At 46.6% G+C, this 139,988-nt stretch overlaps 1 protein-coding gene across 1 annotated transcript; it reads left to right on the top strand.

Annotated features, from left to right (window-relative positions):
- Positions 1–61,484: 61,484 nt before the first annotated feature.
- LOC147672507 (uncharacterized) lies at positions 61,485–102,372 on the top strand. The gene is made up of 2 exons (XM_086947979.1): positions 61,485–61,602; positions 99,719–102,372. Exon 2 carries the CDS (start codon positions 100,950–100,952, stop codon positions 102,141–102,143), a length of 1,194 nt encoding a protein of 397 aa, XP_086804105.1. The 5' UTR covers positions 61,485–61,602; positions 99,719–100,949; the 3' UTR covers positions 102,144–102,372.
- The last annotated feature ends 37,616 nt before the right edge of the window (positions 102,373–139,988 follow it).

Genomic DNA, 139,988 nt, shown 5'->3' with positions numbered 1-139,988 from the left:
GAGCACACCCATACACCTCCGCACTTAAGCACCAGTCCCAGGGGAGACCATCTGTGAAGTCCTTGTTGACTTGCACCACTCCTGGGTCAGCACAAGCAGCCACAACAGAGTAGAGGGAAAAGGAGGTTTACTAAAGACCAGGTCGTCCTCCTAGGTACAATTACAAAAATGAAGCCAGTGTTTGGGTTCAGGGACCTGTCTTGTGTGTGGGCTATCTACCAGCAGTGTGTAGGTGTAGCCATTCAGAAAGAAAAGAATTTTTCTTTCTTGTTATCCCCTCACTCACCGGAGTTTCCTCACGGTGACATGCTTCATCATCGGGGTCATCCCAGTTCTCTACGAAAAGGGGCATGCTGCGACTCTCGAGCTACGAAGGAGCACTATGAAGTGAAGGACTATGTGTGGTGAGAGTAAGTGGAGTGGATGTATGTGTGAGTGTTAAAAATACCGTGCTAGTGGGCCTCAATGTTTTATTCTGCTCCTAGACCGGTATGTTAAAAGTGGGGTTTGTACTGTGGACCAACCTGTGATGTGGGTTGGTTCAGTATCTGGTCAACATGTTTCACGCTACCCCTAGCGTTTCGTCAGGACCATACAGGGACCAGCCCTGTATAATACCACTCCTAAAAAACCTAGATTTAGGATTCAAATATTAAATTAGTGCGAAAAACATATTTACAGTGATTGACGCTGTTCCTACTTGGTACACGCGTTGTTTTTTGTTCATTGGTGAACCTGTAAAAGATATGAACAGAACAATGTTAAAAATTGCTTTGCCCCTATCTCAGCCGAGATCGGGGTCTTTTAGTCCCTCAGGACGTGCAATTGTCCATGCACGTTCGTTCATGCACGTGGTTTCTATGGTGTGAGTTTTTCCATACAAGGACGTGCATACTTTTGAGTCTGCTGTCTGTCGGCGATTGACACTGGAAGTGAAACTACCGTGAGAAATCGTGTCAAACATACAGAAAGTGACTTTACAGATAACAGTGAATACACAAATCAGACACACAAAAAGAGAAAAAGTATTGTCAATAATTACATTTGTTGGTGCAAAATGGCACATCATGGTCTCATGGGGGGGCGGTATCGCCTCGTTGGAAACAATGCTACAAAGTTATTAAAGGTGTAAAAACAGAGTTAGTATTCTAAAGTTTCTACTCTTCAGAGTACGAGTCTCATGTGCCCAAAAGAGTTCTTAGGTCTGGATGGATATAACTTACTTCCTGATCAGCAATGCCGCATGGTTTTACGTAGCTGCTTCCCCTTGGACCGCATCTTAAGGAGTGGTCCGTGGGTCTGGGTTTTATAGGTCTTGACTTCCGGTTAGAAGAGACTAGAATGTTGTAGCGGCCATCTTTGGAGGATGTAAATTGACCTAGTTTGGGTCTTTTTACTATTCCCATTATGCAATAGGCCTAGTCACTAGATTTCATTGTTTACATGGGGATTTTTGCAGTTACGTGTGGGGATTCTCAGGGAGTTCTAGTTCCAGATTTAAATGGTTTAGAAATGTCATCTATTCAAGACACCCCATGGTATGTCATCGTTCAATCCTCTGGTATACGTCTGGAGTTTAAAAACCCAGCGCTGTTCACGTTCGTGAAGGACTTTGTCAAGATTTTCTCTGTTTTTTACACATTCCAAGACAACCCATTTCAGATCGTTCGGGGTGTGATTTCTCTCGATGAAGTGGTTGGTCATTCGGGTTGTTGACTTTTTACAGCGGATGTTGCTTCTGTGCTCTACAATCCTGGTGCTTACTTTCCTTGTTGTCATGCCAACATAGTGCAGGTTGCATGTGCATGTGATCAAATACACCACTCCACTTGTGTTGCAGTTGGAGAATTCTTTGAGTTGCCATGTGGTGTTGTTGTTAAAAGTGATTTTTTTGGTTACTGAGGTTAGATGACATACGCTACAGTTGTTGCACGGGTAGTGTCCGTTCGGAAGTGGTTGCAGTCTGTTCGTGTTTTCTGTTGGTTTTGGTCTCGTGTGTACCAAATAGTCCTTCAGATTCCTTCCTCTTCTGTGACTAAACATCGGTTTAGGGATGTTTAGTTCGCCACTGTTCAGAATTGTCCAATGTTTATTCACGATCATGCTCACTTGGTCAGATACTTTGTCGAAAGTCGTGATGCAGATTGGTCTCTCACTGTTAGTTGGTTGTGCTGTTTTCGGTTCCAAGAGAGCATCTCTGTTGTTGTTGCTAGCTCTTTTGCATGCCTTTTGTACCATTTTCTTCGGGTAGTTTCTTTGTTGTAGTTTTATGCTTAGTTCATCTGCTTGGGATAGATAGTCTGATTTATAAGAGCAATTTCTTCTTAGTCGGAGAAATTGTCCGAAGGGGAGGTTTTGTTTGAGGTGTCTCGGATGAAAACTGTTAAAGGTAAGGAGACAGTTTCTGGAGGTAGGTTTGTGATGTGTTGTAGTTATCAACATTCCGTCTCTTGCCCAAATATTCAGATCCAGAAATACCAGATGGCTCCTGCTCATGGTGTTAGTGAATTTTAAGAATGGATCCTGTTCATTTAGCCATTCGCAGAATCTCAATGCCTCTTCCTCATTGCCGTTCCATATCAACAGAATATCGTCGATATAACGTTTCCATAATATTATGTGGTTCATGTGGGGGTTGGTGGCGGTTAGGATTTTCTTTTTCTCTAGTTGATGGACATACAGTCCCGCTATGCTCGGCGCAAAGGTGCTGCCCATACTGGTCCCATGTTGTTGACGATATAGGGTCTCTTCAAATCGGAAGAAATTTTCTGTGAGCGCTAGCCTGCAGCATTCCAGTACCACATGTCTGGGTGCGTGATATGTCCACTCCTCCTCAAACAGAACTTCTTCCAAGATTTCCAATGTCTCCTTGTGTGGTAAGCTCGTGTAAAGACTCTCCACATCTAGACTTATCAAAATGCTAGATGTGGGGTCAAAAGATGTTTCTTTCAAAAGGCATAGTACGTCTTTAGTATCTTTCAGATACGTGTCTGTTTTCTGAACAATGGGGCGGAGAAATGCGTCCGCATATCTTGATACCGGTTCCAATATTGACCCTATACCAGAGACTATTGGCCTTCCTGGGGGGTCTTCCATGCGTTTATGGATCTTCGGGATTGTATAGAAGTATGGGATGACTGGTTTACTGTTGACTAAGAATTCGGATTCTTTCTTATCCATCCAGTCATTCACCAGACTTTCCTCAATGAGGTGTGCTATGCTGATTCTTATTTTCTCTGTAGGGTCTTCCTTAATGATGATGTAATTCCTTGTATCGGCCAGGAGTCGAAGACATTCCTGTCTGTATTTTTCGGTGTCTTGTAAGACTATTGCTCCTCCCTTGTCCGCCGGTTTTATTGTTATTGAGTGGTTATTTGATAGTTCCCGGATTGCTTCGAACTCCAGATTACTTGTGTTTTTGAAGACTTTTATGGTGTTTGGATCCAGTTCTCTTACATCCTTCATCACAGCTTTTTCGAAGGCCAGTAGTTCTACTGGTAGGTTTTGAGGTGGTGGAACAAAAGTAGATTTCCTTTTCAGTCCCGTGTCCGACCTCGAGGTTTGTGTTTGTTCGTTGTCTTTGAAAAAGACCTGTAATTTTAATTTTCTCAGAAACTCTTTCAGCTCTGCACACAATCTGAACTTGTCCGTAGTAGGTGTTGGTATGAAACCTAGTCCTTTGTTTAATACTTGTTTCTGGATTTCCGTCAGAGCCAGAGTTGATAGGTTTACTACTAGATCTGGGGGTTGCTCGTTGACGGTTCTGGCGGCCCCTTGCTCCGTGTGTGGCGTTTCGAAACTTCCACGGGCTCTGCCCATTGCACCTGCTGGCCGGTTTTGTTCTTCGCTCTCTGAGTCGTTTGGCCTCTTCCTAAAAAAGGGCGAGATTGGTTACTTTGGTTACTATTCCAGTTCTGGAATGGTTGTTGGGGGTACATCGGCGGGAACTGTTGTGGTCCATAGAAGAATGGTGGTGGAGGGCCGAACGGCGGCTGGTAGGTGGGCCACATTTGTGGTTGATTGCCTCGGTATCTCCCTGCATTTCCTCTACCTCTCCTTTGTTTTCTATTTGGAGGGTAATTATAAACTTTTGGCGAGTTTGCCGAATCTGAGCCACTATCGGAACCATCACTATCTGTGTTGTATCCGGGGTTTCTATTGCTTGGTTTGTAGTCGTCTCGTATGTATGGATAGACTACTTCATGAGAAAAAAAATTCTTGTCTTTATCCAATTTTGTGTATTTTGAATCTTTGAGACTGATCTCAAATTCAGTCATTGTTTTATTCAACTCGTCTAGTCTTTTTTTGAGTTCAGCTGGAGCTATGTATGTCTTCAGGTGGACCTCCAATGTCTGTATTTCTTCCTTTAGTGTTTCGGATAGACGAGCCGCTGTTTTTATAATCAGGACTAGCCAGTCCCTGGTGCAGTGCCATGATATTAATGACCAGTCTTTTTTGAATTGTTTGTCGTTTTGGAAAATGAAAGGTTCATTACGGACTATTAGGCCTCTTGGTGCAGTACTGACTTTTAAATATTCTGCCATCATTACGCCATGTATCAGGGTCTTAATTTGTAGTCTTTTGAGTTCTGTTAGTTCATCCCAATCTTGGTTGGAATCCCCACTTGGTTTGTTAGGCGCCCCGGTGTGTGGTAAGATGGAGGCCATAACTCTCTCGATCTCCTCTTCCGAAAACGAGAGGCCGGTGATCTCTGCCATTTTAGTAAAAAGGTAGCCTTTACTCTAGAGTGTGTCCAAGAAAAGTGTGCTTCACTGTTCTGTGGGACCAGGTATCGAAAAACCTGTCCCGGAGTAGGTTATATTCCCGCAGCCTGAGGCTGCTTAAACCACAACAGAGTAGAGGGAAAAGGAGGTTTACTAAAGACCAGGTCGTCCTCCTAGGTACAATTACAAAAATGAAGCCAGTGTTTGGGTTCAGGGACCTGTCTTGTGTGTGGGCTATCTACCAGCAGTGTGTAGGTGTAGCCATTCAGAAAGAAAAGAATTTTTCTTTCTTGTTATCCCCTCACTCACCGGAGTTTCCTCACGGTGACATGCTTCATCATCGGGGTCATCCCAGTTCTCTACGAAAAGGGGCGTGCTGCGACTCTCGAGCTACGAAGGAGCACTATGAAGTGAAGGACTATGTGTGGTGAGAGTAAGTGGAGTGGATGTATGTGTGAGTGTTAAAAATACCGTGCTAGTGGGCCTCAATGTTTTATTCTGCTCCTAGACCGGTATGTTAAAAGTGGGGTTTGTACTGTGGACCAACCTGTGATGTGGGTTGGTTCAGTATCTGGTCAACATGTTTCACGCTACCCCTAGCATTTCGTCAGGACCATACAGAGACCAGCCCTGTATAATACCACTCCTAAAAAACCTAGATTTAGGATTCAAATATTAAATTAGTGCGAAAAAAATATTTACAGTGATTGACGCTGTTCCTACTTGGTACACGCGTTGTTTTTTGTTCATTGGTGAACCTGTAAAAGATATGAACAGAACAATGTTAAAAATTGCTTTGCCCCTATCTCAGCCGAGATCGGGGTCTTTTAGTCCCTCAGGACGTGCAATTGTCCATGCACGTTCGTTCATGCACGTGGTTTCTATGGTGTGAGTTTTTCCATACAAGGACGTGCATACTTTTGAGTCTGCTGTCTGTCGGCGATTAACACTGGAAGTGAAACTACCGTGAGAAATTGTGTCAAACATACAGAAAGTGACTTTACAGATAACAGTGAATACACAAATCAGACACACAAAAAGAGAAAAAGTATTGTCAATAATTACATTTGTTGGTGCAAAATGGCACATCATGGTCTCATGGGGGGGCGGTATCGCCTCGTTGGAAACAATGCTACAAAGTTATTAAAGGTGTAAAAACAGAGTTAGTATTCTAAAGTTTCTACTCTTCAGAGTACGAGTCTCATGTGCCCAAAAGAGTTCTTAGGTCTGGATGGATATAACTTACTTCCTGATCAGCAATGCTGCATGGTTTTACCTAGCTGCTTCCCCTTGGACCGCATCTTAAGGAGTGGTCCGTGGGTCTGGGTTTTATAGGTCTTGACTTCCGGTTAGAAGAGACTAGAATGTTGTAGCGGCCATCTTTGGAGGATGTAAATTGACCTAGTTTGGGTCTTTTTACTATTCCCATTATGCAATAGACCTAGTCACTAGATTTCATTGTTTACATGGGGATTTTTGCAGTTACGTGTGGGGATTCTCAGGGAGTTCTAGTTCCAGATTTAAATGGTTTAGAAATGTCATCTATTCAAGACACCCCATGGTATGTCATCGTTCAATCCTCTGGTATCCGTCTGGAGTTTAAAAACCCAGCGCTGTTCACGTTCGTGAAGGACTTTGTCAAGATTTTCTCTGTTTTTTACACATTCCAAGACAACCCATTTCAGATCGTTCGGGGTGTGATTTCTCTCGATGAAGTGGTTGGTCATTCGGGTTGTTGACTTTTTACAGCGGATGTTGCTTCTGTGCTCTACAATCCTGGTGCTTACTTTCCTTGTTGTCATGCCAACATAGTGCAGGTTGCATGTGCATGTGATCAAATACACCACTCCACTTGTGTTGCAGTTGGAGAATTCTTTGAGTTGCCATGTGGTGTTGTTGTTAAAAGTGATTTTTTTGGTTACTGAGGTTAGATGACATACGCTACAGTTGTTGCACGGGTAGTGTCCGTTCGGAAGTGGTTGCAGTCTGTTCGTGTTTTCTGTTGGTTTTGGTCTCGTGTGTACCAAATAGTCCTTCAGATTCCTTCCTCTTCTGTGACTAAACATCGGTTTAGGGATGTTTAGTTCGCCACTGTTCAGAATTGTCCAATGTTTATTCACGATCTTGCTCACTTGGTCAGATACTTTGTCGAAAGTCGTGATGCAGATTGGTCTCTCACTGTTAGTTGGTTGTGCTGTTTTCGGTTCCAAGAGAGCATCTCTGTTGTTGTTGCTAGCTCTTTTGCATGCCTTTTGTACCATTTTCTTCGGGTAGTTTCTTTGTTGTAGTTTTATGCTTAGTTCATCTGCTTGGGATAGATAGTCTGATTTATAAGAGCAATTTCTTCTTAGTCGGAGAAATTGTCCGAAGGGGAGGTTTTGTTTGAGGTGTCTCGGATGAAAACTGTTAAAGGTAAGGAGACAGTTTCTGGAGGTAGGTTTGTGATGTGTTGTAGTTATCAACATTCCGTCTCTTGCCCAAATATTCAGATCCAGAAATACCAGATGGCTCCTGCTCATGGTGTTAGTGAATTTTAAGAATGGATCTTGTTCATTTAGCCATTCGCAGAATCTCAATGCCTCTTCCTCATTGCCGTTCCATATCAACAGAATATCGTCGATATAACGTTTCCATAATATTCTGTGGTTCATGTGGGGGTTGGTGGCGGTTAGGATTTTCTTTTTCTCTAGTTGATGGACATACAGTCCCGCTATGCTCGGCGCAAAGGTGCTGCCCATACTGGTCCCATGTTGTTGACGATATAGGGTCTCTTCAAATCGGAAGAAATTTTCTGTGAGCGCTAGCCTGCAGCATTCCAGTACCACATGTCTGGGTGCGTGATATGTCCACTCCTCCTCAAACAGAACTTCTTCCAAGATTTCCAATGTCTCCTTGTGTGGTAAGCTCGTGTAAAGACTCTCCACATCTAGACTTATCAAAATGCTAGATGTGGGGTCAAAAGATGTTTCTTTCAAAAGGCATAGTACGTCTTTAGTATCTTTCAGATACGTGTCTGTTTTCTGAACAATGGGGCGGAGAAATGCGTCCGCATATCTTGATACCGGTTCCAATATTGACCCTATACCAGAGACTATTGGCCTTCCTGGGGGGTCTTCCATGCGTTTATGGATCTTCGGGATTGTATAGAAGTATGGGATGACTGGTTTACTGTTGACTAAGAATTCGGATTCTTTCTTATCCATCCAGTCATTCACCAGACTTTCCTCAATGAGGTGTGCTATGCTGATTCTTATTTTCTCTGTAGGGTCTTCCTTAATGATGATGTAATTCCTTGTATCGGCCAGGAGTCGAAGACATTCCTGTCTGTATTTTTCGGTGTCTTGTAAGACTATTGCTCCTCCCTTGTCCGCCGGTTTTATTGTTATTGAGTGGTTATTTGATAGTTCCCGGATTGCTTCGAACTCCAGATTACTTGTTTTTTTGAAGACTTTTATGGTGTTTGGATCCAGTTCTCTTACATCCTTCATCACAGCTTTTTCGAAGGCCAGTAGTTCTACTGGTAGGTTTTGAGGTGGTGGAACAAAAGTAGATTTCCTTTTCAGTCCCGTGTCCGACCTCGAGGTTTGTGTTTGTTCGTTGTCTTTGAAAAAGACCTGTAATTTTAATTTTCTCAGAAACTCTTTCAGCTCTGCACACAATCTGAACTTGTCCGTAGTAGGTGTTGGTATGAAACCTAGTCCTTTGTTTAATACTTGTTTCTGGATTTCCGTCAGAGCCAGAGTTGATAGGTTTACTACTAGATCTAGGGGTTGCTCGTTGACGGTTCTGGCGGCCCCTTGCTCCGTGTGTGGCGTTTCGAAACTTCCACGGGCTCTGCCCATTGCACCTGCTGGCCGGTTTTGTTCTTCGCTCTCTGAGTCGTTTGGCCGAACGATCTGAAATGGGTTGTCTTGGAATGTGTAAAAAACAGAGAAAATCTTGACAAAGTCCTTCACGAACGTGAACAGCGCTGGGTTTTTAAACTCTAGACGGATACCAGAGGATTGAACGATGACATACCATGGGGTGTCTTGAATAGATGACATTTCTAAACCATTTAAATCTGGAACTAGAACTCCCTGAGAATCCCCACACGTAACTGCAAAAATCCCCATGTAAACAATGAAATCTAGTGACTAGGCCTATTGCATAATGGGAATAGTAAAAAGACCCAAACTAGGTCAATTTACATCCTCCAAAGATGGCCGCTACAACATTCTAGTCTCTTCTAACCGGAAGGCAAGACCTATAAAACCCAGACCCACGGACCACTCCTTAAGATGCGGTCCAAGGGGAAGCAGCTAGGTAAAACCATGCAGCATTGCTGATCAGGAAGTAAGTTATATCCATCCAGACCTAAGAACTCTTTTGGGCACATGAGACTCGTACTCTGAAGAGTAGAAACTTTAGAATACTAACTCTGTTTTTACACCTTTAATAACTTTGTAGCATTGTTTCCAACGAGGCGATACCGCCCCCCCATGAGACCATGATGTGCCATTTTGCACCAACAAATGTAATTATTGACAATACTTTTTCTCTTTTTGTGTGTCTGATTTGTGTATTCACTGTTATCTGTAAAGTCACTTTCTGTATGTTTGACAAAATTTCTCATGGTAGTTTCACTTCCAGTGTTAATCGCCGACAGACAGCAGACTCAAAAGTATGCACGTCCTTGTATGGAAAAACTCACACCATAGAAACCACGTGCATGAACGAACGTGCATGGACAATTGCACGTCCTGAGGGACTAAAAGACCCCGATCTCGGCTGAGATAGGGGCAAAGCAATTTTTAACATTGTTCTGTTCATATCTTTTACAGGTTCACCAATGAACAAAAAACAACGCGTGTACCAAGTAGGAACAGCGTCAATCACTGTAAATATTTTTTTCGCACTAATTTAATATTTGAATCCTAAATCTAGGTTTTTTAGGAGTGGTATTATACAGGGCTGGTCCCTGTATGGTCCTGACGAAACGCTAGGGGTAGCGTGAAACATGTTGACCAGATACTGAACCAACCCACATCACAGGTTGGTCCACAGTACAAACCCCACTTTTAACATACCGGTCTAGGAGCAGAATAAAACATTGAGGCCCACTAGCACGGTATTTTTAACACTCACACATACATCCACTCCACTTACTCTCACCACACATAGTCCTTCACTTCATAGTGCTCCTTCGTAGCTCGAGAGTCGCAGCACGCCCCTTTTCGTAGAGAACTGGGATGACCCCGATGATGAAGCATGTCACCGTGAGGAAACTCCGGTGAGTGAGGGGATAACAAGAAAGAAAAATTCTTTTCTTTCTGAATGGCTACACCTACACACTGCTGGTAGATAGCCCACACACAAGACAGGTCCCTGAACCCAAACACTGGCTTCATTTTTGTAATCAGCACAAGCAGCATCATGGACAGCGTCGAACACCGCTGCCACAAACATTCATCAACATCCAAATCCTCGTCACACAAACTACCCAAAAATGGCTTTCTAGATAAGCAGCCAGCCCTGTAGTGTCTGCCTCGGTGCACTAATTTGATGCCAAACTTGTAATTTTAAAAACAGCCTTTGTTACATTACAGGGGCTTGACTGACACCATTATTGGGCATTCTGCAGATTAAAACATCACCCTCTTAGCTTGCAATATTGTCCATGTTTCGTCAAACACTGGCAGCATGGAAGAATGGCAACAACTGTTGTCGCACTCGAGTTTGATTTTTAAAGTCACGCCCCAATGGGCGTATGCGGGCTAAGCATTGTGGTTCGTGCAGTTCATCCTTATCACAACCATAGTGAATGCTGCTTATACTTCCCAAAATTCAATTGTTAAAAAAGCTAATTAAGCAGCTTTTGTAGGTGATGTTAAGCTCTGCATTATTTTTCGCCTCACCCCAAACGGACACTCCGTTCCACACGCACCTTTCAAGTTTCTAGGCGCGGACCGCATGTTTGCAGTGGGACGCCATCCTGGCCGGAGCAGGCCATATATATTCCATATGAAGGTGCTCAAAAGTGAAGGAGCCACACACGACGTCGGTTTATCCTTTTATTGGGCAGACTGCAGATTAAAACTCCATCCTCTTAGCTTGCAATACTGTCCATGTTTCGCCAAACGCATTATGGGTAAGTACCCTTGACCTCTGTGTGTGCTGCTGTGTGCTATTAAAAGGTTAAATTGGAAGATTGGCCTCTTATCGCCCATTAGCACTCCTCAAAACTGACTACAAAGTTGTTTTTTTTTGTTTTTTTTTAATTTTTGAAAACCTTTATTTAAAAACAATGCACACAGCTATTCAGCCTTACATCCCGGAGGCGAGGCAGCAGAATGGAGCAAAAGAACCAAAGTGCAAAAATCAGTACACCAGAACGAATGAAGGTTGATTTTCAAATTTTATAACTAGTGCAGAAAAGGGGGAGAAAAGGGAAAGAAAGCGCCAAAACTGGCGCAAAGAGAGAGGCAATGGAATGTAGAGTACAGTGAGGCGTAGTGAGGGGGCCGGGAGGGCACAGTGAACACAGATATGTCCAGTAGATTAGAATACTAGGAATGCGGAGGGAGGGGAACACAGGATGAAAAATCTACAGTTGGAGTCACAGGCTACGGTGATAAGTGTTCCTCCTGCGGAGCGGAGTCCGGAGGTACGCAAATGTCCCCTCTGTATTCGTTCCAAGCCCCCCACATTTTCTGCCACTTTTTAGGTTTACCCCTGGCAACATATACAGTCTTTTCCCGGAACATACACCAATCCATATTGGCCTTCCACTGTACAACCTTCGGAGCCGTTGGAGCTCCCCACATCTGTGCGATGTCCCGTTTCGCAACCATATTACCAAGGGTTACCCATAAGGGTCTGGGCCACGGTATGATCTGTCGGACCCCAAATGTTCAAAAGGCATCTCCTGGCTTCCGCATGCACATCCACCCCAGTCACCTCGCTCATAATCGAGGGCACACGTCGCCAGTAGGAATCTATTGTAGGACATTCCCATAGAATGTGCATGAAAGTGGCAAGGGCGCCACAGCCGCGCCTACAAAGGCCATCGACAGAGTAGCCCATATGCACAAGTCCGGGACCAGTGACATAAACTCTGTGCAGGATTTTGAGCTGCACCAGCCGAAGACGGGAGGAGATAGCTACCTCCTTAGGGGAGGACACCGCACTCTGCCAATCTTCGTCATCAATCTCTATCCCATCTCGCACCCATTGGTCCCTCACACCCAGGAGGAGGTCTGTACGGACGTTGATGAGTTTCTTGTATGTCAATGAAATGGCACTGTCTGGCATATGGCCATCCAGCACCCTATCTTCCAAAGGAGAACTATCGGGAATCACCTCCCCCTCCGGCTTGGCGGACAGCAATGCATGTCTCAGCTGAGCATATCGGAAGAATTCCGTTTCACCCAGCTGAAACTCTGTTTGTAACTGGGCGAAAGTTTTAACCTCGCCACGCAGCAACACGTCCTCCACCCTGGAGATGCCAATTAGGTCCCACTTGTCAAAGCCCTTGGTATGCCATAATTTGCCCAGGATTTCCAAATCGTACAATGGGGTCGCCTTCGTTAGTCTATCCTTCCATCCCTGCGCCTTAGTAATCGCCCTCCAAATGTGGACCGCGGTTTTCGTTGGACCAGACATCCGCCTGTCGAGAGACCTCGAGTAGAGTGCCCTGTGATACTTCCCTCCGCTCAGCGGCCATCGATCCATGGCATAGCCCGGGTTGTCCGCTGGACCGTATAAACCATGATTAATAGCTGCTAACTGGGAGGCCCAGTAATACCTCCGCATATCAGGCAATGCTATCCCCCCATCGTACCACGGTAGCGTAAGCTTCGTGATAGCGATGCGAGGGCGGCCATCCCAGAGTAGGGCGCGTTGTAGGTTCTCGATCTCACCGAAGTATCGAGCTGGGACCGGGTCTTGGGTATTTTGTAGGGCGTAAAGGAACCTGGGCAAGGACATCATTTTAAACAACGCCGCACGCCCAAGCAGGGAGAGCGGGAGTTTACGCCACCCCTCCACATCACGCCGAAGGCGGAGAAGGGGGGGAAGCAAATTGTGCTCATAGCGCGCCTTAGAGTTAGTGGAGATGTAGATCCCCAAATATTTGAAGCCCTGGCTTGCCACCTGTATGCCACAACCCCTCGGAAGGCGAGGCGTTCCCCCTTTCAGGACGTACAAATATGACTTGGACCAGTTAATAACTAGGCCGGAGTACTGACCGAAAAATCGCAATACGTCACAGGCCACAATAAGGGATTTGCAGGGGGAAGTGAGGTACAACAGAATATCATCTGCATACAGTGACACTCGGTCCTCGAAGTCAGGGGCCCATCTGATACCATGCAGGTCGGGGTGGCTACGTAACCAGGCCGCCAGCGGTTCAAGCGCGAGTGCAAACAGGAGGGGCGACAAAGGACAGCCCTGCCTGGTGCCCCTCTGAAGAACAAAGGGTGCGGAAACTCGACCGTTGACAGTCACGGTAGCCAACGGTCCGGCGTATAGAAGTTTGACCCACCTGAAGTAGTGTGGCTCACTGGGTGAAGTAGTGTGGCTCACTGGTTAGAGGCGGCAGACCCGAGAGCAGAGGACGGCCCGGGACCAGGGTTCGATTCCCGGCGCGGCAGGTTTCTGGACCAGGGTCAGCGGACTCGATAATTCTCTCGCCTCGGTGCCCACTCTGATCAGCGATCACACTCGGCAACTCTGGGCATTAGCTTGCCTCATCTTCACTAACGGCCCCACCAGACCGCCGGGGATGCCTGGTCTCACCCTGGAGATACCCATTAAGGGACCATCTCTCAGGGAAGCCAGGAAGGGTTTCGCAGCGGTCGAAGCGCCTTGGGACCCTCCGGGTAAGTAGTGCGCTATATAAATGCCTATACATACATTTACACCCCACAAATTCCGGGCCAAAACCGAGCTTCGCCAACACTGCCCACAGGTAACTCCACTCGAGGGAGTCGAAAGCCATTGTGGCATCCAACGACGCCAGTACAGCCGGCTCCTCAAGCGTATGGGCCCTGGCCAGGGCACCGTGAAGTCGACGCAGGTTAAGAGCAGTGTTGCGGTGTGGAATAAAGCCCGACTGGTCCGGGTGCACTAAGTCACCGATGACGCCAATCAGACAGTTGGCGAGCATTTTGGCTAGAATCTTAGGCTCCGCGTTCAAAAGAGAGATGGGGCGATACGATTGGCACAAGTCTCTTGGCTTCCCTTCCTTATGGATAACCACGATGGTGGCCAACCTCTGGTCAGGGGGAAGTATGCCAGCCTCCCGCGCTTCCAGGAACATATTCCGCAAATGCGGGGAAACCACATCCGGTTTGATCTTATATAGCTCTACCGGAATACCGTTAGGGCCAGGCGCCTTGCCAGATCTCAAGGAACGAATTGCGAGTGCAACCTCGTCCACCGATATATCCCTGTCCAGGTCGTCTCGATCCGCTTCCGACAGGCACGGGAGATCGATTTCCAACAGGAAAGCGCCCGAGTCGGCCTCAGACCGGTCCGAGACAGAGGAATAAACACCCTGAAAGTAATCCGAAAAGGACTCAGCGATGGCGCTCGGGTCGGTGACCAACACTCCGTCCTCTCCCAGTATCTCCGGGACGACGCGGCTGGCCCTCTCTTTCTTATCGAGCCAGGCCAGCAACTTGCCCGCCTTGTCACCAACGTCGTAAATCCGACCCTGCTGTTCCCTGCCCAGGACGAGAGCAGCGTCAGTGGCAAGGTCTCGATACTCAGATTGTTTAAGGGAGAGATTATGTAACAGGTCAGGCTCAGGGCCCGCCTCCAATCGGGAGTCTAGCTCCATGATCTCGGCCTTGATACGCACCATGTCGGCGTCTCTATTCCTACGGGCTTCCGCTATAAGAGAAAATGCCTCACCCCGCAAGACCGTCTTAAAAGCCTCCCACAAAGTGGCAGCCGACATAACCGACCCCACATTCTCGGTGAAGTAGAGTTCGATAGCCTTGGCCAGGAGACCACGGGTCTTGGGGTTGCGGAAGTACCACGGATTGACCACCACCGGTCGCTCCGTTACAACAATGTTAAAGTCGAATGAGACCCACAGCGGGGAATGGTCCGAGATACCCCTTGCCAAGAAGCGGGCCTCAGAGACCGCCGGTGCATGAGCTGCCAAGGCAAGGACGTAATCGATCCTGGAGAGACTACCGTGAGCACCAGAATGAAATGAGTATTGGCTCTGGGTGGGATGTAGGAGTCTCCAGCAGTCGACCAACCCCATAATGTCAAGGAAAGTGGGCAACCACAGTTGCGAACTACGGAGGTCTCTAGGCGGATGTCGGTCCAAGGATCCGGAGCAAACAGAATTAAAGTCACCCCCCACAATGAGCAACCCCGCTGGCAAATTCAAAATGGCGCTACCAAGGTCCTGGAAGGTGTTATTTTGCAAACCCGGAGGAACATAAACCGAAACCAGTGTCAAGACAAGCCCTTCCCAACGCCCTGCAACGGCTGCGTACCGCCCCCTCTCGTCAACCATAGTGGAGTCAATCTCAAAGGGGAGGGACGTACGCACCATAACACCCGCCCCCTGGGACCCCGAAGAGAACCCCGAATGAGCCACCATTTTGAAACCCTTCCTGTTGAGTGCTCTACACGTATTCCCCACCAAGTGTGTCTCCTGCAAGAGAACAATATCAGGCATATGTCTTTTAAGCAGTTGCAGTACCACCCCTCTTTTAATACGATCACCCAAGCCATTGACATTCCAACAGAGAACTTGCAGTTTCCTACCCCCCATCGTCGTGTCTCAAGTCCTCACCAGCCCCCAGAGGCCTCACCGACAAGTGAAACAAAACAGAGCATATTACCCATTGCCTTAAGGGAAGAAAAAAGAAACAAAGAAAACACACAGAACCATCTCCAACACCACCCCCCACCCCTGCAGCAGACTAAAAAGGCCCCCAACCAGCAGTGTGCCTGTCGCCCCATAAACTAAGCTACAAAAAAGACCCTAGAGGAGTAAGGAACCCCCGCAGTCCCCCCCTGCCACCCTCCATGTGAGAATAGGATATTCCAGTTAAAGTGCAACAGCTTGGCATTATCAGTCACAGTCAACGGGCACACCAACCGATAAAGGCAGTGCGAGAAGCACTATTCCTGAAGATCAGGGCCACCAGAGGCGCCTTCAGAATGTTCCTCCTGTTCCTCTCGACGGTGCGGCAAAGTGTCCAGCCAGTCACTCGCAGACTCAGGCATATCAAAAAACAGGGCTCGGCCATCGCGTTCAACGCGAAGTTTAGCGGGGAACAGCATAGAGTACTTGAGCCCCAAGTCCCTTAGGTGCCGTTTCACCCCCGCAAAGCTTTGGCGCTGTCTCTGAACAGCCCTGGTGAAGTCCGGGTAGAAGTTCACATTAGCGTTCTGGAACTTGAGAGGCCCATGTCGCCTCGAGGCCTGGAGAATCACATCCCGATCTCGGAAATTGAATAAACGGGCGATGATGGGTCTCGGTGCGACGCCCGTCTTCGGAGGGCCGCCAGGTATTCTGTGGGCCCGCTCCACCGAGAAAAAGTGACTGAGACCTGCTGGAGCGAGATGGGTCTTTACCAAGTCCTCAACAAAGAGTTTGACGGCCGCTTCCTCCGCACCCTCCGGCACCCCAATGATGCGCACATTCTGCCGCCTGGCACGTGTCAGGGCCTTGGTTACTTAAGCCCCCCCTAGAGTTTCTCAGGAGCACAACCCTGAAAATCTACTAACTGCTGAAACGCTAGTACTTCCCCTTTTTCTAGATGTGACAAATAACTCTGTCTAGAAAGGAAAACAAAGTAACTTTCCACCATGTAATCTTTATATTCAGTAAGCGATTTTCAGCATGTAAATTGGCGTTTATCTGCATAGACATAAAGTATCAAAATGTATCAGAGATTCAGTCAAGACTCATAATGGTTACAATAGCACAGGAGTTATTCGATACATGGTGCATTTAAGATTTACACAAGTACAGGTGTTTTTCAATTCGTAATGCAAAGAAGTTTGTTTCAAAGTAATTCACGCAAATTAAGCCACCTCACATAAACCTCAGGTTGATGCACAAAAGAATGAATAGGTCTCAAGAACTAACTACTGTTCAATTCACAGCATTGTTCATTGCAAACATTCAAATACCAAAAGAGCCAAGATGAGACCAAAAGAACTCAGGACAGAATCTATGCCCTAAGCCCTCCACCGAGGCAATAGAAGTGTTTAAAAGTCTCACAACTAGAAGCAAGAGTCCAGAAATCAAAGCCGATCAACCAAGTCCAGAAAACAAACAAAGGAAACGCCCCTCGCGTTTGTCCTTAAAAGCCTCTTGAAAGTTCCTCCAGCCGGCAAATAGTAATTGGTTAAATCCTACATGCGTTTTCTGCAAGCGGATTTTCGTGGTAGTTTACTACCATTTTACAGGAAACAGGATTGCTTGGAACTCCAGCGAAGACCTCAGCGTTGGAAGGGAAGACCGGAACAGAAGCAGGAGACCTCCGATCTCAGGAATCAGCAAGGAATAATCCGCGCGGTGGTTTGGGCGTGGCCGCCTTTATAGTCCCAAGCTGAAGTATGGAGGCTGCAGAGGAAACAAAGACCTCGGCAGCAAAACTCGAAATAGGAACTTCTGAGGCATAAGGCAACAAGCATTGGCAAGACGCTTTTGATAAACGTTCGAAACAACAAGCATTGGCACACAGGTGACTCAAGCAACAAGCATTGGTGAGGCGCTGTGATTAACATTAGCAATAACAAGCATTGGCACTCAGCAAGGGCAAGGAACTGTAATAACAAGCGGGCACATTGATCACAACAATAGTTGGTGCAGCAATCGTAGGTACATAGCAACAAGCATTGGCAGCAACAAGCAGAGGCACATAGCATAGTAAGGGCAAGAATCCTGACAGTGCCCCCCAACAAAAATGAAGACACCTCCCCCCAGGACCTCAAAATTGAGAGATTGGGTGCCGGGCATGAAAAGACCGCACCAAACGAGGAGCATGAACATTGGCCTCAGATACCCAAGAGTCCTCCTCAGGTCCATAGCCTTTCCAGGAGAGCAGGTACCAAAGCTTCCCCCTAACATGCTTACAGTCCTTAACACAGCGTACCTCGTACTCATCCTGACCTTTCACAAGAAGAGCAGGAGGGCGAGGTCGCCGTTTGACAGTAGCCCTCTTCAGCAGAGAAACATGGAATACAGGGTGAATCTTCATACTGTTAGGAAGGAGTAGTTTGTAAGTCACTGGATTCACACACTGAATAATCTTATATGGTCCAATGAATTTAGGATGGAACTTGTATCTTTTCCTGAACTGAAAGTTCCTGGTAGAAAGCCAAACCACATTGCCTACATGAAGATCTGGACCCTTTTGACGCTTCCTGTCCGCAAACTTTTTGTACGTGGCTTTGGCTTTCAATACATTTGTTTGCAAGGCTTTAGTGATGCGTTCCATTTCTCTGAAATGCGAATCCAAGGAAGGTATGTGAGTCTTGTGATGAGCCAGAAGCAAGGGTGAAAAATGAGGATGTCGGCCATAAACAGCAAAAAAGGGCGACAGACCCGTGGAGGCGTTCTGCAGGTTATTGTAAGCGAACTCAGCTTCCCATAAAAGAGTTAACCAGGAACCCTGCTTCTTGAACAGAAAACACCTCAGATATTGTTTCAGGACCTGGTTGACTCGTTCGGTCTGCCCGTCTGACTCTGGATGGAAACTAGTGGAAGTGTTACAAGTAATGTGAAGAGTCTTACACCAAGCCTTCCAGAACTGCGAGATAAACTGTGGACCTCGATCTGAAGTAATGGATCTAGGAAGGCCGTGTAGACGAACCACATTTTCCAGGATTAATTGGACCAAATGAGACGAAGTAGGAAGCCTAGAGCAAGGGATAAAGTGGGCCATCTTTGATAAACGATCCACTACCACCAGAATAGTGTTCATACCTTTCTCTTCCGGCAAATCAGTGATAAAGTCCATAGCTATGTCCTCCCAGACCTGTGTTGGGGTGGGAAGCGGAAGAAGAAGACCTTTCTTTCGACCATGTTCAGTTTTAGCTTGGACACAAACATCGCAGTTTTGAACGAAAGTTTGAACATCCCTATTCCAGGTTGGCCACCAGAAATTTCGCTGTAGCAACTCTTTGGTTTTTGTGATACCAGGATGACCAGCCAATTGACTAACATGACACCACTGTAGAACTTGAGTTTGTAGTTTCTTCGTAGGAACAAATAAGAGGTTGGAGAAAAAGGGTAGATTCTGATGGATTGTCCTATTGGGCCCATCCCGAACCCAGGAAAGAAGTTTGGGTATAGGCATTGCTTGTCTGATTTGTTGAAAGAAAACATCGGACATCGTGGCACCTATGATTTGTTTTTCGGAGAGCATACTAGTAGGCTTGGGATTTGAAAGGAAATCATCTGGTTTATGATCATACCGTGACAGGGAATCTGCTTTGTTGTTCTTGGTTCCAGGTCTAAAAGTTATGATGAAGTCAAATTCTGCAAAAAACAATGTCCAACGGAGTTGTCTGGGGGTTAAGGCTTTTGCGCATCTTAGGAATTGCAGATTCCGATGGTCTGTGTATACGGTTACTGTGTGTCTTGCTCCTAGTAAATAGTGACGCCATTCTTTGAAGGCATAACGAATGGCCAGGAGTTCTTTCTCAGCAATGGTGTAATTTGCTTCTGCAGGCAGAAACTTTCTGGACAAAAAGGCAATGGGATGCAGCTCATTGGTTTCTTGATCTCTTTGTGAAAGAATCGCTCCTACTGCAAAGTCAGAAGCGTCCGCTTCCACGATAAAAGGTAAGTCTGAATCAGGATGTCGTAAAATGGGTGCTTGCGTAAAGGTTCTTTTAAGGGTTTGAAAGGAGGAGTCAGTGTTAGAGGACCAAGTGAATTTAACATTTTTCCTTAACAGCTGGGTCAAGGGTGTGGCCAAGGTTGAGAAATCTTTGATGAAACGGCGATAGAAATTGGCAAACCCAAGAAAACGTTGGATATCTTTCACTGAAGTTGGGGTAGGCCAATCAAGGATTGCTTGAATTTTTCTCGGGGCCATAGTAATTCCAGATGGAGAAAGAATAAAGCCAAGAAATTCGACTTTGGTGGTATGGAACTCACATTTAGACAGCTTGCAGAACAAACCATGAGATCTCAAGGTGTTTAAGATGGTCTTCACATGTCTAATGTGTTCCTCCGTTGAGGATGAAAAAATTAAAAGGTCGTCAATATAGGCTATGACGAACCTATCTAAGAAGTCCCGAAGGACATCATTAATAAAAAATTGGAATGCTGCCGGAGCGTTGCATAAGCCAAAAGGCATTACACAATACTCAAACAAGCCAAAACGAGTTCGGAAGGCGGTTTTCCATTCATCACCTGGTCTGATGCGGACCAAGTGATAGGCGCCTCGCAAGTCGAGCTTCGTAAAAATCGTGGCAGAGCGCACTTGATCAAGAAGCACCGGGATCAATGGTAGAGGATATCTATTCTTGATGGTGATGTTATTAAGTGCTCTGTAATCGATACAAGTGCGCAATTCTCCATTGCTTTTAGGCACAAAAAAGAGCGGAGAAGCTGCGGGAGACTTGGAGGGTCGGATGAAAGCGTTTTTCAAAAATTTATCAAGATATTCCCGAAGGTGGTTATTTTCTAGGTCGGTCAAGGCGTAGATTCTACTACAGGGTATCTTGGACCCAGGCACTAGATCTATGGCACAATCATAGTCTCTATGTGGTGGTAAGGTTTCTGCCTTTTGCTCACAAAAAACATCTGAATATTCCTCGTAGACGGGAGGAAGATCTATGTCTTGCTCAGCGGCTGTGGAGACATAAAGGGCAGATGCAGTGTGCAGAAAGGAACTAGGAGAGTTCTTAGAGTCTTGTACCGGACCCCCACAGCATCCCTGTTTACACCAAGAGGAAGTGAAGTCAATTGTACGTTCAGTCCAATTGATAGTTGGATTATGCATAGTTAGCCAGGGGATGCCCAAGATAACTCCGAATTGGGGTGCGTCAATCACATCGAAAGATATTGTTTCTTGGTGTTGTTCGGAGCCTACATCACAAACCATCACTATGGGAGAGGTGCAGTGAGTGATCATTCCTGAAGTTAATTGGGTTCCGTCGACTGCATAGACTATTTCAGGTTTCTCTTTCACAATAATGGGTATACTTGTTTTTGCAATGAACTTGGAATCTATGAAATTCCCGGTGGCACCAGCGTCAATCATTGCGGCCACCAAGATTTGGTTGAGTTTAGGTAGTCTGAAAGAAACATTCAAGGTGAGATGAGGCACTGTTAACTGCAAGGTGTTTGCAATGGTTTGTTCAGGAGAGGACTGCCAACTCGAAAAAGTCTCCTGATCCAATTTCGAGTTCTCTAGTTTTCCGACTTCGTTTCCTTTTTATCTCGAGACCAAGAGTTCTTAGGCTTGAGTGAACATTCCCTAACAAAATGTCCCTTTTTACCACAATAAAGGCATAGACCATTCTTGCGCCGGGTTTCTTTTTCTTCTGAAGTAAAGGGTTTCCTCAAACTTCCTATCTCCATAGGCTCTGTGGATTCCTGGGCACTGGGAAGTGATCTATCCTTAGTTCTGGAAAAGATTCTAACATCGGTTCGTTTCTTATCTCCTTTGCGGTCAGCAACTCGATGGTCCAAACGTAGACTGAGTGCTATAAGATCTGCACATGTACGAGGTTGAGGGTCTATTGGTGCAATAAGGTCTTTAAGCTCATCCCTTAGCCCTTGGTAGTAGAGAGCTGCCCTCTTAGCTTCTGGCCAGTCAGTTTCTGCAATGAGACGGTTGAATTGGGTAAGGTAGTGTACAAGTTCCTTGTTTCCCTGTCTTAATTCAAGTAGTTCTCTATCGGCTGATCCTGTTATTGTTCTTCTATCGAAAATTCTCTCAAACTCTCGTTTAAACTGCACCCAGTTATATAATATTGGATCATCGGATTGCACCAGGGGAACCGCCCACATAGCTGCGTCACTACTCAAAAAGGAAATCAGAAAGGCAGTTCGTGACTGAGGGTTTGGGAAAGAAGCTGGGTTAACCATGAAATGCAACTGAACCTGCGTAAGAAAGGTTTGGAACTTGTTTGGTTCCCCACCAAATCTCTCAGGCTGGGCCAACGGAACAGTAGTAGGAACAGTAACTGAAACAGAGGGTGATGGACCTGCTGCATTTGTTTGATGCTGAGCTGTAGATGGAACTGAATCCAAACGTGATTGCAAGTGAATAACCTTATTGGCTAAAGCTGCTGTTTCAGTTCTACTGACTGTTAATTCGGTTTGTAAATTCCCAATCATTGCACAAAGATCATCCATGGTGGCATTCATTTGGTTTGCTCGGGAGAAACAAATTCGTGGGCGGATTATTCTGTCAGGGCCTTGGTTACTTAAGCCCCCCCTAGAGTTTCTCAGGAGCACAACCCTGAAAATCTACTAACTGCTGAAACGCTAGTACTTCCCCTTTTTCTAGATGTGACAAATAACTCTGTCTAGAAAGGAAAACAAAGTAACTTTCCACCATGTAATCTTTATATTCAGTAAGCGATTTTCAGCATGTAAATTGGCGTTTATCTGCATAGACATAAAGTATCAAAATGTATCAGAGATTCAGTCAAGACTCATAATGGTTACAATAGCACAGGAGTTATTCGATACATGGTGCATTTAAGATTTACACAAGTACAGGTGTTTTTCAATTCGTAATGCAAAGCAGTTTGTTTCAAAGTAATTCACGCAAATTAAGCCACCTCACATAAACCTCAGGTTGATGCACAAAAGAATGAATAGGTCTCAAGAACTAACTACTGTTCAATTCACAGCATTGTTCATTGCAAACATTCAAATACCAAAAGAGCCAAGATGAGACCAAAAGAACTCAGGACAGAATCTATGCCCTAAGCCCTCCACCGAGGCAATAGAAGTGTTTTAAAGTCTCACAACTAGAAGCAAGAGTCCAGAAATCAAAGCCGATCAACCAAGTCCAGAAAACAAACAAAGGAAACGCCCCTCGCGTTTGTCCTTAAAAGCCTCTTGAAAGTTCCTCCAGCCGGCAAATAGTAATTGGTTAAATCCTACCTGCGTTTTCTGCAAGCGGATTTTCGTGGTAGTTTACTACCATTTTACAGGAAACAGGATTGCTTGGAACTCCAGCGAAGACCTCAGCGTTGGAAGGGAAGACCGGAACAGAAGCAGGAGACCTCCGATCTCAGGAATCAGCAAGGAATAATACGCGCGGTGGTTTGGGCGTGGCCGCCTTTATAGTCCCAAGCTGAAGTATGGAGGCTGCAGAGGAAACAAAGACCTCGGCAGCAAAACTCGAAATAGGAACTTCTGAGGCGTAAGGCAACAAGCATTGGCAAGACGCTTTGGATAAACGTTCGAAACAACAAGCATTGGCACACAGGTGACTCAAGCAACAAGCATTGGTGAGGCGCTGTGATTAACATTAGCAATAACAAGCATTGGCACTCAGCAAGGGCAAGGAACTGTAATAACAAGCGGGCACATTGATCACAACAATAGTTGGTGCAGCAATCGTAGGTACATAGCAACAAGCATTGGCAGCAACAAGCAGAGGCACATAGCATAGTATGGGCAAGAATCCTGACAGCACGTCCCTCGAAATCCTCCAGCCGCCTCGAGAATAGGTCATTAACCGACCGCAAGGTACGGACCTCCGCTTGCAGGTCTGAGACATCGGTCGTGAGGCTGGAGGTCTTGATATCGAGAGATTTCACTCGATCATTCGTTTTGCCCAGGTCGGCCCTGATCAAGTTGAGATCGATAGCCAGGGTGTCCACCTTGTGTGTCAGGACCTCGTGCTGCTTATGCATCTCAGTCCTGATGCTTGTGATAGCCCCCATGATGTCGCGAAGAGTGGGCTCCGACCCCTCGGGTGAGCTCGTGCGTAAGGAGTCCTTAGACTGAGCGACCACAGAGGGCGAGGTCCTTTGCTGGGCGTATCGATCGATCTTATTTGTCTGGGGTTGGACCGTCTTCCTGCTAGCCCGGTTCGCCGTCCTGTCGGGTTCACCCCTGCCAGCCATGTTGGGTCCCGAGAGAACAAAGGGCACTATTGCGATGACGCTGTAGGCACTCGAGCGGGCACGGAGCTAGCTTCCCCGAAAGCCAAGTCAGCAATAGACAACTCCGCGGCTACGTGCACTCCGCCAGCAGGAATAGAAGACGCTTACTCCGCATATCAATCATGCACCGTGTGGTCTCGATCGTCGGCCACCTCCGGGACAATGGCGCATCCCTGGCACAAAGTTCAACTCGACATAACTTTGCCAAGAAACGTCGGATTCAAAAACGGAAAGCGGATCCCGCGTCTGTGACCATTCGCCAATTGGAATCCACCACCGTGGATCAGGATTTCTTCCAGGATATGTGCGGAGTGTCGGAGGGTCTGCGGAGCTCCGAGCTTACGCGGCCATCTTGCTTGCCCGCGAAGCTCCTCCCTGACTACAAAGTTTTTGCATCACTTTTGGCAAGGGGTCTATCTCCCACAGTGAAAACATTGGTACACCCTGACCAAAACAGGTTTGTTCCAGCCCGGTGCACTTCTCTTAATATTCGTAGATTTTTTAGAATACAGCAATATGCATTGCATAGTTGGCCTAGGTCGGGTTGCTTAGTTCTTGACCTGGAGAAAGCCTGTGACTCTCTGGAATGGCCTTATCTGGCAGCAGTCTTAGGCACATTTGAACTGGGAGATCACTTTTTAAATATGGTTCACCTATTGTATCAGCGCCCCACTGACCGAGTCCGCACCGGTAGGTTGATCTCAGACTCAATCAGGGTGAGACATGGGACACGCCAGGGCTGTCCCTTGTTTCCGTTGCTATTCTCCCTAACAATGGAACCACTGGTGATGATGCTCCGAGGAGATGGGGAGGCATGAGGCATTCCGTTAGGGGATGGGCTACATACTATTTCCCTGTGCGCGGATGACCTATTATTATATCTTCGGAATATTACTGCGATCCCGACGTCCATTGCAGATATACTGAGAGCTTTTGAGGAAATGTCTGGACTCCGGGTTAACTGGACCAAGTCAGAGATGTATCCCTTCAGCGCTGCCACAGCAGAGAAAGCTGTGATCTTAAATGGCTCACCTCTCACATGGTACCCCACCACGTTTAGATACCTTGGGATCTTTGTATATCGGATGCCTGACGACCTGTTTGAGGTTAACCTGATGAGAGCAATCTCGGCACTACGGGATCAGATGCGCTTCTTGAAGACACTTCCCCTAAACGTTATGAGTCGTATTGGCTATTGAAAATGGTTGTGTTGCCTAAGCTGCTGTATTATTTTTCAAATCTCCCGCTCTATGTTCCGCCCAAGCTATCGAGAGTTAGAATAGCTCACAGAGTGGCTCTGTGTAAATTGCACGCTCACACTGGTCGGGGAGGACTGGCTGTCCCTCATATGGAACTGTATTATTTGACTGCCCAACTCCAATGGACAACAAAATGGCTTGCTGGTCAGAATCTGGAGGACACGGCGGCCATGGCACGGCCCTGGACCCACTCTCAGATCTGCCATCTGTTTCACCCCGTTGCGAAACTTCCAAGGCCAAAACAACTACATCTCGGATTGGCAATACAATCTTATAGGAGAAGCTTATATATTACCCATGCGACCCTCCCATATGCCCCTATATTGCCTCTGCTCGGTACGCCACGTGGCAGGCTGGGTACATCAGAAACAGCTCTGATGATCTGGCACGCTGCAGGTTTGACCACGCTGGGTGATCTTTACAGCGACGGTGGACTATTGCCATTTGCGACACTAGCTGAAGACGCTGAGTTGCCGGCAGGTCAATTCCTTTTACACGCCTCCCTTCTGAAAGCACTATCAGCTGTCTGGGGGGACTTACCGGTGGCACCAGAGACACATTTGCTACTTCAATACCTGCATGTAATGGGGGAAGGCTCCCATGTGGTGCACTGGTTAGTGGAAGCACTCCTCATGCACACACTCAAGCCCTTGTTGCGACTTCGTGTTAGTTGGGAAACAGATAGAGGTCGGCCATGGACTGATAAGGAATGGGATGCTGTGTTAGCAAGCTCCAGGCACATACCAAGAAACTCAAGATTCAAACTTATACAGACGTTTATCTTCCAGAGGGCGTATCTCTCGCCTGATAAGATAAATAGATATTTCCACATTGACACCTCTGCATGCCCACACTGCTAACAACCAGACGCGGATTTACTACACATGCTTTGGGCCTGCCCATCCCGGCAGCAATATTGGCGGGGTAGTTACTACGCTAGCCTTATGCACAGGCATGCCCTTACCGCTGTCTTGGGAGATTTGCCTTTTAGGACTCTATGCCAGATATAAACACAATAAAATCACCTCAAGATTCCGGGATCTGGGTTTAATCACGGCAAAACGACTAATAACCAAAAAATGGAAACATGCAGAGCCACCAGAGATGGTTGGCTGGAAAAGTTCACTTGTAACATGGGCACAGGCGGAGAGCACGGCGCTACACAGGGAGGAAACGGCAGGGCTTCGTAAATACCCTATAGCGCAGGACTGGGACTCTATGCTAGCTGCCCTTCGAAGTGGTGCCACGGTGAACGATGAAGGTGTGCAACCTGTTGATCTGCAATAGACATGATAGTACCCAGTGTCATGATTACAGGACGATGTTGTGCCCAGACATGCAGACCCTTGACCTGTCCACAGGTAGGTTGCCCCCCAGCCGCCACACGGACCTCCAGTGATGCTGTAGCCTGCTGTAGCCTGCTCCCGCTGCCTGTTGCTGAGTGAGCCCTTGCCAACTGCATCTCGCTTTTCCCCTGTACTGCTGTGTTGTGTCCTTGAGCCCCGTTCCCTCGTTTTGCTTCTGTGCCCTGTGCCCCCCTCCCTTTGTTTATGCTTTCTGTGCCCTTGAGCCCCCACTTCCCTTGTTTTTTGCTTCTGTGTCCTGTGCCCCGTTCCCTTAGTTTTTGCATTCTGTGCCCTTGAGCCCCCTTCCCCGTTTTTTGCTTCTGTGCTTTTTCTCCCCCCCACCTCCCTCTGTGCTATTTTCCTGCAGCTGTGCCCCTGCGGCCCCGCCCCCGCTGTGCCCATTCGTCACCCCGCTCCCGCCTTTCAGCTGCTCCTCCCTCCCACAGCCCCTCATATGGAGGCCGTGCAGCGGGCGCGCCGCCGGCGCACCGAAGGCGCGCCTAAAGCAAGCCCGTCTGCCGCTGTCCGCACCTGGACCGCGTCCAACGCCAGAACCCCTGGCCCCGGACGGAGCAGAGGACCTCGACTGAGATACGACACCGCCGCCCTCAATGCACTCAACATCGGACGACCACCCGCCTGCTACCAAGCCACCCCGAAGCGAACACACGGAACCTTCACCTGTCAAGCCTACAAATTCACCTGCCTCCAAACCTGCAGACCACCGCCCGGACCTAACATCAACAACAACCACCTCAAGTGCATCCTCCTCAACACCCGCTCCGTCCACAAGAACGCCATCGAACTCTGGGACCTCCTCGACACAACAGCACCAGACGTCGCCTTCCTCACGGAAACCTGGATGAACGCTTCCTCGGCCCCCGACATCGCCATAGCCATCCCGGACGGCTACAAAATCACCCGGAAGGACCGCATCAAGCAAACCGGAGGAGGAATCGCCATTATCTACAAAAACACCATCAACATCACGACCAACGCCGAAGACACACTCCCTGCCGCCGAACACCTACACTTCCAGATTCACACCAACCTCAAGACCACCCTCAGAGAAAAGCTCATCTACAGACCCCCGGGCCCACGCACACAATTCAGCGAAACCATCGCCGACTTCGTCACCCCGCACACCCTAGCCTCACCAGAATACATCCTCTTAGGGGACCTGAACTTCCACCTGGAGAAAAAAGACAACAACAACAGCACCACCCTGCTCGACAACCTTGCCAACCTCGGACTCAAACAACTGGTGAACACCCCCACCCACCTCGCTAGCCACATGCTTGACCCCATCTTCTCCGCCAGCAACCACGTCTCCTTCAGCCACTCCACCGGACTACACTGGACCGACCACAGATGCATCCACTTCACCTTCAAAAAGACTACATCCCACCACCGCACGCAACAAATCCCCAGCAGATGCTGGAGCAAAATCACCACAGACCAGCTACTCGCATCACTGAAACAGAACCCGCCAACTGACACCGCCGACATCAACTTCGCTGCCCACTACCTCTGACAGTGGATTGCCAAATGCGCCAACGACCTTGCCCCACTGACGAACCACCCAGGCAAAACCGGAAACAGGAAAACCCCGTGGTTCACAGATGCCCTCAAAGACTCAAAGAAATCCTGCCGCACCCTCGAAAAAACCTGGCGCCAAGAACGGACAACAGAAAACATGACAGCCCTCAAGAACGCCACTCGCGAACACCACCAGCTGATCCGCACCACCAAAAAGACATTGTTCAAAGAGCGGCTGGACAACAACACCCACAACAGCAAGGAACTCTTCAACATCGTCAAAGAGCTTTCCAACCCCAGCGCCAGCAACAACGACATCACACCGTCGCAAGACCTCTGCAACTCCCTCGCAACGTTCTTCCACCGGAAGATTGTAGATATACACACAACAGCTTCGGACCTCACACTCCACCTCCAGTCACCGAACCAACAACCCCCACCAACACCCTCAGCGCCTGGATCCCCACCAGCACCGAAGACACCACCAACATCATGAACTCCATCCACTCCGGCTCCCCCTCTGACCCATGCCCCCACCATATCTTCAACAAAGCCGACACCACCATCGCACCCCATCTCTGGAACGTCATAAACAAATCCTTCACGTCAGCCACCTTCCCTGAGAGCTGGAAGCATGCAGAAATCAACGCCCTCCTAAAGAAACCAACAGCAGACCCCATAGACCTCAAGAACATCCGCCCCATCTCTCTTCTTCCCTTCCCGGCTAAAGTCATCGAGAAGACCGTCAACAAACAGCTGACTGCGTTCCTCGAGGCAAACAACTCGCTCGACCCATCCCAGTCCGAATTTCGAGCCAACCACAGCACCGAGACCGCCCTCAACGCAACCACAGACGACATCAGGACCGTGACTGGATTACCTCATTCCTCTCCGACAGAACCCAGAGAGTCCGCCTCCTTCCCTTCCGCTCAGAAGCCAACGAGATCATCTGCGGCGCACCCCAAGGCTCCTCGCTCAGCCCAACCCTCTTCAATATCTACATGAGCTCTCTCGCTGTCATCGCACGCAAACACAACATTAACATCATCTCTTACGCCGATGACACCCAACTGATACTCTCCTTCACCAAAGACCCAGCCACAGCCAAAACCAACCTCCAGGACGGAATGAAAGACGTCGCAGAATGGATGAAGCTCAGTCGCCTGAAACTGAACTCAGACAAGACGGAGGTCCTTATCCTCGGACAATCCCCATCGGCCTGGGACGACACCTAGTGGCCCATAGCACTGGGCTCCGCACCAACACCCACGGCCCACGCACGCAACCTGGGATTCATCCTGGACTCCTCCCTCACGATGACCAAGCAAGTCAACGCCATCTCATCTTGCTTCAACACCCTGCGCATGCTCCGAAAAATCTTCCGGTGGATCCCCACCAAAACCAGAAAGACCGTCACCCAAGCCCTCGTTACCAGCCGACTGGACTACGGAAACGCCCTATACGAAGGAACCACAGCCAAACTTCAGAAACGACTACAGCGCATACAGAACGCCTCCGCACGACTCATCCTCGACATCCCCCGCCACAGCCACATATCCGCCCACCTGAGAAACCTGCACTGGCTCCCCATCAACAAGAGGATCACGTTCAGGCTCCTCACCCACACACACAAAGCGCTCCACGACAAAGGCCCCGAATACCTCAACAGCCGCCTCTCGTTCTATACCCCCACCCGCCAGCTCTTCTCCGCCAACCTCGACCTTCGCCACGGTCCCACGAATCTGCAGAACCACCACCAGAGGAAGATCGTTTTCCTACCTGGCAGCCAAAACATGGAACTCCCTCCCGGCACACCTACGACTGACCCAGGACCACCTCACCTTCAGGAGACACCTCAAGACCTGGCTATTTGAGCAGTTAGTGACCCCCCTGCCCCCTTCAGCGCCTTGAGACCCTCACGGGTGAGTAGCGCGCTCTATAAATGTATTGATTGATTGATTGACAATCACGTATTCATAAGATCCCTGGTACATCAGTAGTAACCATCAAGGTCCTGCACACCTTTGGGAGGGGAGGTGTTAGACGTTGTCTTTATGGCTGTACATAGGCACATGCCTTTGATTATCCCCTGCATAGGCGAGCCAAAAGATAATAAGGTGCAGATAATGAATCATTATGCTAAGATATGCAACGGCAACCCAACTTACATAGTTTAGATGGCAGTTAGTAGTACTGTACGTTTCAGTTTTGATTATATGCTTATTGGAGGTACAGGTCTTATTGGTATCCACGAGTGACTACCTACTGCGAAATGCCAATCTATATTATTTCCCTTATATTGTTGTTCAAGTCTGAACAACAGGATATTTTTCTGTGTTAGGATAGAATGTTCATCAGATATTGTAGTACTGGCCCCGATAAGATATGTAAGGATCATGCTATGTATGGCCTTGTTTCTGATTCATAGACCATGAAGTAGCAGCACCGGCGAGTAATAGCACACTGAGATTTTTCCATATGTGTCCAACATAATGCATGTATCTTGCAGCAGGACTGCAGTGTTGGTTTTATGTTCTCATTGTTGACACTTGCACTATTGAATATCACAGGGGTTAAATAATTTTGCGGTGGGCAACAGAAAGTACTGTAAAAAAATATGATGCCAATTATTATAAAATCAGAAAATACTAATAAAGATATTTAAACAAAAATAAGCATATAATAAGGCCACCTTCATCAGGACCCGCAGATTATCACACAAAAAAGTTCTCAAACACCCTGGGATGACCTGGCAAAAAACATGTGTGGAAACGTCCATCGGTTACTAGCCCAAGGCGACACAAACTCTTTATATATAGACATTGATTGGACCGAACACATGCAAAGTGTGATACAGTACACACGTGCCACCTTATACCCAGAAAAGATAGTGTCATCAAACATCAAGGTCATCCTAATGTGTTCATCCTATAAGGCTCACTAAGGCACAAAATAAAACACACATTGTTAATCTGCGCCACCATAATCCCTAGAGTTATAAAAAAAAGCAAAGGGGTTAAAACCAAGAGCTTACTCCATTTGTCCTCAGATACTTACTGTAATGTATCATGTATCAAAGAGCACACTGCTCATCACTTAAAGGTTAGTGTGCCCCAATACTCAGTAAACGTTCAAAGGTCTGCCTGGTTCCTAGCAGGGAGAAGGAGGTGATCTATCACGGTCAGATAATTTTAAACCTACTTATAACTCATCTCACCCATCAATAGACAGCTTTCTTACCAACAATATTATATTTCTTTTCCCATAGTTCCTTTGATATGGGTTTGGCATCTACGGAACATCCTGCCGTACCATCGGGTTTCGGCCTAGAAATCGAAAATTTTTCCAAGGATTTTATTAGACTAAGGCATCCTTTTATAGAGTGGTTAAAAGGATTCTCATTTAAGGACTTAGGGCAGGACAAAATACCTTGAATAAATGGAGGTACTCCCAACAGGAAGATCTTCTAAGAATAGCGTCTCTGTGTACACACACAGCCGGAGGTCCAGAATCTTGGCTGCTTTTGTAACTTAGTTTTGATACTGTCAAAGAAAATAAAAATAAAAGAGGAGGAAAGTAATATCTAACCAAGAGTGGGACCCAGTCACATACCAAAATACACTAAGATCTAGGACTCAGGCATCCTATATGTCTACTACTCCTATAGCAAGACTGAATCAATAATAATGTTTGTCATCCCACTGTCTCAAACTGCATAGTGGTTAACACATCCAGCAGGTATGTCGTAGACCGGTTACCCATATTAAACCACCAAATAGGTGGTAGTGTTTGATAACATCCTCAAGACTCCAGTATATGTCCCACAGGTTTTAAAAGGCAAGCTAGTAATATCTGCCCTCCATGCCGGTAGTGATTTGTGACAGTTTACTATCCTCCACTAGACTCTACATACGGGCTGGACTCCCATAGATTTTGCCCCTGTTGTACCGCTTCCCATTTTTTATTCATACAACACATTTGTCTGTTTTACCTCTGACTGCCCCCACCTTACACGGAGCATTCATGAAACCCCCCAAAAAATGTGCTACCGAAACTGACTGGATAACCCACTCCCCAAACTCACCTTCAACAACGACATGTGTCTCATCCAAAATAGCGTGGCAGATCTGGGTTCTGAAGGGGGCAGATTTAGGGTCGGGGGGGTGGGGCAGATCTGGGTTCTGGGGGGGGGGGCAGATCTGGGGTCCGAGGGGCAGATCTGGGGTCTGAAGGGGGGCAGATCTGGGGTCCGAGGGGGGCAGATCTGGGGGCTGAAGGGGGGCAGATCTGGGGTCCGAGGGGGGCAGATCTGGGGTCTGAGGGGGTGGGGGGCAGATTTGGGGTCCGAGGGGGGCAGATCTGGAGTCTGAAGGGGGCAGATCTGGGGTCTGAGGGGGGGGGCGATCTGGGGTCGGGGGGGCAGATCTGGGGTCCGAGGGGCAGATCTGGGTCTGAAGGGGGGTAAATCTGGGGTCTGAGGGGGGCAGATCTGGTGTCTGAGGGGGTGGGGGGCAGATCTGGGGTCCGAGGGGTGCAGATCTGGAGTCTGAAGGGGGCAGATCTGGGGTCTGAGGGGGGCAGATCTGGGGTCTGAGGGAGGAGGCAGATCTGGGGTCGGAAGGAGCAGATCTGGGGTCTGAAGCGCAGGGGGAGATCTGGGTTCTGGGGGGCAGATCTGGGGTCTAAGGGGGGCAGATCTGGGGACTGAGGGGGCAGATCTGGGGCCTGAGGGGCAAATCTGGGGTCTAGGGGCAGGTGGAGATCTAGGGGGGCAGTTCTGGGGGGTCTGTTGGGGTATGAAGATGGAGATATCTGCCCACCAGACAGGGCTCCTTCCTCCTCTGCAGCAGGCTGAACAAACAAGGAGAGGCCGGAAGTGATGTCAGCGCCGCTGCTGGTGCTGTCTCTGCCACCGCTGACCCGGAAAAGGAAACTCTTCTCTCATCTAATTTGCAGTTCAGGCGGGTTCATCTGCAGGAGAGGAGCGCCCTCTGGTGGCCTCTGACGGAACCGCCGCCTCCAGGCACCGGCAGGGAAATAAGCCTTGGCGCCTGTAAAGACAAAGACATGGGTGTTTTTAAGACACTCACAGTCCAAGGACAGGCCTCACCCTTCCCTGGTGTGTTCTTGAGAAGCCACAGGTTCAGCCCCTCATGCCAGCTCTGCCCCCTCCCTCAGTGAAATACCAGCAATGTGTTCATTTTTTTAAACGTCTGCAAAGGAACATACATGACATTCATGAGGTCAGCGGAGGCAGAGACAGCACCAGCAGCGCTGCTGACATCACTTCCGGCCTCTCCTGGTGTGTGCAGCCTGCTGCAGAGGAGGAAGGAGCCTGTCTGTCTGGGCAGTTACCTTCATCTTCAGACCTCAGAACTGCCCCCCAGATCTCCCCCTGCCCCCCCCAGACTCCAGATTTGCCCCTCAGACCTCAGATCTGCCCCCTCAGACTCCAGATCTGCCCCCCCCCCCCTCAGAACCCAGATCTGCCCCTCGGACCCCAGATCTGCCCCCCTTCAGACCCCAGATCTGCCCCCCCCTTCAGACTCCAGATCTGCCCTCCCTTCAGACCCCAGATCTGCCCCCCTCAGACCCCAGATCTGCCCTCCCTTCAGACCCCAGATCTGCCCCCCTCAGACCCCAGATCTGCCCCCCTCAGACCCCAGATCTGCCCCCCTCAGACCCCAGATCTGCCCCCTTCAGACCCCAGATCTGCCCCCCCAGACCCCAGATCTACCCCCAGACCCGAGATCTGCCCCACTCAGACCCCAGATCTGCCCCCCCAGACCCCAGATCTGCCCCCCCTTCAGACTCCAGATCTGCCCTCCCTTCAGACCCCAGATCTGCCCCCCTCATACCGCAGATCTGCCCCCCTCAGACCCCAGATCTGCCCCCTCAGACCCCAGATCTGCCCCCCTCAGACCCCAGATCTGCCCCCTTCAGACCCCAGATCTGCCCCCCTTCAGACCCCAGATCTACCCCCAGACCCGAGATCTGCCCCCCTCAGACCCCAGATCTGCCCCCCCCCAGACCCTAGATCTGCCCCCTTCAGATCCCAGATCTGCCCCCTTCAGACCCCAGATCTGCCACGCTATTTTGGATGAGACACAAGTCGTTGTTGAAGGTGAGTTTTTGAAGTGGGTTATCCAGTCAGTTTCGGTATCGCATTTTTTGTGGGGTTTTATGAATTCTCCGTGTAACTTGGAGGCAGTCAGAGGTAAAACAGGCAAATGTGTTGTATGAATAAATAATGGGAAGCGGTACGACAGGGGCAAAATCTATGGGTGTCCATCCCGTATGTACAGTCTAGCAGAGGATTGTAAACTGTTACAAATCACTACCGGCAAGGAGGGCAGATATTACTAGCTTGCCTTTTAAAACCCGTGGGACATGTTCCGTATAAGAAACATACGAGAGTCTTGAGGATGTTATCAAACACTGCCACCTATTTGGTGGTTTAATATGGGTAACCAGTCTACGACATACCTGCTGGATGTGACAGTGGGATGACAAACATTATTATTGATTCAGTCTTGCTATAGGAGTAGTAGACATATAGGAATATCTGAAGGGCTGGTTTACATTTAAATGCCTGAGTCCTAGATCTTAGTGTATTTTGGTATGGCTATTGTTTTAAAATGCGACTGGGTCCCAAGCTTGGTTAGATATTACTTTCCTCCTCTTTTATTTTTTTTCTTTGACAGTATCAAAACTAAGTTACAAAAGGAGCCAAGATTCTGGACCTCCGGCTGTGTGTGTACACAGAGACGCTATTCTTAGAAGATCTTCCTGTTGGGAGTACCTCCATTTATTCAAGGTATTTTATCCTGCCCTAAGTCCTTAAATGAGAATCCTTTTAACCACTCTATAAAAGGATGCTTTAGTCTAATAAAATCCTCGGACAAGTTGTCGTTTTCTAGGCGGAAACTCGATGGTACGACAGGGTGTTCCGTAGGTGCCAAACTCATATCAAAGGACCTATGGGAAAAGAAATATAATATTGTTGGTAAGAAAGCTGTCTCTTGAAGGGTGAGATGGGTTATAAGTAGGTTTAAAATTATCTGACCGTGATAGATCACCTCCTTCTCCCTGCTAGGAGCCAGGCAGACCTTTGAACGTTTACAGAGTATTGGAGCACACTAACCTTTGGGTGATGAGCAGTGTGCTCTTCTCCCTGCTAGGAACCAGGCAGACCTTTGAACGTTTACAGAGTATTGGGGCACACTAACCTTTAAGTGATGAGCAGTGTGCTCTTCTCCCTGCTCGGAACCAGGCAGACCTTTGAACGTTTACAGAGTATTGGGGCACACTAACCTTTAAGTGATGAGCAGTGTGCTCTTCTCCCTGCTAGGAACCAGGCAGACCTTTGAACGTTTACAGAGTATTGGGCCACACTAACCTTTAAGTGCTGAGCAGTGTGCTCTTCTCCCTGCTAGGAACCAGGCAGACCTTTGAACGTTTACAGAGTATTGGGGCACACTAACCTTTAAGTGATGAGCAGTGCGCTCTTCTCCCTGCTCGGAACCAGGCAGACCTTTGAACGTTTACAGAGTATTGGGGCACACTAACCTTTAAGTGATGAGCAGTGTGCTCTTCTCCCTGCTCGGAACCAGGCAGACCTTTGAACGTTTACAGAGTATTGGGGCACACTAACCTTTAAGTGATGAGCAGTGTGCTCTTCTCCCTGCTAGGAACCAGGCAGACCTTTGAACGTTTACAGAGTATTGGGCCACACTAACCTTTAAGTGCTGAGCAGTGTGCTCTTCTCCCTGCTAGGAACCAGGCAGACCTTTGAACGTTTACAGAGTATTGGGGCACACTAACCTTTAAGTGATGAGCAGTGCGCTCTTCTCCCTGCTAGGAACCAGGCAGACCTTTTGAACGTTTACAGAGTATTGGGGCACACAAACCTTTGGGTGATGAGCAGTGTGCTCTTCTCCCTGCTAGGAACCAAGCAGACCTTTTGAACGTTTACAGAGTATTGGGGCACACTAACCTTTAAGTGATGAGCAGTGTGATCTTTGATACGTAATACATTACAGTAAGTATCTGAGGACAAATGGAGTAAGCTCTTGGTTTTCCCCCCTTTGCTTTTTTATAACTCTAGGGATTATGGTGGTACAGATTAACAATGTGTGTTTTATTTTGTGCCTTAGTGAGCCCTATAGGATGAACACATTAGGATGACCTTGATGTTTGATGACACTATCTTTTCTGGGTATAAGTTGGCGCGTGTGTACTGTATCACACTTTGCATGTGTTCGGTCCAATCAATGTCTATATATAAAGAGTTTGTGTCGCCCCGGGCTAGTAACCGATGGACGTTTCCATACATGTTTTTTCCAGGTCTTCCCACGGTGTTTGAGAACTTTTGGTGTGATAATCTGCGGGTCCTGATGAAGGTGGCCTTATTATATGCTTATTTTTGTTTAAATATCTTTATTGGTATTTTCTGAATTTCTCATAACTGGCATCATAGTTTTATACAGTACTTTCTGTTGCCCACCGCAAAATTATATAACCCCTGTGACATTCAATAGTGCAAGTGTCAACAATGAGAACATAAAACCAACACTGCAGTCCTGCTGCCAGATACATGCATTATGTTGGACACATATGGAAAAATCTCAGTGTGCTATTACTCGCCGGTGCTGCTACTTCATGGTCTATGAATCAGAAACAAGGCCATACATAGCATAATCTGTACATATCTTATCGGGGCCAGTACTACAATATCTGATGTACATTCTATCCTAACACAGAATAATAACCTGTTGTTCAGACTTGAACAACAATATAAGGGAAATAATATAGATTGGCATTTCGCAGTAGGTAGTCACTCGTGGATACCAATAAGACCTGTACATCCAATAAGCATATAATCAAAACTGAAACATACAATACTACTAACTGCCATCTAAACTATGTAAGTCGGGTCGCCGTTTTATATCTGAGCATAATGATTAATTATCAGCACCTTATTATCTTATGGCTCGCCTATGCAGGGGCTAAACAAAGGCATGTGCCTAAGTACAGCCATAATGAGAACGGCTAGCACCTACCCTCCCAAAAGTGTGCCGGACCTTGATGGTTACTACTGATGTACCAGGGATTTTATGAATACGTGATTGTCTTCGTGTCTGGGCACAACATCGTCCTGTAATCATGACACTGGGTACTATCATGTCTATTGCAGATCAACAGGTTGCACACCTTCATCGTTCACCGCGGCACCGCTTCGAAGGGCAGCTAGCATAGAGTCCCAGTCCTGCGCTATAGGGTATTTACGAAGCCCTGCCGTTTCCTCCCTATGTAGCGCCGTGCTCTCCACCTGTGCCCATGTTACAAGTGGCGATTAAACCCAGATCCCGGAAACTAGAGGTGATTTTATTGTGTTTCGATCTGGCATAGAGTCCTAAAAGGCAAATCTCCCAAGACAGCGGTAAGGGCGTGCCTGTGCATAAGGCTAGCGTAGTAACTACCGCTGTCAATATTGCTGCCGGGATGGGCAGGCCCAAAGCATGTGTAGTAAATCCACCTCTGGTTGTTAGCAGCGTGGACATGCAGAGGTGGCAATGTGGAAATATCTATTTATCTTATCAGGCAAGAGATACGCCCTCTGGAAGATAAACGTCTGTATAAGTCTGAATCTGGAGTTTCTTGGTATGTGTCTGGAGCTTGCTAACACAGCATTCCATTCCTTATCAGTCCATGGCCGACATCTATCTGTTTCCCAACTAATACAAAGTCGCAACATGGGCTTGAGTGTGTGCATGAGGAGCGCTTCCACTAACCAGTGCACCACATGAGAGCCTTCCCCCATTACATGCAGGTACTGAAGTATCAAGTGTGCCTGTGGTTCCACCGTTAAGTCCCCCCAGACAGCTGATAGTGCTTTCAGAATGGAGGCGTGTAAAAGGAATTGACCTGCCGACAACTCAGCGTCTTCAGCTAGTGTCGCAAAGGGCAATAGCCCACTGTCGCTGTAATGATCACCCAGCGTGGTCAAACCCGCATTGTGCCAGATCATCAGAGCTGTTTCTGATGTACCCAGCCTGCCACGTCGCGTACCGAGCAGCGGAAATATAGGGTCATATGGGAGGGTCGCATGGGTAATATATAAGCTTCTCCTATAACATTGTATTGCCAATCCGAGATGTAGTTGTTTTGGCCTTGGAAGTTTCGCAACGGGGTGAAACAGATGGCAGATCTGAGAGTGGGTCCAGGGCCGTGCCTTGGCCGCCGTGTCCTCCAGATTCTGACCAGCAAGCCATTTTGTTGCCCATTGGAGTTGGGCAACCAAATAATACAGTTCTATATTAGGACAGCCAGTCCTCCCCGACCAGTGTGAGCGTGCAATTTCCACAGAGCCATTCGCGGCCTCCCGTTATTCCATATGAAATCCCGGAGGAGCTATTCTAACTCTCGATAGCTTGGGCGGAACATAGAGCGGGAGATTTGAAAAATAATACAGCAGCTTAGGCAACACAATAATTTTCAACAGCGCATTACGACTCATAACGTTTAGGGGAAGTGTCTTCCAGAAGCGCACCAGAGCCCAGAGTGCCGAGATTGCTCTCATCAGGTTACCCTCAAACAGGTTGTCAGGCATCCAATATACAAAGATCCCAAGGTATCTAAACGTGGTGGGGTACCATGTGAGAGGTGAGCCATTTAAGATCACAGCTTCGTCTGCTGTGGCAGCGCTGAAGGGATACATCTCCGACTTGGTCCAGTTAACCCGGAGTCCAGACATTTCCTCAAAAGCTCTCAGTATATCTGCAATGGACATCGGGATCGCAGTGATATTCCGAAGATATAATAATAGGTCATCCGTGCACAGGGAAATAGTATGTAGCCCATCCCCTAACGGCATGCCTCATGCCTCCCCATCTCCTCGGATAATAATCACCAGTGCCTCCATTGCTAGGGAGAATAGCAACGGGAACATGGGACAGCCCTGGCGTGTCCTACATCTCACCCTGATTGGGTCCGAGACCAACCTACAGGTGCGGACTCGGTCAGTGGGGAGCTGATACAATAGGCGAACCATATTAAAAAAGTGATCTCCCAGTTCAAATTTGCCTAAGACTGCCGCCAGATAAGGCCATTCAAGAGAGTCAAAGGCTTTCTCCAGGTCAAGAACTAAGCAACCCGACCTAGGCCAACTATGCGTTGCATATTGCTGTATCCTAAAAAATCTACGAATATTAAGAGAAGTGCACCGGACTGGAACAAACCCGTTTTGGTCAGAGTGTACCAATGTTTTCACTACGGGAGATAGACGCCTTGCTAATAGTGATGCAAAAACTTTGTAGTCAGTGTTGAGGAGTGCTAATGGGCGATAAGAGCCCAATCTTCCAATGTAACCTTTTAATGGCAGACAGCAGCACACACAGAGGTCAAGGGTACTTACCCGAAACGCGTTTGGCGAAACATGGACAATATTGCAAGCTAAGAGGAAGGTGTTTTAATCTGCAGTCTGCCCAATAAAAGGATAAACCGACGTTGTGTGTGGCTCCTCACTTTTGAGCACCTTCTTGTGGAATATATATGGCCTACTCTGGCCAGGAAGGCGTCCCACTGCAAACATGCAGGTCCGCGCCTAGAAACTTGAAAGGTGCGTGGGGAACGGCGTGTCTGTTTAAGGGGGGGGCGAAAAATAATGCAGAGCTTAACATCATCTACAAAAGCTGCTTAATTAACTTTTCTAACAATCTAATTTTGGGAAGTATGAGCGGCATTCACTATGGTTGTGATAAGGATGAACTGCACGAACCACAATGCTTAGCGCACATACGCACATTGGGGCGTGACTTTAAAAATCAAACTCGAGTGCGACAACAGTTGTTGCCATTCTTCCATGCTGCCAGTGTTTGGCGGAACATGGACAATACTGCAAGCTAAGAGGATGATGTTTTAATCTGCAGAATGCCCAATAATGGTGTCAGTCAGGCCCCTGTAATGTAACGAACTCTGTTTTTAAAATTACAACTTTGGCATCAAATTAGTGCACAGAGGCAGAAACTACAGGGTTGGCTGCTTATCTAGAAAGCCATTTTTGGGTAGTTTGGGTGACGAGGATTTGGATAGTCATGAATGTTTGTGGCAGCGGTGTTAGACGCTGTCCATGATGCTTCTTGTGCTGACCCAGGAGTGGTGCAAGCTCACAAGGACTTCACAGATGGTCTCCCCTGGGACTGGTGCGTAAGTGCTGAGATGTTTGGGTGTGCTCAAGTGGCGGCAGAGCTAGGTGTGACTCTGGGTATAGTTGTGAGACCCGATTCTTTGGTGCTGCTTGGTAAGCCGAGACCGTGCTTGTTGAATATTCAACCAATATGAGTGCTGATATCCGAATTACTGGTCTGCCTGAAGTTATGATGCTGCCGACAGTAGCGTGTCTGCTAAAAGCGCTGGCGTGACTGGTGGATCTATAAAGCCAAATAAGAGAAAGTTATCTTCCGACACCGCAGTCTTCGTGACTGAGACCAGTAACACTGAAGACTCTGAGACTCACAGCTGTAATTTCTCCTTTCAGAGCGTTATTGCTGCAGATGGAGTGAAGCCAAGAAGTAAGCACATTACTAAGGTACGAACAAAGATTAATGTTTTTCAATTGTATTAACTGTTCCTCTTTTGCAGCATTTGAAAATGCATTTTTTAGTTGTGATGCTTTTTGTTGAGTTTTTTCTTGTAGGCTGTTATCTTCGGTTTAAAGGGAAAGATGTTGTAGTGTGTGACCTTAATGCTGCAGTTTGTATTTCATTACCATCATTTGCTTACCCTGGAGAATCTCCAGGGTGTAGGAGGTTTGCTGTTTAAGAGTTCTTTCTTCAGCTTCTGGGCATTTGTCGCTCTGTGGCGATCTGTGGTCCTCTTTCTCTGCTCTTCTTGTAGTAGCTCCTATCATAGCTTCATCCTCCCGCCAACAATTGTCGTAAATATTTAATTTACTATCTTAATTTCTATGCGGTAAAGTCAATAAGAATAACTCATAATAAATAAGAGGCAAAATCCGTGATATTTGAGGTTTCTCAAAAAGGGTTTTATTCCTATAAAAGGAATTGGGTGATTAGCATATTGGCTCGAGCCAAGGTGGCATACCGTTCCGTCACCACACAGGTTCGGGAAGGGACAGACTGACAGAGTCAATGGTAATATGCGGGAATGCAAGTATGCGACAATACATTATTGACAGACATTCATATATATAGTCAATGCATTACAGTAAAGGCATATACAGGAGGCGTAACAGCTGAGAAGAGAGATAAGAGTGCATGTACGTAATACAAAAAGGCGTTATAATAGGCGTGCATGAAGGCGTGAACAAGAACGTCATTAAACATGATGTCACAAGTAGGCGGATCCATGAGTGAATCCGGCAGTGTCAGCAAAAATACATGGCAGAGATGCGCGCGCAGCAGTGTGACGTGTAACGTACGTGTAACTTGAGGGGTGAAGGGGGACTTGACATTTAGCCCTCAAGTGGAGACGTATGTTTGGATGTCAGATCAACCTAATCCCAAATCGTATCTAGTATCTCATGTTTTAAGGAACTGTATTATCTGGAGGGAAAAGGTCTCTCGGACAAGAGGCTATTCTATACTGGCTGTGAGTGCGTGTATGAGCGTCTATGTGTCTGCATGAGATGCGAGGGGTGCGAGGGAGGGCATGGGCCTACCATGGAAACAGAGCCATGAATTACTTGCATAGAGACAGTGAGGCCAAACCCTTTGCTCTGCAGCTGGAAGGATGTTGACATGAATCTGCTAGACAGGAATGTATTTTCGAGGAGTGGAGCAGATAATTCGAAGGTTGAATACAGTCTTGGCAGGCAACAGGCTGAGCCAAGCACCGTTAGCCGCACAGGGAGTGAGGCAGAGGTCACGGGTGAAGATGCGAAGCCCAGGTTTGAGATTCAGAGTCAGGAGGCAGGAAAAAGGCTCGATGGCAGATTTTCAGGGCCTACTTCGCCAGAGCTGGAAAACGTGTGAAGTACATTACATAAAGACGTTGGCATGGCATATTTAGGAACGGACTATTTGACCCATTCATGGTGGATCTGAAAGAGGACACGTTAACGTTGGACGCAAATGTATTTGCGTCTTCATAGCTTGAAGGGGAGGGAACATACATGTACTTGTAGCGTGTACATGGAGTCGGTGGGGTCTAAGATATGGGACACAATCGATCATAAAATTTATATTACCTCATTCCCTCCTTGTCCCCTACGGACCCTTCATGATATATCGATCTGCATGAATCGATCAATCTGTTCATGTAACATCATTTGCTCTTCTTTCTTCTTTTGACGGTTTGAATTCGGATGCGGAATACATGATGTGGCGCACAAGCCGCAAATCGCCGGCCCACATTGTAAACATAGGCAGCAACTGAAAATTATGAGAAGGCCAATGCCTAGGAAGGATAGGATCTTCCATCCCCAAGCGGTCAACGTTGTCCAGAACCAACCGGACCAAGTCCAGATGCCTGGATTCTGATGTATCAGACTTGCAATTTTATGGAGACGTGTTATAGCTTTATATACCGTTGGCGCGTTTTCTGGAATGAAAACACAGCAACTTGACCCGATGACCTTACAAGCTCCACCCCTATCAGCTAGGATGACGTCAATAACAAGACGATTTTGAAGAACAACAACCCGCATGGCGGACTGCTCCTCTGTTAAGTTGCCTAAAGCGGAGGTAGTTTCGTTCACTACTGCTTCAAGGGTTCTAGTTAATTTGCGTATCAGTTTACTATTGAAAACAGCACCTAAGTAGGGAAGAAACCTTTATTGACGTCTGTGTATTGCTCCCATGCCGTTTCAGTGTAGTCGACAATCGGGAGGTCTCTTCGGAGTCTATTGTTTACTAGATTGGTATTTCGGTGATAATCAGGAGGAGCTAGGAAAACAGGTGGCAGAAGGAATGCAATGTAACAGGTACCATCCCAATCTGGAGGCAAACGTATGTATGCGATATGGCCACAAACAAAGTAAGAATGACGTGTAGCTCTAAACGTGGATTTGCCTTGATCACTGAATTCGATCACAGTAGTACATTTACTATGACCTAAGTGTATGGAACCATTCTTTCTGATACATAATTCACCTTTGACTGGTAACACTGACATAGCAGGCAATACTGGTGCAGCTTCGGATTCAACAGTAAGAATCATGAGGTTAATTGTGTAATTACCTAATCCATATACTTCATTTTCTAGATCAGTTCCTGTTCTAGTGGGAAGTCCCTTCTTGTCAGGGTAACAGACTTTAAGTAGAACTGAGTTCAGGTTTCCCCAAACCCAATTCCCATTGTAAACCGCAATGTCAGAATCTAAGGAATTAATCAATCTAAACCATGCCCCACAGGAGCCATTGTGAGTGAACGGGTACGGAAAAAGGGGCAGAACTCCCTTGTATTTCTGGTAGGGAGGGAGTCGGCCACATATCCAACAGTTTGTAGCATTGTTAGTCTGATGGGAGTGATGTAACATACTAATGAATGTGTTGTTGCGCAGCGCAAGTCTGTAAGAAAGTTCATGTGGAGGTAACTCGCTAAAAGAATGTTCGGCAGTGACATTGTAAGCAGATTGTACATGCTTGAAAGTAGGGTAGTAGATGTGTAATAATATACTTGCAGCAATAACAAGAAGGCTTAGGAAAAACATAATTAATAATGTCACTATACAGTGACTACGGAGTGATTTACAATATGCACGTTTCTTGAGTTGTCTCTGTCTATCTCTCTCTCTATCTCGATCTAGGGGATACATGTCAGAAACTAATTTAACCGATTCACCTAGGGGAGGACTTAAACAATTAAACTGTCTGACTTGCTAGATCGTAACTTTAGTCTATATTCTTCAGAGGCGGTTTTCTCAACCAAAGGGAGTTTTGAGTCAGTTTGTGTAGGAGGGCAGGGCTTAGAGTCCAAGTCCGAAGGGAGTCCGTGGAATTTCTTGACGTGGCTGGAATGCAGCCACCCTTTCCTGCCCTCAACCTTTACAGCTGTCCTCGTCGTTAGAAGAACCAATTTCGGGGTTTGCCAGCGGGGCTCCAACGGACTTCTCCGATCGAAGTTGCGCACGAAGACAAAATCCCCCGGGACCACCTCGTGGGGCTTCACATCGGTGTTGTCGGGAAAAGCTGCTGCTACCTGTGAACGACAAGATTGTAGTGCAGACATCAAGGAGGCAAGGTAATCTGTCAGCATAATACAGTCAACATCTGTAATTTTACGAGGAATAGGCGTCCCCCACATATTTGGTGGCCTACCAAAGACCACCTCATACGGGGATAGCCCGGTTCGAGAATGTGCAACCATCCTCATATAGAAGAGGGCAACCGGCAAAGCAACTATCCAGTCAACGCCCTTCTCTCTACAGATTTTGGAAAGTCAGATTTTTAGGGTCTGATTATGTCGCTCCACGAGACCTGCTGCCTCGGGATGCCGGACACAGTGGAACTTCCACTGATAGCCTAACAGGAGTGTAATGTGTTTCACAAGCTCGGATGAGAATGGCTGACCGTTATCCGAGTACACGATACGGGGCAAACCATACCGTGGGAAGAACTCGCGAACCAGTTGCTTGGCTGTGGTGGGAGCAGTATAATCTGGGACTGGGTATGCTTCTGTCCATCGGGAAAGTGCACATACGACTACGAGGACATACTTGAATCCTCGGCAGCGGTCCATCTGGATATAATCCATCTGGAGGACTTCAAAAGGGTGTTCGGGAGGCTGAAATCCACCTTGCTCTACAGGGATACTTTTACCTGGATTAAACTGACAACAAATCATGCAAGTACGCACTTTTTGTTTGGCTGCTGCTCGTAAGTTCTTATTGTACCATATGTGCTGAATACTGTCTAGCATAGCTTTTTCTCCTAGGTGTGCTGGACTATGTATCGTGTTAATGATGACCTGAACCATAGAGTCGGGGAGAAACCATGTAGATTTTCCCTTCGTCATCCATCCCTGATCTGTTTGGATCCCTCCTAGTTCAGTCCACTTCTTTATTTCATCTGGTGTGGCATGTGTCTGTATGTCAATTACATCATGGGCGGGATCCCTGACTGTCATGCAGTGTGATGGTGTCGGAACTATTGTCTTTGTCAAGTCAGTTGCATGCATTCGATTCTGAGCAGTTTGCTTAGCTGTTCGGTCTGCCAGGTCGTTACCCTGGGAGATCGTGTCGGTAACCTTCGTATGTGCCTTACACTTCATAATAGATATCGCAGTAGGTAGATGTATTGCATCTAACAAGGCTTGAATGAGGGGACCGTGTTGGATGTTGGCACCGTGAGAAGTCAAGTAACCTCTCTCTCGCCAGAGGACTCCAAAGTCGTGAACGACTCCGAATGCATAACGTGAATCAGTGTATATGTTAACTCTCTTATTTTTGGCTTGAATACAGGCTTGTGTCAGAGCGATGAGCTCTGCTGCTTGAGCTGACAGGGTGTCGATACAATTTGTTTCTATAACTTCGGTGTCTGTTGTGACTGCGTAAGCTGCCACTAATTCTCCTGTACCTGTTCTCATACATGAACCGTCCACATAAAGTGTCAGGTCTGGATCTGATAATGGAACATCTGTCAAGTCTTGTCTGGGTTTTGTTGTAATAGTAATGACTTCAATACAATCATGTGCCAATGGATCTACTCCATTTAATGGCAACAGTGTGGCAGGATTTAATGTGCTGCAGCGTCTGATTTCTATGTGTGGTTGAAACAATGTCAATTCATAACCTGTCAGTCTTGCTATGGTCAAGTGTTGGGTCTGTGTACGGTTTAAAAGAACTTCCACGGCATGTGGAACTTGTACTGTTAATTGATGTCCTAATACTATGGAATCGCTCTGTCTGATTGCTAAAGCTGTCGCTGCGACTGATTTCAAACATGCAGGTAAAGCTTGGGCTACTGGATCTAATGTGCTAGAAAAGTAAGCACACGGTTTGTGTGAACCTGCTTGTTCCTGAGTGAGGACTGATAAGGCAGTACCTTCACGTTCTGTAACAAAAAGTGTAAAGGGCTTACTGTAACATGGTGTTGCTAAAACTGGTGCTTGGCATAAGGCTTTCTTTAAGTCTTCAAAAGCTTGTGTATGTTCCTGAGTCCAAGGGAGGACAGTCGATGTCGCTGCCTCCTGAGTTGTCAACTGGATGAGTGGTTTTGCTAGAAATGCATATTGGGGAATCCATTGTCTGCAGTACGAGGTGAGGCCTATGAAAGCCCGCACTTCCTTTTGTGTTTTCGGTGGTGACATGTTTACAATTAACTGGATGCGATCTGGAGTGAGCTGTCTCCCCACTTTGGACAGCAAGTGACCCAGGTACACAACTTGCTGAACACAGAATTGTAGCTTTGAAGGGGAAACCTTGTGCCCCTTGTCAGCCAGGAAATTTAAAACCGTCAGTGATGCTTTTTCACATTCGGGTTCGCTTCGTGCGGTGATCAGCAGATCATCGACATACTGGAGTAGGGCGGTATTAACAGGCATGTGGATACTGTCAAGTTGTCTTTTCAGTGCTTGGCTATAGATGCTGGGGCTTTCTGTGAATCCTTGAGGTGCGCGTGAAAATTTGAAACTTCGTCCATTTAAACTGAATCCGAACAAGTATTGGCTTTCTGGATCAATTGGGACGCTAAAGAAGGCGTTCTTGAGGTCAATTACAGTAAAGAACGTCGCTTCTGAATCAATAGCCGTCAGTAATGAAGAGATATCTGGAACCACAGGATACTGTGGTACAATGCATTTATTCAATTCGCGCAGATCAATAACTAATCGATAAACAGGTGGTGCATTTGGATCCGTACGTTTAAGAACTGGGATGATAGGAGAATTACATACATTGGAGTCGGTTTCCACGACCACTCCTTGTGCAATGAGCTCGTCAATGATTCTCAGCAAAGCCACTACAGCATCTGGAGGTAACTTGTATTGTCGAATTCGTGGTAATACCACTCCTGCTTTGAGTGTGACTCGATATGGTGTAATGTGCATACAACCTACATCAGTGGGGCCTTTCGCCCACAAGTGTGCAGGTACACTCTGTAACCGGGGATCCATGTCTCTTAATACATAATGGCCTTTAAAATCTCGCAAGAATAAGCGTACTCCTTCTGGAGAACAGCATATTATAGCTCCTAGAGCTTTCAGTGTCTTTATTCCTAATAAGTTTTCTGGACATGCTTTTGTGAGCAATAAATCTGTAGTCCGTGTCAAAGGACCTACTGCAAGGGGAAGTGGCTGTGATACTTCATTAATAATAGGCTTTCCTGAAAATCCAAGGGAAACATTCTGTGAGCCTGAGAGGGGTGCCCCTGGAACCTCATTGTGACTGATTGTGGTCCTGCTTGCCCCTGTGTCAATTAAGAACTTTCTGTCTTTTCCTAACACTTGACTGTGTACATAAGGACCCTCTTGATATACGGGAACTTCAATAAGGGGCAAGCCAAACTCCCTCTCTAGGCTGTTTCATGTGTACCGCTGATAATCAGGGTAGTCATTCTGTGCGTACTGGTACATCTGTTGTGTTGTGTTCTGTGTTGCAGTAATAGGCTGTTGCTGTGGCACTGCTACAGTTTGTGATGAAGCTGGCATAGGCGGAATATGTTGTATATTCTGTGGTACTTGTTGCTGGGCCTGATCTTGTCTAGGTACGCGCGGTCTCTCCTTGGTCTTACCCGTGGAGATATTGTGTTTCAGAACTGCACAATCGTTTACATAATGACCTGGCTGTTTACAATAATTACATGTCCCTTTAACAGGAGCCGTCGAATTACTAGGCTGGGTCGCACCCTTTTTGTGACCATCAGCAGGAACTGACTGGGCAACTAACATTTTCATTTTCGTGTCTTTCATACGTCTTTGTTCATGTTCTTGTTCTTCTCTAATTCTATTCTGGTGGTACTGTAACATTTGTAACATTTGTGAAGGGGTGTTAGCTTGCCAAGTGCTTTCGACTTTCAGTACTCTGTTCTTAACCTGGGGCAGTGAATTCTCAACTAATTTTGTTACAAAAAGGTGTGGATATGACTCGCTACTTGGTTTCAGGCCGCTATTAATACCAAAACATTTCTCAAATCGAGTATAAAAGTCACTAGTGTCTTCATCGGGTTTCTGTTTACAGGCTGAAATTGCACCCCAATCTTCCTTTTTAGTACTTAATAAACGTGGCAACACTTGTACTAACAATCCTGGTAATGCTTTAACCTTATCCCCGAGCCCTTGGCCTGGAATTCTAGTATTTTCTTCGTTTTCTAATGCAGTCCAATCAATCTTTGCATTTCCCACTTCCCATTCTTTCTCTTTAAGTTTCTCATAAATACCAGGAGGCAGTAGTACTTTCAATATCTTCATTATATCGGGATAAGTATAGTCACCCATGAGTAACATGTCTTTTAATTCACGGTGGAAACCTGCGGGATCTTTATCATGGCTAGGTACTAGTTTTTTCATTTCCAATAATTCTATTTTGGTTATGGGTGTGAACACAAACACACGTCTAAGTGTATTGTCGGCATTCTGAACTGGGTGCACTTCTCGCAACGGATTCTGTCTATCCAGGTAATACATTTTTCTTTCCATGGAGTGTGCTGAATCAGATTGTGGACATAGGAAGGCACTATATCTGTGCCTCTGTTCTAGAATTACTTTAATTAGATCGGTACCTAGACCTCTCCATTTATTCATGAGTAGTTCTGCCAATATATCAGGCATGGGGCCTGGGTCGGAATGTTGGCTCCTATACAATAGAAGTAGGTGTTGTATCATGTATGTACCAGCTAAACGCTGCTCACTTGGTGTCATATTTAAAAATGTGTGTGCTAACGCATCATCACTATATTTCTCGGGACTGTCAGCCCATTGTACTGCTGACCTCGCTAATTCTTGTTCATCCATAGAATCTAGTACATGGTACCCCATTCGTTCTCGAAGTCTGTTATCAGTAGCTTGAAATAAGTGTTCAGGAGTTCTCGGATTGCACATGGCTTCTTGGAAAATTCTTTTACTTTCTGGACGCACTGGGCGCATTGAATTGTTAAAGGGTCTTCCTTTTCCTACATATGCTATCGTTTCTCTAACTGGTAATTGTGTTTGTCCTGTAGCTTCTTCTGATGGTTCCTCTTCTGAGGACTCAAACTTGTCTGATTCATTTTCTGGTTCTATCGGTCTTGTTCCATGTATTTTTATTACTTCGCCTCTAATTCTCTGATACATGTTTTTTATGCTATTCTGTTTATCATGGTTCCCGTCTGCTATATTCTGACCCCATCTATGAAGTGCTTTCATTTCCTCCGGGTCCATCCCCGGCCTATCTTGTTGTCTTATTAAGCAGTTTATAAAAAACCGTAATATCTTGGCTTGAATGTCAACTTTCTGGTGAGCCATGGCTTCCTTAATACTTTCAGGTCCCTGCCCTGTTTGGACAAAATGATATATTCTGTCTAGATGTTCAACCATTCCGGGTAGGGTCAACAAAAAGTTGGTGACCCGTCTTAGTCGTACTGATGCTAGTATCAATCTTTCATCATTTCTACCGGGTACTGGATCATATCTACAATCCCCGAGACGGTCTTTCATATATCGAAATCGGCTGATCGAGGTGTACGCTGTTGTGCTAGATCCCTATAAGTCAATCTATGTACCTGAGGAGGTGTCTGGAAACCTATCGCTCCTCCAGACGCGCCCCCTGAGGCACTGCCTCCGAAGGGGTTGTTCGGGTGTAAAGTGGGAGGAATGGGTGCGGGAAAAGCTGGAAGAACAGGAGGAAGACCAGGAGGGACATTCGGGACGGGAAGAAGAAGTGGAGGAGTAGCTTGTCGCGGGGGTAGGAGCTGATTGTCTCGGGGTCGGGCGCCGCCAGCAGGGGGTGTACGCGGCGGTGCGGCATTAGCATATGCGGGTGCCACATCATCTAGATAGGAAGAAAGGAAAATGTCCTTCGCTGTTTTGGGATGCATTTTGGTTGGGAGTATGGGAGGTGGTAGATCTTTTGGTACTTCCGGAGTGGCCTTAGGTAAACCTTCGGCCAAGAGGGGATACATACCATTCCTAAGGGTGTTCAGTTGTCTGTCTACTTGTTCTATTTTTACTCGGATACCTTCCTCAACTAATACGTTCTCTTGGGCCTTGTCTGGATCCTCTTTCCTTTTCTCTTCTTTTCTAAGTGCTTTTTCTGTACGCCTATGTGATTCTTTACGCCATAATTCGATGGCATCTTTCTGTGACTGTCTGGCTTTCTTTTTTCGTAATGCTTCTTCTACTCTTATGATGCATTCTGAATCCCATGTCCCTGCAGCGGGCCATCTCTGATTCTCTGCTAGATCTTTAGTGTAGTCCACCCATAAATCGAGAAATAAAACGGCATCTAAGCCGTGCTTGTGATACATAAAGTACCCTGGAGTGTCCCTAGGTGGGATGGGAACAGCTTCCTCGAGTACCCCTTTTCTAGTCTTTATCTGTCTTAATTTGGAGAACAACGGCATCTTGAAAGTCTGGCTACTTAGTGCTTACTCAGATATGAATACAATGAACACAATAATCACAATAATGACGATCGAACAATCACTCATACCACGACATTTTGAGACACATTAAAACATTTTGACATGAATGATAACAATTAGAATGTAACTAGCTAACTGCATAATACTAGATACACTGCTCAACAGTGCAGACTGGATATACTGCTAAACAGTACAGATACACTGTCTAAAACAGTGCAGACCAGGTCTGTGTACCCACACCTGTCTTGACCGGCACAAACTAATGCGCACGTCTAGATGCGTCCCCAGCAACGGTACTCACCGGGAAGCACGGAAACAGAAGGCCTCGGAAACCCTGGACTGGATTCGGGCTGGATTCGGACTCGACTCGTGACGCAGATACTTCGGAACCTGGTGGGCCTCCGTATACCTCGGATCTTGCTCTCTCAGCTAGGCTCTGGTCGGGATCCTCCGCACTTCTCACCGCCTCGTCTGGGTGTCGATCGCGGCCTCAGTCACCTCCGTTGGCCTGAGGGAGATACAGGAAATCCTGCGGGTACGCATAGTTTCCGTCCGGCTGTGGCAGGGGACTAAGCCTGCAAAGCACCTCCGGCGCGTGAGAGGGGGGAGGGGTCCCTGTTCGGGCGCCAAAATGTCGTAAATATTTAATTTACTATCTTAATTTCTATGCGGTAAAGTCAATAAGAATAACTCATAATAAATAAGAGGCAAAATCCGTGATATTTGAGGTTTCTCAAAAAGGGTTTTATTCCTATAAAAGGAATTGGGTGATTAGCATATTGGCTCGAGCCAAGGTGGCATACCGTTCCGTCACCACACAGGTTCGGGAAGGGACAGACTGACAGAGTCAATGGTAATATGCGGGAATGCAAGTATGCGACAATACATTATTGACAGACATTCATATATATAGTCAATGCATTACAGTAAAGGCATATACAGGAGGCGTAACAGCTGAGAAGAGAGATAAGAGTGCATGTACGTAATACAAAAAGGCGTTATAATAGGCGTGCATGAAGGCGTGAACAAGAACGTCATTAAACATGATGTCACAAGTAGGCGGATCCATGAGTGAATCCGGCAGTGTCAGCAAAAATACATGGCAGAGATGCGCGCGCAGCAGTGTGACGTGTAACGTACGTGTAACTTGAGGGGTGAAGGGGGACTTGACATTTAGCCCTCAAGTGGAGACGTATGTCTGGATGTCAGGTCAACCTAATCCCAAATCGTATCTAATATCTCATGTTTTAAGGAACTGTATTATCTGGAGGGAAAAGGTCTCTCGGACAAGAGGCTATTCTATACTGGCTGTGAGTGCGTGTATGAGCGTCTATGTGTCTGCATGAGATGCGAGGGGTGCGAGGGAGGGCATGGGCCTACCATGGAAACAGAGCCATGAATTACTTGCATAGAGACAGTGAGGCCAAACCCTTTGCTCTGCAGCTGGAAGGATGTTGACATGAATCTGCTAGACAGGAATGTATTTTCGAGGAGTGGAGCAGATAATTCGAAGGTTGAATACAGTCTTGGCAGGCAACAGGCTGAGCCAAGCACCGTTAGCCGCACAGGGAGTGAGGCAGAGGTCACGGGTGAAGATGCGAAGCCCAGGTTTGAGATTCAGAGTCAGGAGGCAGGAAAAAGGCTCGATGGCAGATTTTCAGGGCCTACTTCGCCAGAGCTGGAAAACGTGTGAAGTACATTACATAAAGACGTTGGCATGGCATATTTAGGAACGGACTATTTGACCCATTCATGGTGGATCTGAAAGAGGACACGTTAACGTTGGACGCAAATGTATTTGCGTCTTCATAGCTTGAAGGGGAGGGAACATACATGTACTTGTAGCGTGTACATGGAGTCGGTGGGGTCTAAGATAGGGGACACAATCGATCATAAAATTTATATTACCTCACAATAATAAGATGTCAGGCATCACCCAGCACACAACACAGCCTATGATGGGCTACGTCCATCTGCTCGGCGCAGTTAGAGCGAGGATAAAGTTATCCGGACCTATCAGGCTGTGAATGTAACCTAAGAGCTTGAGATGAAATGAAGAGCTTACCTCCTTCCTGAGTGGCTCCAGACTGCTGTTTGCAGACCCGATAGCTGGCAGTACCCGGGAGTATCCATGCATAAATCAGATTATATTATAAGTAAACTGCAACACAGCGGCAGGCAGCACCCTTCCATAGAGTAGGATTTCTCATAGTGTTTTATTTCCTGGCACATCAAAGGGAGATAGTCTTTTAACTGGCAGAAGAACAACACTGACCATACATTTCATGGCACCGTCTTTAAAATGACGTTCACATTAGGAATGGCATTTTGTTCTGCTGGAATATTAGCACAAGTTATCTTGTACTCTGCTATGATGTTGCACAGATCTTTGGCTGCAGTGCCTTCCATGTTTCATTCAAACATGCTTTCTACAGAGCGCATACATGATTTGCTGCTGTAGAGAAATAATGCTCCTGTGTACTGTGGCACACTCAGAAATATTGAAAAACTTAATGATTTCTCTTTCAGCACTTCATAGTAAAACCTTTCATTTTTTGACCCAATCATTTGGCAGAAACATAACTTAGCACCATTTGTTGTGATGGGGAACATTCATGTGGGGTTAGGACTGGCTCAACCAGAGTGCTTGCTGACTTGGAGGAGCATGGAGTTGGCCACCTTGCCTGGTCCAGTGTGGAACCAAGCCAGCGATGCTTTGCTGCAGGCTCGTTTGCCCTGATAGCTGGTCAACAGTTTTAGAAGGAGGAGGCGAAGAGCTGGCTAAGTGTGCAATGAGGCTGGCAGTTCAGTACATCCCTGAGAAGTGAGCTTTGAGTCATGTAGTGTTCCTCTTATACCACGTGCAATTCACCCTCTCCAAAGCCTCAAGAATTCCTGGGTGTGAAGGGCGGCTGATTCTGATTGGGTGCTTGATAGTTTTCCAGAAACTCATGTTCTTGATTGTTCATGTTTGTCAGTAGTTAATTAAATACGCCCTGGGGTTTGATCTCTTTAGTGACACAAGCTGTAATAAACGTTTCTTTGTTGTTGCAAAAAAATATGAACGGCTGACGAGGCTCTGTCTGTCAAAGAATGGAAGGGCTGGGGAACTGTCATTCATCTCACTGCTAAGCAGAGCAGTGTCATGCTTCATCCTCCGTCAGGCCTCTGATTTTGACCAACATCGCTTAGAACACTGGGACTTTAGAGACCATCCTTTTAACCCCTTCCATGCGGCCGCGATTCCCCTGGTGTGCTGTAAACAACACGAACAGGGGCGGGCCGTGACGAACCCCAGCCATCATCAGCACACGAGCACCGTAGTGCATTGAGGTAAATCGAGGTAAATGCTTGTTGAACCATAAATTCTGGATGCTGTCTAACATGGCTTTTTCTCCTAAGTGTGCTGGACTATGTGCTGTGTTAATGATAACTTGAACCATAGAGTCGGGGAGGAACCATGTGGCTCTTCCCTTCGTCATCCATCCCTGATCTGTTTGGATCCCTCCTTGTTCAGTCCATCTCTTAATTTCGTCTGATGTGGCATGTGTCTGTATGTCAAGTACTTCTAGTGTGGGTTCCTTCACTGTCATACAACGTGTCTGTGTTGGTACTATAGTCTTTATCGGGTTTGCCTGAGTCTGAGCTGTGAGTTTAGCTGTTCGATCTGCCAGGTCATTACCCTGGGAAATAGTATCAGTGACTTTCGTATGTGCCTTGCACTTCATGATAGCAATGGATGCAGGTAAGTGTATTGCCTCTAACAGAGCTTGAATAAGGGGACCATGCTGTATCTTGGCTCCATGAGAAGTTAAAAAACCTCTTTCTTGCCAGAGGATACCGAAGTCGTGAACGACTCCGAATGCATACTGTGAATCTGTATATATGTTTACTTTCAGGTTCTTGGCTCGAATGCAGGCTTGGGTCAGAGGGATGAGCTCTGCTGCTTGGGCAGACAGTGTGTCAATACGATGTGTTTCTAAGACCTCAGTTTCAGTGGTCACAGCATAGGCGGCCACTAACTCTCCTGTGCTTGTTCTCATACATGAACCATCCACGTAAAGTGTCAGGTCTGGGTCGGGCAATGCAATGTCTGTCAAGTCTTGTCTGGGCTTTGTTACAGTATTGATGACTTCTACGCAGTCATGTGGTGTCGGGTCAATTGTACTCGAGGGTAACAATGTGGCAGGATTTAATGTATTGCAACGTCTGATCTCTATGTGTGGCTGAAACAATGTCAATTCGTATCCAGTCAGTCTTGCTATGGTCAAGTGTTGTGTCTGGGTTCGGTTCAAAAGAACTTCCACAGAGTGTGGAACTTGTACTGTCAGGGGATGTCCTAACACTATTGAATCGCTTTGTCTGATTGCTAGAGCTGTTGCTGCAACTGATTTGAGGCACGCAGGCAGAGCCTGGGCCACTGGATCCAATGTACTAGAAAAATAAGCACAAGGCTTGTGTTTTCCTGCTTGATCTTGTGTGAGCACAGATAATGCTGTGCCGTCGCGTTCAGTAACAAAAAGTGTAAAAGGCTTGCTATAACATGGTGTCACTAAAACAGGTGCTTGACATAAGGCTTTCTTTAACTCGTCAAAAGCTTGTGTGTGTTCCTGAGTCCAAGGGAGGACAGTCGAAGTCGCTGCCTCCTGTGTTGTCAACTGTATGAGTGGCTTGGCTAGATATGCATACTGAGGAATCCATTGTCTGCAGTACGAGGTGAGGCCAATAAAGGCCCGTACCTCCTTTTGTGTCTTGGGTTGTGGCAGATGTGCAATTAACTGAATGCGTTCTGGTGTCAGTTGTCTCCCCCATTTGGACAGCAAGTGCCCAAGGTATACCACTTGCTGGGCACAAAATTGTAGCTTCGAAGGGGACACTTTATGCCCCTTCTCGGCCAAGAAACATAGGACAGTCAGTGACGCGTGCTCGCAGTCACGTTCGGTCCGTGCAGTGATTAACAAGTCATCTACATATTGGAGCAGAGCAGTGTCAGCAGGCCTGTGAATACTGTCTAGTTGTTTTTTCAGGGCTTGACTGTAAATACTGGGACTTTCCGTGAACCCTTGAGGTGCACGTGCAAATTTGAAACTTCGGCCATTTAAAGAGAATCCGAATAGAAATTGGCTTTCCGGATGAATGGGGACACTAAAGAAGGCGTTCTTGAGGTCAATTACAGTAAAGAACGCAGCTTCGGAATCAATGGCAGTCAACAAGGAGGATATGTCCGGCACTACTGGGTACTGGGGAACGATGCATTTATTAAGTTCTCGAAGATCGATCACCAATCTGTAGACTGGTGGTGCATTTGGGTCAGTTCGTTTAAGAATCGAAATGATTGGAGAATTACATACATTGGAGTCAGTTTCTATAACTACTCCTTGGGCAATCAATTCGTCAATAATTTTCAGTAAGGCCACTACAGCCTCGGGGGGCAATTTGTATTGTCGGATTCGGGGCAGTACAACTCCTTGTTTGAGAGTAACACGATAAGGTGTAATGTGCATACAACCTACATCAGTTGGACCTCGTGCCCATAAATGTGCTGGTACATTTTGCAATCTAGGATCAAAATCTCGTAACACATAGTGACCCTTGAAGTCACGTAAGAATAATCTCACTCCTTCCGGACAACAACATATCACAGCTCCTAAGGCTTTCAACGTTTTAATACCAAGCAGATTTTCAGGACATGCTTTCGTGAGTAACAGATCAGTAGTGCGGGACAATGGACCAACTTCAAGAGTAACTGGCTTTGATACTTCATTAACAATAGGCTTTCCTTAAAAACCCAGGGAAACATTCTGTGAGCCTGAGAGGGGTGCCCCTGGAACCTCGTCATGACTGATGGTCGTTCTACTTGCCCCTGTGTCAATCAAAAATGTTCTGTCTTTCCCTAATACCTGACTATGTACATAGGGACCCTCTTGATCTACAGGAACCTCAATAAGAGGCAAGCCAACCTCCCTCTCTAGGCTGTTTCATGTGTACTGCTGGTAATCGGGGTAATCTGACTGTGCATACTGGTACATTTGTTGCGTGACATGTTGAGTGGCAGCAATAGGCTGTGGTTGAGGTTGGGGTACAGCTACTGTCTGTTGTGTTTGCTGTGGTGGTTGCGTATTCTGTGCGACATGCTGTGGAACATGTTCCTGTCTAGGAGGACGCGGTCTTTCTTTCGTCCTACCGGTAGCAATATTGTGTTTCAAAACCAAACATTCATTTATATAGTGACCTGGCTGTTTGCAGTAATTGCAATTCCCTTTAACGGGAGCTGCAGACTGACCTGGAGGTGCTGTACCCTTTCTTTGACCGTCTGCTGGAACAGTCTGAGCTACTAGTACTTTCATTTTCGTATCTTTCATACGTCTCTGTTCATGATCATGTTCCTCTCTAATTTGGTTCTGGTGGTACTGTAACATTTGTAACATTTGGGAAGGTGTATTTGCTTGCCATGTACTCTCGACTTTCAGGACTCTATTCTTAACTTGGGTTAAGGAATTCTCAACTAATTTAGTCACAAAAAGATGTGGATATGATTCACTACTTGTTTTCAGGCCGCTATTAATAACAAAACATTTCTCAAATCTGGAATAAAAATCACTAGTATCCTCGTTTTGTTTCTGTTTGCAGGCTGAGATTGCATCCCAGTCTTCCTTTTTAGTTGTCAGTAATCTCGGCAAAACCTGTACTAATAATCCTGGTAATGCTTTAGTTTTGTCCCCAAGACCTAAACCTGGGGTACGTGTTCTTTCTTCGTCCTCTAATTCAGTCCAGTTAATCTTTTTATCTCCCACCTCCCATTCTTTTTGTTTGAGTTTCTCGTAAATACCGGCTGGTAACAGTACTTTTAACATTTTCATAATATCGGGATATGTGTAGTCTCCCATGAGTAACATGTCTTTTAATTCACGGTGAAACCCTGCTGGATCTTTATCATGACAAGGCACTATTTTCTTCATTTCCAATAATTCCATTTTACTTAAGGGTGTGTATACGAATACGCGTTGAAGCGCACCCCCTGGAGTTTGTACGGGATGTACTTCTCGTAAGGGATTCTGTCTGTCTATGTAAAAGGGTTTCCCTACTGGAGGTGGAACGGGAACAAAATGTGGAGTCAAAAATGTTCTGTATTTATGACGTTGTTCAAGAATCACATTAATTAAATCGGTACCTAGGCCTCTCCATCTTTTCAGGAGTAATTCATCCAATATATTATATAGGGGACCTGGATCAGAATGCTGACTCTCATATAGCATAATGAGATGCTGGATCATGTACATACCAGCTAAACGCTGTTCAGTTGGAGTAATACTCAAAATTTTTTGCGCTACTGAATCATCTTTATATACGCTGTTATTATCAGCCCACTGTACTGCGGACCGTGCTAGTTCCTGTTCACGCATTGTACTGAGTTCGTTGTAACCTATTCTTTCTTTCAGGATTTTATCAGTGGCTTGGAATAAATGTTCAAGAGAACATTGTTCTGGTATGGGAGAAAGAAAACGTCTTTTATTTTCTGGGCGTATAGGTCTGTCAAAAGGTCTCGCTCTACCTACATACGCTATCACCTCTTGGCGGTCATCTGACTCTTCTAACCCATTCTCTTCCTCCTCCGTTTCACTCTCTTTCTCGGCTCCCCTAGCTTCTTTCTCTTTTTCGTGTATTAGTACTATTTCTTTGCGGATCTTTCTGTACATGGTGTCTATGCAATTTTGTTTATCATGTTTACCATCAGATATGTTATTACTCCACTTCATCAACTTATCCTTCTCTTCTTGGCTTGTATCTGGTCGATCTCGTTCCCTTATACAACAATTAATCAGAAATCGTAAAATCATACTTTGCGTCTCAACCTTCTGATATGCCATGGCCTCACGAATACATTCAGGTCTCTCCCCTGTTCTAATAAAATGGTATATATTGTCTAGATGGTCAGTCATTTTGGGAAAAAGCATCAAATAATCCATAACGCGTCATAGACGTAGCGAAGATAATATCATGTCCCCCTTGCCAGGTACTGGGTCATATCTACAATCTGTCATGTATTGTCTAAGGGTTTCGAATGTAGCTGGTCTAGGTGTACGCTGTAATGCTAGATCTCTAAGCGTTATTAGTTTTGTTTGTGGCGGGGTGTGAAGATGTCCTCCTACTGCGCCTCTTGAAGCGGAAGCGAGGGCGTGAACTGACTGGGCAGTAGCTGCTGGTGTCATAGCGGGTATAAGTGGTATATGTAACGGTGGACTCTGGGTCACATCTGTCGCGAAAGGATTAAGAGGACCAATAGTAGGTGGGACAGTAACAGTAGCAGTTGCAGTAGGGGAAGTAACAGGCGCGGAAAGCGTGACTTGGTGACGTGGAGGGGTCGTGGCTTGAACAGTGGGTTGAACAGATGGAGCAGGCTGCCGTGCATTATTAACGGGTGGTACGGGTACATTAGTATACGCTGGAGCAACATCATCTAAATAGGAAGAAAGGAAAATATCTGCTGCGGTTTGTTTATGACGGAGTTTAGTCGGGACCAATGGTGGTGGCAAGTTACGTGTTACTTCCGGGGTCGCCTTGGGCAGGCCCTCGGCTAGAACTGGATACAGTCCCGTAATAAGGGCGTTTCTTTGTCTGTCTTGTTGTTCTATTCTGACTCGTTCTCCTTCTTCTAGTAACTCTTTTTCTCTAGCTTTTTCGGATTCTTCTCTACTTCTCTCTGCTTTCCTGATTTCCTTTTCATTTCGTCTATGCGCTTCTTTGCGCCATAATTCTATGGCATTTTTCTGGGATTGTCTGGCTTTCTTCTTCCATAATGCTTCTTCTACTCTCATGATGCATTCAGCATCCCATGTCCCTGAGACAGGCCATCTATACTTCTCTTCCAGGCCCTTGGTGTAGTCCACCCACAAATCTAGGTACAATATGGCATCTAAGCCATGCTTATTATACATAAAATGTCCAGGAGTGTCCCTAGGCGGGACGGGAACTGCTTCTTCAAGTATCCCTTTCCTAGTTCCTATCTGACGTAATTTCGAGAATAGTGGCATATTGAGACTGATTTGAACGTGAACACAATAAACACAGTAATGAATTGCAAACAATTAGGGGCTGAAGAGCAATCTGCTATGAGAATTGTTGTTCTTCAGAATCGCCTTGTCCTTGACGTCATACTGGCCGATAGGGGCGGGGCTTGTAGAGTCATCGGATCCAGTTGTTGCGTTTTTATTCCTAATAACGCGCCATCCGTGTATAAGGCCATAACTAGGCTTCACGAAATAGCTCACCTGATTCACCAGAATCCAGGCACCTGGACTTGGTCCGGTTGGCTCTGGAGTATGTTGTCCGCCTGGGGATGGCAATTGCTATCATTCCTAGGAATAATACTGCTTATTCTATTCAGTTGTTGTCTCTGTCTGCAATGTGCGCCAGCGATTTGCGGCTTGTGCGCCACATCATGTATTCCCCATCCAAGTCCACGATCCCGAGCTCGAATGAGAAAGGACGAGCAAATGATGTTATATGAACAGATAGATGGTCTAATGAATATAGATATATCCTGAAGGGAACGTAGGGGACAAGGAGGGAATGAGGTAAATCGAATTTTATATGACCAGGTATGTCCCCTATCGTGTACCCCAACGTCCCATGTCTATGCATGACCTCCGTGCATTTTCCCTCCATGACCGAAAATGAAGACGCAAATGCATTTGCGTCCAACGTTAACATGTCATCTACCAAGTTCTCCAGGAAAGCAACTTTAATCTGGTTTCTAAACCCATGTTGCCAACGTCTTTACATGATGCACTTTTAACGCGAAGCCATGTTTTCCTGGCTCTGCCGAGCTAGGCCCTGAATTGAGGCTCCGAAGTCTCTTCTGTTTCTGAAAGCTGCCGTTCTGGTATGCATCCCTGACCTCTACCTTACATCCTGCACAGACGAGCGGTGCCCGGCTCGGCCTGCTTGCCTGCCAAAACGTTATTTTGCCTACAGTTATCTGTTCAGCCTCCTCGAAAACACATTCCAGTCTAGTGAAATAGGAAAACATATTCCCGGCTGCAGAGCAAAGGGCCCTGCCTTCCTGTCTCCATGCAAGTAATTTACTGCTCCCGTTACCATGGTAGGCCCATGGCCCCCGCACTCTACATGAAGATTCATATGCACGCACTAGCATTCATTCAGTGATGAACGGCCTCTGCCCGAGAGACCTTTTACTTCAGACACTTCAGACACTACATCCTCCAAACATGAGATACCAGATATGCCATAGGTGCAGGTCGTTCTGACACCCCAGACATCAGTCTCCTCTACTCGTGCAAAAGTCAAAGCCCCCAGTTCTCCCCAGTTACACGTCATGCTCAGTTGCGCACGCATTCAGGTCATAGGTTTCTGCCGACTCTGCAAACTTTTCACTAAGCATCCACCCACTTGTGACGTTTCATGTTACTGTTTCTCTGACATGTCAAGTGCACGCCCATGTGTACGCCTTCTTACACGCCTCCTGTTACGCACATGTGTTCTTATCTCTCTCTTTTCACCTGTTACGCCTACTGTATTGGTTTCAATTGTACCATTTTTACTATATATAATGTGTAATGTTAATAAAACGTTGAATATCCCTTCCTGAGCCTTCGTGGTGATGGAACTCGATGTCCATACCTCGAGGTATTATTTTCAGTAAAGCCCGTATGACTCAGATTCCACGGACTCTGCCTCTCATTCATTGAGCTGTCCTTTTACTTTTAATTATATGGAAAAATGATACGGTAAATTTATTTACCACAGCATGACGGCTGAGGTTCGTCATCAGCATGGAAGGGGTTAATGAGAAAAACAAAACTACAAGTCCCATAAGCAATAGTGGTGAAAGGTGTCAGGCATGACCTGGGACAACATCCGATTCAGCACATCCAGTTCCATTTTTTAAGTATTTGAGACAATATTGAATTTATAACCTTTGTTTTTTATGGTCATGAGTCACCAGAATACTAAAAACGTGTCTTTTATTTTGAAGGTCAATTAAGTAATGGTCACTTTGAAGCTCTGTTAATTCTTCAGTATTTGTCATTGATCTCCACATGTGGCTGGTTTGGGTCTGCTCCCTGCATTGTTCCAGATAACTCACACAGGTAAGGAGCTTATAGAAGCAACATGATAACCCCATACTCGTCTGTAAGAAGTGCGCTTTGAGGCAGGTATCCGATCATTTTTGTGAAACAAGCAAGCGCCAATATCTGCTATGTACATTTGTTAAAATAAAACACAATCAAATCACAGTATACTGTTCTGGAGGTTCAGTCCCAGAGACATTATCTGTAACTGAACCCAGTCACCCTAGGAAGCATGTGCTTTTAAGACAAGTTGCGTTCACTCACCTGAAGGTGACATGCTTCATCATTGGGCTACACTCCTCACCAGGCCTGCGCTACAATGCCTGGCGGGCACCACAATAGGGCCCTTTAATGGAGATCTTTTATTAAGTACGCCGGATGCGCATAGTAGGACAGAGGATGTTGTGTCATTAGATGTGAGATTGGTGAAGTCTGAATATAAGATCAACTATCGAACAGTTGCTACAATATAGTTAATGTGATCTTCCTGGTCCATGTTGAGATTAAAAACAGTGGCAGAGAAATTGAGGAACTAATGGCCCCTATCACTGTGTGAAAGTGTCGATCACCTATGGACCTGCTGGTAAGCTGGGGTCTATACTTCAGGTCAACTTTTTTCATGCCTTGTGTAGTCATGGAGCAATCTGTTGGCATTTCATCAGGACCAAATATGGAAAAATGGGTAAATGTGACCTAATCTTCTCCACAGCGTGAGGAGCTCTGTAACTCAAAGCCCTGCACCGTGCATAGGTGATAAGGTGCCTAGTACCATCTTACTGCCAAAGGTGAGCGCTGTCTAACAGAGTGCACTAGATACGGTAACCATCCTAAAATTCAGGACATACTGACTGTTGGACCCGGTCCTTTAGGCAGGTTCACCCCGAGACTTTTTGCTTTTTCCTAGCCTGGTTCTGGAACCTGGTGGTGGTGATTTTAGGCCTCTGCGCACTTTTTCACTGTGGTACCGTGTAAAGTGCTTGAGCTCTCTTTGTATGTGTGGTGAGTGACCTGCCCTCCCATAGGAATGAATGGGGAATATGTATGGCCATGGTAGTTCCTGATGTGTGGGGAGTGCAGGGGCGAGTTTGGTATGAGAGAACTCGTGAGACTGAATGCTGCGAACTGGTATATGCGGCATGAATGTGTCTAGTCTAGAAGTGCCACTTTTAGAAGTTGGTATATTTGTGTAATTTGTGTCTGGCGTGTGATTGGCTGGTGAGCCTGGTCCAGGAGTGCCTGGGCCTGCTTGTGGATTGACTGTCTGGTTTGAGAGTGACAGGGGCTGGAGAGCCCAGGAGGTTGTCTGAGTCAGACTACAAAGCTGGCTCCACCTCCCGCTGGGCGACTGTCACCTCTGTCCCTGATACTGACAAGACTTCCCTATAACCAGTTCTAGCTGGTTCTCACACTGAGACTTCAAAGACTTTTCACTGTATAAGAAGGGGCTGTGTCCCCTTCCAAAATGTTCTTGTTTCTGACTTGAATCTACCAGGGGCGGGCGTTGCCCAGCCCCTGGATGCCTGGAGGACTTCCCGGGGACCCCTCTGCCTGTCCTGGAAGGATGGGGGACTTTGCTTTACCCTGGAGGGACTTTGCTGTATCCCCTGGAAGACTTTACTGGACTTTGGATGTCCTTATAGCGCTGGGGGCGCTATAGATTGATTCTTAGCGCTGATAGCGCTTTATTCTTAATCCGGGGCTTGAGGGCGCGTGTTCTTGCCCCTTTAGCGCTTTGGAGCGCTTTATCTTGCCCAAGCGCTTAATAGCGCTTTTATTTTCATGTTTATTTATCTCGAGGGAGCCCACCCCTCGGATAATGATTGCCCGCCTGCCTGCCTAAAGCAGGGCCGCTGCACTGCCCGCAGCGACCCGGAAGTGGTTGGCCGGCTGGCCAATTGGAGCGCGGCCAGCCGGAAGTCCCGCCCCTGAGGCCGCATCACGAGGGAAGAAGGCGCCCGAGAGATGGCGGCCGGTGCCGCCGGTGCGGGGCTCCCATTGCAGTGGGAGAGCCCCGCAGGCACCAGCCAGCCGTGAGGAGAGAGTGGAGGGGGCGCGGGGCACATTGTCGGTGCCCGCCCCCACTGCCAGTGAAGCTGCCGAGAGAGAAGATGGCAGCCGTTGCGGGGCTCCCGTGACAAAGAGGGAGCCCCGAGAGAAGGAGTGTGGCCGGCTGCTGGGGCTCCCGTGTGCAGAGGGAGCCCCGAGTGAGGAAGCTGAGCGGCCGAGAGAGGAGATTCACTGCTATGCCGCCGGAAGAAGCCCCAGTGAAGACGCCGCCTCACAGCAGGTATGTATTGGCATTTATATAGCGCACTACTTACCCGTAGGGTCCCAAGGCGCTTCGACCGCTGCGAAACCCTTCCTGGCTTCCCAGAGAGATGGTCCCTTAATGGGTATCTCCAGGGTGAGACCAGGCATCCCCGGCGGTCTGGTGGGGCCGTTAGTGAAGATGAGGCAAGCTAATGCCCAGAGTTGCCGAGTGTGATCGCTGATCAGAGTGGGCACCGAGGCGAGAGAATTATCGAGTCCGCTGACCCTGGTCCAGAAACCTGCCGCGCCGGGAATCGAACCCTGGTCCCGGGCCGTCCTCTGCTCTCGGGTCTGCCGCCTCTAACCAGTGAGCCACACTACTTCACCTGTATCCGGTGAGTGCGGGCGTCTCGGGCGGGGGGGTCTTCATTGGAAATGTAGAGCGGCCCCGTCTGGCAGCGGGCCGCTTCCCGTTGTAGGGGCGCATTTTTCGCAATGTAGAGTCCAGAGAGGCTCATGGGCATAGTTGGAGCAGCAGGGCGGCCCCGGTTGGCAGCGGGTCGCCCCAACGTGAAGTAGAGCCCAGGGAGACTCTGAGGGGGCATGTCTTGAGAGCCCCCAAGGGGCTCAGGGCCCAGATTGTGTTAAGAGCCACGGAGGCTCTAGGGGGCAGTTGGAATTACCATTGTCTGCAGAGCCAGAGGGCTCCAACGGCCATATCTAGTTTAGCGCCTCTGTGGCTCCAACGTTTAGGCCATGTATGGTGTCCAGAGCCTGTGTGGCTCCAGCGTGGCGCAGTTGCGCCTAAGGGCCAGTGAGGGCCCTGGCGCAGTTTTGAAGTTCCCCAGCTGCCCAGCAATTAGTGGGCAGCTGCACCGTTTAGGTTTTGGGATGATTCCAGGTGCCCAGCAAGTAGTGGGCACCTGCTACGTTTAGGCTTGTGCTTGGACTGGCGCTGCATGGCAGCGCCCCCTGACATTGAGACTCAGGGCGTCTGAGCCCCAACAAGGCCAGTTGGCCTAGGGACTGCCACAGGTGGTGGCTTATGTAAGTTATGCGCAATGTGATTTCTATGTTTTTAATAGTAATTGCCTACTGTGTGTTTTTGCGCTATTGTGTTGTTCTGGCACCTCTGAATGTTTTTAGGCATCATATGTCTTTCTTTCCATGCGCTGCACCTCTGAATGTTTTAGGCATCATGTGTCTTCTTGCGCTGCACCCCTGAATGTATTTTATTGCATCATGTGCTTTATTCTTAACACCTCTGAATGTTTTAGGCATCATGTGTTTCTCTTTATTACTCCTCTGAATGTGTTTTATGCTTCATGGGTAATGTGTTCTTGTGTAGACCCCTAAATGTATTTTATTCTTAGGTGGTTGTCCTTTTTAGTACAGGTGGTCCTAGTAAAGTCCTGGTTCCTGTTACCAGTGGATACTGGTTGTGATCTTTTTGATTACCCTTTTATGTTTAGTATTTGTTATGTTAAAAGTACTATATCTGATTCTGACAGTGGCCCATGTGGCCCTGTCTTATAAATAATCCCTTATGAATGTTGGCCGTGCCAGTTGGCACAATGTACATGTGTGATTTTTATCTGATGTGTTTTTACTATACAAAAGTTATTTTAATATAACCTTGTGTGGAGTCTCTTTTGTGGTGTGCCTAGTATGTTGTTGCTGCTGTGCGCTGGCGCAAATGCTTTACACATTGCCTCCGAGTTTAGCCTTACTGCTTGTGCCAAGCTACCAAGGGGGTGAGCAGGGGTTATCTTGGCGTGTGACTTCCTTGCCCTGACTAGAATGGTGGTTTCTGCCTAGCTTTGGCGTCAGCCTTAGCCAACCAGAAATAGCCAGTTCTAACATTGTTGGTCAGCGGTGCGGATTTGTACTTGTGTTTGCGCAGTGCCACAGCGACAACTGGCTACATTACAAAACTCTGCAATTTTTTTCAGATAGTCACATGGTTGGGATTATTGTTTTTGATTTTGTTTTTCCTCAGAGTGTCATTTTCAAATGTGTTTCTGCGCTTTATGTTTAGTGGCAGATGAGAGAAAGTGACAGGGCGGGACGCCAGTAGAGGGGGAGGTTCCCATAGCTTAGGAATCCCTTGCTGGGTCCAGTGCCCAATCCCTGTTCCTGTCCCCATGTGTGTGTGTGGGTAGATAGGAGAGAGAAGGGGTGTGGAGGAGAAATGGCTAGCTCAGGAGGGTGGTTGTTCCCTGAGTGTAGTGTGTGTGTCTGGATTCCCCAGTGTGGTAGGATCCAGCGGTGGCAGCTTAATAGTGTCCAGTTTATTTGTTCCCCGCCCCGTCCCCAGAGTTTGGTACCTGTGTCACGTGTGGTCAGGTTGAGGAATCAGGGGTGGTAGAAACTGCCTTACCTGTCCGAGGGGGGGGTTGTGTGTGAATGAGTGGTGTGTTGAACTAAAGGAGTTGGTGTGAGTTTTTTTTTAAGGAGCTTGCACGTGAGGTGTACCTCTGGTGGTGTGCAGGAGGTCCTGCAGAGGAACTGGACAGGAAGGTGGATGTCTGGCGGTGTGCTAGATGTCTTGCAGAGGCATTAGGGAGTGGTTCTAAAAGGAGTGGCTTGTGTATCTGATGATCTTGTGAAGGGGAAGAGGTTCGTGTGTAACCCAGCTAGGTCCGAGTTGTATGGTAGGGGTGTAGGGGCTCACGCCCTGTCTCAGTGGAGGCGGAGTGAGTGTGGGACGGTGTGTCCCACGTTGGCCCGAAACCCTATCTCAGGGCCTGGAGGGTTCCCTAAGGGAGCGCCAGGTCAGGGACCTAAGCTGTACATAGGTCCTTTGAGGAGGATCTTCCTGTGTCTAGAGGACGGGGAGTGTCTGTAACCAGAACTCCGGCGGTCCTAGTGTTGGGCAGTACCGCTCCTAAGTGGAGGGTGCAGAAGTCCTGGCTCGCTGAGCATTTGACCGTCTAGAGTGCTTGACCATTTGTGGGGCCTCTGGAGGTCGTTCCCCGAGGAGGGGGGAAAGCCAGGTTGGGGTTGTGGCCTGACCTGGAAGGAGTACTGAAGGAAAGTGTGTCACTGATACGCCGCTGGCGTGTGCTCTGTCTAGCCTGGGACATACTGAGACTTACCCTGTGATAGGGAGTACTGGAGGAGAGTGTGTCGCTGATACGCCGCTGGCGTGTGCTCTGTCTAGCCTGAGACATACTGGGCCTGTAGTCATGGAACTGGAAGGGGGTGCAGAGGGACGGTGTCCTTACTTCTGACCCCGGTGCAACCTGAGGGTTTAGATCTTAGGTTGGGAGATTAGAAAACTTCTAGATCAAGAGGAATCTCCGCCAAAGTGGATCAGCTGAAGAGACTGAGGGGGCTGCCCTTGCTGTGTATTCTGGGGCTCACCTGCAGTTTGTTGTTTCCACTAAGGTAGAGGAAAGGGGACTTTGCTGTGTGCTGTGTCCCCCCACCTGCTTGAAGAGGAACTGTGCTGTGTGCTTTGTACCTCAGAAGTGAAATAGTTTCCAGGTGGTAGACCAGTGATGGAGTGAGGTCCTGATCTGGTAGGAGAATTGTGTTCTGGTGAGTGCTTCTCTGTGAGGGTGAGGAAACCCAGAAGTAGAGGTAGGGTGGGGCATTCTTGCCCGTGACCTCTGGTCAGCCTAGGGGTGTGGACCCTAGGTTGTTGGATCAGTGGTAGTTGTAGCTACACTGAGAGAGAGTGGAGAATGGCTATTGTGTGCCAGGGGTTACTACCCCCCGCTCTGTGGATTGGTTAGGACCTTTGATATTTAAATGGCCTATGGCCTGGTCTTGGCTGTGGATGACTAGTGAGTACCAGTGGGGTATCCTAGTTGTGTCAGAGAGTTCTTGTTTGGAGGAAACCATGTAGGTTCAGAGTGGCGAAAAACCGGAGGGTGTCCCTGCTGTGCGGGTCCGTGTCCGTGTTTTGTCGCCCAAATCAAGGAAGCCCATCAGTGGAGTGATTGGTCTACCATGCGTTTTGGCTGGAAGGGGGTTGTGTTGGACCCGGCCCTTTAGGCAGGTTCACCCGAGACTTTTTGCTTTTTCCTAGCCTGGTTCTGGAACCTGGTGGTGGTGATTTTAGGCCTCTGCGCACTTTTTCACTGTGTTACAGTGTAAAGTGCTTGAGCTCTCTGTGTATGTGTGGTGAGTGACCTGCCCTCCCATAGGAATGAGTGGGGAATATGTATTACCATGGTTGTTCCTGATGTGTGGGGAGTGCAGGGGCAAGTTTGGTATGAGAGAACTCGTGAGACTGAATGCTGCGAAATTGTATATGCGGCATGAATGTGTCTAGTCTAGAAGTGCCACTTTTAGAAGTTGGTATATTTGTGTAATTTGTGTCTGGCGTGTGATTGGCTGGTGAGCCTGGTCCAGGAGTGCCTGGGCCTGCTTGTGGATTGACTGTCTGGTTTGAGTGTGACAGGGGCTGGAGAGTCCAGGAGGTTGTCTGAGTCAGCCCATGGATGAAAGGCAGCATCTGCTGCCAGGGAAGTGGGAGGAGATGGCACCTGATAGTGAAGGGCTGTGCCTGCCTGACTACAAAGCTGGCTCCATCTCCCGCTGGGCGACTGTCACCTCTGTCCCTGATACTGACAGGACTTCCCTATAACCAGTTCTAGCTGGTTCTCACACTGAGACTTCAAAGACTTCAAAGACTTTTCACTGTATAAGAAGGGGCTGTGTCCCCTTCCAAAATGTTCTTGTTTCTGACTTGGATCTACCAGGGGCGGGCGCTGCCCATCCCCTGGATGACTGGAGGACTTCTGGGGGACCCATCTGCCTGTCCGGAAGGATGGGGGACTTTGCTTTACCCTGGAGGGACTTTGCTGTATCCCCTGGAAGACTTTACTGGACTTTGGATGTCCTTATAGCGCTGGGGGCGCTGTAGATTGGTTCTTAGCGCTGATAGCGCTTTATTCTTAATCCGGGGCTTGAGGGCACGTGTTCTTGCCCCTTTAGCGCTTTGGAGCGCTTTATCTTGCCCAAGCGCTTAATAGCGCTTTTATTTTCATGTTTATTTATCTCGAGGGAGCCCACCCCTCGGATAATGATTGCCCACCTGCCTGCCTAAAGCGGGGCCGCTGCGCTGCCCGCAGCGACCCGGAAGTGGTTGGCCGGCTGGCCAATTGGAGCGCGGCTGGCCGGAAGTCCCGCCCCTGAGGCCGCAGCACGAGGGAAGAAGGCGCCCGAGAGATGGCGGCCGGTGCCGCCGGTGCCTTGCTCCTATTGCTGTGGGAGAGCCCCGCAGGCACCAGCCAGCCGTGAGGAGAGAGCGGAGGGGGCGCGGGGCACATTGTCGATGCCCGCCCCCACCGCCAGTGAAGCTGCAGAGAGAGAAGATGGCGGCCGTTGCGGGGCTCCCGTGACCAAGAGGGAGCCCCGAGAGAAGGAGTGTGGCCGGCTGCTGGGGCTCCCGTGTGCAGAGGGAGCCCCGAGTGAGGAAGCTGAGCGGCCGAGAGAGGAGACGCGCTGCTCCCCCGACGGAAGAAGCCCCAGTGAAGGCGCCGCCTCACAGCAGGTATCCGGTGAGTGCGGGCGTCTCGGGCGGGGGGTCTCCAATAGAAATGTAGAGCGGCCCCGTCTGGCAGCGGGCCGCTTCCCGTTGTAGGGGCGCATTTTTCGCAATGTAGAGCCCAGAGAGGCTCATGGGCATAGTTGGAGCAGCAGGGCGGCCCCGGTTGGCAGCGGGTCGCCCCAACGTGAAGTAGAGCCCAGGGAGACTCTGAGGGGGCATGTCTTGAGAGCCCCCAAGGGGCTCAGGGCCCAGATTGTGTTAAGAGCCTTGGAGGCTCTAGGGGGCAGTTGGAATTACGAGCCCAGCGAGGCTCGAGGGGCCATTGTCTGCAGAGCCAGAGGGCTCCAACGGCCATATCTAGTTTAGAGCCTCTGTGGCTCCAACGTTTAGGCCATGTATGGTGTCCAGAGCCTGTGTGGCTCCAGCATGGCGCAGTTGCGCCTAAGGGCCAGTGAGGGCCCTGGCGCAGTTTTGAAGTTCCCCAGCTGCCCAGCAATTAGTGGCCAGCTGCACCGTTTAGGTTTTGGGATGATTCCAGGTGCCCAGCAAGTAGTGGGCACCTGCTACGTTTAGGCTTGTGCTTGAACTGGCGCTGCATGGCAGCGCCCCCTGACATTGAGACTCAGGGCGTCTTAGCCCCAACAAGGCCAGTTGGCCTAGGGACTGCCACAGGTGGTGGCTTATGTAAGTTATGCGCAATGTGATTTCTATGTTTTTAATAGTAATTGCCTACTGTGTGTTTTTGCGCTATTGTGTTCTGGCACCTCTGAATGTTTTTAGGCATCATGTGTCTTTCTTTCCATGCGCTGCACCTCTGAATGTTTTAGGCATCATGTGTCTTCTTGCGCTGCACCCCTGAATGTATTTTATTGCATCATGTGCTTTATTCTTAACACCTCTGAATGTTTTAGGCATCATGTGTTTCTCTTTATTACTCCTCTGAATGTGTTTCATGCATCATGGGTAATGTGTTCTTGTGTAGACCCCTAAATGTATTTTATTCTTAGGTGGTTGTCCTTTTTAGTACAGGTGGTCCTAGTAAGGTCCTTGTTCCTGTTACCAGTGGATACTGGTTGTGATCTTTTTGATTACCCTTTTATGTTTAGTATTTCTTTTTTTTAAAGTACTATATCTGATTCTGACAGTGGCCCATGTGGCCCTGTCTTGTAAATAATCCCTTATGAATGTTGCCTGTGCCAGTTGGCACAATGTACATGTGTGATTTTTATCTGATGTGTTTTTACAATACAAAAGTTATTTTAATATAACCTTGTGTGGAGTCTCTTTTGTGGTGTGCCTAGTATATTGTTGCTGTTATGCGCTGGTGCAAATGCTTTACACATTGCCTCCGAATTTAGCCTTACTGCTTGTGCCAAGCTACCAAGGGGGTGAGCAGGGGTTATCTTGGCGTGTGACTTCCTTGCCCTGACTAGAATGATGGTTTCTGCCTGGCTTTGGCGTCAGCCTTAGCCAACCAGAAATAGCCAGTTCTAACACTGGCTTATCCAATAGCGAGGACGCCGCATCAGAGGGCAACTGGTTTGAAAAGCACATGCTTCCTAGGGTGCCTGCGTTCAGTTAGAGATCATGTCTGTGGGACTGAACCTCCAGAACAGTATACTGTGAGTTGATTTATATGAAGAATGTGTATACTGGACTGTCATTTTCCTCATCATCTCTAGTGATATGTAAAATAAAACACAACACACCGGAAGGACAACAAATCTATCACACATTAAATGCAAAAATACCAAAAGGCCAAGCAAACTAACAAGTGACAATTTTCTTTGCAATGGACGAGAGCATCCACCCTAAAGCAAGTTGGAGTATATAATGTTAATGCTACACAATGTATTTTTATTCACTTTTCTCCTAATACAAGTCAATGAAACATGAACACGTGATAGAAACAGTTACTGAAACAACACTAATGAGTAGGAGGCAGGATCTTCCTTCGAGGGGAATGTAAGGAGTCCGTGAGGTGAAGATAAAAGATGCAGAAGTCACTGTTTCTGGAAATAACACTTCTGTTTGTCAATATTCAATTTACTTCAAGATGCAGGAAAGTGTGCAGATGGACATCACTAAATAAAATGGTTCTGGGCCCTAATAGAATCATGTAACTTTGCAGGCATATTAAGGCGAACAGTCACATCAAATTAATATAAGAATATTGTAATTTGGCAATGTAATATATCAATGCACATTGTGGCATTCATGTGTAACCAATTATCGGTATTAAAGAAACCAGTATATCCGGTTATGCTTTCTCAATTCCTTCTTCCTAGAGGCCACCACTGCTGCTAGTCATCCGTATTCAGCAGTGCCTCCTGTGACCTGGAATCCTGCATTTAATCAATACCAAACGTTGTCAGTGCTTCTAGCCAACTCCGGTCACTGGTTCCACTCGCACCCCCACCACCCTTGGGCCTGTTATTCTTTTAGCCGGCTCCAGTCAGTAGTGGCCCCTTGGGCCTGTATGTAAGCCTACTAGCCAGCTCCTGTTAGTAGTGGCCCCTGGGACCTGTTATCATTCTAGCCAACTTGAGTCATTAGTAGCACCTTGGGACTAGTGATCATACTAACCAGCTTCAGTCAGTATTGGCCCCCTGAGACCTTTTATCCTGCTAAGTAACTCCAGTCAGTAGTGACCCCTGTACCTTAAATCCTGCTAATCTACAAAACCAGAGGTCAACTCTACTGCCAACCAGTTCCAGTCAATATTGACATGCATTGTTACCCTGCCTGTAATGAATACCAGAGGCTAGCGTTGTTGCTAGCCAGCTCCAGTCACCAGTGGCCCGTCACATATTATGCTCAATAGGATCAATGCCCAAGGCCTGTGTAGCTGCTAACCTGCCCTAGTCAATAGGGAGATTTTAACTATCACCTAGAACTGTTAGACAACCTAGACTCCTCCAAACTACTAGACACCCTGGAGGCGTACGGGTTTAGTCAAATAGTCACAAGATCGACTCACAAGGCAGGCCATACTTTAGATGGCATTTTCACCAACAATCCCGACCTTAAGTTCCGAGACATAAGGCCTTTGACTTGGACGGATCACAAGGCTATCTATTTTACTCTCAGAACCACAAATCCGGGCCGAGATTCTGTGACGAACCCTGGTAAAATCAAGGTTCGAGGTTGGAAAAAGGTGCAGGGCAGTGTTATGGGCCCTGACCTACCCATATCTGATATTGACGCCGCGGCTTCTGCATTCAACGAATGGATTGATAGGGCAGCTAAACAGGTAGCCCCTGTGAAAGAGATAGCCTTAAGGAAGCCAAGGATATCTTCTCCTTGGTATAGTCCTCAGCTTAAGGCTCTAAAGGTTGAATGTAGAAGAGCGGAAAGCCGGAGGAGACAAGATTATAGTGAGAGTAGCAAAATAATGTACAATCTTGCATTGCAGAAATATAAAAATGAGATCATCTCTGCAAAAGAGTATTATTTTTCCACCAAAATTAGAAATGCTGCCGATTGTATAAAGAACTTTTTTAAGTAGTTATCTCTTTGGCAAAACCTCAGCAGAACAATGCTTTTAAGGCTGATCAGGAGATATGTTACAATCTGGCCCTTTTCTTTCAAAATACAGTACAGATGATATATGATGATCTTCTAAAAGCTCAGGGACTCCAGTATACCAACATACGCAATGCAGAGGATGCCTGGCCGGCGACGCAATGTAAACTCTCCTGGTTCCCTGAACTGGTAAACAAGGAGGTGCAAGAGCTGCTCCTCTCTATAAAATCAGGTTCTCCAAGTGACCCTTGCCCCCCTGCCATCATGCATCTAGCCCCTAAGAAGATTTGCAAAAAGTTGACGCCCCTTATCAACCAAGCACTGACAACGGGATTATATCCGGCTCGGTGGAAACAAGCGGCCATTAGGCCCTTACTAAAAAAAAACAACCTAAACCCAGAGGTTTTAAAGAACTACCGCCTGAGTGCAGGATTACCGATGGTGGCGAAGGTCATTGAGAAATCAATGAACAAAGTGCCTGGTGATTATTTAAATGCTAACAAGCTATTAGACCCAACTCAACATGGTTTTCGCGCCTGCCATTCCACTGAATCGGCTCTGATTGTTGCAACTGAGAAAATTCGACGGGTGGTCGACGAAGGGGGTAGAGCAGCCCTCATACTCCTAGGCCTATCGGCTGCATTTGACACCGTGAATCACACGGTGTTAGTGCAACAGCTGAAGGATCTGGGGGTTGCGGACACTGCCCTTTCCCTGCTCACCTCCTTCTTGGAGGGTATAGAGCAAAGGCTGGTTTGGGATGGACTGGAGTCCAAGAGTTTCCATCTTCCTTGCGGTGTCCCACAGGGATCATCCCTATCCCCCACACTTTTCAACATATATGTCACCCCGTTAGCAAGGCCCATCAAAAGACATGGTTTCGTGTTGGTATCCTACGCTGATGACTCACAGCTGGTTATCTCTATTGGTAAACAGCCTGAGGTCACCGCTGCTAAATTCCACGCTTGCATATCTGAGATCATGGTCTGGATGAACCACAATTTTCTGAAGATCAACACAGACAAAACGGAGGTGATAGAATTTGGAGGGGGACCCCCCGTATGGAACAACTCATGGTGGCCAGTTGAGGCTGGGAAATGCCCGGTCCCGGTCTCTAAGGTTAGGAACTTGGGGGTCATTTTTGATGATAAGCTAAACCTCTCAGCTTGTCATGTGCTTATCTAGGTTCCTGATCGATACTGTGACCTTATGCCCCTATTCGGCTATAAAGCCCTTTTATTCCCTATATTGGCATAACCGTTCAAGTGCGATTTTCTGAAAAGTCATCTCTGGCCTCACACGAGCAGAGCCACAGAGCCACATTCCAGCATGACTCTCTGCTACTTCCTTTGCGACCAATTAGTGCAATGACAGAGCAGCAGTCACTATCTGATATTCCTAGATAACACTCCGAGTTCTTCAACAAGATAAAAACTTAGCAAACCTGGAAATCCCCGCTTGCTATGTTTTGATTAGTAATAGAACTCTAATGAGCAACTGATAGCTGCCACTTCCTAGTGACATCTTTAATTGACGTCTTATGTCCAGCAAACTTGCGTCAAACCCGGCACCTGTCAGGTATAAATATTACCAACGTTGCCTTAAGCAATGAGCGTTGCCTGTTGCTGATGCCAGCTGCCTGCATGACCAGTGTTGGTAAAAACTAGCACTCTGTCGCTGCAGCCTGCTATCCTGTGGTGGTGAAGCTACTGATTACCATTATCGCCGCTACAGCGCGAACTGTGGTTCAGTACGCTTGAGGAGCCGTGCAGCCGTCCTCTGCGAAGACATCCAGCCCAGCTGCCCGCGGACGCTGTCACCCCTCCTTCCTCCAGACGCGCTGAGAGAAGCCGCTGCATTTCTCGTGCAGAGAAATCCAGTCCCGGCGCTTCCAGTTTACCCTCGCAGGTGACTGGGATATCGAGAGAGACCCCTGAAGGAGATACCAATCCTCCATCATTCTATTCAGAGGTATGGTGTTGACTAAACCCTTAGAAGAGAATTCTTGAAACAAACCTTGGCAAAACCAACTTAACTTAAGCTACTTACTTACTCCCCCTTCTCACGTGTTAGGCTTAGGTCAGGCACACCGGGGTAGGCTTAGTTAGAAGCACCAGTTGAGTATGTTAGCCTAATGTATATATGACTGTATATATGTTTTATTACTTTTAAACCATTGTATGGCTAAGAAACCATATCAATGCTTTTACAGTTCTATTTCGCAATTCTTATCTTACTGTACGTACTTTTTATAATAACAGTTATTGCAATTGTGGCAATACATTTCTCTTGTACGAGAAGAAAGACTGTTCAATAAATGTTAACCCTTTATTGACAAACGCCCGTCTCTCTATTCTCTACATATTGTGAAAGTAAACTGCACCAGACTGACTGAGTGAAATCTATGTCTATTGTTTCACACGACCCTAGAGATCGACTCTTGATCTGAGGAGCAAAGTTGTCATGTTGCACGGTTGTTGGAAAACTGAATCCCTTCTTGTCTGTGCCAGGGAAGCTGATCACTTCCTATGCAGAGAAGAAAGTTTCCAGTGACCTCTGAGCTAGTTGGTAACACAACCCAATTAAGTTTAGCATAGTCAGTGGAGGCCTGGAATATCCGCAGTTCCACGTCGATACTACTGTTTATGTTATTCCAATGCGCAGGGCCTAGTGGGAAACTAGGAACTACACTACATGGCGCCCAACGTTTGGTAAGGCGATAAACTAACGTAAGACTTGTAGAGTAACTCAGCCGTGCATATTTCACACCCCTTTCACCCGTAAATACTCCAATAGACGTCTGGAGTGGGTGAAAGGTTAAAATCCGCCCGACCTTAGTAGGAAGAGATTCCTATGTAAAGCTCCGGTTTATTCAACGTTGAAGGATACAGTGTTCCAAAATATTGTGCATCTAATCTTTGTCTCCTTGGAGACCTACTCTGCAAAAACTGCATTTATAAAATGTCAGACAATGAAGGAGCAGCTAGGCTGGCTTCCATACTAATAGAGGAAGACACGAGTCTCCTACAAACAGACCCGGATGCTATTATCATCCCGGTCCAGTTAAGAAGATCTATAACTTTAAAACTTATAGAAAACGGACTGACACCTCAAGGTGGTACAGTAATTTTCGTGATAGAGGCTCACGAGTATCGGCAGACAGAGGTATTCTATTCATGGATAAACTTTCCAGCGGTAAACGCTATAACACAAGAGTTTCACTATTACAAAATAGAGGAACCTCCGGGAGAGTACGCTCCTTTCGAGGAGATTGAAATCCCACTTAAATTTCAAGAGCACCTGCTCTGGTTTAATGGCGCCCTAAAACATAATGATCACATAACTAGGCTCGGTCCACTAGGTAGACCAGGAGTCACGTGGCCGGTTCTAGCCAGCTACACACCACATCCTGACATTGCAAAAATGTCTAAGGAAGAGCTGTTAGCACAGCTAAACACATTAATAAAAATACATAGGCAATTAGTCCAATATGTAATACGGACTGCAACAGTCCAGCCAGCTGTTAATTCACCACAGCTGATCCCTCATCAGGGGAACACAAATAAAATTACACCACAGAACATACAGTCATGTCTTGGTAAAACACCCGTAAAACGGGAACAAATTCCTTTCTGGTTAGCCCAGAAAATCACTCAAATAGAGGCAGTATTTCCTGATACTACCCCTATTGAGAAACACAGAATCTTGACCATTTGCCTTCCTATGGGAATCGCACCACACGTGGAGGACTGCGACACTTGGGGTACAGTCTTTGCTTCCATTTACACAAAAACACACGGTGTTCCGTCTATGGCGGTAATACCAGACGTGCTAAAACAGATTCAAAATGAATTCGGTCCAGAGCCAGCTTTAAATCTAGGTATGAAATTACTGAAAGATTTCAAGCAGGTCACGGCTATATTATTAGCCAATGTAAAGGGAGAAGCAGCATCTGTGGCGATTCGCCAGAAGTTGAGGGAAACAGATATAAAAGATCCTGTTGAGCTTGCAAAAATCATAGAAAAATGCTATGAAGAACTAGGTAGAGACAGCTTGGGTGGAAAACCAGTTAAGCCCCAACTGCTCGAAAATCCTGAAAAATTATTTATTAAAAATAATTTAAACACTCCTAAAAAGAGCTGGGATGGAAATAAACAATCCACTCCCAAGGAAAAAGTTTTCCAGTCCAGAGGAAGGTCTCCTCGACGGAGGGAAAGAACTCCGACTCGAGAACGCCAGTCTCCCCAACGGGAGCCCTCTGAGAAAAGATATAACCTTAGAAATAGGGATAATATAAAAAGACCTGATAGATATCAAAGTATTGATACACGTCCCTCTCGATCTCTTCCACAGAATTCGGAAAGAAGAGGACGGTCAGACCCAGGAGAGCACACCAAGTCCAAAGACAAGGAACCTGCTCAAAATAAGAAATCTCAATTTCAGAAAAAGAAGGTAGCCAGTATTAGAGTAATCAACCATGCCGAGAATACTGAGGACACAGTTGAAAAACGGGGAGTGGGCATTGACAATGTTGGACAGTGCAGCAGAGATCAGTATAGCGCGCAAGAACTTGATGAGTCATCTGGAGACAGTGGACACGAATGAATACATTCAGGTTGAAACTGCCGACGCCAGACTTAGCGAGCCCCATAAAATATACGAAATAACATTGCGTATAGAGGGTGATAAGACTAGGAAAATTAAGGGTCTATTTTGGGATAAGCTCTCAAAAGGCTATGATATTCTGTTAGCTGAAAAAGATTGGCCCCCGGAGTTTGTCAGGGAGTGCCCTCGTGGCGAAGAGGTGATTATGCCTGCCTTCTCGAATCACATACCGATTCATAAAAAATACACATATGCAAGGAAATGGGCAGTAGCCCAGGCACCTGCATTGTATAAAAATCATGTAGGATGGGATGAGGATTCTCCGCCTCACAAAATCCAGCTAAAAAGTGAACCAACTGCCCAACGGCAGTATCCCATAAAGCAAGAAGCTAAAAAACAGGTCAGGGAGATCTTAGATCAACTTGAGTACCAGGGGGTGATTGAAACATGCACCTCTCAAATGAACAATCCTTTGTTTCCTGTCTCCAAGCCAGACAATTCATATCGTCTAGTGTTGGACTACAGACACCTTAATACATGTTGCAAAACCTTTGCAGTACAAAACTCGCATAGTGCAGCCCTAATGAATAATATAGTTAGGAAAAAATATAAAACGACATTAGACATTTCTAATGGTTTCTTTTGTCAAAACATTGCACCAGAAAGCAGATACTTGACCGCTTTCTCCGCATTTGGGTCGCAGAAAAAATTCTGTCGACTCCCACAGGGGTTCAAGAACAGCCCAGGACTATTCTCAGCTAGAGTAACAGAGTTACTACAAATCTATGATGATGAAGCATTATCTTACGTAGATGACATTTATCTCACAGACGACGACTTGGATACTCACTTGAAAAGAGTGAACACCATTATACTTGGGTTCGCAGCAGAGGGTTACAAATTCAACTTTAAAAAGTCCCGAATTGCCCATCTGACAGTACTATTTTTAGGGTACGAATTATCAAGTGAAGGGAAAAGCCTAGCGGACAACTTCTTAGAGAAGTGCGCTGTACTCCAAGCTCCAAAAACGCTGAAGAATTTACAATCAATACTAGGTTTTCTGAATTTCGGAAGAACTTACATTCTAAATTACGCAGAGAGGGTTAAACCTCTCTACAAACTAATAAAACCTGATTTAAAACAAATCAATTGGACTCAAAAACACACAGAAATTTTGAGATCACTGCAAACAGACATGTTAGCAAAAACAAAATTAGATACACGTGACAACACACGTGATCTTGTAATCCGAGTCATCCCAGGAAGATGCGGATTCACGTACCTAACCTCTAATGAGGGAGAAAAGGTACCAATAGCTTACAAATCACATTTGTACACAAAGGCTGAAATAAAATTCAGTTCAACTGAGAAAATTCTAACTGCGGTTCAGACTGCTGTAGCGAAAGAAAGGCCCCTAGCACAAGGTAAACGAATAATTATCGTAACTCCTATACCGGCTTTAGAAGCGGTAACTAAAGCAAGCATTCCTAATGCTAAAGCTTTGCATCCGAGATGGATTCAGTGGGTTAATTCTCTTGCTGCAACAGACGTAGTTTACGAATTTGATCCTAACTTAAAAACACAGGAATTTTTACAATATGAATATGAATGTCCTCTGCCAATTGAAATCCTGCCTCTCGAAGAGTACGGAAGTATTATATATACTGACGGATCAGCACAACCCGCAGTTGGGGGTAAGCAAGCTTACAGTGCTGCGTGCGCGATTGTTAAAGGTCGCTGGCACAAAGGAAAATTTAGACCATTGGTCACTAAAACACAATCTCTAGGAGATTGCTCGGCTCAACGAGCTGAATTAGTAGCATTTAAGATGGCGCTAGAAAATACTGATCGCGAATTCCCCACACTAATAGTGTGCGATTCTTTTTATTGCGTACAATCTTATAATGAATACTTGCAGAATTGGGTGGAAAATGGTTTCAAAGATGCAAAAGGTGGCACAATAAAGCATAAAATGCTTTGGGAACAGGTAGTTCTTTTACAAAAAGAACTACAAAAGACTCACGTGATACATACACTGAGTCATCAACGTGATGGCGTTCACGTTGCAGGGAATTCATTGGCTGATGAAGCCGCGAAGGCAGCTGTGCAAACGGCTTCCGTAGCCGCGATAACTCGGTCACAAACAAAAATAGACAGCGATGTTCTACAAGCTGTCAGTGCGTCAGTAAAAAATGATAAGAAAACACTCCCAAAAGGCTTTCCGATAAAGTACTTGTACTTAACGGATACAAATAATGTTCCTTTTGCTCGAATCCCTGGAGTGGGGGATAGAGTAATTCCAAACAGGGAACACAGACTAGGACTGATCAAAGCGGCACACGAAGGGCTTGCTTCTGCACACACTGGCATTTCCGCAACAGTATCACTATTAAAACAGAGATATTGGTGGCCTCGCTTGAGAATACAAACTAAAAAGTATGTATTAGAATGCGACATATGCCAAAGGATAAAAGTATCAACAGTGAAACGACCAGCGCAGACACCCCTTCTGATCTCGGATAAACCATTTGCATGCGTTTACCTGGACCACTGTGGTCCCCTACAAAGGGACGGTAACTATAGATATATCATGGTAGCAGTGGATTCCTGTACGAGGTTCATATGGATGTGGCCCCAGCGCTCGGCTGACGCTAGAACGGTTATAAAAGATTTGCGAGTCTTTATCGGCACATACGCAATTACCACGTTCCATTCTGACCAGGGTCCTGCTTTCAGCTCTCGAGCCTATAGGGAGGCCATGGCCAGCATGGGAATTGGGTTGCGGTATTCTTGTCCGTCGCATCCCGAAGGGAATAGTGTGGTAGAAAGAAAAAACCGGGATATAAAGCAATCTATAACAGCGAAGGTATTAGGTTCAGGCGCTGGGTGGGTCAAACATTTAATAAGTGTCCAGACTAGTCTTAACAACATGCCAAGAAATTCTCTAAAAGGTTTCAGCCCATACGAACTATTGTTCGGAATAAGAATGAACGTTCAGGACCTCGATAGTCAGATGTCAGTGGTACAAAAAGAAACAAAGCAGTTTGAAGTAAAAGACCGTTTGGCTGTTTTACAGGAACTGAATGAAACAAGAAAATCATTAAGCAACATAAAGTTAAAGCAACAGCCAAATACCACTGACGAGGCACCACCCGCAACAGCCCCAGCAAGGCCTGTCTGGATTCCAAAGATTGGGGATCTAGTCAGAGAAAAGATCGCGGTGAAGAAGGAATTTGGGCCTTCTTACAGAAAAGCAGTACCTGTCTTAGCAGTCTCCGGAACAAGATCAGTTGTGCTACCGCCCCTTGCTGGTAAAAAGGAGAACAGAGTCGTGTCCATCGATCTGGTAAAACCACAAGCATGTGGCCTATAATCAACAGTAGGCCCAGTGGACTCCCAAGAAACAACAGAATACCCAAACTTGCAACAATCCAAGAGGTTCAAACTGAAAGACTCATCACATTCGATCAGCCTGCAGTGCACAATGAAGGACTATGCAATAATGCCATGGAACTCGTGCCTCTTGAAACACAGATTGAAACAGTTCGTCAAGAAACAACACCAGTCTACACTAATGTGGCATCAGAAAGTGCTACCGAAAGACAGATTGAAAGAATTGACAGAACTGCCTCTGGTTATTTCATCAACTTCGACAACTTCTCTGAAGATTTAAACGACCCCGAAGTGATGCCAGAAACAAAAAAGTCTTTTAAAGAAAAAGCAACAGAACTCTTTCATCAACTGAAGGAAATCTACCTAATTTCCCCTTGGCTAGAGTTCTGGTTCGGTCTAGGTGTATTTTTCCTCCTGCTTTGGCTCATCATGGTACTGTGTTTGGGAAAATTCATTGAAGGAAAATATATTACAATGGACACAGCAAGTCAGAACATCAACCTAGTCCTGAAACCACACAGATCATCCCACGTGAAGAAAAGAGAACTGTCAACAGTAAATGTCACAGCAATTCCAATACCTGGTGGGGTAGTATGGGAGAAAACAGACTATGAGATCTATGGTCCGGTCGAAATCCTGAAGTATCCTCATCAACTAAAGGTTTCCTTAAGTGACTTTGTGACACCAAGTACATTCTCTGATGATTGGGACTTTAACAGTATTAATGACATGATGTCTGATTTAGTAATGTCAGCTAGATTCACAGATCATGATTATTTACAAGGTTCATCTAGTTATGAGCAGTTATTCTGTTACACCCACTATGGGGATCATTACTTGCATAAATCTGCACAGCCTAGAAATGTTTTTATGTATAATCAATGGGAACATTGTTCTACACCACCTAAAAGCAGTTCTAAAGCATTTTTTGAGAAATTCAAATACTTCTCAGGGTTTAACACAAGTGATGCAGAAACGTTTTATTATAAACTGTTAGATAAAACAGGAATGAAAACAATGCTGACAAATTCTAAATTGATATATTCAGAAGCATTTTATGACAAAATGATGACATTTGGTTTTGATTATTGGAAAAATAATATTGAAACGAAAACAATTTGGGGTACAAAAGATTGGCAGGTGCAAGGCATAGAAGCACTATTTAGAACCTGCATGATACCAGAACAAATGTTATTTTTAAATGACACTGTACACCAAACATCCTGTCTTGGCCTAGCTAAGAACAAAGAAATGAAAACACCGTCTATACCAAAGCCAATAGCTGAGAATGCAACTGCAGATAATGAGCTAGACGTGTCACACATTTTACATTTCAACAGAACACATCCTGATTGGAAAAAGTGGTTAATCTGGCCTACAGACACAAATAACTGTCAAGATAGGTTCCTGAATAAAACACAGGGTTTAAAAATGACCAGATTAGACTCAAGATATTCCCAGAGACAACATCCAGGAATAATAACAACATACAGTGTAGGTAAACTCTGCCTTGAATGGCTAACATCATCCACACTGGCTGAAATTAAGCAACACTTGTCTTTATTAAAAGATGGTGCTGATTTGCGCGATTTCATTCTTGGACCACGCAAACAGCGTCAAAAGCGTTTCATAGCGACCAGCATCTATGCGGCTTACAACGAGGCTTGGAAAGTAAAGCAAATTGAAACTGCTGAAAAGATACGAGAAATTGATCGTATTAATTTGGAGAAATCACTTTCTGTGGTAGACAATGGGTTAATGACTCTGTCTTCCAGAATATATTCTTTGGACAATATTGTATCATCTGCCTTTGATGTGATAGACAGAGATTTGCTAATGTTACAACATGGCCAGTCTCAATTACGCTCTATTATAGAACTAGGCTGGACGCTGCAAAATCTTCGTTCAGGCTATGTGCCTTGGCGTCTAATCAACACAACGTCATTGTTTTCCATTTTTAACCTTACTGATAATCAGATCAGTTTGGCACAGAAAGGAGCAGACTATACAATCTTGAGCATCGAGAAACTCGAGCGATTACCATTGACAATGTCAGAGAGTCCTGTCATTGAATGGATAATACACGGGATTATCACAATTCCGATAACAACTTTCCGATTTCATAAATGCCTTGAGTACATACCTGCTGGCCAATATGAACAATTGGGTAAGGGATATATAAAATCCGAATGGAAATTACCATACACTCATTCTTGCTATAGTGACAGCGACAAAAATGTATTTCTTAGTGGTGACAACTGTAAACACTCACTAAGCGGTATACTTTTGTGTCAGGGTATTAATTTACACGGAGCATGTGATGGAAATTCAAACAACCTTTCATGCCACCAGCTAGTCACACCTGCAACTCAGATAGAGCCCTTCTTTATGCAACTCGCAAACGGGAGTTACATTCTAAGAACGGATCACAGGTGCTGTGGCCTCGCGCCCGGACTAAGTTATCTAGTAGAAGTAACGTCCATGGTCAAATGCTGTATGCAAGCATTGTTCCCGAGCGGGCCTCCAGACATAGTGACTCCCATCTGGCCTCGTCTGAATCTCTATTCTATACGAATTGATACATTAAGCAAAATGAAATCTGTGCTTTTACAGACAACAGTGCCTATAACGTCATCTAAAGAGACGTATGATCTTCTAGTCGCAAGGACGGCTACTGAGGTCCATGACCTTTTATCAACAAATTGCCCCGTGCATTTCGTACAAATGCTCGACCAACTCCTTAACATGTCTAGTGCTACAAGCATCCCAGGCATATTTAAGACAGTCTTTACGGGACTGCTAACACCCTTCCAGGCAATTTTGGGAATCTTTCCTAATTTTGTGCACTCCATTTTTGGTGGTATTCCACTATTTTTTGGACTCATCGCAGGGATTCTATTTTTGACCCTCCTGCTTCGTTATGGCAAGCCTCGGCTCAGACATAGCTCCCATGGGAATGGAAGAGACAATCCTAGCAATGCGCTACCGGGACAGGATAACTAACGTCCTCGGATTGGCCAGGCTGAGAGATCTAAACATGACCTGGTTCCTTTCATTCAGACCGATATGGCAAAATTGCATTTTACCTGTGCTACGGTGTATGCTTTGCGGCGAGGAATGCGTGTTGGACATCTGTCTTTCACTTCCATCAGCAGTACCAATGGACGTCGATACTTTGCTAAGTCCAATAACGGCTCACGCATTGTGTTGTCCCCAGCGGCTACCAATCCTGATGACGGCATTTGTGGAGACTCCTGTACTACAGCCAAGTGGTAACAGTGGAGCGAGTGACAAAAGCAACATCATCCAGGTACGACGTGCTGTGAGCATTGCTGGTCCTGACTTCGATGACAGCAATCATTCTCACACCTGCCAAGTTTCAGCGCTATCTAATTTGGTTGAACTATCACCTGATTTTGTAGACCAATTCTTTGCGAGCCTGTCTGATACGATGTTCTCACCCACAGAGAAACAATAACTTTTTGAAAAGCTTTCCGACACACAGCGTTCCTATGAACTCTGGATTCGGCCTTCAGTTTTGATCAACAAAGAACTGCCAGGAGCTTTGGTAAACTGATTTTTCTTTGAATTGGACAATTTTTCAAATATTGACCCTTTTCCTTTTTGGCACAAACAATTCTTTGCTTAACGTAAAAACTATTCTTAGAGAACAGAAGCTTCACACTTCTATTTCTAAACACATCTAGAGACATAACAACATTACACCAGCCTCTAGCACACATGTTATTACAATGCATTTTTATGTGATGATTTATCTCGCATTTCTTCTGTCAGAGATACTTCATGTATAAATCTTTATGCATAATCGTTCATTGATTTCATATGCAATAATTTTTTGAATGATTACTATGCTTTTAAAAAACGTACAGTACCTAAATTCCATGTATTACAAGTACGCCTATTTCGAATGCATTTATGTATTTTGGGGTGGGCTATGTTACACAATGTTACACATGCATCTAATTGCTTAGTTTTAGTAATTTTGATGGACATGAATTCGTGGAGTGGGTGTCATGTGCTTATCTAGGTTCCTGATCGATACTGTGACCTTATGCCCCTATTCGGCTATAAAGCCCTTTTATTCCCTATATTGGCATAACCGTTCAAGTGCGATTTTCTGAAAAGTCATCTCTGGCCTCACACGAGCAGAGCCACAGAGCCACATTCCAGCATGACTCTCTGCTACTTCCTTTGCGACCAATTAGTGCAATGACAGAGCAGCAGTCACTATCTGATATTCCTAGATAACACTCCGAGTTCTTCAACAAGATAAAAACTTAGCAAACCTGGAAATCCCCGCTTGCTATGTTTTGATTAGTAATAGAACTCTAATGAGCAACTGATAGCTGCCACTTCCTAGTGACATCTTTAATTGACGTCTTATGTCCAGCAAACTTGCGTCAAACCCGGCACCTGTCAGGTATAAATATTACCAACGTTGCCTTAAGCAATGAGCGTTGCCTGTTGCTGATGCCAGCTGCCTGCATGACCAGTGTTGGTAAAAACTAGCACTCTGTCGCTGCAGCCTGCTATCCTGTGGTGGTGAAGCTACTGATTACCATTATCGCCGCTACAGCGCGAACTGTGGTTCAGTACGCTTGAGGAGCCGTGCAGCCGTCCTCTGCGAAGACATCCAGCCCAGCTGCCCGCGGACGCTGTCACCCCTCCTTCCTCCAGACGCGCTGAGAGAAGCCGCTGCATTTCTCGTGCAGAGAAATCCAGTCCCGGCGCTTCCAGTTTACCCTCGCAGGTGACTGGGATATCGAGAGAGACCCCTGAAGGAGATACCAATCCTCCATCATTCTATTCAGAGGTATGGTGTTGACTAAACCCTTAGAAGAGAATTCTTGAAACAAACCTTGGCAAAACCAACTTAACTTAAGCTACTTACTTACTCCCCCTTCTCACGTGTTAGGCTTAGGTCAGGCACACCGGGGTAGGCTTAGTTAGAAGCACCAGTTGAGTATGTTAGCCTAATGTATATATGACTGTATATATGTTTTATTACTTTTAAACCATTGTATGGCTAAGAAACCATATCAATGCTTTTACAGTTCTATTTCGCAATTCTTATCTTACTGTACGTACTTTTTATAATAACAGTTATTGCAATTGTGGCAATACATTTCTCTTGTACGAGAAGAAAGACTGTTCAATAAATGTTAACCCTTTATTGACAAACGCCCGTCTCTCTATTCTCTACATATTGTGAAAGTAAACTGCACCAGACTGACTGAGTGAAATCTATGTCTATTGTTTCACACGACCCTAGAGATCGACTCTTGATCTGAGGAGCAAAGTTGTCATGTTGCACGGTTGTTGGAAAACTGAATCCCTTCTTGTCTGTGCCAGGGAAGCTGATCACTTCCTATGCAGAGAAGAAAGTTTCCAGTGACCTCTGAGCTAGTTGGTAACACAACCCAATTAAGTTTAGCATAGTCAGTGGAGGCCTGGAATATCTGCAGTTCCACGTCGATACTACTGTTTATGTTATTCCAATGCGCAGGGCCTAGTGGGAAACTAGGAACTACACTACAAGCTCAGGTTAATAGCCTGACATCGTCCGGTTTCTTTCTCTTAAAAACTTTAAGAAAGATTTTCCCATTCATCTCGCAGGATCTACAGAAAACGGTGATGGTGAGCCTTCTGCTCTCCAAATTAGACTACTGCAACGCCTTGTTCATGGGCATAGATAGATTGCAGATGGGAAAGCTTCAGACACTTCAGAATGCGGCAGCCAGGTTGCTTCTGAAAATTCCGAGGGGCTGCCCCACCTCTTCAGGTATTAAATCACTGCATTGGTTACCAGTACAGCAGCGGGTTGATTTCAAGGCCTTGTGCCTGGTTCATAAGGCTCTTTATGGAGGGGGTGCCGATGAAGTTTCCAAGCTATTTACGCCTTATGCTCCCCCTCGCCTTCTGAGATCCACCAATTTAGGACTTCTTAAAACCTTCAGAGTCAAACGAGCCAGATGGGGAGGTAGGACACTATCCAACAGAGCGCCACACCTGTGGAATAGACTACCTCTGGACATGAGATTTCAACCAAACACAAGGCTGTTTAGGAAGAGTCTGAAGACGCTGCTCTTTGTAACTTAGGCTGGCTCAGGTTGTAGCTTTCAGGATTATGGATTCTCACACATTAGCGCCAAGACGCCACAGCAATCGAGCGCTTTATAAACATTAAAAATAGAAATAGAATAGTGACCTCCCAGACCTGTTATTCTGCATATAATCAGCAAGGCTTCTGCACTAATAACACTCACCTCCACATCTTTATGGCATATTGAAATGTAATTTATTTACATCATACAGTAGGTACCGCACTTATTTCACACGATCCCAAAAACAAAGAAAATCAAAATTTGCCTATCCGTTCAGCATTCCACCTTGTCAAAAATGACCAAATCACACCAAGCACTATATCTTGCCATATCACATGGCACACTCAGCCACATGACAAGATACCACGGCAGGGATTTGGGGCCATTAATCCTCTGTTTGAGGCTTGTGTGCTGTAGCTGCACATGCTTTACATACTCCTGCCATCTTGTGTTGGGTCTGGATGTTTGCAAGTTGTTTTTCTTTGAAGAAGTCTTTCCAGTCACGAGGTAAGGTGACTCCACCTCTCGGTGATAGTGTGCATGGGCATCAACTCCATTGTTAGATTGTTTTTTACCCCAAACGGGTTCAGGTGTGTATTGCTGGGCTCCGAAACCGCTCTTTGGGTTCCCCGCAGTCCACTCTACCCTCAACGGTATTGTTTCAGTCCGCGTTTCAAATAGATCGACAAACTCTCCATTTTCGATGGAAAACCTCGTGGGCAACCGTCGGGCCAGCCATCTGCAAATGGAATGGACTCCATTCTATTTCTGTCCTGGGTGCCACGCCAAGTACCCTCGCACCGACGTACATCAAGTTTTTAACCTGTGCCTCTCTCCAGAGCACAAGGAGGAAGCCTGCGTCGCTTCTAAGTCGTTTTGGTCCAAGAGGACTCTACCCGATCATCAGGCTCGATGACGAGAGAGGCAGCGTCAAAGCATTCAACACACTCTGGATATCTTTGGGAAAGAATCTGAATAAGACGAGATAGAAGCGTCTGCCATAGAAGAAGAGGCCCATCTCTATGCCAGAGCGCAATCATTGGGGCAATCTGGGGCAGCCATGTGATTGCAATTCTACATCATGCCAGGACCATAGGCGACTGACGAAATGTATAGGTTATCTTGTGCCATTCTGGCATCTAAAGAGGCCTAATAAACAGTATTTGGGTGTCAGCTCAATACTTAGTTATGTGGCATGAACCATTTCTTCGACAGCTAGTTGCCAGAAGGAGTATATTTCATCGCCGGACCATGGTTAATGTAAGAAATCAGACCCCACAGTGTTGCAGCGCAAGCATATATCTGGGCAAGACCCGACCATTCGATGAAGATGTTGTGGCGTTAAGTAGGTTCTATGCAGAAAATTATAATGTATCAGTCGAAAATGGGCATTACTAGAAACCATGCGTATTAGTTCATAGGCCCGCTGCCAGTCTTGATCTTCCATTGGAATGTAAGGCCCGTGTGTAGTGCCTACTGTACTTGATCACATTGTTCTGTAAAGATGCATAATTAGGTGTCTACACGCTCCATACGTTAGCAGTATCTCAAGGGTTTGAGTATGCGGCGGAGCTGTCGGATAGCATGGCCAGGTGTGCTTAGTTGTGTCTGCCAAGCACCACATGTTGTAAAAATTACCCCTGGCTTAGACCAAACTCTTTGCGGGCATGTTTAAAGGGGATAAGTCTCATCTGGGTACAATTCACCCTATTGCTCGCAGCCCCCTCCCTCCATGCCTGGAAGGACATACTGAGTGCTATCTGCCTGATTGATTTTAATATCCAGATTGGGAGCTCCCTATGGAATGGTGCGCACTTAAGTTCTCTCACTACAAACCATTGCCATACTCTGGCCATCTGTCGCACAATATATGGAGTATCTCTCGGTGTTCCCGATTCCATCCATTAACAGCTCTGGAAGACAACCAGCGTCCACCATTCCCGCCAAGAGCCGCATTTCCCAACTAGGGCCTGTGTAGAGCCATCGAGCTGCGTGTTGCAATTGAACGGCATAATATTAGGGGTCCAAATATGGGACCTCCAATCCCCCGCTGCATAAGTCCTGGTCAGTGTGGCCAAAGCCACTCTGCTATGTGTAATGGCCGTGTTGAAAGATTTAACAAGACCATGAAGGGCATGATCGGTGGATTTCCTGAAAAACTCAAAAGAAGGTGGGATGTCTTACTTCCATGCCCGCTTTTTGCCTATTGGGAAGGGCCACAGAAGGGAGTGGGGTCCTCCTTATTTTAGCTTCTGTTTGGGTTTCCTGTTGGGACCGCTGTGCCTTGTGAAGGAGGGATTGGAGAAACCTCTTGTTGAACCTTAGCAGATATAGTGGACTAAGTGCTTGGCTTTTGCTCCAGGATGTATAATTACATAGAAATAGCAAGCAAAAACATTGCGGCCAGCCTAGAGCTCCAGAAGCTCTGGTAATGCCAAAAGGCTGCTATGGTTGAGTTCCAGCCAGGGCAGATGGTGTGGGTTTTGGGTCCTGTGGCTCCTAGGACTCTGCTAGGTAAGTGGATTGGAACCTACCTTATCCTAGAAAGAAAAGGGCCGGTCACCTACCTGGTAGGCCCTGGCTCTGACAGGAACCATAAGAGGTCGTCCATCTCAACCGCCTTACACCCTACTATGGCATGGCAGATGTGACCATGCTCATGGTTCCAGATGAGGATCGGGAAGCAAAGAGTGAACCTGCCCCTGACCTGTCCGACAATCCAAAAGATGGGTCAGTGGAAGGTGCGGTCTTGTCAGACACCCTACCTGCCCATCAGGAGGCTGATTGCAGACAAGTCCTAAATCACTTTCCCGAGCTCTTCTTTTTGACCTCTCGCCGGATTAGCTGGTGTATCCATGATGTAGATGCTGATGAAAGCCTACCGGTCGAGAATAAAACATACAGGCAGACTGAACATGTGAAAGAGAGCATCAAAGCTGAAGTGAGCATGATGCTGGAATTGGGAGTTCTAAAGCCTTCTGAGAGCCCCTGGACCTGCCCAGTTGTCTTAATCCCCAAGCCTCATAGCCAGGATGGTAAGAAAGAAATGAGGTTTAGGGCCACTGGGGCGTGAATTCTGTGACCAAAAGCGATGCATACCAAATTCCATGGGCAGATGAACTTATTGACAGGTTGGGAGCAGCCAAGTATCTGAGTATGTTTGATCTCACTTCAGAGTACTGGCAGATAGGTCTGACGACTCCAGGAGCAAAAGAAATATCTGCATTTTCAACCCCAGATGGGTCTTATCAGTTCACTGTAATGCCCTTTGGTTTGAAAAATGCACCTGCCACTCTTCAAAGGTTGGTGAACTAAGCCCTTGCTGGATTGGAATCCTTGAGTGTAGCCTTTCAACACAATAGTGCTGTCTTTAGCTCCACCTGGCAGGATCACCTGATCCACCTTAGGAAAGTACTGTGGGCTCTGAGAAGTGCAGGCCTCGTTATCAAGGCATGCAAGTGCCAGATAGGGCCGGGAAAGGTTGCATACTTGGGTCACCTTGTTAGTGGAGGCCAGGTTCAACCCTAACAACCCAAGATCTAGACCATTCTGGACTGGGTGGCTCCAACTACCCAGACTCAAGTGAGGGCCTTCCTTGGCTTCCCTGGTACTATAGGAGGTTTATGAGGGATTATGGCACCATTGTGGCACCCCTCACAGAACTAACTTCCAAAAGAATGCCTACAAATAGTGAACTTGACTGTGAGCTGTCTAAAGGCTTTTGACACGCTGAAGGAAGCGATGTGCTCTGCAGCTATTCTGAAAGCTGCAGATTATGTCAAGCAATTCATTGTGCAGACCGATGCCTCAGAACATGGTATAGGAGCAGTGCTATCCCAAAAACATGCCCAAGGTCAAGATCAGCCACTGGCTTTCATCAATAGAAGGCTAATCCCCAGGGAACGGCGTTGAAGTGCCATTTAGATGGACGCCTTTGCTGTGGTTTGGTCCCTTGAGAAGTTTAGGTCAAACCTGTTTGGCTCTCACTCCCTAGTTCAAACCGACCACAGGCCTCTCCGATGGTTAATGCAAATGAAAGGTGAAAATCCCAAATGACTAAAGTAGTCCATCTCCCTACAGGGAATAGACTTTGAAGTGAAACAGAGACCTTGGATTGCCAATGCAGATGGACTTTCCAGGTTGTCCCATTTAGACGATGTTAAATGCTATGTTATGTTAAAAATACTTATAAAGCGTGCGTACACCACAAGGTTTCAGGGCGCTGCGGACAAGGGAGTCCTGCCGCTAAGTGATTCATTCATAAGTCTGGCGAAAGAGCCAGGTCTTTAAGAGTTTCCAAAATTGAGAATATGATATCATCGAGCTAATGTCCTGAGGGAGAGAATTCCAAAAGTTAGGGGCCAGGAACGCAAATCTTAGTTCCCCCAATTTCTAGCGTTTAAAGGATGGAGTAGCTAGGGGATTCAAATGGGAAGACCTAAGATCCTGAATGTGGATATATCTCTAGACCCGAGTAAATACAGACACTGGGCAGTTGCCATGGAGAGCTTTAAAGAGGAGGCATCCCAACTTGAATGCACTGAGTTCGACTACCAGAAGCCAATGTAACTTTTTCATAAGAGGGGTGACATACTGCATTCTTGGCTGGCAATAGATTAATATAGCAGCCTGGTTTGCCACTAGTTGCAGTCTTTTAGATTGATATGCCGGAATGCCAAACTAAAGAGTTAGTGTAGTCAATGTGAGAGATGACTAAGGCTAAAGCAACTTGGGTAAGAGCTTCAGTAGTGAGAAATCTGCTGTTCCCCAGTAATGGGGAATCTTTCATAGATTCACATGCTTGAATCATTCCCCGTCATCGAAGTGGGGTTCTCACGGTACATAGAATAGCAATAGCATAGCAAAAGCATAGTTAAAAGAGCAATAGGAAGTATTGTAACATGGACGTTTACAGGAAAACACTTGTCACTTTAATAACTTGTCCAAGTCATTAGATATGGTCCAAACTCCAGCCAATCAGGCGACAGCACCCTCTGGAACCTTCTCCTCTGAGGCTCGGGCTCTCAGATTTTCTACTGCACGTCGTGTGAAGGGAGTCTCCCTGAGCTCTGCTCAGTACCTCTACCTTTTCTCTTCAGAAACTCTTCAGAATATCTTCACTGCTTTGTCTACTACAAAGAGGTCACTCATCAGATACTATGAGTCTTGTGGGAAACTCCGGCTTCATTCCGAAGACCCCCACAAAAATTTGTATCTACTGCCTCCACCCTGAAAGTCAGGTGAGAGATTGTAAAATCTACAGGACTTTCCCTCAAAAGACTTTAAGAGACAGAGAGGGACGTCTACCTCTGTGGTTACAGAAACTCACGACCAAGGATAATCCCTTAGCAGATGTTGAGAGTGATTCCGCTCTCAGGACTGTCATCTCTAAGAAGAGGGTTAGTGAGGCGGAGATGGTATCTACTAAGGTGCTCAAGAAAGACCACACCTCTACTCATGAAGGTCAGACTTCTTCCTCAAAAAGGGCTCCTGCTCCTTCTAAGGGACTACCTGTGCCCTCTATGCCTCCGAGATCTGTCTCTAAGTCTCAGGCATCTAAGTCTCTTCCTGAGACAAATTTGCCTAAAAAAATGGGTCCCTTGTCGACGAAGACTTCCGTCGCCACTGCTACAACGACTACTTCCACCTTCTCTTCTCCTCAACCTACAATGATTATGTCATCAGAGTCCTCTCCATTGACGTTTGTCATGGTGTCGGTGAAGCATCGCTCGCCTGCCACCTCCCTCACTTCGTCGTCGATGAAAAAGAGGACTGTCTCCGGTCGGTCATCGACAGATGCCTCTTCACCGGCGAGACGGTCGATGTCTCTCAAGGCTCTACCTGCTTCGTCGACGGATGCCTCGATGTCGAAAGTTGCCTCGTCATTGACGGGTGCTTCGTCGACGATTGCTTCATCGGCGGTTGGCTTGTCGGCGGTTGCCTCGTCGATGGTTGCCTCGTCGACAGCACAGAAGCCTTTCCTTACGGAACTTCAACCACGCTCTTCGTCGTTGACCGCTGAGTCGGTGGCGGCATCCTTGGTTCCACCTTCAGCTTTGATGTGTCTAGTCCTCTTGAAATCTTCAACAAAACTTTTGCCGCCTTCAGGAATGACGGATGTTTCCCTACTTCAACGTAGGAACTCTTCTTTGGGTCTATTGCCAACTCAACCATCACCAAATCTTCCTGTGTAGCTTTTGACTATGACGCTAATGAGGAGGATTTGGAAGAGGATGACCGGTTCCGTACTGCTCGTACTCCTTCCGAGCTTCTCATCAAATGCCAAGATATTGATGATGACCAAGGATATGATTATTACCCTGAGCCTAATACTCAACCACCACTTGAGTATCCAGCTGTGCAGATGCCCATGTCTCTTATCTCTAATTTGCAACATATGCTTGATTACTACTACTGTTGATTTCCTCCCTCGGAGTCGGCCTCATCTGTCCCACAGATGCCTCTTCCTCTGCCTTCATCGATCATCGGGCCGACCCCTCCGGTGGCATCAATGTCTCATCACCCGGAGGACGCACACACAACTGACGACGACAGAGAAGGGGAGTGGGTGATAGATCCCTCCTTACTGAGGAGGACAATTATCAAATTCATACTCCGTCACCTTCCACTCCAATTCCTGTTGAATCTCCGCCAGCTGACACAGGTGGGTTTCATGTTCTCATGGACAGGCCGGCCAAGAGATTACAACTTCTTATAGTCACGAAGGACGACGACTGTTTCTTGTATGATTTCAAAGACCAGCCACGGAAACAGGTCTGGGCTATCCCAATCATTGACTTCATCTGGCAGGACGGTTTGAAGGTCCACCCCTCTCTCTTCTGAATGAGTCCCTATTTTAGGGTTGTGTCCCTAAGGCCTTTAAAGAGGCAATTGTGGTTCCCCTTCTGAAGAAATCAGGGGCAGACGCCCAGATCCTGTTGAATAACTGCCCAATCTCCTTGCTCCCGTACCTGGAGGCTCATGTGGTGAAGTGCCTGTCCAATTTTATTGAACAATCCAACTATCTCGACTCACACTAAGCTGGGTTTCGGCCTGCCCACTCAACGGAGACCATAATACTGGCAGTATTGGACTCCCTGCGAGAGAAGCTCTGGTGCTGTTGGATGTCTCTGTCGCTGTTGACATGGTCGACCATGGGATCTTGGTGGACCGTGTCATGGAGGCCGGCATTCAAGCCTCATCCTTTGGCAGGATTAGCTCCTTTCTAGAGGATCGCTCCCAATCAGCCTAGAGCGAGAGTCCACCATGAGCTGACCTCGTCTGGATTCCTCGATGTTACCTCCAGCCTCTGCAAGGAGACCCCCTCAACCGTGACCTGCTCTGTCAGGTCTTGGTCTAGTGCGTCTCGGTCCTTGTTTGTTAGCATTGGCAGGGTCAGGTCTTTCAGGAAAATTCTCCCAATATTTCCGTCCCCTTGTTGTCAGTGTCCTCAAGGATCCAGTTCCGTCCTTTGTCTTGTCTCTCTAGCCATGTAAGCAACTCATTGGCTTTATCACCGACATCATAGAGACAATGCTGGGTAGCCAGCGCATAAGTGCACGCTATTTTCCATTAGTGCTCTTAATGTGTGCTGCTTCAGTTGATGGTGTAATGGGAGAGAAACTGATTCCCCACTTGCCAAGCGTGCCTCCAGGAAAGCACATTCCCTGCCTTGAATTCATTCCATAGCACGCAAGCTGATTCAACAGGCCGCCCGTTCTCCTTAAAATAGAGATCTGCTCCATCTCTCATACAAGCTTTGAACGTCTTGTCTTATAAATATCACGGATAAACCCTTGGGGGTAGCATGAAGTCCACAACCGGACCATCGAGTTGCACCTCCACCAGCGAATCGTCTGAGATTCCCCCTGCTATGTGTGTAGTGGCACTAAAATCATCTTTATGGACAGTCTGGGTGAAAAGATAGTGCAGGCATGCCAGACTATCATGTGCTGCAGACAGGTGCGTCCGGTACTGATACTCCTAAATGCCCCTAGAGGGGAAGAGGGTATCATGAGTATAGTATAGGTGCAGTTCTGTCACTCCAGTCACCCCAATGCTTGTACAGGATGATAATCTATTCTAGACCTATGATCCCCTGCTTGAAAAGTCCATGCTGGTGGCAAATATTGAGGAAATCGCCCATTTAGCACTCTTAGACCTACGGTTTCTAATTCTAATTATGGTTATTTCTAATTCTTTTACAAGAGTCTTGCCAATGTTTTCATTCTTTTGTTCCCTCATGCCCATTGTTGATGAAAGACTTGGAATTGACCATAAGTAATTTTGCCGTTGTATTTCAACATTTCTATCGTAAGACCATAGCATATTCATGTTATAAACACCGGTAATAATAATCTCAGGTTGGGTGCCATTGTCCAGTTGCTGCAATATCATAATTATCAAATTTATCAAATTGGTCGCCATTGTTCTTCGTAATTATATACGTTGATTACTACAAGAGATTTAATTATAATTTTTTTCTTGTATCGTATTTTGACAATTAGATAATCCTTTTGACTTGGGACGTCCATTTCACTTTCCATTTTTAGCTCAGTTGATATAAAAATAGCCAAACCCCCAAAAGGTCTGCCATAGTTACTTGTTCTCTTAGCTCATGAGTAATAACCCTATACCCTTCCAATCTAAAAAGAACTAAAGCCCAAGTCTCTTGTAAATAAATGATTTGAAAACAGCACAGAGTAGCTAGTTGGTTATTCTGAATCTTTGCTGGAACCCCATTTATATTCCACAAACATAATCTGACCCTTTCATTCATAATTGTTGGCCCCTTTAAAAAAACTTCAGATTGTAGATGTCAATCCTGCCTGACATTATGGAGGGCTACTGATAGCCAACCAAATTTGACAGTGTCAAATAATAGGTCTCCTATTTTTACGTCTAATGATTTTAAAAGATGCCCGTTGGTCATACCTATGGGGTTTTTAATATTGAATATTTCTTATTATTCTTGGTTCTCATTTGGTTATGATTTTGTAATTTTGATGAAACAAAAGGGCTAGGATAGGAAGGTTGCAGGGGAGTTGTTATTTTTATTCCCCAGTCCTGAAAGAGATTATGTTCTTGCATACTAAGGTTGGCGGCAGTAGATGATGTCTAAGTTACTAATGTCGATTCGCGATTATTATTCTTGATTGTGAGGAATTCAATTGATTCTATGTCGGTACAATTAATTTTCTTTAATGAGGGTACTGCATTACACAATTTATTTTAATATGTTCCCACGAGTCAAGATATCATTATTACTCCTAGATTTATATTCCGGCGTAATAATTACCTGCACCACTCCTTCTTTTTGATCTGGGTTATTTTATTTAATTTGTTGCAGGCTATTTTCACCTTGAGCATGCTCAGTTAACCTTCCATTATGATTACTAACAGTTTGAGACCATGATTGTCGATGTTTATGTAACTGCTTCGTTTCGGTTCCCAGATCTTGTGGTAATTTAATATCCTTCCAGGTTTTTAACAAATCATTATTCGTTTCATCCCTTCTGATACTCTCCCTCTTTGCTCTATTTGTTTCCAATTGCGGTGGCTTATTTTCCACCTGTTTATTAATTTCCTCCACTTGCAACATTTCTAAGGACTGAATTTTCCCATTCTCTATCATTTTTATACTATCAGCTTGATTGTTTAGGCATTTATTTTTCATAACTAAAAGGGTTTTGTTGGAGACATTTGTTTACCCTCACCTTCACTATATGATATTTGGTCATGGTTGTTTCCAGTGTTCAATCTTACTATATCTGATGCATTTGTATTTTTTGTACTTTTAAAAACTTTATTTATTGCTACCGTTGTTTTTTCGTTTCCCTTTTTGATAGATGAACTTCCGGAGCTGCGTCTGTCATTGTTGATTGTGTCGAGCATAGGTTTATCACTTCTTGATCTTTTGTTATATCATGTATTTTTTCTTTAACAACAACAATATTGTCTTTACATTTTATTGTACCTTTAGAGGGGCAGTCGGTCTTGATGGTTTGAAATCCCACATTAGGAAAATTCCCTTTTACATCGTCAATTATTGTTTTTAAAATATCCGGAATGGTAGCTAGTTTGTTAATTAGTGGGGCACAACTACACTCTGCATACGTAGATATTGGCTGGGATTGTGCCCTTACTATTAGATTATTTTGCGTTGTTATCTTCTGCTCAATTCTGGTAACAGAGGATGCCATAGCGCTCGAGATCTATTTGGACCTCCTTTTTGTTGTACTGATATGTTAAAGCTTCCAGAGTTAATTGCAAGGTTTTGAAGAATAAATCCCAAATTGCTCCTGCGTTCCCACTTCCTGGTGCCTGAGTACCTGGGCTATGGTGTTGCCCATTTATGAATGATAGGTCCTTATACTCCTCTTTTTGTGGTCCTTGAAAATCATCTCCCTCTTCACAAGAATTAATGAATTGTGGACTACTATTCAAAACGTCTTTTTGATACGGAGTACTCCAGCGCTGCAGAGTTTCTGAGTTGCTGTTGTATTCGTCCTTTTCGGCTGGTCCTGTTTTTTAACTGAATTTATTTTAGACAGAGTAAGATCCGATTTCAGTGGGGGTATTGGCTTCCCTTATGATTTTCACCCCAACATTTAGTTAATTTGGAGCATCTTGCTCTTGTTGATTTATTTGGCCCAAATTAGATGGTTCCCCTATCCCGTTAGCTTTTCTGATTTTTACTTGCACTTCTATTGGCATTGGCTGCCTAGTTTGTAGTAAGTGCCGAGTATCTCCCATTGTTAGATTTGTGCATTTTGCATCCTCAAATTGTGAACGACCAGTAAGTGGAATAGTTAACATCTCTAGGTCTGTTATTTGACCCCAATGGTTGACTTGGTCCTCAGTTGAATTTGACATTCGTTCGACTTCAGCTTCAGATTCAGGGTGGTCTGGTTCACTTACTCCTTGCTTAGGGGATATAATATTTGTTTTACTCAGTGCTTTAATTGGAATTTGAAGATCACATGAGTTAGTTAGCAATGTTAGCATAGCACCAGTTGGGTCTTTCATGAAATCAAACTTTGACGGCGACTTTCCCAGTATCCCAAATGTATGGACCTTAGATGATTTAAAGGACTATATGTCACCTGCCTGTTTTATTTTAAACGTATCTAGTATTAGTGTTCGTTGTATTTTTCTTTTCCTTTTGATAGGAGGGAAAGGTGGGCGCTCCTTTCCTGACCTCATAATACACCCTCTAAGGTGAAGAAGTCTTGCTTCTTTCAGAGAATCAAAGGGGCCGATGACAAGACCAAAGGGTGCTTTGATAGAACAAAAACACCACCAAATACCTCCAAGGGAAAATACCACCAAAGCACACCTCGGTACAGAATCCGCCGGTGCTGCTGGTTAATTAATTAATTAATTAATTAATTAATTAACCGATTCATTAATATCCGGGCACCAGGTAGGGCTGTAGTCTAGGCATCCAGAGTAATTCAGGGGTCGAGGGGTGCTTCAAGAGGGTCAAAGTCTATTGTCACTTTCCCCTTTTCATAATTTCTCAGATTTTGTACTACGGACTTATTACAGACTCCAATGACTCAGCGACTTACGGACCGATCAACCTTAGCTACTCGCCACATGCCACACACCTCTTGCAACTTGTCACTCACCACTCACTGTTCATTGCTTGTTCGTTGCTATTCATTGCTGACAAGAGTACAAGGGAGAATGCTGGCATTCGTTCAGGAGCAAGAGCGGGATCCAGAGCCAGTCCCACTACAGATGGCAGATGTAGGCACTTCACTCCACTCCACTCTTCTGCTCAGCTCTGCTCAATGCTTAGTAAATACGTAAAATCAGATGGCAGGCCAAGGCTAGTCTGTGCTCCTCTGTGCTCCTCTGTTCTCCTCTGTGCCTCTGTGCCCTGCTGCAGCCGCCGCACCAGCAGCACCGCAGGCCAAGGCTCCTTTGGCCCCTGCAGCGGCCGCCGCATGAGCAGCACTAGCAGCGCCTTAGCACCGCGACGCTGGCAGTGGCCGGTCCTGCCCTCTCAGCAGATCTGTAGAACTTAAAGCGCCCGTATAACAGGACGCGGGTGAAGCGGGAGAAACTTTCGGGAGCGGGAACTGGTGACAAAAAAAACCCGGGCAGTCGTCCCAGGCTCCGCTCCGCTTGCTCGTCAACTCCTGCTCGGCTCGACCCCTCAGCTCAACTCGGTACGCTCTCCACTCAATGCCGGATCACAGGCCGTCAACGACTTTGAACACCAACACAGGGAAGAATTGTGTGTTTCCCCCAGTTAGTGACTGAAGTTTTTCTCCAATCTATAAACACAACAGCATAAGTCTTGGCTGCTTCTGCTGCACCCAGAGTCTTATGCGTCTTTACAATCTAATTTTTCTGTCTGGAAAAAAATTGTGCAGAAAAGCACCTGTTGTCCGTGGATGAGTAATTCCCGTCCCAGAAATCTACATTACAAATTAATTAATAGTATTCTTTCTTAAATATCTGTTTGGTGCCAGTCCATATGACTTTAATATCTGCCTTTGGGATTCTATGTTACAACTCCATAGGGTACATTTATCCTTTGTGAGCTTAAGAAAATGTTGAAAATTCTACACTCCTACATCCAAGTACTCTCATGCTACCATTCTACACTCTGCTGTGTCTGAAAAACAGCTCAACATTTTCAAAATTCTGTATTGATGTGGCTTGTAAATTATATTTTTGGAAATGTACATGTATTAACTATTTAATTTTAATACTATAGGTAATTGAAATTACGGACGAAGAAAGCAAGATTTAGCACTAAGCAACTGAATGTCAGTGCCATAAGAAGGATTATTTTGAAAAACTGAAGGAAATCCAGCATTCTCTGTTTAAACAATTTCCAAAAATCTAGGTGTGGCGAGAAAAGTATAATACCTGTAAGTGAAGTCTCTCATTTTGCATTTCATTAACCCAGAGCAAAGCCGTATCTGTGCACACAGCATCAGAAATAATGTAGAAAGACCACTTCAGCATCCTCATCTGAAATATTATCAGAAAGACAAATTGCCTCAGCATGACAGAATAACGTTCATCTAAAGCATCATGTAATTCCAGAGAGGAAGCACACACTGCATAAAAGAAAGTTATAACAAAAGGTATCTTCTGCATACCATCAAAGAAAAGACGCTGAAAGAAGACTCTGAAGCTGACACGTTAACAACCGAAAGATTGGAAAATCGCCTTTGTTGTTACGCAGGTTTGAGACTATCTGCCTCTGGATAGAACACCAAAACCCGCTCTGCTCACTCTTGGGAAAACCTGAAAAATTCACCACTTTATTGTGTTCATGACCATCTCAGATTGTTTCCTTTTTATTGTGTACTGTTCTGTAATTCTATGTAAATCGCCTCAACATTATCTGTTGTGCAGGAGTGATATGTAAAACTGTTAAATATAAAAATGGATTACATGAGCACCGTTGCGCTATAGCTAATGTAAATAAATCCTCGTCTTCAGAACTACAAACCTTAAACTTACCCCAAACATAGAAAGGGTAAAAGGAACTGATGTTCTGCGTCTAATGATCCACAATAGTACTGCGCACGTTCTAACGGCCTCAGTTACTGCCATTACACCAGTGCAAAAAGGTACTTATCAGTTTAATCATTAAATATCAGACTAACACCTTATTACTGCATTGCTAAGAACCTATACAAATAGATTTGAGAAAAACTTCAGTCACAAATTAAGTTGCTGCCGGAGAGGCTATTACCTAAAGACTATTATCTGTTAGAAAAATTTCAACAGGTGTTACAGGGCTGCTTCCCGAAATTTTTTGCTCAATTCAAGTGTTGAGAAGATTACACACAATTTCTTTTAGAGATAAGTCCTGAACATTATCTAAACAAGCCCGACTCTAAAATCGAGGCAAAATAATCGAAGTTAGGGAAAAAAGTTACCTGTGCCCAAAAAGATTCAGCCATAAATCTTATCTCACAGAATTTGACAGAATGCACACAGGGGGAACCCACTCTCAGTGCAAAGTATGCCAAAAAAGTTTCAGGCGTAAATCTTATCTCACTGAGCATATGAGAATCCACACTGGGGTAAAACACTCTCCGTGCAAAGTATGCCAAAAAAGTTTCAGGCGTAAATCTTATCTCACTGAGCATATGAGAATCCACACTGGGGAAAAACCTTTTCAGTGCTCTGAATGTCAGAAAAGGTTTAGAATCAAACTGAGTCTATATCGACATGAATTAACCCACTCTGTGGAAAAACCTTATCAGTGCTCTGAATGCCCAAAACATTTCAAACTTAAATCACTTCTAACTGCACATGTGAGATTCCACACTGGGGAAAAACCTTATCAGTGCTCTGAATGCCAGAAATGTTTCAATGAAAAAAGACATCTCACGCTGCATATAAGAACCCACACTGGGGAAAAACCTTTTCAGTGCTCTGAATGCCAGAGATGTTTCAGTGACAAAACGAGACTCACTAAACATACAAGGACCCACACTTGGGTAAAACGTTATCGGTGCACTGAGTGCGACAAATGTTTCAGTGAAAAAAGCAGTCTCACTCAGCATATAAGAACCCACACTGGTGAAAAACCTTATCAGTGCTCTGAATGCCACAAATGTTTCAGTCAAAAAATCAATCTTACTGAGCATATAAGAATCCACACTGGGGAAAAACCTTATCAGTGCTCTGAATGCCAGATATGTTTCAGTCAAAAAAGCCATCTCACTGAGCATATAAGAATCCACACTGGGGAAAAACCATATCAGTGCTCTGAATGCCAGATATGTTTCAGTAAAAAAAGCCATCTCACTGAGCATATAAGAATCCACACTGGGGAAAAACCTTATCAGTGCTCTGAATGCCACATATGTTTCAGTGAAAAAAGCAGTCTCACTCAGCATATAAGAACCCACACTGGGGAAAAACCTTATCAGTGCTCTGAATGCCAGATATGTTTCATTCAAAAAAGCAGTCTCACTCAACATATAAGAATCCACACTGGGGAAAAACCTTATCAGTGCTCTGAATGCCAGATATGTTTCAGTGTAAAAAGCCGTCTCACTCAGCATATAAGAACCCATACTGGGGAAAAACCTTATCAGTGCTCCGAATGCCAAAAATGTTTCAGACAAAAATCTCATCTCATTGAACATGTGAGAATCCACACTGGTGAATAAAATTATCAGTGCTCTAAATGTCAGAAAAGAGGTAGAGATGGTTACAAGCGCCATAAGAAAACACACCATCAAAATAATCAGTTCTCCGAATGCCAGAAAAGCATACATTTTAAACTCAATCTCACTCTACATGAGCAGACGCACACAGGGGGAAAACATTACCAATTTCTGTGAATGACAGAAATTCCTATTTGATAGGCACAGCCTCACTAACCATAAGCGACTCCATACTGATGAAAAACCTTATGAGTGCTCTGAATGCCAGAAAAGCTGCAGGAAAAAACGCTATTTCACCATGAGAAACTCCACACTAGAGAAAATCCTTATGCCATAAAAGGTTGAATCTGAAAGACAGTGTTATGCTTCATGAGCGATCTCACTCTGGGAAAAAACCTTATGAGTGCTTGAAATGCAAGCAATGTTTTGGGTACAAATTACTTCTCACTTGACATGAGCGAACTCACACGGGGGAAAAAGCCTTATGTGTGTTCTGAATGTCAGATAAGGTTTAGTCTTGAATACAATGTCATTTCACATGAGAGAATTCACACTGGACTAAAGCCATATACAGGAGGGGAAAACCAGAAACGTTATACTGAGAAAGGAGATATCACTAAACATGAGAAATGCATCCACACCAGGTGAAAAGTAAGGCGTATCTTGAGTTGCAGAAAAGCTTCTAACAACCTGACTTTACATGAGAGGGCACATGTTGTAGTTGCGATAGAATTCACCAAGAAACTCTTGCAGGATAACTTAGGCTGCCCGCATGCAACCTCCAAAGAAATTTCAGGCCTGGAAATATTTTTAATTGAAACAGAATCCACAATTTGAGTATCTGAAAGTTACAAAACTCTCAAGGTCTTTACTTTACACAGAGAAGTGTTAGTGCTTGCAAAAATCAACTAATTGCCCAAAAAATCACAATTATAATGTCTTAAATTTTACTCCACCCAAAAGGTTTCTACTCACCCTTGTTTCTTAACATATGACTGATATCTATTTTTTCATGATAAGATTAAGCCTATGCGGAGTTCCTCAGTGAGGAACTCCGCAAAGTGACGAACAAACTCTGGCGGTCTACGCGGAGTTCCGCAAGCAGCGGAGTGCGTAAGGGTCATGCAGTTTGTGGTGATTTCATCCCATGTCGGAGGATCATTTGGCCCTTCTCTTCCAGGAAGTTATGGATCTCTTTGTCAAACGCGTCCCTGTGCCAGAAGTAGGTCGGGGTTGCTACTCCCACTACTTCTTGGTACCCAAGAAGGACAAAGGCCTGCATCCTAGCTTAATCCTCAGGGACATGAACCACTTTCTCTGAAAGGAGAAGTTCAAGTTGTTAACCTTGGCTCAGGTCTTGTCTGCCTTCGACCCTGGAGATTTGATGGTAGCGTTAGACTTGTAGGACACTTACTTTCACATCTGCGTCTTGCCTGCCCACCGGCATTACCTACGGTTCATGGTAGGCCACACGCATTTTCAGTTTACCACGCTCCCCTTTGACCTTACCAGCCCCCCTCCCCCGGGTGTTCACGAAAGTGATGCCGGTGGTCGCAGCTCATCTGCGCAGATCAGGGGTTCCAGTCTTCCCCTATCTCGACGACTGGCTGTTGAAGGCTCCCACCTCCAGACTACGACGGACTTCCTGCATTTGCTGGAGTTCTCAGTTAACGTGCTGAAGTCGCACCTGATTCCATCCGATAAGCTCCTTTTCATCGGAGCGGTTCTGGACACAGCACAGTTTTGGGTCTATCCTCCCTAGCAGCAAGTCCAGTATATTCGGGCTATGATACCGATGTTTCAGCCTCCATCCCGGTGTTCGGTGAGAATGACCCTGAGCCTGCTGGGCCTCATAGCCTCCTACATCCTGCTGGTGCATCATGCCAGATGGCATATACGTGCTCTGCAGTTGGACCTGAAGTTCCAGTGGGCGCAGCACCAGTGGAATCTTTCCGATGACGTTCAGATTTCGGAGAGGACTGCAAGTCAGTTGCAGTGGTGGTTCACGAACCAGGATTGGGGCAACAGCAGATCCCTCTATCTTCCCCAACCTGAGTTCACAGTAGTGATGGATGCGTCACTCCTGGGTTGGGGCAGCCATATGGGAATGGTGGAGATCAAAGACCTCTGGTCTCTGGCGGAGTCCAGGCACCACATCAACCCTCTGGATCTCCGGGCGATTCGTCTTGCACTGAAGGCATTCCTTCTTTCTGTCAAAGGAAGAGTGGTGCAGTTGTTCACGGACAACACCACCGCCATGTGGTACTGCAACAAACAGGGCAGGGGGGGGTCGTGGACCGTATGTCAAGAGGTTCTTCGCCTTTGGACATGGCTGGAACATCAGGGCATATCTCTGGTGGTTCAACACTTAACAGGTTCACTGAACGCAAGGACGGACAAACTCAGCCGCCAGTGCATGATGGATCACAAATGGCATCTTCACTCAAAGGTCGTGCTAGGTCTCTTTCAGTAGTCTGGTGAGCCTTGGTTAGATCTATTCGCCACCGAAGAGAACGCTCAAGGTCAGCAGTTCTGCGTGTTAGAGTTTCCAATGCGGCTCTCGCTCGGCGACCCTTTTCGTTGTGAGTGGAGTTGCCGCCTCCTGTACCACTTCTGCCAAGATTGCGGAAGAAGATCAAACGCGATCAGTCCCAAGTCTGGTACCCCGAACTCTTGAGCATGGCCATCGATCCTATTGTTAACAGATTTCTGAAGTGCATTACTCATCTCTTTCCTCCTTCTCCTTTCGTAATGCCCTAGTGGGAGTTGACCTCACTTATCTTATGTGTGCTCCCTTTGAGCGCCTACATAATTGTCCTCTTCGCCCCCTTAGAAGACTGCTTTTTTGCTTGCCATCACCTCTGCTTGCAGGATGAGTGAGCTTCAGGCTTATCTTCCAGACCTCCCTTTCTTGCTGTCCATCTGAACAAAGTAGTCCTCCGTGTAAGCCCTCTTTTCTGCCCAAAGTGATTGCCTCTTTCCACATAGGTCTGACCATCAGATTACCTACCTTCTTCCCACCTCTGCTGTGTTTTTCTCTGCCAGGCGCACAACATATAGACTGTTCACACACTTTCTGTAGTATGCTTTGTTCTGGGCAGATAAACTCTAATCCCCACTCTACTTCTATCCTCGTGTTAGTGCAGCCCGATGTAAACAGTAATTGTAATGTATTTAGATTTACATAACACTTACTACCCCATACGAACTTTGAAGCGCTTTTTCAGCGAGTAGCACACTACTCTAGGATCCAAAAATGATTAGTGGTGAATTAGTATAGGGAAATATAAAATGTATATGAGAGCTGGACATGTTGGTCTGTTAGTTGTGTTAAAAAAGACTGTGGGGGGATAGAAGAGGTAAGGTTTTGCATTTATATAGCGCTTGCTACCCATGATGAAGTGTTGAAGTGCTTTTCGGCGAGTAGCATTCTACTCCAGATCCCCAAAAGATTAATAGACAGATCAATTATGGTGGGGAGGTTGTTTTATTGTATACACACAACTGTACACAAATTAATACAATTCCGTTGTAAAGTTGTATCCAAGAGGCAAGTATAGTTTCCGATAATAATGTATACAATACTAATAAGTTTTAAGTTGGCTTGCCATCAAGGCTGATGCCCTGTAATGTTGATGCAAAGTCATCTGTGCTGGAGTATCTTAGACTCTTGTTGAATTGTACCATCCATCTTGTAGGTACTGCTATTTGTATCAGGTCCACGTTGTAGATAGACACAAATGCCTAAATTGTGCACTATTTATATTAAGCATAAAGTATGTGAGCAGAGGCCAGTAACCACTGTACAAGCTGTATTAGGTGCTTAGAAGTACAGTGACATAGGGGCAATAAACACTCACTAAATCTTTTTTATTATTAACAGTCCTCATAAGAACATACAATTCAATACGATATACAAATAGCCCATTGGGGAACAGTTCAGGCATCATCTGGGGATTACACATCCGAGAAACACAAGTGTCTTTCATGAATACAAATTGACTACTCCTCCAAGGACTGCACTGTATTATTGACACAGGAGAAAAGGCAAACAAGCAGTCAGGAGGCGCACTGATTGTATACCCCCCACCTGACAGGATGGTGACAGACCCCAACCACCTGCAGGGGAAACGTGCCACCTCACTTAAAAGCTGCCAGACGCTTTACTATGTAAGCAGACTGGTGGTTTACAACTGCGCCTACGTTGGGGCACCACATGTTTTTTCCAGCATAATCTGGTGTGCTCCCCCCTGTGTGGGATGATAGCACCCACTGAAAACTGCCCCGTTGTGTAGTCTGGGACAGTGCACCTTCCATGTAATTCTGAACTGGGCCTTTAAATACGGTACTATTTTGTGTGCCTATTTAATTCAGGTATACAAAGAATGTGGTACTACTTGTATACTAGGGTAGGACAAGGAAGATTCAATTTCTATGGTGGCAGAAATGTTTTTGTCAAAGTGCTTTATGCCCTAAATACTCTCCCGTACCCTGAACATAATGAGATTACTTAGAATACACCTCTGCGTGCCTAATGCTGCTATTTGTATTTCAAGACCAGTGATTAATGTGGCTTTATCAAGTTCAAAGCCATTAGGCGTTTCCGACCTGTCCGATACTTGCATATGGAAAAGATGGGTCATTTGAACCTAAAGATAGATAAACATATTCATAGGTCACAATGTATGTCTGCATCTAATATAAAACTGTAAATTAGGAGTGGTGATAAGTGAGAAGTTAAAGGCAGCCGCTAATCGAGCTGCATTTGTATATAGGCCTTCCTATATTATGATATCTATTCCTGCTTAAGTCTTTAATTGTAATGAATACTTTAATACCCAGGCATGAAGTCATCGTCGAGCTGTTTAGATAATCCACCTGTCTCGCCACTTCTTCCCCACTGCACCCTTAACCAGTGGCCTAGCCAGTGTGCCCTGGGCCCCAAGGCAAGAAAGGAAATGTGACCTCTGCCGTTTATTTGGACTGTGGAAAACAGCAATAATCATTGCTCTGTAGGCCCCTCAGGCCTCTGTTTGAACTGTGACAAACAGCAGTTATCAGGGTTCAGTGGGCCTTTAAGGCACCTGGGACCTGGTGCCACTGCACCTGCTGCACCAATGGGAAGCTAAGCCCCTGCCCTTAACAGCTTCTATTCTAGCCCCACTGGAGAACCGAAACAGCCAAGTACTGATCTGGCCACATATGCAGGCATGCAGCCGCCTCTTCCTCTGAAGGGATTTAAGTCGCATGAAAGCAGCATGCGGGAAACAACCATTTTCTGAGGTAAAGTCAACCAACACCTCTTCTGTTCCAACCTGAATCCATTTAAAACCAGGGACGAAAAAACGGTTCATCGTCATCCCTTGCTTACCAGAAGGGTAAAACAGATTCATCTAACATTACAGTGTAACAAATTGTGATTCTGTTTACAAATTAAAACTAGCATGCATATAGCATGCATATAGAAAGGGCAGCCTTTGGCCAAAATAGCCATTTTCCCTACCCATACTTTTAACACATCTTATACAAAAAATGCTAATTACATTGTCATCCGGAAATAGTCGTTAGCGCCTACTAATAACCAAATGCCACTAAGAATTGTCTTTCACTTCAAGCTTTCAAAGGTATATTAATATAAAAGCAGTATTGAATTTTTTGACGTTGTGTACTCTTACCAAAATTTAAAGCATCAACTTTATATGACACACCATAGAAAAAAGGAGTTGTTTATATATACTAAACCTCCAGAAACGTTTGATTAACCAGTTATAAAGTCACGTCTAGCTTAGTTAGTTTATAGTCTTTTTTTTTAATAGTAATTATTTCACATTGTTACTGAATATGCATGGCTAAACACTTATAAGGTCCCAATGGCAAGACCTTTTGACTATGACAATGCTTGTTATTGATTGAGTACATTGAGCGGCAGAACTTTTGATTAAGTCCTGAAGAATGCCACAAACACCTATTTGGAGGGTTAATAGGCTGAAACATGTTGACCTCTTATTGACTCTAACAGTGCATATATATTTCTCCCACAGTGTCCTATTTTTAATCCTGGCCCAGGGGTGTACAAATAATGGAAACCACATACCCTTTAGCAAGTTTTAACTTTCACACTGCTGCCCCCACTACCCTGAGCTCATTATTGTGGTATTTAGTATACCTTTCTCTATAACAAAATATGCCTGAACTCCTCCCTCTCAGTGAGTGGGTTGTTTCATGGTGCAAGGAGATTCCCAATAAGGAAGCATGCCAACTATGGTGGGTGAGGGAAATCGTCCTTTTAAAGGGATATTTCATCTTAGCTAGGTCTTCATTTGCAACTGTAATCCTCAGAGACCCAAGGTTTCTTGATTGTGGTAGAAATGCATTTTTACCCCTTCATTGTACGTTCAAGCACAGACCATTGCATGAAATGTGATCTATGTAGGGAACATACTCTGTGCACTGACAAAATGTGTTAAAATACCAGAAAGTTGATCATCGCAAATATAACTAGAATGTTAATTCTAGCATATTTTTGATACCACAAGGTATAAGAAATTTGGGGATCTTTATCTGATATCTTTATCGGTAAGTTATCTGAAATTATGGAACATAAACTTTTCCAAGTATTATTTCGAAAGATTAAGGAATTGGTCTTTTCTAAACAAACCCCAGTGCGTATGAGTACAATAATCACCTCTCTCAAATCAATATTGTGCTTGTTTTAGTGAGAAAGCTAAATGATCTTGGAGAAACCAGGAACTGGCGTCAGTATTTTTCTTAGGAAGCTTCAAGTTAGAGAGTGAAAACACTTTTTAGAATGCCCCAAAAATTGTGATAAAGATATTTCAATATGTTTGACAAAAAGAATAGGTACATTTCATGACAATATTGAAATTCTGAACTAACAGGAACAAATATTTACACGACATTACAAAAATATTAGAGACTAAATTTCAGCAATATAGGAAATACTGAGGTTCATGTACTAATAATCCATTTAGTAAACAGTGGTTGCTTGTAGAGTCAGCACACTACTTTGTCTGTGATAGCTTTTAAATAAAGGCATTTTTAATGCACCCCATTTTACTTTCTGATTCACAAATGTCCCCTTGGGTTACTACCTCCTGTTACTGTTTTTCAGTCCACATATGGTTTCAAATCTCAATACATACCTTAACAATGTATTAAATATTCAGAAGGGAAACTATTAACATTCCCCTTCCAAATTCTGAATTGTTAAATGGGCTTAGTACATTTCAAAAAGGGGTTTAGCATTTGCAAACTCTGTGAATTACTGAACCAGTAGATTTTTTTAACAATAAAACATGAGGCAATTTTTCTCAATTCCCTCCAAATTAAGTTTGCTAATATTGTTAGTTGAATGATAACTGGTGCATGTACCTATTTAGTGTTAGTGTTGCTAGTATCACACATAACTCTTACACAATACTTAAAGACAGAATTTCTGACATCCAGCGTTAATGTTTTGTTAAATATATTTGCAAATGTTGTCACTTAAACAGGAAAGCAGCTAAAGCAGTCTCTGGACATCAAATAGGATGTAATCATAATCTTTAGATACATTTTCTGAGTTTCGGGAACAACGTGTGTCTTCTGGGTTTACTCTAAACCACTATAAAAAACATATTCAATGATTTTAGATTTGATCTGTTTGTACTGGTTTCCATTGCAGACAATAATCTAGATTTAGACCAAGGGTCAATTCCACCCATGGCTTTTAAAATCTATTCATCAATGATCTGTATTAGTGTTATCGCAACTAAAACTGTAATAGAACTGATCTGAGAGATGGACCTTCAAGTATTATGCTCAGTCAATTTATTGAACAAACTATGGAGTTAAAATCTGAATAGATTAGATACTCAAGCATTGCCTGACCACTGTATTTTACATCAATAGACTACTTATCAGCACATTTTCTCTAAGTACAATTCAGTCATCTTCTATTTTTCACGGAGCTCGTGCTGGGTCTGTTAGAACTCTTTCAAAAATATGACATTTAAATGTCCAAAAAATCAGGAATTCTAGTTTCAAGCCTGGTCAAACCTTAATGAATGCTACACCAAAAGATGCCCTTCTGTTCCTACATTTTATTGTGCACCATGATTCAGAAATGGCATGTTTTTGCTTTCGGAGGTAAAATTCGAAACATATTTATTGTTATTGCCAGCCGAAAAATTATCACTAATTGGGAAGATATCAACAAGTGGTCTTGTGATGCTTGCTGGAATGGGAACTGTGTAATCAAAAAGTGGATGGAATTAAAGTTTAGGAGACAATTTTACAAAAGTGTATTGGTTTTGTATATATTTCAAATTGTTGATCTCCAAAATAGCCTAAATAAATAAATTGAATTGAAATTCAAGTTTATCATTTGAATCCTATTGTTGGAAAATATGTGATTTTGAACCCCATGAGGTGGTTCCTTTCCAGAAAGCATTCAGGTTGTAATCATGAGTCAAATAATGCTGAGGAGGTTAAAATATTCAAATTGAATTCTAATTACATATGAAATGTTCATTGTTCAATATATTTATCTTCGTATTTTAATGTGAGGACTTTATTGCTTAAGCTAAATAATTAGTATTTGTTTTTCTATATGTAGGAAGCATTACATTAATGAAATCACTGTATGCTACCTTCTTTGTTTCCTTTCCTGTTCAATATGAACGTTTCTATTGTTAAACTTTAAAGATTGCCCGAAATTAGGAATTGTGCTCTACATAACTTTGCTGTGTTACAGTATGTTGATTTTTATGTACTACTTTTGTCTCTTATGTGTATGGCGACTGATGTTTTGTTTTGCTTTAATAATCAGCTTATGTTTATTAGCTTTCATTATTCAATAAAATGTTTCAAGCACAACAAATGGTAGTTGATATGTATTTACAACTGCAGCATTTTTATTGTATGGGCAGTTTCAAAGCGGCCAAAAATATGGTCTGTGGGATGACGAAGGACCACATAGGCAACAGCAGGGAGAGGTTTGGGCAGGTGATTAGGGGTACATATAAGGTTGGAAGTAGGGGGAACAAAGCATGTCCATTGTGTGGACTGTGACTCCTGGAGTTAATGTGAGGGATACCATGCTACCCTGTAAATGAATCCCCTAGTGATTATTAGCAACAAACTTTATTCGGTTTTATAAAAGAAAAACATCTTCCAAGTTACAGATTGACAAATATAATATGTCCAAGTTAATCAGAACACAAGATAAAAATTCATGAATTACAGCAGTAGCATTTTGCGTCTGTGAGATCTCAATGAATGCTGTCATCAGAATCGGTAGCCGCTCGGGACAACACAGTGCATGGGCCGTTACTGGTTCAAGCAAAGTATCAACATCCGTTTTCATGACTGATGGGAGTGTTAGACATGTGTCTAACACTCATTCTTCTCCGCATAGCAGGCAGCGTAGAACAGGTAGGATCCAATCTTGCCAAATTGGTCTGAATTACAGAAACCATGTGGTATTTAATTCTCTTAGACAAGGTGGTCCTAAAATTTGGACGATGCGCTCACGACACTTCACCGCCAGTAGAGTTGTCTCCATGGAGAACTAGGTGTCGTTTGTGAAATGACTTGCCATGTCGCAGCAATAGAAGCAAAAATAGTATTCCTGCAGCGAGTCCCAAAATGAGAGGCAATCCGCCTAACACAGAGTGCACAAAGTTTGGAAATATTACTAGGACTGCTTCAAAAGGTACTAACAGTCCAGAAAATACGGTCTTAAATACATGTAGAATACCACTCGTATCAGACATGTTTAAGATACGACTTAACATTTCTGAGAAATGTATAGGGCAATTTGTAGTTAAGAGGGCATGTAACTCTGCAGAAGTCCTTGCGACTTGCAGATCATAGGTTTCTTTGGCCGAGGTCAGTGCCACAGTTTTTTTGCAAAATAATTGTTTTCACGCTGCTTAAAGTATCAATTTGTATAGAGGAGAGGTTCAGTGAACGCCAAAGTGGCGATTCCCAGCTGTCTTGGTTTTGGGAAACAATACTTGCATACAGCAAGTGAACCTGGCTGACACAGTTACTAGATATGGTATTCCTGGCAACATGCGACAGCAGCTGCGATCATTCAATGTAAGGTAACTCCCATTCGAGAGTTGTCCAAAAACCTTGCAGGTGGCACGATAAGTTTTTAGAGAAACTATCACAGGCCCTGTGTAAGTTTATACCCTGACATAGGAGAGAACCGTTTAGTGCATTTTCACAATTTTCCCCGCTAAGAAATATTTCACGACCCCCCACTCCAACATCTGTATGTGTACGGCAATTCCCAGGATGTCTTGATGTATTCTTTACCCAACTTTTTATATGTTCCTGCTGGTATATGTTGTAGGCAATATTGAAAATGGAAAATTGTAACAGACTGAGTGAATGTTCCAATGTATAATCCATTCCATAACTAGCTTTGATGCGACAGTAAATGGCAATCTTTCCAGTTTTTCAATGCTCTGCATCGTATTGTCTGCTCCCCTTGGTGCCAATTTGATCTGCATACCAGTGAGATTGAATTCTGAAAACAGTGACGTAGTATACCCTGAATGAAGGTTTTACAACGTCCAGCCTAATAGCATGATAGAACGTACTTCCGACTGACCATGTTGCAACATGACCAAGTCCTGTTCCATGATGTCTATGGCAGAAGATACTATGCTATCTAAAGAATATATCCTGGACCACAGAGTCTTTAACCCATTGTCAACCACAGAGAGAGATTTCTCTAAATTAATACGATCAATTTCTCAGATTCGTTCTGCAGTCTCTGCTTGCGTAATTTTCCATGCTTCATTATAAGCAGCAAAGAAACCGGCGTATATAAAACGTTTATGACGCGGTGTTCTTGGTCCTAGCAACAATTCCCTAAGATCAGCGCCATCTTTAAGTAAAGATAAGTGTTGCTTTACATCCTTAAGTGTAGATCTGTGTATCCAATCAAGGCAAAGTTTCCCTAAACTGTGTAGTGTTGTGGGTGCCTTGCTGAGAAAGGAGAGAAAAAGGACTGAAAGAGACTTTTGCTACTAGTGCTTCAAACAATCTCCAAGGGCTTGTGGGTGAACTTGCCCCCTGAACAGAGTCCCAGGATTATTGGACTCCTCCTGCCTTCGCTGACAAATCTGCTGAACTTTGCCCTTCCTTATCGCTGGAGCCGCGATCCCCAGTGCAGCTCGTCCCCTCCTTTGCCGTGACGCTTGTGCCTGGCCGCTCCCGCACCTTGTGTGCCTGCTCTGCTTCAAGCCGTTCCTTGCATCATTGTTGTGGGTGCCTTGCTGAGAAAGGAGAGAAAAAGGACTGAAAGAGACTTTTACTACTTGTGCTTCAAACAATCTCCAAGGGCTTGTGGGTGAGCTTGCCCCCTGAACAGAGTCCCAGGATTATTGGACTCCTCCTGCCTTCGCTGACAAATCTGCTGAACTTTGCCCTTCCTTATCGCTGGAGCCGCGATCCCCAGTGCAGCTCGTCCCCTCCTTTGCCGTGACGCTTGTGCCTGGCCGCCCCCGCACCTTGTGTGCCTGCTCTGCTTCAAGCCGTTCCTTGCATCGTCCCGCTGGGCCGCCCACACTCTGCCTCACTATTCCTTCCTTTTCGAGCCGCACTGCTCGCCTCGCCGCCCCCACTGCTGGAAGCCGAACGGAGTGCCTCACGAAGCCAAAGATGGCCTGTACGCACGAAGCCTACCAGCCGCCTCACATCGCACTCGTGGCGCGCCGCACTAAGAGAGCCCGGCCGTACGCCTCGTACTGGCTGCTTCTTGCTGCACCTGCCCGCATTGAATCAGCAGCTACAAACCGAAGGTACAGCTCAAAAGCTGTGAACGCCGGAGGCAACCCGCTTTGTCCGCCCCTCTCCTCGAGGCCCCCCTGCTCTACTCTTTGAACCGAGAATCCTATCAGAGCCTGGGCCCGCCTCGCAGAGGAACCGCCAGCATCTTTGTGTTGCCTGCACGTCCCGGACGCTGCATTCGAACCGGACTCCTCATCTCAGAAAAGGTACTGTCACTCAACGTGTACCACAGCGTGTACGCCACGGACCACGGAGTCCGCAACGCTGGTTTAATACCTTTTTGAGATTGTTTTTCAATGGTAAGAGTCGGACAAGAGTGTGCAACGCGCACAGGAACCAAGAATTACGCATTTTTAACAGAATCCTCATTTTATTGCTAAGTAGTATTGTGGCCTCATGTTACAAACGTTATTTGAGTCTTGTGCTAAGCCTTATATAAAGATACTTATTTTTTATACAAAAGTAGACTGGTGTCATTTTGTGGTGTGTCATTGAATTACTGTATGTGGTCATAAATGCTTAACCCATAACGCTCTGAAGTTTAGCATTGTCTGCTCGCGCCACGCAACCTAGAGGGTGAGCAGGGGTTATTTTAAAGAGTAAGTCCCTTGCCCTGACTAGAGGAGAGGGTACCTGCTTGTCACAAGTACTCAACTGCGCCAACCAGAGACCCCCAAATCTAACATTGGAGGCAGCGGTAAGGATTTCGAATTTGCATTTGTGATAAATATATGTAATTGGTGAACACCACGTAATGAGTTCAGATCAATAACGCAGCCACATACTTGTTGATTTTTGTTTTTGCCACGAGATCTCCCTTTTTTTAAAAGAAAAGTCATGCCTGATTCAGTCAATGGAGAAAAGGCAGCATCTGTAGTCTCTGACATTGAAGGAATAGAATGGGTAGAAGAGAGACTAGAGAGCTACTCCTTAGCCCAGCTGAAGGGCTTCTGCTTAAAGTTCAGAGTTTCACAGTCTGGATGTAAAAACAAAGCTCACTTCCAAAAGGCGCTGAGGGCGTGGATTGAGTCAAGGGCACCTGAGAATAGAGTGGAAATTGAAGCAGCAGAAAACATCCATGATTTTGGCAGAGTCCTGTCTCCACATGAGTTGGCACCCGGGCACATGCAATGGAGATGGCAAAACTAAATGGTCAGCTGGAGATGGAAAGCAAAAGGCTGGCTATGGAAGAAAGAAAAATTCAAATGGAGCATGAAATGAAGTTGAGGGAGCTGGAGCTGAAAGCTAAAAGTATGGAAACTACTCCCTCTGGTGGCAGCGCATAGCCAATGCAGGTAGAATCAAGGGTGTACATGCCAAAGGACGTGGTGAAAGAATGTTTTAAGAATGATGACATAGGGCAGTGGTTCCAGGCCTATGAGGTAGCCATGTCTTCCCACCGGGTTCCTGAGAGTGATTGGGGAGCGGGGTTGTGGGGGCGGTTCCTTAGTGAGGGGAGGGACACACTGCTAGATTTGCCCTCTGAAGTTTATAATTCTTACCCACACATGAAGGAAGCTTTAATGACCAATAATGGGTTAACTCCTGAATTGTAAAGACAGAGGTTCAGGGGTTGTGCGAAGATTCCTAACAGTATGTATGTTGAGTATGTAACTTTTTTCTGCAGAGCACTGGATGGTTGGGTGAAGAGTAGCAAAGTTAATGATTTCCAAGGTCTCTTTGATTTAATGGCATGGGAGCACTTGTCTAGTAATTATTTTCCTGAGCTAAGCCAGCACCTGATTGATAGCAAGCTGACTAACCCTAGAAAGCCCGCTGGGTCAGCACCAGGGTCCACAAGGGTCAAGTGGGAGACTCCGCCAAGGGTGGGAAGGGTCCCCAGCAGAGGAGTGGGGGCGACAAGGGCAAACAGAGGGAGTTTCAGGAGAGGCCCCAAAGTAATCCCCAAGGGAACCAAGGGAAAGGTTCTCAGCCTCCCCCACCCCAGAAACCGACGGGGCCCCGACAGGTACCCCTGTTCAAAGAGGGCCCCTAAAGTGTTGCAAATGTGGTGAACTGGGGCATTTTTGCCAATGATCCCAAGTGTCGCCTGTTTGGTAAACCAGCCCCCACTGGTGCTCCGCCCCGGAAGATGGCTAGTGTAGCCTTTGAGAGGGAGGTAGTAGTCCAAGGTGGGTGGGATCCCGTTCAGATGACCCATGTCTCGTTAGGAGACAGTGAGATGGTCCCTGAGAACCAACTGCCCTCTAACACTAAGAAATATGGGCAGTGGGTGATCGTCAATGGCCAAAGGGTGGAGGCTCTTAGAGATACTGGAGCCAGTGTGACTGCTGTCAAGCAGCACCTGGTGTCTCAAGAACAGGTTGTCCCCCATGCATACTGCCGGGTTGTCAACGCTGACAACACAGAGAGTTGTTGTCCAATGGCTCAGATTCCCTTTGATTGGGGGGGGTCTCTGGTACACTTCAAGTAGCTGTGAGAACTGCCATGCCTGTAGACTGTTTGTTAGGGAACGACTTGGAAAGTTCACCTTCGGAAAAGGTGGAGAAAAAAACTCAACTAAGGATGGTGGGTCTGCCTGACTGGGCGTACGTGACCACCCGGTCAATGGCAGCCAGTAGGGGTGCTCAAGAGGTCCTGGAGCCTGAGGGAGAGGCCCAGGAACCGGCCTTAGAGAGAAGGCGCATGAGGCGCGGGAAACCGGCCCCTGAAGGTCCTACGGCCCAGGAGGAAGCAGACCTTGAGGGGGATGCCCTGGAGCCTACCGGGAACACATAGCTGAACTAGGGGACCTGCCTGAGCTGACCCATTGGCAGCAGGAAGGAGGCTCCTCCAGGGAGGAATTATGCAGGGCGCAGAAAGAGTGTCCTTCTCTCATAGGTCTGCGGCAGCAGGCTGCAGACCAGGCCAACGGTGATCAGTCTGGAACACATTTAATTTATTGGGAGAATGATCTCCTGTATTCAGAGCCTAAGTTTGCTGAACGAGGGTCAGCCCGTGCGTTGGTGGTACCCCAGAGATTCAGAACCTTCCTACTGGGGCTGGCTCACAATGTGCCATTGGCAGGGCATTTGGGGCAGGACAAGACCTATGAAAGGCTTGTCACCCACTTTTATTGGCCTCAAATGCACAAGAACTCTGATCCTCACTGTAGGACCTGCCAGACTTGCCAGGCAAGTGGAAAGAGTGGGAGGAAGCAGAAGGATCCTCTCCAGCCATTCCCTGTAGTCAGTACCCTATTCCAGCGAGTGGGAATTGACATTGTGGGGCCACTGGACCCCAGGACAGCCATGGGCAACAGGTTCATCCTGGTCCTGGTGGACCATGCCACCTGGTACCCGGATGCCATCCCTCTGAGGACAGTTGCGGCCACGTGGTGGGACGTGCGCTGATGGGAATTTTCTCCAGAGTGGGATTCCCTCTAGAGGTGGTATCTGACCGGGGTACTAATTTCATCTCTAAGTATATGAAATCCCTTTGGCAAGAGTGTGGTGTAATCTACAAATTCACCACGCCTTACCACCCCCAAGGAAACGGGTTGGTTGAGAGATTCAACCGAACTCTGAAGGGCATGCTTATGGGTCTGGAAGAACCCATGAGGCGTAAGTGGGACGTCCACTTGCCATGCCTGCTCTTTGCTTACCGTGAGGCGCCACAGAAGTCTCTAGGGTCCAGCCCCTTTGAGCTCCTGTATGGTCACCCAGTGAGAGGACCTCTAAGTCTGGTCAAGGAAACCTGGGAGTAATCTCCCAGGAAACCTCCCCAGAATGTATATAGCTACATGCTGGCCTTCAGGAACCAGACTAGGCGTTTCAGAGCACTTGCTGAGGCAAATCTGGAAGCCAGCCAGGAGGAGATGGAGCGGTGGCATGACCAGAATGCCACTCTGGTAGAGCTTCAGCCTGGACAGAAGGTGTGGGTCTTGGCCCCCGTGGAGCCTTGTGCGCTCCAGGATAAGTGGACAGGCCCCTTTGAGGTTGTGGAGCGCAAGAGTCCAGTTACCTATTTGGTGGACTTGCAATCTCCCAGGAACCCCTTGAGGTTCCTGCATGTCAACCGCCTTAAGACCCACTTGGAGAGGTCCGAAGTGGGCATGCTCTTGGCAACAGATGATGGAATGGAGGAGGAGACTGAGCCTCTTCCTGACCTCCTGGTAGCCAGAGAGCAAGATGGGTCAGTGGATAGAGTTAACCTCTCTCCCACCCTGACCCCTGAGCAACAGAATGACTACTGGCAGTCGCTGGGGCAGTTCTCTGACCTGTTCTCCCTTGTTCCTAATATCACTGACTGGTGCGTCCTTGATGTGGATTGTTAGAAATGGGATTTGTGGTTGGCTAAGGCTTGCGCCAAAGCCAGGCAAAAACCACCACTCTAGTTAGGGCAAGGGAGTTCCACGCCAAAGATAACACCTGCTCACCCTCTAAGTAACGTGACACGAGCAGTAAGGCTTATCCCGGAGGCAATGTAAGTTAAGTATTTGCGCACACACCCACCAGCAACAACATCCTAGCCCCCCCACAAAAGGAACTCCGCACAAGGTATTATACCAAACACATTAGATAAGAAACACACACTTTACAATGTGCCATAGGCATGGGCAGAATTTCCAGGGGATTATGTACATGGGACAGGGCCACGTGGCACTTGAAACGACCAAAGAGCCATTGGTGGAGCGTCCAGCTGCCATATGGGGCCGCTCTGAAGAAGGGCACCACTCTCTGGCGCCTGGGGAGCACATGTGGCCTTCTCCCCCCTGCCCCAGCCGTCTCAACTTACCGGCTTTCGGCGCGGGGGAGGCTTTCTTCATCAGGCGGCGGGGCAGGCACCGGCAATGTGCCTCGAGCCCCTCCGCTTCTCTGGAACCCTCTGTGACGCCTGCGGGGCTCTCCCTCGCTTTTGGGAGCCCTGCCTTTGCACAGGCGCCATGCCTTACCCGGTCCTCTTGCCTCATGGGCCGGGACTTCGCGTAGAGCCCTCGAGGCTCCAGGCAGCTTTACCTTCGCGGACAGCATACCCGGTCTCCCTCTCCCTACGGTAGACCCCCAAAGCGGGCATGGCTTCCCCCAGGCAGGGGGGAAGCGGAAGTGAGTCAATCCAGGCCCCGCCCACAGTCAGGTGGGCGCGGGCCTTCTTCCCGTTTTGCCGCGGCGGCGGCTTCTCGTGTCGGGGGCTATAATGAGGGGTAGGCTCCCTCGGTAGAAAAAGTAATTAGCGGGGTGTGCACCCGCAGTGATAACCACAAAAATAAGCGCGGTGGCACCCGCGCTTAGTTAAATCTAAAGAAGGGCAAAACGCAGGGTGGGCACCTGCGAGGTACACAAGGGCAGGAGCGCTTCCCCCAGAGGGAATACAACAGCTCTCTGCCTATAAATGCAGAATATAGCGCTCACCAGGCGCTGGGGGGCCACAGAGACCACCAGGCCCCCAAGGAATGACCCCCAGGAAAGAAAAGGGCCCAGCAACATGCAGGACATCACAGGACAAGGCGTCCAGGGCCAAGAAGAAGGGTCCACAAGAAGTCCATCAGCAATCCAGGGGCTGGGCAGGGCCCAGGGAGGCAAGCCTTCCCCCGGGACCCAGCAGCAGCACGCCCTGGTAGATTCTAGTCAGGAAAACAAGAACATTGAACATGAGGTCACAGCCTCATTTTCTACACAAAATCCCTTTGTCTCTAGAGTGCAAGATGGGGTAAAGCCAGACGCAGCTGGTTGTGGAGCAGTTTGTTTTGCTCAGCCCCTCTTCCCATTCACAGAACAGGCTAGGGTCATCAGACGCACCATAGAGGGCGGAGCCAGCATTGTGGAGGGAAAGCCCAGCCCTATTCAGGTCCCAGGTGCAGCCCCTCCCTGCCATCAACATGCAGATCTCCCCATTCACCACCGGGGCAGACCCATCCTGACTTCTGGAGCCAGGCACACCACCCAGCTCCAGCCAATCACAAGCCAGACAGTCAATTCACATTTACTGCACAGGCAAGCCAAATTCTAGAAGTGGCACTTCCACACTAGACACATTAAAGCCGCACACATCATCGCGCAGCATTTAATCACACGAGTCCGTACATACCAAACTCAACCTTGCACTCCCCACGCATCAGGAATTACCATGAACACACATATCCTCCATGGATTCCTATGGGAGGGCAGGCCAATCACACACGCACTCAGAGAGCGCAAGCACTTTACACTGCGCCACAGTGCTAAAGTGCGCAAAGACCAGAAATCACTATAATGATGTAACATTAAAAGGCAAAAAGTTCAGGGGTGAACCTGCCAAAAAGGCCAAATCCAACACAAACCCCTTCCAGCCAAAACGCAGGGCAGACCAATCACCACTGTGATGGACTTCCCTGCTTTGGGCGATAGAACACAGAAGCGGGCCCACACTGCAGGGACACCCTCCGGTTCTACGCCATATTGTTCCACAAAACAAGCACACACAAAAAAAATTCAAACCCAACTAGGCTACCCAACTGTCCACAGCTAGGACCAGGCTCTGGGGCACCCAGATACCACTGGTCCTTGCCCATCCACAGAGTGGGGGGTGGTAACACCTGGCCTACAATAGCCGTTCTACACTCCCTTTCTCAGTGTAGTTCCAAACTATCACTGATCCTTCAACCTAGGGTCCGCAGCCTCAGGCTGACCAGAGGTCACGGGCAAGAATGCCCCACTCTACCTCTACTTCTGGGGTTGCGCACTCTCCCAGGAGAAGCTCCCTCCAGAACACAACTCTCCCACCAGTTCTGGACCTTTCTCCCTCCACTGGTATACCACCTGGGATCCAACTTCACCGGATGCACAGGGGTCAGACTCCCTCTGAACCCCTTCCAGACTTCTGCACCCTCCCACTGTAGAACAGGGTCCCTCCACTTAAGGTAGGCCACACCTGCTCTCAGGGTAGTACCACAACACTCAGCCAAGAACCCTAAAGTTCCCTGCTAGGCCTGTACCACCCCTTCTGGGAAACAAAGGGTCTCTTCACTTAAGATGAGCCCCACCTGTGTTCACAGGGGTACCCCTAGAAGGCAAACCGGCCAGGACACTGGCCACAGTCGCTCTGCCGTCGAGGACAGGCAAACACCTGAACCTGGCTCCCCAACCTAGGGACGCTACCCTTTGGTTAGATGCCTGGCGCACCAGGACTTCTACAAGTTGAAAACAAAGTCTAAGGCTTTCTCTTCTCCTTCAGCAGCAAGGCAACCACTGCAGGCCAATCCCCCAGGTCAGGGACAGTACTCCTCCATACTGCTTACCCGGTTCCTTCTCTTCAGGCAGATGTTTCTTCCTGTAACTTCAGGACAATACGTACAGTTGCCCTTACGTCCAGATCCGGAACCACAGGCTACTGGCTCCCCAACAGAGGGACGTACCCTTTAATCAGATGCCTGGCGCACCAGGACTTCCTTGAGGATGACACATAACTAATGTGTCATGTCACAAGTCTGCCTGTTATCCAGGACAGAAGTGGCATCACCATTTATTTATTTATTTATTTTTCACATTTATAGAGCGCTCTGTTACCCGGAGGTGTCCTGGCGCTAACGTGATTGAAACCAGTGTATGTGGGTTGAAAGCTTAGTGAGTAAAGAGCCAGGTCTTGAGCGCTCGTCTGAAAGATAGCAGGTCCGACGATTGTCTGAGATTGAGTGGTAATCAGTTCCAAGCTTCTGCCGCGCCTAGTGAAAAGCTCCTGCCCCCCCATCGCGCTTTCTTGACTCTAGTGACTGTTGCCAGCGCCTGCTCTCCAGATCTAAGGTTTCTTGCTGGTGTTTGCCAGTGGTAGAGCAGCATCATACACCGAGGGCCCAGATCGTGTAGAGCCTTGAAGACCATGCAAAGTGCTTTGAAGACTATTCTTTTCCGGACTGGCAACCAGTGGAGTTTCACCGGGTCCTGAGCTACCGAGGCAAACTTAGGGGTGTCAGTGATCAGGCGGGAGGCTGCGTTCTGCAAGATCTGGAGCTTGTTTAGTAGGCCCTGTTGGGGGTTCAGCATAAGGCTGTTACAATAGTCCAGACGCGAGAGAACCAGTCCAGTAACGAGAGTTTTCCTATGCTCCCTCTCCAGAAATGGCAGCACTTTCCTAATTGTTTTGAGGATGTAATGTGTGGAAGAGGATAGTGCATTAATCTGTGGTTTAAAGGATAAAGAGTCGTCCACCAGTATACCCAAATTTTTAACCTTTGCTACTGGGGAGGGGAGGGAACCCATTTCATCAGGCCACCATCTAGGGGACCAGAAATTATCCTTGGAACCAAAGAGCAACACTTCTGTCTTTGTAGAGTTGAGCGTAAGACAGTTTTGTGCCATCCAATTGCCCACATCGCGCATACAGCCTCTAAACCTGTCTGCTGTGTTATCTATTTCGCCCGGCAGCAGTGACACCACTATCTGCGTGTCATCTGCGTATGCTGTGAGGTTAAAACCAAAGGATCGAATGACCGGCGCTAGGGTAGAGACGTACACATTAAAAAGGGTGGGGCTGAGTGAGGACCCCTGGGGGACTCCACACGGAAGCACAAAAGGCCGTGATTCAAAGTCTCCCAGGGCCACCGTCTGAGTTCTATTGGAGAGGAAGGCCTGTAGGATCTTCAATGCCTTTCCTTGAATTCCGCAGGCCCTCAACCGGTCCATCAGCAACTTGTGATGGACCGTGTCGAAGGCCGCGGAGAGATCCAACAGGATCAGGGCGGCTCTGCCTCCTGCGTCCATCACTCTTCTAATGTCTTCCACGGACTTGATTAGGGCAGATTCCGTGTTGTGTTCTGCACGAAAACCATGTTGGGATGGATCTAGATGTTCTCCTGTCCTCAAAAAGGCACTTAGCTGCGCATTTAAGGTGCCTTCCATATTTTGGCTGGAAGGGGTAGTCTTGCAATAGGCCGGTAGTTGTTCATCTCGGCAATGTCCAGATTAGATTTTTTTAGGAGTGGTAGAATTGATGCTCGTTTCCATTTTGCGGGAAATTCCCACTATCCAGCATGAGATTGAAGAGAGGAGTAAGTCCGGCTGCAATGGCGGCAGGAGCTAATTTGGCGATTGCAGCCGGGCATGGGTCATGCGGGGAGCCCGATTTTATCTTCAGTAGTCGGCTCGCTACTTCCTTCTCACTGATTGGTGTGAATTGCAGGATTTTTCCGAATTGCTGTCTGATTCTGGACCCGAGTTAGAGGGGGGGTCCTTACTAGACTGTCTAGGGGAGAGAAGATTTTTTCCACTTTTTCCCCGAAAAAGGTGGCAATATTCTCACAGAGTAGAAGACTGGGGGTATCTCTATAGTTTTGGGGGCTGCCAGGGATGACACCGTCCTGAATAATTCCTTCGGGCATTGCTGGCTTCTTTAATCCGTTTCGTGAGAAAGGCCCGTTTTGCCTGTGTATCCTCTCTTTATAGGCTCTTTGCTCCATATTGAGAATTTTTTTGTCTTTCTTACTATAGTTTGTCCGCCAAATTCTTTCCAATTTTTTACAGCGAGTTTTGTGGTCCCTGATCTGTTCGGAGAACCAAGGGGCGGCGGGATTTGGGCGTGTAGAGTAAGTAATTTTAGGGGGAGCCAGTTGTAAACAAGCTAACTCAAGCCAGTTTGTGTAGGCTGAGGCTGCTTCCTCCACATTTCCAGAGAGGGGCATCAAGGAAGTTTTTAATACGCCCTCCAGCATTTCACCATTTATGTTGTTCCATTTCCTAACCTGTCTAGGAGCGTTTCTAGTACTGGATGCTTTCACGGGGATGGCTAGAGAGACATTGAAGTGGACTGCTGAGTGATCAGACCAGGGGACCGGCTGCACTGTTGATACATTAAGGCTGGGATGGTTTGAAAAAATCCCGTCCAAGATATGTCCTGCCTTGTGAGTCGGACCACAGACCGATTGCTTCAGATCCACCCCCTCCAATAGGTCAATCAGATCGCGAGTGTCTGGGTCCGAGCCGCATTCTAGGTGGAAATTAAAATCCCCCAACAGTGTAAAGGCTTGGGCACAGGCTGTTACTTTGAGTAGCTTACTCAGAGCTAGCACCATGGTTACTCCCCGATGACACAACCCTTCTGGCTGGCCCCTGACCCACTGGTTCCCCCACTGGGGAGCCTATCCCCCTCGCACCCCTCCATCTGGACTTCTGCACCCTCCGAACTGGAACGTTACTGCCAGACACCAGAACTACTGAAACCTTGTTTACAGATGTTCCACGTTCTCCAGACACAGCAATCTCCCTATCTCACAGAACTCACACGCAATTATTCAGCAAGCTCCTTATTTCAGAGAACTCACACCCAATTATTCAGCAAGTTCCCTATCTTAGAGAACTCACACTCACGTCCAGTGCAACACACCATTCATCCACCCCCCCCCTCCCCCAGACCCACACGAGACACATGTACCATTACTCCGGGAACGGGACGGGGAACACATGCACTGGACACATTTCAGCTGACACCACTGGATCCCACCCTTACTGGTGAACCCAGAAAATTCATACTGCACTTAGGAGATGGTCTACCCTCCCGAGCTAGGGACACCTAACTCATAGTGCACAAGAAACACATTTCCAAAGAAATGACATTTAGAACAAACTTAAAAACAATAATCCCCTTACATGTGACTATCTAAAATGTAGTAGTGGAGCCAGTTGTCGCTGTGGTACTGCGCAAACACAAATCCGTATCCCTGTCGCTGCCACAATGTTAGAAATGGGATTTCCGGTTGGTTAAGGCTTGCGCCAAAGCCAGGCAGAAACCACCACTCTAGTCAGGGCAAGGGAGTTCCACGCCAAAGATAACACCTGCTCGCCCTCTAGGTAACGTGCCACAAGCAGTAAGGCTTATCCCGGAGGCAATGTAAGTTAAGTATTTGCGCACACACCCACCAGCAACAACATCCTAGGCACCCCACAAAAGGAACTCCACACAAGGTTATATGTAAAAATAGCCTTTGTATTATACCAAGCACATTAGATAAGAAACACACACTTTACAATGTGCCATAGGCACAGGCAGAATTTACAGGGGATTATGTACTTGGGACCGGGCTACGTGGGCCACTGTCAGGAATAAGCACTTTTAGAACTAGCACCTGGTAGAATTATCACTTTGTAGGAATAACACTTAGCACATATAATAACTGTGGCACCAAATAACAAATGTAGCACACAACCAGTAACCACTGGTGAAAGGTAAGTACCACCTACGCAATCCTACACACTTTAGGCAAATATCACTCAGGGAACCATGAACTCCCTAGTAGAACCTATACTAGGAAAAACAACCTCCTAAGCATAAACATATGTCTAGAGGTATCAGAACAGGGTGCGCAAAACATCCTACACAGTACATTTCCTAGCACCCTAAGAAGCACATAAATCACATTTAGAGCAGAAATCACATGAAAGTCCAGGTTGCGCCACTGCGCCAAAACCTAAATGTAGCAGCTGCCCACTACTTGCTGGGCAGCTGAGGACAAGAACAGGGCCTAAACGCTGCAGCTGGCACTAAGTGCTGCGCAGCTGGGGAAGGCCAAAGTAGGGATGAAGGAGTACGACTCACTCCTGAGTCCAAAGTACATGTCCCTAGGAAGGAAAACCTAAATGGTGCAGCTTCCCAGTACTTGCTGGGCAGCTGGGATCTCAAAACTGCGCCAGAGGCCCTCCCTAGCCCTTCAGAACAAAACTGCGCCAACTGTTGGAGCCCTCTAACTCTAGAAATACATGTTGCGCATACGGTGAAGCCCTCTAGGCTCTGAAATCAGCTATGCCCCTTGGAGCTCCTAAACTAATTATGCACAATCCAGAAAAAGAACTGGCCCTCAACGGTGGAGCCCTCTGGCTCTAGGACAACGGGTGCCCTCAGGGGCAAGAACACGGGCCCCTCTGGTTGTCGGGACCCCCACTGGGGCTCTTGGGATCATTGAGGCCCTCGTTGGAGCCACGCATGGCTCTGGGGGACACGGGCCCCCGGGAACCCCACAGACCCTTACAAATACCAAAGGGCCATTGGTGGAGCGGCCAGCTGCCATCTGGGGCCGCTCTGAAGAAGGGCACCACTCTGGCGCCTGGGAACACATGTGGCCTCCCCCCCCCCACCCCAGCCGTCTCAACTTACCGGCTCTCGGCACGTGGGGAGGCTCTCTTCATCGGGCGGCGGGGCAGGCACCGGCAATGTGCCTCGAGCCCCTCCGCTTCTCTGGAAGTCTCGGTGACACCTGCGGGGCTCTCCCTCGTTTCTGGGAGCCCTGCCTTTGCAAAGGCGCCATGCATTACCCGGTCCTCTTTCCTCAAGGGCCGGGACTTCATGTAGAGCCCTCGAGGCTCCGGGCAGCTTTTCCTTTGCGGGCAGCATCCCCGGTCTCCTTCACCCAAACCGGCAAAGCAGGCATGGCTTCCACCAGGCAGGGGGGAAGCGGTAGTGAGTCAATCCAGGCCCCGCCTACAGTCAGGCGGGCGTGGGCCTGCTTCCGGTTTTGCCGCGGCGGCGGCTTCTCGTGTCGGGGGCTATAATGAGGGGTAGGCTCCCTCATAGAAAAAGTAAATAGTGGGGTGTGCACCCGCGGTGATAACCACAAAAATAAGCGGGGTGGCACCCGCGCTTAGTTAAATCTAAATACGGGCAAAACACAAGGTGGGCACCTGCGAGGTACACAAGGGCAGGAGCGCTTATCCCAGAGGGAATACAACAGCGCTCTGCCTATAAATGCTCACCAGGTGCTGGGGAGCCACAGAGCCCGCCAGGCCCCCAAGGAATGACCCCCCCCCCCCCCGGGAAAGAAAAGGGCCCAGCAACATGCAGGACATCACTGGACAAGGCTTCCAGGGCCAGGAAGAAGGGTCCACAAGAAGTCCATCAGCAATCCAGGGGCTGGGCAGGGCCCAGGGAGGCAAGCCTTCCCCTGGGCCCCAGCAGCAGCACGCCCCTGGTAGATTCTAGTCAGGAAAACAAGAACATTGAACATGAGGTCACAGCCTCATTTTATACACAAAATCCCTTTGTCTCTAGGGTGATGGGTGGGGGAAAACCAGACGCAGCTGGTTCTGGAGCACTTTTTTTTGCTCAGCCCCTCTTCCCATTCACAGGACAGGCTAGGGTCATCAGTCGCACCACAGGGGGAGGAGCCAGCATTGTGGAGGGAAAGCGCAGCCCTATTCAGGTCCCAGGTGCAGCCCCTCCCTGCCATCAACATGCAGATCTCCCCATTCACCACCGGGGCAGACCCATCCTGACTTCTGGAGCCAGGCACACCAGCCAGCTCCAGCCAATCACAAGCCAGACATTCAATTCACATTTACTGCACAGGCAGGCCAACTTCTAGAAGTGGCACTTCCACACTATACACATTAAGGCCGCACACATCATCGCGCAGCATTTAATCACACGAGTCCGCACATACCAAACTCAGCCTTTCACTCCCCACGCATCAGGAATTACCATGGACACACATATCCCCCATGCATTCCTATGGGAGGGCAGGCCAATCTCACACACGCACGCAGAGAGCGCACGCACTTTACACTGCGCCACAGTGCTAAAGTGCGCAAAGACCAGAAATCACTGTAATGATGTAACATTAAAACGCAAAAAGTTCAGTGGTGAACCTGCCAGAAAGGCCAAATCCAACATGGATACAGGAGAAGGTTTACCTATGAAGCACAAGGCTTACAGGGTGACTGACAGGGTCAGGGCCTGCATGAAAGAGGAGGTCTCAAAGATTCTTGCTCTTGGGGTGATTGAGTCCTCCATCAGTCCTTGGGCCAGTCCAGTAGTCTTGGTCCCGAAGGCTGCAGCGCCGGGTGCCACACCCGAACTCCGGTTCTTTGTGGACTACAGAGGACTCAATTCAGTCACGAAGACTGACGCTCACCCCATCTCCAGAGCTGATGAGCTCATCGATCGGTTAGGGGCTGCACGGTACCTCAGCACGTTTGACTTGATGGTGTTATGTTTTTTTACTGAGCTGCCTCGATAAAGCGCCGGGACACTCCTCTGGAGTAGCTGTGCGCTATAAAAATAACATAACGTAACATAACTTGACGTCTGGGTACTGGCAGATCGCCCTGACTGATGGGGCCAAGGAGAGGTCAGCATTCTCCACACCAGATGGGCATTTCCAGTTCCAGGTTATGCCATTTGGGAAGAAGAATGCCCCTGCCACCTTTCAGAGGTTGGTCAACCAGGTGTTGGTTGGGCTGGATGAGTTCAGTGCCGCCTACCTGGATTACATCGCAGTGTTCAGTGTCACAGGGGAAGAACATCTGCGCCACCTCTGGGAAGTGTTTATGGCCCTGCGCAAGGCAGGCCTCAAGATCAAGGCGAGTAAGTGCCTGATCGGGCAGGGTTCCCTGGTGTACTTGGGACATCAAGTGGGGAGCGGCCAGGTGACGCCCCTCCAACCCAAGATTGAAACCATCCTGGCGTGGGAACCCCCAACGACCCAGACAGAGCTGAGGGCCTTTTTAGGACTCACAGGGTACTACAGGAGGTTTGTCAAGGGTTATGGCAACATTGTTGCACCCTTGACAGAGCTGACTTCCAAGAAGCAGCCCAATCAAGTGATTTGTACTGATACCTGTCAGAAAGCGTTTGAGACCCTGAAAACTGCCATGTGCGCGGCGCCCGTGCTCCTGGCACCAAACAGTTCCTTGTGCAGACAGACGCTTCAGAGCATGCTGTAGGGGCTGTTCTCTCACAGATGACTGAGGAGGGCTTTGACCAACCCGTAGCCTTCATCAGTAGGAGGTTACTTCCAAGGGAACAGAGGTGGAGTGTGCAATTGAGCGTGAGGCTTTTGCTGTGGTCTGGGCACTGAAGAAGCTAAGACCCTACCTGTTTGGGACTCACTTCTGGGTTCAGACAGACCACAGCCCCCTCAGATGGTTGATACAAATGAGGGGGGAGAATCCAAAGCTGTTGAGGTGGTCCATTTCCCTACAGGGTATGGATTTCACGGTGGAACATCGCCCTGGTACAGATCACGCCAATGCTGACGGTCTGTCCAGATTTTTCCACCTTAGTGATGAGAACTCCATGGGGGAGGGTAGTTCTCTCCACATTTCAGCTGGAGGGGACACTTGTTAGACCTGGCACCATTGGCGTGGGTCTCCCTTCCATTTTTGTTACTGTTGCCTCATGTGTTTTGCTGATGTTAGCTGCTCAGAGCACTGTGCCACTGCTAATCAGTGCCACAGTGCAAGTGCTCCCTGTATAAAGTGTACATGTTGATTGGTTTCCATGACTGACTTATTTGGTTGACTGTCAGACCCCAGTAAAGTGCACCAGGAGTGCCCAGGGCATGTCAATCCAAATGCTGCTAGTGGGCCTGCAGCACTGGTTGTGCCACCCACAGAAGCAGCCCTGTAAAATGTGTCTAAGGTCTGCTGATGTAGAACCTGCATGCTGTCATGCTGATTGGGCAAGTGCACCCACTTGCCAGTCCCTAAACCTTCCCTTAACTTCATATTAGTTACCCCTATGGTAGGCCCAAGGGCAGGGTGCATTGTAAGCATAAGGTAGGACAAGCCCTGATGTGTGTGGCATGTCCTAATAGTGAATTACAGCCATTTTCATTTTTCACTATTTTATGGCGACCTGTTCTCATAGGCCAGAATGGGCTGTGGAATTGTTACATTCTACATTCCTAACAGACTCAGGGAACATAGTAGAAATTTGAGTTTAGTATGCCTGAACTCAGAATAATATTAATAATGGAGGTCTGCCTGTTCTCAATCACAGGATGGCGGGAAGCATGGTGCGTCTCCTGGTATACGTCCGTATCTCTCGCAAGGAAGCTGTCGCATATATAAATGGGCAGCGAGCTGTAACCGGTCTCAGTGGTTCCCAGGCTGCAATATGTATCAATGGGTAGCAAGCTGTAACAGGTCTCAGTGGATCCCAGGCTGTAATATGTATCAATGGACAGCGAGCAGTAACAGGTCTCAGTGGATCCCAGGCTGTAATGTGTATCAATTTGCAGCGAGCAGTAACAGGTCTCAGTGGATCCCAGGCTGTAATATGTATCAATGGGCTGCAAGCTGTAACCGGTCTCAGTGGATCCCAGGCTGTAATATGTATCAATGGGCAGCGAGCAGTAACAGGTCTCAGTGGATCCCAGGCTGTATTATGTATCAATGGGCTGCGAGCTGTAACCGGTCTCAGTGGATCCCAGGCTGTAATATATATCAATGGGCAGCGAGCTGAAACAGGCTGCACGGTGTAAGATGCTGTAATATGTATCAATGGATAGAGAGCTGTAACAAGTCTCAGTGGATCTGAAGCTGTAATATGTATCAATGGGCAGCGAGCTGTGACAAGCCGCAGTGGGTACGAATCTTTATTACTTATCAATGGGCAGTGAGCTGTAACGGGCCACAGTGGGTACGAAGCTGTAACAGGTCTCAGTGGGTCCCGAGCTGTAGCATGTATCAACAGGCAGCGAGCTGTAACATGTCTCAGTGGATCTCAAGCTATAACATGTATCAATGGGTAGCAAGTACACACAGATGCGGCAGGCTAGACGGCGCTGCCAAACAGAGCACTTGTAGCGCTGGGATTCATATTTCTGGAACACAGACACTTGAATGTACTGATCTTAAAATATCCGGTTTAAGTATCATGGTGGACTTCCCAAATTTCAGGCTGAAATCATACAGCGGGTAGTGAAAGACCTGGAACCTTGGTAGGACTCCCCCTACACAGTTACAGCTTCACCTCAACATTTGAATTTTTAAAGCCTTAAGAAGATCTTGTTTGAGGTGAAACACGTTGGTTGCATCCATTTGTAACCAAGATCGGAAAAAAGAAAAAAGAAATACCAAAAGATCTCTTTAAGAATATTTGTCTATAATTATGGAATTGTTCTTGTTAGTGGACTTGATGGTGCATGTTTTGTGTTAATCTGTGTGTGGCCTCTCAATCTCAGTGTCTCATTGGATAGCAAGCTGTAACATGTACCAATGGGCAGCGACCTGTAGCAGGTCTCAGTGGGTCCCAAGCTGTGATACGTATCAATGGGCAGCGACATATAACGTCTCAGTGGGTCTCAAGCTGTAATACGTATCATTGGGCAGCGACCTGTGCAGGTCTCAGTGGGTCTCAAGATGTATCATGTACCAATGGGCAGCGACCTGTAGCAGGTCTCAGTGGGTCCCAAGCTGTAATACGTATCATTGGGCAGCGGCATATAACGTCTCAGTGGGTCTCAAGATGTAACATGTACCAATGGGCAGCGACCTGAAGCAGGTCTCAGTGGGTCCCGAGCTGTAATACGTATCAATGGGCAGCGACATATAACGTCGCAGTGGGTCTCAAGATGTATCATGTAGCAATGCGCAGCGACCTGTAGCAGGTCTCAGTGGGTCCCAATCTGTGATACGTATCAATGGGCAGCAACATATAACGTCTCAGTGGGTCTCAAGATGTAACATGTACCAATGGGCAGCGACCTGTGCAGGTCTCAGTGGGTCCCAAGCTGTGATACGTATCAATGGGCAGCGATATATAACGTCTCAGTGGGTCTCAAGATGTAACATGTACCAATGGGCAGCGACCTGAAGCAGGTCTCAGTGGGTCTCAAGATGTATCATGTAGCAATGGGCAGCGACATATAACGTCTCAGTGGGTCTCAAGATGTATCATGTAGCAATGGGCAGCAAGCTGTAACAGGCTGCAGTGGGCCCAAGTTGTAGTATGTGTAAATGGGCAGCGACCTGAAGCAGGTCTCAGTGGATCCCAGGCTGTGATACGTATCAATGGGCAGCGACCTGTAGCAGGTCTCAGTGGGTCCCAAGCTGTGATACGTATCAATGGGCAGCGACCTGTAGCAGGTCTCAGTGGGTCCCAAGCTGTGATACGTACCAATGGGCAGCGACCTGTAGCAGGTCTCAGTGGGTCCCAAGCTGTAATACGTATCAATGGGCAGCAGCATATAACGTCTCAGTGGGTCTCAAGCTGTAACATGTACCAATGGGCAGCGACCTGTAGCAGGTTTCAGTGTGTCCCAAGTAAGCATGGGCGAATTTTGCGGATCTCGCGTTCGCGGATTTTGCGGATTTGCGAACTCGCAATCCGCAAAATCCGCGAATTCTCGCGAATTTGCGGATTTTTTTTTTATGTTCGCACGGGTTTCTGCAAGTTCGCGAGGGTTTTGTACAATTTCGCAAATTGCGAAATTGTACAAAACGCGTGTGAACTTGCAGCAACCCGTGCGAACACAATAATATGAAGAGAAAGAAGCTCCTGGTCACAGGAACAGCACGGGGATTGCGCTCATGAAAGTCAAGGATGCAAAGGCCTCTACCCAGCATCACAGCTGACTTTCCACGGTAGATTTGGGAAGAGGCACACCTGTCCAGCCTCGAAGACGCTCATGATTGTTTTTGGGCTAATGAATGAGTCACTGAATTTGAGCATCAACTAGTTCGAGCGACCATGTGTGTGTTACTATGCAATCGCCCCGAAGGGCGCAGGGGTTCCTTTGAGTGAGCTGTCCATCATAGTGGGTGAATGGCGGGAAGACGGTGCAAACCGCGAGTGTGTGCGCGGGGCCAAACGTGCGGGGCTTCCATGCGAGTTCACATGCCTCTTGTGTGCATAAAAGGTCAGAGAAAGATCAGTTCAGCAGATGAAGAGAAAAAGCTCCTGGTCACAGGAACAGCACGGGTATTGCGCTCGTGAAAGTCAAGGATGCAAAAGCCTCTATCCAGCACCACAGCTGATTTTCCACGGTAGATTTGGGAAGAAGGCACACCTGCCTCGACGACGAATGAGTCACAGGAAGGGTCACAGGAAGGGCATGTTGTAAATATTTTAGGATGGCGCCGGCAAGCTGCCAGCGCCATCCTAAAATACTTACTAAATTAGCTTCAACAGGAAGCACCTGCTTTATTTTATCTATTAGAGCTTCCTGTTGAAGCTAACTTAGTAACTATTTTAGGATGGCGCTGGCAGCTTGCCGGCGCCATCCTAAAATAGTTACAACAGGCCAGGCTTGAACTTTTGCCCCCGGAAAAATCCGCCGCTCGCGGATTTGCGGATTTTCGGTAAATTCGCGGGAGTTCGCGGATTGCGAATTTACCGAAAATCCGCAAAATCCGCGAGCGGAACGGATTTTCCGCCCATGCTTAGTCCCAAGCTGTAATACGTATCAATGGGCAGCAGCATATAACGTCTCAGTGGGTCTCAAGATGTATCATGTAGCAATGGGCAGCGAGCTGCCACAGGTCTCAGTGGGTCCCAAGCTGTAGTATGTGTAAATGGGCAGCGACCTGTGCAGGTCTCAGTGGGTCCCAAGCTGTAACATGTACCAATGGGCAGCGAGCTGTAGCAGGTCTCATTGGATAGCAAGCTGTAACATGTACCAATGGGCAGCGACCTGTGCAGGTCTCAGTGGGTCCCAAGCTCTGACATGTACCAATGGGCAGCGACCTGTGCAGGTCTCAGTGGGTCTCAAGATGTGTCATGTAGCAATGGGCAGCGAGCTGTAACAGGCTGCAGTGGGCCCAAGTTGTGGTATGTGTAAATGGGCAGCAGGCTGTAACAGGTCTCAGTGTGTCTCGAGAGGTAACATGAATCAATGGGCAGTGAACTGTAACAGGTCTCAGTGTGTCCCGAGAGGTAACATGAATCAATGGGCAGTGAACTGTAACAGGTCTCAGTGTGTCCCGAGAGGTAACATGAATCAATGGGCAGTGAACTGTAACAGGTCTCAGTGGGTTCCAAGAGGTAACATAACATGAGTATTTGTAAAGCGCATGTTCACCCAGAGGTATCTTGGCACTGAATAACAGATATTTATTGTTACCCAACTCAATGGTACTCATTTTATCTACCTCAGATGGATGAAAGGCTTGGACTCACCAAGGCTGAGTGGACCCACCAAGATTTGAACATGTGACCATGAGGTCGAACACAGGACCCTGAAGTGGACTCATTAGTCCATGTTACCAGCATTCTGGTAACATGAATCAATGAGAAGCAGGCTGTAACAGGTCACAGGGGGTCCCAAGCTGTAACATCTATCAGTGGGCAGCGAGCTGCAGCAGGCCGAAGTGGGTCCCAATATTTAATATGTATCTGAGAGCACCGATTTGTAACAGGCCGGAGTGGGTCCCAAGATGTAACATGTATCTGTCAATAGGCAGTGAGTTGTGGCAGGCCTCAGTGGGTCTGAAGCTTTAATATGAATCAAATGGGCAGCGATCTGTAACAGGTTGCAGTAGGTCCCAAGCTGTAATTGCCGTTATTAGGCCCCGAGCCTGTGACACGCTCAAAGGCCTCATTGGCCCCAAGCAGCTCTGGGCATCAATCAGCCCCAAGTAGTACCAGACATTAATGTGATTCCAGCTGTAATCAGCATCAATGGGTCTCAAGGTGTAACAGGTAACAATTGCCTTCATTCTATAATATGCATCAATGGTCCACAGGCTCTAACAGGCATTAATGGCCCCCAAGCTAGAATAGGCATCAGTGGATCTCAAGATGAGCGTCACAGTAGACCATGTCCCTGGGTACCAGTTGCTTGGTAAAATTACTGATTCCAGCTGGGTATGGCACCCCTGCAACATGCAATGACGAGCTTGTGTTTCCAGAATGGAGAAAGATGACGTAGACACGAAATTACCAGGCACTTTACTGCAATTGGATATCTATAACTCCAGGGACATTTGTTCTCCCATTTATCACCTTAATTGACCACGTGGATAATTTGATCCGTGGGGGAGGCATTGGGGTTGTGGGTGGGGGTGAAGCTCCACGGTTTACTGCCCAGTCCTCTTTTTACGTTTAAGGTACTTGCATGGGCGTAGGAAGTGTGGGGGACGCGGGGGACATATCCCCCCCAGATTTTGCAGTGGGGGGGACATGGGGGACAATGGTGGGGGGGAGAGGGGACAAAAGAATTTCCCTTCTGTGATTCTCAGTGCCATTAGCACACGAAAGCGCTACCATTAACGTTAATGGCCCTGAACTTTACCTGTGATCTGCCTCCAGTCGCAGAGGCAATCGCCCTCTGACCTTTGTCATGCTGTAGTAAGGCTCGCCCTCTGCCCTTTATTATGCTGCAGTGAGGGCAGGAAAAAAAAACCCCGTCTCTTCCTTCCTGCACAGAGAAGTGTCCATTTTGAAGTCCCCCTAACACAGAAGTCAATTTGGGCACAATTTGCATCTTAATAGCAGTCCTGCAACACAAGGCTGCGTTTAAACTATCCTCAGGTTTCAGAAGTTCGCACATGCAAGTGCAGAAAGGCTGCTGGCCTCTAAAATGCCATATTATATACTAGGGACTTAGAGGTAGTTTTTAGATCCCCCTACTCTATCGTGTACTAGGGCCTTATAGAGAAGGGAATGCCAATCCTAGTGGTACCCTAACCCATAGTGTATGTAGGTGTTTTCACTTTTCACTGTATTTCTAAGTGTCTCTTAGAGCATAGCACCGGCCCTGGGCCTGGTTAGGCAGAGCCCAGAGTCAGTTACCACCAGTAGCAGTCTGCAAACAGTTGAGGGGGGTGCCCAAGGCAGAGGATGACTTTGCAACACTGGAATAGCACAAACTCAGAATTTAAACATAACACCACGGTTGGGGGTTCTCTATAATAATCATAATTGATTTCTATCCAATTGAACCCCTCTTCCAACATTAGGCTAATGAAAGACAGGGGGGAAATCATAACGGTCTAATCTATGCCTTGAAGTTTACATGTAGCTCTTTAATGACGGTTAATAGCTTACTGCTCTATGTTAGGATTTTACCTTATAAACTTCAAGTAACAAAAGAATCTCTGAGACAAAAGCAGTAACCCACTGACCTATTTACATTATATGCACTTTGTGATCTGCGTGGTACACGTTTTTTGCAGCAGGCATATTAACCCACTGTGGCTACCTTACCAAGAGTCAAAACATCTACTCGACAAACCTCTGATCTCTCTGAACAAAGAACATTTATCACCAGAGTTATCTTCACATTTTTATTGTTGCCTGAAAATTGCTGGAGACCAGGAACGCAGCAGCAGGTATTTTTCAAACCATAATGCACTTGCAAACACGTCACCCCCACCCGAAGTCGGCGACCTTTGTTTGCTTTGTACATGAAGATGCAAGATTCATATACATGTTTTTTAAACTGTGACTACTGCCTGCCTTTCTCAATATGTCACTTCAAAATTATGCGATTGTATTTGTTTAACGGGTGCACGGTCTCACGCAACAGGTAATTTGTATGGGGTCACTGGAAAGTCCATAAGGTTGTCCCTGTCCCCCCCAGAATTGTAGTTCTTCCTGCGCCCCTGGGTACTTGTAGTGCCGAGAAGCTCCACCCAGAGATTGTCACCTCTATGGACAGTGCGGGGATTTCAACATTTTTTTGATCTTATGAAAGCGGAACCTTTCTTTCCGTGTCTCTCTGCTTCTCCCCTTTTGAGCACAGGATCTTTCCTAGCTACTTTTGCCCAGTTTCTTTTTCCTATTTCCTGAACTCAGAGACACATGAAATGTGTTGCCAGGGTAATGCACCTTGACAGCTGGAGCAAGCACTACAGCCCCACCAGCAGCCGCGTGTATCCTGCAGGCCTCCAGGCCTTCACCCCAGGGGCAACAGTCACTGAAAGTACCAGGAAAGAGGGAACGTTTCTCCCACCAAAATCACCCACAATGCACCATTAAACTGTATATCATCATGGACGTCATGTAAGGGTCGAAGCTGCGACCCCTGGCTCGCCCTTTGCTACCCCTGGCACTGCCTTTGCGACCCCTGGCCTCGGAGGTGGCAAATTCAGTGCCAGGAACACAGGGACAGCTTGGGCTCCACTCTTTATTTTCTGTCAATTCTTTATCACACTAATGTGTAAGTATGTGTGTGAATGAAAGTGGGTGTCAAAGGGCGTGTAATGTCACTTCCGCTACCCCTGGCATTTTGGTGAATTGACGTCCATGAATATCTGTTGTTGCTTGGTAGCAGTTTGTGTTACGCCTGCAAGGTACTTTATGTGTCTTGCTTAAGGTGTGCTTCTGTGGTGAATGACGTGTAGAGGGAAACCCCTCCAGTTGTAGAATAATACAAAAAACGTCTCAGCAGCAAAGTTTTAGTAAAGACCAATGCTTGAAGTATTTCAGGCATAACCCTATAGATATGCTTGATTCCAGTATCAACTAAATATAGTGCCTAGCTTATGTTAAAGCGCCTGCAACAGACGGTTTCTCATCCAACCCTGGGTCGCTTCCTCACTTGCCTTTACATCAGCCTCACCAGCAGCGATATCAATGTATCGCCCACTTCTGTTAAAAGTTGTAACCATTTGGGAGTCTTTAGAAATACGCTGTAAACCTTATTGTGGACAGGTAATGTGTACTACCCACTCCCTCATGCAACAACCATGAGTTCTGGGTTTGTGGTAGGTCTGAGATATGTGAGGGTTGTCTGAAATGTGTGTTTCTTTCAAATAAATGTTTATATAGTACAACTATTGAACTGATGAGACACGCTGAAGGAATTCTAGGCACTCGAATATCGAAGTAGTGGCTGCTCCCATTGCAAAGTGGTGAAGCGGGAGAGGGCAAATACAAACTAAAAACATCACGGAAGACAGAATATAAAAATATATAAAATTGCACTTACCTGCTCCGACAGCTGCCCAAGTGCTCCCGAAACTCTTCTTCCTGATGTCAGAAACTGCTGCCCACTGGGCAGGATCCCAGATGCCAATCCCAGGGCTTTTCTCATGCTGGGAATACTGTTTCCTGCTTCGGCCCCCAGACAGGAACTGGGAGTCTGTGTTGGTTCTCCATCCGGCTGTACAACACCGCTAAGGGTTGGAGAAAGGCTACTGCGCATGACGGTCTGGCCCACCCCGTCCCCCAACCTCCTGGGGCTGCAGCGTCACTATGGATGGCCCGATGCCCTATCGCATCATCTTTGTGATTTTTGTAAAAACTAAAATCGAGAGCAAATAAAACAACTTGGGAATTGCACCAACAAACAAAATCAAGTAAGAAATAAAAGAATGGCAGAGTAAGATGAGAAACAAAACAGCAGCGAATAAAGTGAGGAAAAGAAAAGACATGAAAAATCGATGTCGGAAAGAAATGACATAAGGAGCAGGGAAAATAACATGATGAAAGTAATAATGCAAGATATAGAAATTAAAAAATGAAATAAAGACATTGTAAAGAATGGCGAAGAAACAAAAGAGAAAGATAAAGTATGGACGAAGGAATGAGAAAAGATATTCTGGACAAGAGAAAGTCCGAGAATCAACTTTAGAAAGAAGAAAAGCAATGAGGAGCCTGGGAAGGCAATGAGATAAAAGAACAAAATGAAGACTAATAAAATAAGAAACACAAAGCCCACAGAAGAATTAAACAAGGAAGGAATGAAAGAAAGTGTAAGGAGAATGAAGTGAGATGTAGATTTTAAAACTGAGAAAAGAAAAATGCAGGAAGAAAGCAGCTAGGAACAAGACACAGAACAGGATAAAGACAGTGCACGCCCATTTCATCCAAGACAGGTCAAATTAGCACAAGTTCATGGGTAAACTTGTGAGCAGTAGCACCACGCCAAGGTTTTGACCTTTGCTACTGAACATTCACACCATTCACACCTTCATTCATACTTCCTTGCTTCCCATCAGACCCACAGACATTCCGCACCCAGCTCCAGATAGGGGCGTTGCCAGAGTTCCTCGAGCTCAAGGCAAAATTCAATTCGCCTGAAGGAGAACCCCAGAAATTGCTATTAAAAGCTGTTTGGTACAATAACAAGGAACCTCATAAGGCCTTACCACACCTTATGGAAGCTCCGCCCCCACCTCAAAGTGCATCTCACTGGCGGTCTGCGAGGTGCTGCCTGGTTTCTCCCACTGAACGATCAAACAAGCAAAAAGCAGAGGCCTCGAGAAGCAGAGCTGCTGCGGCCATCCTGTGAGTCTGATGTTAGCTCAGTGGCCCCGGGTCCCCCATTCACACCTCTTTCCCACCATTCATAGCCCCGTCCACAGACTGCACTTACCCTGCAGCCATCCCAGACCACGCCTCTATACACAGCTGAGAGGTGAATGATGTCATAAAGCCCGCCAGGACCAAGGGTGTGATGTAGTAGATGGCATCACAAGGGATTGTTGGGAAATGCTGATAACACTCCAGGAAGCAGTAGAGATTAGACAGGAAGAAAGCATCCAGGAACAAGGCACAGAACAGGAAGAAAACAGTGCACATCCCTTTCATCCAAAACAGGTCAAATTAGCACAAGTTCATGGGTAAACTTGTGAGCAGTAGCACCACGCCAAGGTTTTGACCTTTGCTACTGGGCATTCACACCATTCACACCTTCATTCATACTTCCTTGCTTCCCATCAGACCCACAGACATTCCGCACCCAGCTCCAGATAGGGGCGGTGCCAGAGTTTCTGGAGCTCAAGGCAAAATTCAATTTGCCTGCTAAGAGAACCCCAGGAATTGCTATTAAAAGCGGTTTACTGAAACAACAAGGAACCTCATAAGGCCTTACCACAACTCATGGAAGGCTCCGCCCCCACCTCAAAATGCATCTCACTGGCGGTCTGCGAGGTGCTGCCTCTTTTCTCCCAGGAACCCCGCCTGCTACCGAGCCACCCGAAACGCACCCACGCACCCTTCACCTGCCAATCCTACAAATTCCACTGCCTCCGAACCTGCACCACTCCCCGCCAAGCCAGACACCAGCAACAGTCACCTCAAGTGCATCCTGCTCAACACCCGCTCCGTCCACAGACACGCCGTCGAACTCTGGAACCTCCTCGACACAATATCACCAGACGTCGCCTTCCTCACAGAAACCTGGATGAACGCCTCCTCAGCCCCCGACATCGCCATAACCATCCCGAAGGGCTACAAGATCACCCGGAAGGACCGTGTCAACCAAACTGGAGGAGGCATCGCCATCGTCCACAGAAACCCCATCCGCATAACGACCAATTCCGACGACACCATCACTGCCGCCGAGCACCTCCACTTTCAGATACACACCGACCCCAAGTCCACCCTCAGAGGCACTCTCATCTACAGATCCCCGGGACCACGCACACAATTCAGCGAAACCATCGCAGACTTCATCAGCCAGCACGCCCT

The sequence above is a fragment of the Lissotriton vulgaris genome, unplaced genomic scaffold (genome assembly GCF_964263255.1).
Source record: "Lissotriton vulgaris unplaced genomic scaffold, aLisVul1.2 SCAFFOLD_1359, whole genome shotgun sequence".
NCBI classification, from domain to species: domain Eukaryota; kingdom Metazoa; phylum Chordata; class Amphibia; order Caudata; family Salamandridae; genus Lissotriton; species Lissotriton vulgaris.
Note: the sequence above shows the minus strand (reverse complement) of the source record. Positions and strands in the feature narration are given on the sequence as shown.

Excerpts from the sequence above, each read along its gene's own strand:
- LOC147672507 (XM_086947979.1), top strand. The coding sequence starts at position 100,950 with ATGCACACAGGGGGAACCCACTCTCAGTGCAAAGTATGCCAAAAAAGT.